General features: G+C 40.3%; 4 protein-coding genes and 3 long non-coding RNA genes across 8 annotated transcripts; 2 read left to right on the forward strand and 5 right to left on the reverse strand.

Annotated features, from left to right (window-relative positions):
- Nucleotides 1–15,644: 15,644 nt before the first annotated feature.
- Nucleotides 15,645–31,724, reverse strand: LOC117450069 (plakophilin-1). The gene is made up of 14 exons (XM_034088077.2): nt 31,313–31,724; nt 28,509–28,627; nt 26,394–26,573; nt 25,987–26,249; nt 25,472–25,604; nt 25,137–25,344; nt 22,220–22,388; nt 21,752–21,869; nt 20,373–20,522; nt 20,092–20,268; nt 19,690–19,843; nt 19,411–19,597; nt 18,802–18,886; nt 15,645–17,886 (listed from the first exon to the last, which is right to left on the reverse strand). The coding sequence occupies exons 1-14, from the start codon at nt 31,494–31,496 to the stop codon at nt 17,812–17,814; spliced, it is 2,202 nt and encodes a 733-aa protein (XP_033943968.1). The 5' UTR covers nt 31,497–31,724; the 3' UTR covers nt 15,645–17,811.
- Nucleotides 31,725–35,102: 3,378 nt separating this feature from the next.
- On the reverse strand, nt 35,103–49,155 carry tead3a (TEA domain family member 3 a). Its single transcript, XM_071203767.1, has 12 exons — nt 49,072–49,155; nt 42,000–42,064; nt 41,648–41,710; nt 40,439–40,450; nt 39,931–40,041; nt 39,631–39,674; nt 39,490–39,551; nt 39,270–39,403; nt 39,005–39,175; nt 38,206–38,346; nt 37,777–37,929; nt 35,103–36,960 (listed from the first exon to the last, which is right to left on the reverse strand). The coding sequence occupies exons 1-12, from the start codon at nt 49,076–49,078 to the stop codon at nt 36,847–36,849; spliced, it is 1,077 nt and encodes a 358-aa protein (XP_071059868.1). The 5' UTR covers nt 49,079–49,155; the 3' UTR covers nt 35,103–36,846.
- Nucleotides 49,156–64,462: 15,307 nt separating this feature from the next.
- Nucleotides 64,463–66,622, forward strand: LOC117450109 (uncharacterized). The gene is made up of 3 exons (XR_004552543.2): nt 64,463–64,913; nt 65,883–65,992; nt 66,533–66,622. It is a non-coding gene; the product is annotated as an uncharacterized lncRNA (long non-coding RNA).
- Nucleotides 66,345–68,473, reverse strand: LOC139434097 (uncharacterized). Its single transcript, XR_011643519.1, has 3 exons — nt 68,368–68,473; nt 67,276–67,367; nt 66,345–66,887 (listed from the first exon to the last, which is right to left on the reverse strand). It is a non-coding gene; the product is annotated as an uncharacterized lncRNA (long non-coding RNA).
- A 4,930-nt stretch (nt 68,474–73,403) lies between these two features.
- LOC117450108 (uncharacterized) lies at nt 73,404–80,309 on the forward strand. Its single transcript, XR_004552542.2, has 3 exons — nt 73,404–73,530; nt 73,622–73,818; nt 79,475–80,309. It is a non-coding gene; the product is annotated as an uncharacterized lncRNA (long non-coding RNA).
- A 48-nt stretch (nt 80,310–80,357) lies between these two features.
- On the reverse strand, nt 80,358–81,829 carry LOC117450085 (adenosine receptor A1). 2 transcript variants are annotated; one of them, XM_034088113.2, is made up of 3 exons: nt 81,301–81,829; nt 80,750–81,213; nt 80,358–80,635 (listed from the first exon to the last, which is right to left on the reverse strand). In XM_034088113.2, the coding sequence occupies exons 1-3, from the start codon at nt 81,636–81,638 to the stop codon at nt 80,424–80,426; spliced, it is 1,014 nt and encodes a 337-aa protein (XP_033944004.1). In that variant the 5' UTR covers nt 81,639–81,829; the 3' UTR covers nt 80,358–80,423. The 2 variants fall into 2 exon arrangements, with proteins under 2 accessions (XP_033944004.1, XP_033944002.1); XM_034088111.2 differs by having other exon boundaries at nt 80,746–81,213.
- A 934-nt stretch (nt 81,830–82,763) lies between these two features.
- Nucleotides 82,764–86,336, reverse strand: LOC117450093 (transcription factor Spi-B-like). The gene is made up of 6 exons (XM_034088126.2): nt 85,489–86,336; nt 85,283–85,317; nt 84,340–84,547; nt 84,143–84,255; nt 83,657–83,813; nt 82,764–83,376 (listed from the first exon to the last, which is right to left on the reverse strand). The coding sequence occupies exons 2-6, from the start codon at nt 85,301–85,303 to the stop codon at nt 83,069–83,071; spliced, it is 807 nt and encodes a 268-aa protein (XP_033944017.1). The 5' UTR covers nt 85,304–85,317; nt 85,489–86,336; the 3' UTR covers nt 82,764–83,068.
- Between the last annotated feature and the right edge of the window lie 16,250 nt (nt 86,337–102,586).

Raw genomic sequence — 102,586 nt, forward strand, 5'->3', positions numbered from 1 at the left:
GGGACATTGGCACATAGTTGCAAAACAAAATACCAATTTAGTCATTGGGGTAGATCTGATGTAGCACCAAATATGCGGGAAAAGTTACATCATGTATACAAAGCGTAAGTAATTATATTTATGAATTTGTTGGTTGAGTTTCAATGTCAATTAATTAAACCTAGTTGCTGTGGTCTACAGGTGGAGTTGCTGTGTCTTTCGGATGATCTCTATTGTTTGAGATCTACAGTCAGGAGTGTCAATGTATGAACTATATTCTAATATAAGGAAGGCGTGTGGCGCAGTGGATAGAGCCATGTCGTTGTGACACTTCAACCCAAATTGCTCCTGTGGGGATTGTCCACAGTATTGAGTATGTAAGTCGCTTTGGATAAAAGCGTCTAATAAGTAACATCAGGGATGCAAACTAATCAGGTATGAAAAAGGTGACAAGGATCCGAGCCCCCCGACCCCACGGAATATCGGCTTTAAAATGAGGAATTAATAACAGAGGATTTTTAGCAGTTAGAACAACTAAAGCAGCAGTGTCAATAATAACAGAAACGCCAAAGAGTCACATCTAATAGAAATATATAAAAGCATTTATTTTAATTGCGTTGCAGTCAGTTTATAATTTTGGCAAGACTGTTGAGCATTTTGAAAATGTATTTTCATGCCTCTGTTCAAGGCTTAGTCTTTCTATCTTTATAGCCAGTGGTGTAAAGTAACTAAGTTCATAAACTCAAGTACTATTATTGGGTACAATTTTGAGATACTTGTACTTTATTTAAGTATTTCAATGTTTTGCTACTTTGTTCTTCTTCTCCTCTACAGTTCAGATGTAAAAGGTGTACTTTTACTCCACTACATGCATTTAATCCCTTTAGTTACTTTACAGATGTGGATAAATGATGTGAAATATAATCAAGTGTTAAATCAGACTTTAGTTCCACCTGGAGTAAATCCACAAGCTACCCTGCAGTATACAAAGTCATTCAAACTAGCTGCACCTTTACAAGCTTTGAGAACACTTTAATGATCAATCATTATAAAACATATCATATATATTATTCTGAAATGGACCAATCTGCACAAGGACTACTTTTACTGTCGCTACTTCAACTATATATTTCGATGATAATACTTTTATACTTTTACTTGAGGAACATTTTGAATGCAGGACTTTTACTGTAACAGAGTATTCCTACACTCTACTTTTACTGTCGCTACTTTAACTATATGTTGATGATAATACTTTTGTACTTTTATTTGGAGGAACATTTTTGATTGCAGGATTCTACATTCTGGTACTTCTACTTTTACTCAAGTACAAGATTTGAGTACTTCTACTTTTACTCAAGTACAAGATCTGAGTAGGCCTACTTCTACTTTTACTCAAGTACAAGACCTGAGTAGCTACTTCTACTTTTACTCAAGTACAAGATCTGAGTACTTCTACTTTTACTCTAGTACAAGATCTGAGTACTTCTACTTTTACTCAAGTACAAGATCTGAGTACTTCTACTTTTACTCTAGTACAAGATCTGAGTACTTCTACTTTTACTCTAGTACAAGATCTATACTTATACCACCTCCGTTTATAGCCTATGAAAAAAACTATTAGAAAACGAAGGCTAAAGCTAACGTTAGCAGATAGTGACAATGTATGCTAGCTAGCTAGCTCAACGATAATATTGCGACAGAAAAACTTTTCAGTGCACATCACGCTCTGCCGCTCCGACAGGGAGCTCTGGTCTGAACACCTGAACGGCCCGTTCTAACAGCTGTTCACCAGCGTTCTGTTACAATAGAGAGGCGAAGTCACGCCCATCTACTTCTGGCCCATGGGACCCCGGAAGCGAAACATTTACATTGAATTCAATGGAGAGAGAAAACGTATCTTTTGATCCCGTTTGAATTGTGCCACGAACTACACATATGATGTTTGTCAATCTTAAACAATAAGTTCCATGTCAAAAAAGTCACATTTTGTCGTAAAACTGTTGAAATATAAGACTATGAAAAATACGCGACTACAAAGACTACAAATCCCAAATCCCATTCTGGCTCGCGTAAGTGATGTCACAGGCGATAATGCTCCAAGTGGTTGCGACTCGTAATTAAAGCGAAGAAGAAGAAGAAGATCTCATAACTGATTTATTCCCTCCAATAAATAAGAGATCGCTAAAAATAAATTCACTTTTACAAGATGCCTGTGTGCTTTGTACCAGGTTGTAATCACATACGTGATCATACCACTTTGCTCGTTCTATCGCTTCCCGTCTGATGAAAGGACCAGGAGTCGTTGGATCAGACATATCAGGTAATACACGTTTTGCATGGAACATAGTCAAGTTAGCTACATAGCTAGTAGCGAGCACGTTAGTTAGCATCACATTACTTAGCCTTGTCATTTGTATTAGCCTTAACATGAAGTAAACCCAAATGTTAAACCGTAAGAGTAGTCAAGATGGTAAGTATTTTGTGAAACATTTGAAGAGGAGCCTATCGCCCCCTCCACCAGGTGCTAAGGGGGCGGGAGGTAGGCTAACGGTACATTAGCATCTGCGATCTTTTCTACTTAATGCTATCTGCTCAAATGGTTAACATTGAACATTAAAAGATCAGGCAGTTCAGGGAGTCGAAGGAAGGAAGGCAGGCAGGCAGCTTTGCATGACATTTATTTATTTATAGAAGGACCATGCATACAAAAACATTAATCTCAGCAAAGAGAAGAGATGCAATATGCCAGATTATAGCTAATAGCTAATTTCCATCTGTGGTCCATTCTTCTGGACGTGTTTCATTGTGATGATAGTGAGTCAATCTGTTTGTTGGAAAGACAGTAGTTGAGTGATTACTGATAGAACATTATTAAAAGAGATAATTATTCAAAGTGTTGTTACTGACCTTTTTCTCTTTTATTTTCTTTACCTCACCTGTAACTGCTGAGACCCTGAGGAACATGCACACTGGACTGACCTGCTCTGGCAACCTGATTTCCACTGTACGTAATAGTATTTGGTTATGGTATATTATTTATATACATCAAAGGCACAATGCACCCCCCAGAGACACACATGTATTGAGTGTGATATTTTGCATAGGTCATGTGAAATCATCTTTACGTACTAGAAAACTGTAGGAGCGGCAACTTGTTTTGAAATTGAATTTTTAATATCCGATAATAAAGTTGATCTGTTTTCTTTATTCTTCTCTCTTCCCAGCTCCATCCATCACCATGCTCTGCTCCTGCAGGTCCTGCTTGCTAATCAATGCTCATATTTTTTTACACAATTACAAATAAAGTCAATGTATTGTATGACATGAAGTTGTGCTTCATTCGGAGTCAATAATACATTCATTCTGCCTTCATCCATTCTGCCTTCAACTGCACAATGATTGTGGACTGCAACGACATCCATGTAGCTGCCCCCCCAGTAAGATGAACCAAGCAAAGAGGCTCACCATCATGCCTAAGGACATCCAGCTGGCCCGCTGCATCCGCGAGAGAGGGCTTAGACTGACCCGAGACCAGCACACCAAAACACAAGGGCTCTTTTAAGAGCCACCTACAGTTTCAAAGAGTTGCAATCCTACGTTATTATAATGATTAAACTGGTGCATGTATCACTTAGTTTACTGAACCGTGATGAATGAAAGAAATGAGTGAGGTAGTGGTTTACTGAAGTTACAAAGACATTAATATATGAGTAACAGGTCAGTGTAAACACAAGCTTCTGTCAATTATGGATCATTCAAACTATTTATATAAAAATATGTAATAAAGTTCTAAAACAAGTATTCGGTATATTCCTTGATAGCTTATGGAGAAGGTTGTTTTTAAGTTTACTAAAATATATCGTTTCAACTGTTTCACTTTATAAAAAGGGAACAGGTGAGTAGAGCATCATTGAGTTTCTTATTCTGTCAGTAAATTATCCAAATGAAATGTTTATCATTATTTTATTCAACCCTAAACAAATTGATTGTATCTTTTTAATAATGACCTTACATGGTCGGCAAAGTTAAATTAACTTCAGAAAATCAAATCTGTTGAGAACAAACTAATAAATGTTTAAAGATAGGAACTTGCCATCCCACTGAAGAACAGTCCGTAGAGATTTAAAGGCGTAGTTGTAGTTCAGTCCAACGTTTAATTTGGATTCATTTCGCCAACAGGCAACTATTTTCATAAAGAATATATATATTTTTCAAAGTCAACGTTATTGTCAATCTTACTCAGTTTGTGTTTATAGACAGAGAGATCAAAAAGACGTTTAAATAAAATTATACAATTTACAGATATGTATACAAATATATATATCCTATATACACCATCATGTATAATGATGGTGTATGATGTAGAAGGGAGTGTGGTAGATAACAAGTAAATATAGAGTTACATACAGATCCATGTTACAGCAAAAGATGGAATAACTAAGAAGCACGCAGTATAATAATAATTACATGCAACAATGAAATAACTGCTCAGCGTCTCCACCACAATCCCAATCTGCTGTGTCCTGTTTTCCTCCCCTCTGCATAACACCCCATCACACATACGAAACACAACGCAGAGTCTGAGGGTGTTAAGAGTATGTTTATTTAAATGTCCTCCTCTCTACTGGCCAACACAGGGAGCATATGCTGGGTGTAGAATTTTTCCAGGAGGAGGAGATTTCCATGCCATGCAGGGTCTTTGGGGATGAGGATGATGATCGCCTCCTTCGTGGTCCACACAACAAAGTAGCAGAGACTCCGGTCTGTGATGTGCAGCTGCCCTTGGACTGGTGCCAGTATGGGTGATTCTCCTTGAGAATGTATGACCCACCCTCCTCACGGAGACAGAAGGATGGTAACTGGACTGGTCATGTTCATGTCACCAAAATTCTTGAATCTACACACAGCAAATAAACTCAAATGACACAACGAGATGTAAAAGGAGATCACACATACAGTATAGACTATACTGTATAGTCGATATAAAACTGGCCGCTTCAATCTGAAGAGCAACTAAAACAAAACACGGGAGTGTACCTTGTTCTTGTGAACACTAATGTTATCCACAGCATACACAGAGACCACGAAGTTCTTAAGGAGAAAACTAGTTACTAAAAACAAAACACGTTAGTGTACCTTGTTAGCTAATGTTAGCTAGCTGATATTAACGTTACACATTGCACTCATATTACTCACCGAAACCTTGTAAAGCCGTCCCGCATGCTGGCTCTTACAGCACCGACTAACTCCCCTTTCGTGTATGTACAGCTCTCAACATGTCCAGACTTGTAGTGATGTTCACCTCGTTTTATACTTTTATTCTCATTCTGAAAGAAACAGGTGAAATTTGCTAACGTGACGGCCGTCTTTGTGATGGTGACGCGTATTGTGCGAGACCAGAGACCTGTAGTTCACTCAGCGGTTTCACACAAAAAAATGTGTAACTTCACAGTTTTACGACACATTTTTATTTTTTTGACTTGCAAAATATTCTTTAAAATTGACAAACATCATACGTGTCATTCGTGGCACAATTCAAACGGGATCAAAAGATAACCTTTCTCTCTCCATTGACTTCAATGTATAATTTTACGCTTCCGGGGTCCCATGGAGGCTCCCGAAAAGGGAGGGACTTCGCCTCTCTATAGTTGTTATATGTTTCCACACGGACCCTGTTGAGGGAACACACACCGGAGCAGGCATGCGGATGAAGCCAGGGTGTAAATGTTATGCTACGTTCTATGTAAAAGTTTAATAAAGTGTAAGCAGCTAAAAGTGCTTCAACCGTCCATTCTTGTAATATGAGAGGCAAGATTGAAACATTGTGGCAGCGGAAATTGGAAACTTGGAAGTAAGAGAGCAGTACAAAAGAAGAAAAAGAAAACAAACTTTTGCTGTGCAGCTAACCAGCTAGCCTGTAGCTAATAACAAGCAGTGGGCTGGGGAAGACATTCGTCGGTGGGCCATGGAAGGTTTGAAACCCCCATCAACATTGTGTTTGGACTGGCAATCTTGCAAAGTCATGGAAATCATGGAAAGAGGAGTTTACACTTTACTTGGAGCTTTCTTTGCCAGAGGCAGAAGAAACAATGAAGGTGAAATTGTTCTACTACCTGATTGGAGAGACTGGTAGAGAACTTTGTGAAACTCTGATGAGTGATGTGACTACAGCTAGGAGGACAGTGAAGAACATCATTGAAAAATTCGATGGACATTGCAACCCCAAGGTAAATGAAACAGTGGAGAGATATCGGTTTTTCGTGAGAAATCAAGGACAGGATGAAAACATTGATACATATGTCACTGATCTAAGAATGTTAGCCAGCACCTGCAACGTGGACAAATAAGGGACTCACTCATTCGTAGGGTTGGGTATCGTTTGAATTTCCACGATTCCGATTCCGATTCTACTTTTCGATTCCGGTTCTTAACGGTTCTCGATTCCGATTCTTTGAGGGGCAGGGTAAACAAATTATAGATGCTTCTTCCACCAAAAGAATTACATTTATTCGAGAAACTTTTACACAGGTTAGTTTACAGTAATATTCACATTAATCAGTCTGTTTATATTCACTGCTATGTAACTGTAACCCGAGAACCACTGAAGCTACAACAGTGCAACTTTTAAAAACAGTTCTTGTTGAGAAAAACAAGCATATCTGCCTTCTCAGGCATACCGGGAAGAAATGTTTGAACATTTTGAAGTAAAATGCTTCAATCTGGTGCACACGAAGAATTACTAGAGACTAGATCTAGGGGGTACAACTCTAAACAACCATATGAAAAAGATCGGTTTACATTTTAATAATTAAATAACAAATAGCCTACATGTAACGCATTTTATTTTTGTTGTTCATTCACATCTTATTTTACTATTTTATTTATGCATATTTTTTTATAGATGCTAATGACAACAGCGCCGGTTCCAGTGCACCCTCCCTTTCTCCCTCGCTCACGCGCACTTTGGCTGTGAGCTGCGGTTGCCAGATAAGCCAACATCCCCCATTTTCATCACTTGCAGCGCCCATCGTACAGGGCAAATGAAAAGTGTAACCGGGATGAAAAGGGTGTTACATTTACTTAATTATGAATGTTGTTACATCAAGGCCGACAATTAGGATCAGCACCAACGGTCAAAACATTTATATTTTCTCCCAGAGCTGTCAGCGCAGCGCCTCCACAGATCTGGCGCCCTAGGCGAACATTTATAATGCCAGTGCGACGGGCCGGCCCTGGTCTCAGGTTACACTGTAGGAAATGTAGGTACAACGCTACATTTCCCGCCCCGCTGCGGTCATGCAGTAGGCTACGGAGAGCGGCGAGAAACATTTCCTCAGGAATCGAAAAGCGGAACCGAAATTCACATTTCTAAATGATGCCGTTGGAATCGAAATGTGTCTCGGTACCCAACCCTATTCGTGATAGAATAATATGTGGCATTATGGATTCAGGACTGAGAGAGAGATTGCTCAGGGAGGACAACCTGACATTGGACAACTGCCTTTGTGCAGGGCTACAGAATTGTCACGTGAAAATAGTAGAACCCTTGCAAGACATACAGTGGAGGAGGTGCACATGATGAAACAGACCGCATGGCAGGATAAGAACACAAACACAGTTTCATGCAAATTCTGTGGAAAGCACTGCAAAAAATGTGGTAAACTGTGCTGGGGGGAAACGATTATTTCGAAAACGATTATTTCGAAAACGATTAATCGGGCGATTATTTGATCGATTAGTCGACTAATCTAACGATTATTTTTCTGTTGTTCAATTCATAAAAAACGTAATGTAAAAAAAACGTAATGTAAAAAAAAAAATGTTCACGATACTGTGTCTCAGGGGATCTTAATATTTAACAAACTATTAATGTGTTATACCAGATTAACGGAAATAATCTCAGTTAACTGACGATACAAACCATGTTTACCAAAACAAAACACAAGTCTCATAAGAAGCATCTAAATGACCCATGAGCGAAAAATGCTAACGGACATTGGCACAGAACTCAAGATACCCTTATTACTCATCGTAGCTGCACATACAAGATATCCGATTAAAGCTGAGACTCCACAGATTATGTAGGTATATAGTATCATCACTGAGTGATCCGGACTTGCGACAGGGAGAAGCAAATACAGTCATCACAACACGTACCTTTACAGAGCTTCTAGGGAGATTGTCTCACCACCGTAGCTGTCAATCTGATCAAAAGACATGTTCAATGGCATTACAATGAGAAAAAACGCGGCTGAATCGGTTAATCCATAGGTTTTTAACGTCTATGTATAAAAAAATGAATGAATCTATAATCCATAATTCCATTTTAATGTAAAAATCGGAGAGCAAATGCTAGCTGCTAATGGTAGCCACCACAGCTAGAACTGCTTGTTGCTGTGGGTGACCCACGTGTGTGTAGCGACGCGTCGACGCGGAAATATGTCGTCGACGATATTTTGAAGTCGATGCGTCGACTACAGCACTAGTATCGATATAAGTACTAGTACAGTTAAAACCTTAACGATCCGAATAATCGATTAATCGTTTCATTAATCGATAGATTAATCGATTATCAAATTAGTCGTTTGTTGCAGCCCTATCAAACACTGGAGGTTTATTTGGAGTTACGGCCGGAGGATTCACATCACAAGTAACAGCAGTCACGGTCTGACTGCACGGGTGGATTGCCACGTCAATTCTTTTCAAAAATATTTTTATTAATTTCTTGTTCAAGACAGAAATGCCACAAATTAGCCAAAACAGTGTCACAATACAGTGAGTTGTGCAAACATGTAGCATTACATAGAAAACGTGAAGACATTTTATAGTAAAACAAAAATACACCATCAGCAAAGAATTGTGAACAAATAATTATGCCGGAGATGGCCCATCCCTCCCCGTTCCAGTGGATGATCAAACTAATTATATAGCACATTGTCCAGAGTAGAGAATATAATTACTATATGTTGTTATATATTAAAATGGAGTCACACTGTTTTCATGTCAAGGGCCAAGTAACCACATCAAGCTACTTTGGTCTTATTAAAGTAAGCCAAGAAGGGACCCCAGGTCTTATAGAATTTCTCATCAGAGCCTCTGATTGAGAAGCACAGCTTCTCTAAGTTAAGGCAGGACATTATGTCCCGAAGCCATTGATTGCATGTGGGCGGAGCAGCGTCCTTCCATTTAAGTAGAATTGCACGTCTGGCCAGAAGCAAGGAAAAGGCAATCATGCGGCGTTCCGAGGGTGTCAAGTGCAGCACACCTACAGTGGTTGTACCAAACATAGCCATCAGGGGGTCCGGGTCTAGTTTTTGATTTAGGATGTTGGACAAGGTAAGGAAAACGTCTACCCAGAATTCCTGTAGGCGGGGGCATAGCCAGTACATATGAAAGAGAGTAGCAACATTGTTTTTACATTTATCGCAAGTAGGGTTCACATCTGGGAAGAAGCTGGACAATTTAGCCTTTGAAAAATGCGCCCTGTGTACTATCTTAAACTGTATAAGGCAGTGTCTTGCACAGAGTGAAGATTTATGGATTGATGTGAGGATTGTGTCCCATAGGTCATCCTCCAGGGACTGCCCCAGGTCATGTTCCCAAGCCAGCTTAATACTGACCAAGGGTGCCTGAATCAACATGGAGATGTTTCTGTATAAGTTTGACATAGCCTTTTGAGACATTGGGTTAAAGGAGAGGAACATATCAACAGGGTTACTATCCGGTTCCTTAGGAAAACACGGCAAGACAGAACGCACATAGTGCCTAGCCTGTAGATATCGAAAGAAATGTGTCTTAGGTAGATTGTATTTCTCTGAAAGTTGGTCGAAAGACATGAAATTACCATTTGTAAACATATCCTTACATTTCCTGATACCCTTCCTGTGCCAGTCCTGAAAGGTGGAGTCATGTCTCGATGGAACGAAAAGATGGTTGGAAGCCACAGGGCTCAGAAGTGAGAAATCTTTGTGACCAAAAGACCTCCTAAACTGGACCCACACTTTCAGGGTATGCCGAACAACTGGATTAGCTATCAACTTAGATGAACATTTACTGAGTGGTGACCCAAGGAGTGCTGGAATTGAGACATCACCACAAGGATGTCCACGCTGGCCTGTTGGGTTGAAGGTAGAAGTGGCGCCAGAAGGTGAGACAGCGAATATTAGCAGCCCAGTAATAATGGCGAGTGTTGGGAAGGCCCATGCCCCCATCGCTCTTGAGTCGTTGCAGTAGTAGTTTATTAACTCGCGGTTTCTTGTTTTGCCATATATATGAAGAGAAAACGGAATCTAAGGAAACAAAGAAGGATTTGGGGATGAACACTGGCACCATTTGGAATAGATAAGTGAATTTCGGGAGTATAGTCATTTTTGATCCGGCAAGGGACATTGTGAGAGGAGACCACTGCTGTAGCAACGTTTTCACCTGGCCGAATAAGGTCATGAAGTTTTCTTTAAACACATCTTTAAATTTCCGTGTAACTGTCACTCCAAGGTAAATAAACTGCTCACGTTCAAGTTTAAATGGCGAGTCTTTGTAGTCCAAATGGAGGGCTTCACTATTGATTGGAAAACAGTACTTTTGTTTAAATTTAGCTTGTAACCAGATATGGAACCGAACTGCTCTAGCAGAGATAATGCTGCTGGCAGAGAGGTTGTTGGGTTTGAAATATATAGCAAAAGGTCATCTGCATACAAAGACACCTCATGCACCGAGCCCCCCCTTGAGATACCGGCAACGTCTGCACTGTTGCAGAGAGCAATCGCTAGCGGTTCAATAGCCAAATTAAAAAGGATTGGACTTAATGGGCAACCTTGGCGTGTTCCGCGGCCCAGGGCAAAAGGTTGCGAGAGTGTACCATTTGTTTGGACTGCGGCAGTGGGAGAAGCATATAATAGATTAACCAAAGATATAAACGATGACCCAAAGCCAAACTTCTCTAAAACTGTGAATAAATACCTCCATTCGACTCTATCAAACGCCTTTTCCGCATCCAAAGCCACAACACATTCTGGGACGTTTCCAGTTGGTGAATATATTATATCAAAGAGACGCCTGACATTAAAGAAGGAGTAGCGGTTTTTAATAAACCCAGTCTGATCGGATGATATTATTAGTGGGATGACACCTTCCAATCTGCGAGCCAGAACCTTGGCTAAGATTTTAGCATCTGTGTTCAGCAATGAGATAGGCCTGTAAGAGGCACATTCGGTAGGGTCTTTCCCTTTTTTAGATATAAGAGTAATTATTGCCTCGTTGAGAGACGGGGTGAGCGAGCCCAGCTGAAAGGATTCGACCAGAACGGTTGTCAAGTATGGCGAGAGAAGCGTGGAAAACTTCTTAAAAAATTCGGAGGGAAACCCATCTGGTCCGGGGGACTTTCCAGATTACATTGAGGATATAGCTATGGTTATTTCTGCTTGTGTTATAGGTGCCTCTAGGGCCTTTGACAAATCCGGGGGAATAGTTGGAATGGGCAGAGAGTCAAGAAAACTCTTGATTTTTGGATCGTCCCCATCAAATTGGGAGGAGTACAGATGAGAATAGAAGTCCTTGAATGCAGTATTTATCTCTGTAGGGTCTAGTGTGACATTGCCACTTTGTGTATTAATACTTGTGATTAGTTGTTTCGACCTCCGTCCTTTTAGCTGGTTAGCTAACAGTTTTCCTGCCTTCTCGCCATTCTCATAAAATGTACTTTTGTTTTTTAGCAGAATGTTTTGAGTCTGGTGAGTAGTAAGTAGGTCAAATTTAGTTTTGAGTTCCAGTCTAGTGTTATATAGCTCAGGGGTCGGGTCAGAGCGTATTGTGCATCAGTTCCAGACATTTTGGATAACAGGTCTGAATGTTCTTTTTGGGACTTTCGCCTTTTGTTAACAGTGAATGAAATTATTTGTCCTCTTAGGTAAGCTTTAAGTGCATCCCAGACCATGAGAGCAGAGGTATCGGATGTGGTATTTGTTTCTAGAAAGAAGGTGATGTGATCCCCCAAGTATTTTACAAACTCATCATCAGACAGTAAAGATGAGTTAAAACGCCAGTGCCTTGTGGGCATCGGGACACCTGGGAGTGCCAGTGACATCACAACAGGCGCATGGTCAGATATAACAACACTCTGGTAAGAACAAGAACGGACTTGGGAAAGTAGTCTATCATCAATGAGAAAATAATCTATTCGAGAATATGTATGATGAACATGGGAGAGAAATGAATACCGTTTCTCTTTTGGGTGGAGGAACCTCCATACATCTGAGATACCACACTCTGAGAGAAAGGATTGAATTTGCAGTGCTGATTTACTCACTGCACCTGGCTTGGTGGAGGAGCGATCCAGCGCCTGGTCCAGCCAGCAGTTCAAGTCCCCTCCAAGTATCAAGTGGTGCTGGCCCAGGTCGGGAAGATTAGAGAAAAGGCGGACAAAGAAGGCAGTATCATCTATATTTGGGGCATATACATTAGCCAGGACAACGTTCATGTTAAATAGTTTCCCAGTGACGATTACAAATCTACCGTTCTTGTCAGCCGTAATATCAAGTGGTTCAAAGACTACGCCCCTTGCCACAAGGATAGAAACCCCTCTTGCTTTTGCCTGGAAGGTAGAATGAAAGTGCTGCCCCGCCCAAGATGCCAGAAATCTGTCATTGTCTGCGGAACGCAAATGTGTTTCTTGAAGGAAGATGATGTCAGCGTTTAACTGCTTCAGATGATTGAGTACTTTCCTTCTTTTAATTGGGTGGTTCAGACCATTGACATTCCAGCTCAGTGTTAAGAGAGCGACTCATATGTTGGGAGAAAAAAGTACTGTTTGAATAGGGTTGTTTTGGTGTGGATTCCTGTCAATATTAGGAAAAAAGAAATAGACCATTGTATGTTTACTATCCACACCAGACCATTGTAAAGAGAAAAAAACAATGTGCAATTATTATAACATCCCCACCCTGTCCCAAAACCCAAGAAAGCTTCCAAAGAACTCAGAAGCAAAATAAAATTAACCATACCCCAGAAAGCAACTGTTTTAATCAGTTGCATGCTCTCCCCAAAACTTACCATCTGCAAATCAACTTCCCTGCACTTGCTCTATCTCAGCCCCACTATCCACATTGATACAAGTACCTCAGAATCAAAGCGTGTTCAACTTTAAATGTATGTTAACAACCTTACACACGAAGAGGTTAAACAAAAAGCAGTGCTCGGGGATGTAAATAAGAACACACACACACACACACACACACACACACACAAATAAAAAGGTAACTAGATAATAACAATAATGAAATAAGTGATACAAATAAACAATGGTAAACGGCAATATTAACTAAAATAAGAAATAGTAATAATGAGTAAATAAGCATTTGGAGGATCAAAACGTGACATTCTTTTCAGGACACACACACAGCCGAGGGATTCACAACTATATGGAGCATAGGTGGCATATCTCAATGCAAATCATCTCACGAATAGAGTAACAGTGACTAGGGGTTTATTCATAACAGAAATGAATAAATAAAGTCACAGTAATGTGATGGGAAAGCATAATAAGACTGTACTTCGACATGTATATATGAAAAAAAAAAACGGCAAAGAGTGTCAAAAAGTCCTTCTCCACAGCTTTACAATATATATTAGCTTGTTATGGAGTGATGTATGAAGCGCAACGGCGCTGATAAAACATAGATCAAACCTGCTATTAAAGTTGGCCATCACTGCTCCTCTCTAGTCGAAGACTCCGACACGTTACCCTGCAGTGTTTCTAGGAAAGATGCAGCGTCCTCCACCGATGCGAAATGCTTTTCCCCCCCGCGATTTTTTCGGTTTTAACGATTAATTTGCATTTTTACTTTCCTACGGTTTGTGAAATGGCTTAACCGAAAAATCGCGATTTAAAAACATTTCTAGACTCCGCAGATTTGTTTTGCTCCGTAGTAGCTTACTCTCTCACTTTCCAGAACGCGCACAAAACTCAGCCACATTGCCTGTGACTACCCGAAGAGATCCTGCATTTTAGCCATGCCTCATTTCACTCCATTTGCTTTTTCCAGCGCTGTTTTTGCAGGGGGCTGATTCTGTGAGCTGCAGGCAGCTGACCACGCCCCCCTGCAGGAGAGGGGAGCGTGCTCTGAGATCAGCTGCTGGGCTGTCAGAAGAGGGGGAGAAAAAGAGATCTCCGTCCTCCGTGTTTCATTCTTATAGAAGTAAGAAGAGAAGTAATGGGGCAGAAACCCTCCTTTTTACGCAGCGGTCCAGACATAGACATCAAACGGCGACACATATTCAGTTGGCAGTTACTTTGGCATTAGGGCAGGGATATTTAGATACTTTCCAAGGAACTTTGACATAATGAATTGTGCTACTTTTAAAGCAAGCAATGATGTTTTCAAATCTGTAATCAAAAAGCTCCTCAAAAACACTATCGAAGCAGTTCCTGCCGTTGCTACATTAGTTCAAACAGTAACAACGGACTACTTTTCTTAGCGGATGCATGTCAATTTAAATCAATACATAAAACTATTTTTTAAATCAATAAAATCATTTTCTAAATCAATAAAAGCATTTCAATTAATATTGGGAGTCATGTCGTTACTTTGTTGAGAATGTGGCCATGTGTAATAAGCGGGATAATGTGCACATTGCACAATGAGCCTTCATGCCGATCTAGATCCCTCCGCAAAAAAACGGCTCGTTCGCGGGCGAGAGCCGGCTCCCGTCGTTCACTTAAAAGAGCCGGCTCTTTGAGCCAGCTCGTTCGCAACCGACACATCACTACTGACAGTGTCTTCTACCTCCCAGTCAAAGCAGGGCAAAATTGAAGCTGAGCTGTCATCCTATTTGTTGTCGTCTGAGACAGACCCTGATACAGACCCACTGCAGTGGTGGAAGCTACATGAAGCTAACTTCCCAAGACTGAGTAATCTGGCCAAGAAATATCTCTCCATTCCTGCCACAAGTGCCCCTTCGCTCAGAGAGGGTTTTCAGTACGGGGGTAATATTGTAACATGCCAAAGAGCATGCCTCAAGCCAGAGGCAGTAGACAGGCTTGTCTTCCTCGCGAAAAACCTGTAGACAACTTCCTAGAAAGTTAAAGGGATGTTATTTTGTTTGAGGGTATTTTTTTATTATTCATTTCATTATCATTATTTATTATTTGTTGTATTTGATTTTACAAGTTTTTTCAGGGATGGCCTAAAAGAGATTGAACAGATAAATAGAAAAATATCATCAGTCATCTTTTCATTTGGTTGCCTTAAGGATACTTTACTTATCCTGTCGTTAAAAAACAAACGGTCTGGTGTAGTATAACTGAGAAAAGACATATTGTGGAAAAAGGCTACAGCCAAAAAATGCGGCCGAAATGCTTCTACTTTTGTTGTCATAGTTCTCCTCTTAGTCAGAGAACGGCATGCACACACAGACCACACAAACCCTGCTGCAACAAGAACTGGAAGCTTAATCAGTTCAAGAGATCTTCAAGACATCCTACTTTGTAACCGCTGCAAATAAATGTCCCTCGGGATGAACAACTTTAGATACCCTCTTATATACCTTTAAGAAAAAATAGAGAATGAGGTTTATTCCAAAAGTGCTCACATCGGCTGCACAGAATACAAACCTTTTGTTAGCATATTCAATTACTTGAATTTGGTTGTTGAAGAAAAAAACACAACTTACAATGTTGTTTTTCACATTTATTCTCTGTACAGACTGAGCGACAGGAGAAGCTCCAAATTATAAGCGCCACACACACATTTCTTACTTATTGCAAAACACATTCTAAGCAATACTGACATCAATCTTCCCAGAGGCAAAGGAACCTCAGCAGGGCTTTACAACTAAAGCTCAAAAACAGTTCACTGCAGTGTGTTGTTGGAGTCATTGGGAATCCCCAAAGAGTTATCTATTATCTTTGCTTCAGACATTTGTTGAGCTGAGTCTGTTAATAGGATTTAAAACTGGTTTCCAGGAAATAAATATTTTGTCTTTTGTATTTGGGTTATGAGAAGAGGAATAATCCTTTAAGAGTGTTTAGCCAAAGTGGCAAACCTTACATAGGACCGTTTTAGATGAAGATGAATGTTTTTTTAAATAATAATAATAAAAATATGTTTTGTGCAACTTCTCCTGCCTGAGGGGGGTGTAGACAGATCATTATTCATTAGACCTACGTTATTATCTCCCTAGAGACTTCTGTTGAATCACACTTTAAAGACTCTTAATGTGTTGAGCTATGCTATCTGTTGATAATTATTAAACTAGACTACAAAGGGTTTTCAGTAATAATGATGGGGTTACATGTTGGGTCTGTGGCACTCCATGAACATGAACAGTTTCAGATTCATGCATTATCATCATCATCATATACAAAATATGTTTTAACAGAAGGCTTCATACTTTAACAAATACTATTTAAATGTTTACATCTATACTAGTTCTAAATCATTCTAAACTAACAGATTTATAACGCTTAGTATTTGTTAAACATTTTAATATGTTATATCTTAAAAATAAATTCCTTGTATGTTATTCGTGAACATAACTAAGACTATAGAAGCTAGATAACTCCAATTGCTCACTTTAAACAAGAAAAACAGTTATAAAAAACAAACAACAAAACTAATGACAAAGCAAAAGAACAAGGTGTTTAGATTTAGTACTGCAATGTAAAGTAATAGATATTTTTGAGATTTATGAGTTCATAATTATATTGATATGCTTTCTCGATTAGAGTTAGATGATATGATTGGTACCCCTCTCAAATCTTTGAAATAAATATGAAGCTAGTGCCAGGAGCGGCTGTTAACTTGGCGCAAAGGTAACATATTTCCACAACTCTTTATATCTTGTTCGTAAAATCCACACGGTGTAAAATCACAGATTATAGATTTACAGGGCTCATAAACCCCGAGAGATTAAACAAACAATATGCAACATGTCAATGTGTGAGCTTTAGAGTTGCTTGTGTGAAATGTTGTTACTTTTGGACAGAGGCAGGATAGCTATTTCAAGGAATCGGATAGCTATTGTGCCAAGCTAAGCTGAATGGCTTCTGGTTCCAGCTTTATATTCAAATCACAAACATGAGAGGTATCGATCTTATTATTGACTCTTGACGAGAAAGCAAACTAGTACATTTCTAAAAAAAGGAAACTTCCTTACATTTTTCAGGCACTGAAAAAAAACTTTTAGTTGAATGTACAAGATTTGATGTGGGTGCCACAGTATCCAAATACAGAAAGTATTTTTCAATACAGCTTTTCGTATATTCTTCTTATTACTTTCTATTTTTCGGCTGCTCAGTCCTTGAGGCAGCAAAAGATAAGGATAAGAACATTTTAACTGCAGACGGACAACAATGGTGTTAATGAATCCAGATAATCTCTGCATGGCTTTAGAAACTCTACAGCTCTCAGCCAGAGGAACTGGGTTTCTGCAGCCATGCACTCTTCACCTACCAATCACACACACTCACCCTTTATTTACACAGACAGAAGCAAATGAAATACGCAACACACCAATTATCCAGGAAATTAAAAGCTGTCTTTTTTGTACAATGTATGATTGACTCTTAAAGGCTCTTTCAAAAAGGTTGTTACGTGATTAATGTAATTGAATCTCCTTGTTACAAGGGTATGGCCACACAGTGTCTAAACATGCTGCTTTTCATCTGCGAGCACACACACAGTAAATGCAGGAAAAGAGGAGCAGAGAATTTTAAACCTCATGACACAAATTCAGCTCATTTCGGCCAACAAACCCGTTAAAATCTGAATACATGCAGATGAAAGTACTTCGAAGCAATCAAACCTCTCGAGCTCTGAGGTGCTGTTCTGCCACTCACTCAGAGAGCTGCAGGGACTTGTGCACTGAAGTGGTGTAGTCATTGACAAAAAGTGATTTCTCCAGCCCCAGCTGTGGATCAAAACATACAGAAGAAAGAAATCAGTCACACACACACACACACACACACACACACACACACACACACACACACACACACACACACACACACACACACACACACACACACACACACACACACACACACACACACACACACACACACACACACACACACACACACACACACACACACACACACACACACACACACACACACACACACACACACACACACACACACACACACACACACACACACACACACACACACACACACACACACACACACACACACACACACACACACACACACACACACACACACACACACACACACACACACACACACACACACACACACACACACACACACACACACACACACACACACACACACACACACACACACACACACACACACACACACACACTGTTCAATGTCAGTAACTTAGGGGAGCTAATGATGGCAGTGTTTAACCTCTCTTGTCACTATTTATGTTTCGGCACGTATAAGTTACCGTTTACATTATACATTTAAGCACTTTTGCTCAAGTCACAGACAGACTTGCTAAATATCTTTAATGCGTTCTGTCTGTCCTTCACTCTGTACATTCTTGATGTCACTCACAACCTCTTTTTTATCTTTCTTCCATTATCCAAAACTAGTCGGCCAGGATTCCAGAGTGAACTGTTTCTGTGTTCACTGAGCTTTAGGGTGTGGCAGGTGGGAAGGGAAAGTGAGTGTGTGTGAGCCAGAGGAGTAATAACAAACACCCACCAGTTTCAACTGGCCCCTCCCTTTTGCCTGTGTTAGGCAGTGTGTGCATGTGCTAAGCTTGACCCTGATGCATTGATACAAAAGGTTTGTGTTGTGTTTGCCATAGAATGTCAGTAACACATGCATTTCAGTTCTTATTGAATTACCTTTTTCACGACTCCTTGCAAATTCTTATCGCTCCATAAGGTGTGGAGCAACATCGAAGCGGCTCTGCTGCCTTTTGGGAAAGACCTAGGGCAGAAAGGCAGAGATCAGTAGGGAAAGCAGCAAAGGAAGGAATTTTAAGGAAAATAAGGCATTTCAGGCATACATCTTTTTGAAATAATTTGACAGTGGACAGCTTTTTTGTGTTAAATTAACCCTTTGTTGATCAGCAGCAATAGCAACAATAGTAGATGGTACTACAACAAATATATCTTGATATCTAACTCCCCAACAAACATGGAAATCATAGTTTACTGTGCACTGTCCCTCCTCGGCACAGCGCTAAGTGCCTCGGACAGTTCTTTAAGGGCTAAACCCAGTAACCCGTAAGTATCCATGTCCATTCAAATGCTCAACGTTTTACTGTGATATGTTGTTTCAACAGTTACTTTATCACTTTATTTTTGTGAAAATGTTAAAATATGGTTGAAACAACCGTTTAAGGCAAACAAGTTATTTGTGTAAAACCTATGAAACACAACAGCTCCATTGAAGTTTGTCACAGCAATGAAAGCTGAGTTTAGCTGAGTTATGAACAAATTAAAACTCACGCGTTCTTGCTGAGGTCGGCCATGGATAACACCAGACTATTATCGACGACTTTCTTGCTGACCTCACTGTCCGCAAACATCAGTTGGCGTGCTGTGTTGCAAGCTGATGTTATGGTGTCGTCGGAGTTTCCCATCTCTTTGGGGCTAGAGGAGAGGAGGCTGGTGATGTCAGGCAGGATCTGCTTTGCTGTAGACAAGACAAAGGAAACAGTAAAATCAATAAACATTCATGTATCTGTTGCCTGCGAAAAAACATCAACATGTCACGCTTTTCCTCACCCATGGAGGTCTGCAAACTGCTGGTCCGAGACATGTTACCCAGCAGAGACATGGCAGTCTTCTGCAGGCCCGGGTTGGAAGATTTTAAAAGGGGTCGAAGGTGCATGAGAGCCCCCAGCTTTTGAACCATTAACTGACTCATGGAACTGGACCCCTGGAAGGGAAGCAAACAACGCAGAAAGATCAGTAATTTGTGATACAAAATGCAGCTGTCTTTGTAATTATTTGACATTTGCATGCATTTCACTTTCAGTCCTTATTGTGAGTTATACTCATTATTCCTTCCACATCTCCGTCCCTGTTGCTCTTTGCCTTGTTCAAATGAATCTGAGATAATCCTGAATGTCTGATAAAACCCAAGACACAAATGGTAGTCCTAATCATTGATGTTTTTGTCCTCACCGCTCCCTTTAAGGCAGTGAGGTTCTGCAGGGCCCCGCAGCAGGCTTCCAGGGTTGCATCTTTCTGGGACGAGCCCAGCAGAGACATATAGGTCTGCATGGCTTTGGGGTGGCACAACCACTTCACACCTGTCGGGTTGCTCTCCACCGGCATCCCCCGTACCGCGTCAAGTGAAATCTGAGGAGAAAGGACGAGAAGGAGATGAGAAGGCTGCCTGGAATAAAGGCTGGTCATGATTTGACCAACACTCCTGAGGTGTAGGTTTGGCGGTTGTTGCCCACCTCCTCTTGGGCCTTGCTGCTCTTGGGGCTGAAGCATCCAACCGTGGAGCTTTTCCTCCCCGCAGGTTGGAACTTGCTGTAGCACCCAGGGGACTCTTCCTCCAGCTGGTAGGTCAAGTTATGGAGGATGCATGCACAGTTCTCCACAGACTAGAGGAGAGGAGATTATTAAGTCCATTGCATAACAGATGTACTTTTTCAATGTAACTGCAGTATCTATTTACGTCATTTACCACAGTGTTTAAAGAGAACATGGAGCAAATACAATATGAGGAACTCACATTCGTTTCTAAGACTCCATTTGTGGTTTATTATTTAACATCTGGATCTCAAGGGAACTAGTCTCAGTCAAACTTAAAGAAAAGCATTTGAAATTACTTTTATATGGAAGATAAAACAGAGCATTGCCTTTTCTAGATCTCCATAATGAAGGAAGTGACTGAAATGACATGACTGATGACAAGAATAAAAGATTCCCAGTCAGAATACACTTTGAATTTCCTTTTACGAGCATTTGTTGAGCCTAAATGGTGGATATATGGAAACGGGTTTCAGGTCTTTTTATTTGTGATAAGGCACACCTGTGCAATAATCATGCTGTCTAATCAGCATCTTGATATGCCACACCTGTGAGGTGGGATGGATTATCTCGGCAAAGGAGAAGTGCTCACTATCACAGATTTGTTCAGATTTGTGAACAATATTTGAGATAAATGGTTATTTTGTGTATATAGAAAATGTTTTAGATCTTTGAGTTCATCTCATGAAAAATGGGAGCAAAAACAAAAGTGTTGCGTTTATATTTTTGTTCATTTTTGTTCATATATATATATATATATATATATATAACCATCAATGCATCAAGGCAAGTCTATTTATAAAGTATACAACATTTCAACTACAAGGGGAATTTAAAGTGAGTCACACGCATAAAGCGCAGCAACTGTCCTCATCCGAAACAAGTTACAGGTAACGAAAATAAATAACTTGAGGCTGACACAAGATAAATTCCCCCTCTGCTTCATTACAAGAAGTAAACAGAGAGCTACACACATAATTAGAACACATCCACACCCAAAATAAATTCAAATCAGAGCATCAGCTAAATGTATACACACGCCTGCAGTGTTTATGTGTACTTTTATTGTATTGTACAGATTAAGTATATGCCATGTAATGAGACTGAAATCACTTTGTAAGACACTTGTAGTTCTACAGGAGGGAACTAGAATACGGCACCAGACATGAATCCAAACAAAACTGGTCTTGCGTGCTCACATATCCATATGTCAGTGTTAGAGAGACAATGTGAAAAAGATGAAGGTGCTGGGTACAAATGAGACTGCTGACCGACAGATGAGAATGATGAGAAAGTTTACCTTGTCATCAGGGTTGTCCTCCGCCACACAGGACTGGGTGTAACTCATGAGGGAGTTGATTAGGCCGCTGCAATCTCTCATTGCCTCTCTGTCCTTCTTTTTGCCAGAGCTCAGGTTCCTAAACACATTTCAATCATTCATTTAAATCCAAAAGGAAACACCTACTCGTCTCAAATTAAATAACACAGAATTGTGAGTGCCTCAACTAAAGATGCAAAATATTCCATCAGCACACAATATCCAACATTCCTACAAAAAAACTGAAAAAGTTTGGCACTTCCATTTAAAAATGACTTAAACCATTTCATAACTAATTGATCAGCCATTGGCTTTGTGAAGCCTTGACAACGATGTTTGTGACATCAAAATGTTGCTCTATGTAATTAAACTTGTTGTGAACTACCTGATCTCTGCCCTGAAGGCATAACAATTTAACATCAGAGGCTCTGATTAATGAAGTGTTCTCACCGCAGGCATCCTGTGGCGCTGTAGAAGACATCAGGGTGGATGTTGTTGTTGGTGCTTTTGTCTGACCAGCAGGTGAAAGGTTCCACCACGTTCTGCGTCAGGGCGGGCAGCGCTGTAGCAATCAGCTCTTGCTTCAGCTCGTCGGCAGAGGACAGGTTCCAGAGCAGTCCTAAAAACGGCAAGACAGGTAGAGTTACAACTAAGCTGCATCATGTTGCTGCCCTTATTATTTTTAAATCAATGTTTTTCTCTGAAGTGGATGGTCAAAGAACCATTGTTAAAAGAAAGTTATGAAAGAGATCTGACTTTGGTGTGGTACTGGACAAGTATTGCTCCTGAAAATGTATGTGGTACAAAAAGGAGGAAGCTCAATTGGTTTGGAGGTTGGGTAACTGTTGTTACTTGGTGATCATACAGATCTATTTGTTCCTTCACTTATTAAATGAATATTGTTATAGCTTTCATTTCATTTTCATTTAATAAAACATAGTTTACTGTATGACAGGGGTCATTTAAGGTGCTGTATACAAGACACAAATGTTACCAGCTCTGCAAGGGGTTTAAAAAAACATGATTTAGGGATTTGATTAGCTTGAGGTGACACATTCCTCATCCACACAACCAGAGTAACACAAATGAAACACAAAGTACCAGAACATAATCTTCATCAGCAACAACACCTCACCACACTCCCTAGACATGCCTCAACTCACTGTCAGTAGGTCAGGCCAGGCAAACACAGAGCATGCATTTGATCTGACACACACACAACATTACTCCACTGTAGAATTTGGACTCTAGTATTGCACATCAGTAAAACTCAAAACAAATATTTGTCCATATCCAAAATTAGAAAATCACACGTGCCTGGCACATAAGACAGTGTACTCATTAAACTTTATTAATCGAGCTGCAAACCTGTGTGGTTTCACCATGAGCTCAACCAACATAACTACTGTATATTAAGGTTTCTTTAAAACAATGTCATAAATCAACGGTCACAGATAAGGGCCTCCCATTCGGCAGGATTTGGTTTATATGATCAAATAAATACTTTAAAAAAAAAATTTTTACATTGCATTTCGCTGACGCTTTTATCCAAAGCGACTTGCAATAAGTGCATTCGACCAAGAAGATACAAACTTGAAGAAAACAGAATCATATAAGTACATCAGGTTTCATAGAGCCAAGCATTTCAAGTGCTACTCAACTGGCTATAGATAAGCCAGTCCTTTATTAGTATATAAGTGCTTTGTTAATAGTTCTATCGCTCGAAGTGGAGTCGAAAGAGATGAGTTTTCAGTCTGCGCCGGAAGGTGTGTAAGCTTTCTGCTGTCCTGATGTCAATGGGGAGCTCATTCCACCATTTTGGAGCCAGGATAGCAAACCCACGTGTTTTTGCTGATGGGAACTTGGGTCCCCCTCGCAGTGCGGGTGCATCGAGTCGTTTGGCTGATGCAGAGCGTAGTGCACGCGCTGGGGTGTACGGTTTAACCATGTCCTGGATGTAGGAAGGGCCAGATCCATTCACAGCATGGTACGCAAGTACCAGTGTCTTGAAGTGGATTCTAGCAGTTACCGGAAGCCAGTGGAGGGAGCGGAGGAGCGGAGTGCTGTGGGAAAATTTAGGAAGGTTGAAGACCAGACGAGCCGCTGCATTCTGGATGAGCTGCAGAGGTCGGATGGCACATGCAGGTAGACCAGCCAGGAGGGAGTTGCAGTAGTCTAGGCGTGAGATGACGAGAGCCTGGACCAGAACCTGCGTCACTTTCTGGGTCAGGAGGGGACCTTTCCTCCTGATGTTGTAAAGCGTGTATCTGCAGCAGCGGGTTGTGGCAGCGATATTTGCAGTGAAGGACAGGTTGTTATCTAGGGTTTTAACCGTTGGGTCAGGATATAGAGGTGTTTTGGTATCCGAGTGTTCACAGCACATGCACTGTTGCTGCATGTTTTCACCGAAAAACCAGAACAGATTTTTCTATGGATTCAACAAACCGGTTATAACATGTTGATTTGAGAGCTTTAGAGGTGCGGGCAGGCTGCTTTTGTTGACAGAGTAACGCTAGCTGCTTCTCTGTTTTCGTTGACAGCAAACGGGTAATTATTCCTTTAAATTCTTATTTTTTTCTGTGCAATAGATAGTTTGTTCCATATTATTGTTTTAAAAAAAAGGTATGCTATCATAAAGCAGTGATTTAGTTATTCGTTTAATTTAAGAAGCCTATTCTGAATTTCCACAAACGGCACCATTTGTATTATGAAAAAAAAGTGAATGCATATAAAACATCATCATTATCTAATAACTGTGATGGATTCCTGCAAAAATGTGTCATTTCATCCTAAAAGATTATTTAAGAAGAGGTAACTCAGATAAAAACAGGAATGCACTATTAAAAGGTCCCCTATTATACTGTTTTTCATCAATATATTATAGTTCTCAGATAAAAAACATCTCTGAAGTGTTTGGCTCCAAATACCAAACAGATCGTGCATTGTAGCATCCCATAATCCCCTCTGTTTCAGCCCTGTTTCAAAAGTGCTGATTCTGTGTCTGTTACTTTAGATGAAAATAAGGAGCCCCTCCCCACGCCCCTCGGAGAGATATTTGGTTAAAAAGAACACAATGGTGCTCTAGGAGGAGATTCAGAAAAGGAGGAAGATCAATTGGTTTTTCATAGCCTTTATGTATGTGGTTTAACAAGCGTTATATGATATAAGCTATGTTTTTATTACTTGAATGATGTCCTCCTTATCTACTGAATAAGTGCAGAAATCATATCCATAATTGAAAAGCAAGAACTGGCTATTTATTTAAAATATATATTTGACATGTTTATATGTATTTATTTTTTAATTAAAAAGGCACCAGGGTCATTCTTATATCTTGAGTTCCTGTCCCAATAAAAAAAAGTCCTACCAGTTATTTGTTTCTGGGTCTCAGTAGAGTCTGACTCCTTCAGCAGCTGCAGGGCCTTAGCGATCCCGCCACAGCGCTGAACCTCCAACTTGCTAGCCTGGTCTTTGAACACCAGGTTCCTCAGAGCGCCAGCAGCAGCCTGGCTCACCCCAGGGTTGGCGCTCCGCAGCAGGGTCACAAGAGCCGGGATACCTCCCATTTTGAAAACCTGGGACACAAAGGTATAAACAAAGAGCATGCACCAGTTGTATTACCATCATGAACCGTCATCCCACAGATGTCATGTGAGAATATACAACTTCCATGTGTGCAAACATGCAGGGTGTGTCACTGACCTCCTGTTTGGTGCTTTCCTCTTTGTAGGTGGTGTGTTGAATGAAGGTGGCTCCACATTGCTGGTAATTCTCATCTGAGTGAGACAGGAACTCCATTGCCTGCTTCAGGGTCATATCTGACATGTTCACCGAGCTGTTCACCCAGAACAGAAATAGGCATAGAGTTGGAGATTCGATACACAAATAAGCTGATTGTTGCTCTTTTGTCATTTGAAACCTGGGCACATTTTATAACCCAGTGTATGTTTTTATTTTTAAATGGACTGCACTTATATTGGATCCAAGCATAAAACACGGCACATGGCAAAGTCTGCAGCCAAATCCAGCAACAAATGATGAATGGCCTGCTTTAATAACATAAATCAACTTTATTGAGAAACTGACCTGCAACAAACTATATGTATATGCTGATAAAATGTAAACGAGTCCATATACCACCCTGTACAAGAAACGTGTTGCCCATGTCAAGCCCCCTCTTATTGTCTGAAATTGTCAAGCAAGCCAGGTGAACTCACGCTGATATCTGCTCTATGTTGGACCTTTTGATGGTTCCCATCCTGCCGTCAGTCATAGAGTGCATGGAGGGCTGCTGGACAATGTGTGTCTGGCTGTTGGTCATCTGGGGGTTACTGGTCGTCTGGGGGTTACTGGTCGCCTGGTAGATACTGTTCATCTGGTGGCTACTGGTCGTCTGTTGGTTACTGCTCATAGAGTAGACGCTTTGTCTATTGACTCGATTCTGCATGATGTTGTTCTGGACCGCCTGCCCGTTGGCTCTCTGAGAAAAGAGTGATATACAATGCTCATAAAGAATGGTATTGTGGAGTATTTCTGATATTTGTTTGAATAATCTATTCCCTAAAAAAAACATGGCAATGGCAATTCAGTACCACTACATTTTCAAATAATAATGACTGATCACCATAACAGTTCCGCCTGTATGAGCAGCACCAAATGGCCGAGCCAAGGCCGGGTCACTGCGAGCGGATCTCAGCCCATTGGGGGTCAGGGTGGCAAAGTTATTCTGTTCCCATCCACCTGAGCTGTAATGTTGTCCTTTGGAGGTTTTAGCAGATAGAGTGCGACTCTTCGTAGTATGTCCCTAAAAAAGAAAGTAATGTAAGTCAGTGGCTTTCACATAAAGCATTTCCTATTAAAATACTGTACTACACTATACTTAGATGGCAGTAACAATTCTCTGATTACTGTATCCCCTTAATGTTTTACTGTAGTAACAATCCATGTTGCAAAAAAAGGAAGAGATTAGACCAAACTCTACTCAAACAGTTTCCACAGTAGTCCCCTGTAAACCAAGACAGAGGAATTTGACCTCAAACAAAGCCTGCACACATTTCCTCCTCCTCGGTTCATGCTGAAGGCAACAGAGTGCACCACCAAACGGACAAGAGTAACATAATATCTGTCATTGGACACCAACTCAGGCAGTTGTGTTAAAAGACTGCTGGCACATTTGAGCAGTTTCTCACAGAGAATCTTTGTGTGTTCAGGTCATACACAGCACGTCATTAAACCCTTTAAATCTGACAATTATGCCTGGTTTATGTATCATTTTATTTTGACTTTTTTGCACTAGTGTGTGTGTCCTTTTGTATGTGAAGGTGTGTGTACAAAGCAGGTTTTCAAGTTTTGACTCAAATTAGAGAGAAACTTGGCTCAGGAAGGGCAAAATGACAGAACAGGTCCAGCTAATTCTTTAAAGATGAGACTTTCTCTCCACTAAGCCTTGATCTCCTATTGGCTTATCTGAAAAGGTACAATTCAAATCACAAATCTGCCAGGGAGGAAAATTCCCATCCGCCTTTGAACACACCAAACGTTAGTAAGGAAAGGAGTGTGCACCCATGAGCACCAAAAACTCATACAAATCTTAGCTTACAAACTCTCAACTTTTGCAGCCGACATGTAGGCGTCTTAAATTGAACTGTGGCATTTATTAGGATGGTATATTTGCTAATGGGGAAGCAGGTAACATACACTTAGGTATATATAAATATATACAAACACACACACACACTGAAGACTGTATGTACCGGCTATGTTTCCCCTTTTTAAAAGTGGACTAGTTGCTTAGTTACTAGCCAGCCTCGCTACTAAGCAAGCTAAAAGCATGATGGGGGAGAGATGTGTCAACAACATGTTTGATAAGAACTGACCGTGTGTTTACTCTCAGAGTGCTGCATGTCCCTTCATTTGGCTACAGCCTTCCTCATATCAGAGGCCAGACTGGAGAGACTGATGCAAATTCAGCAGAGCAAATAGAATCAGCAGAGAAACAACAGCAGGAGCCATTTTATTTGTTATAATTCATATCTGGTTTTCACTTTTGCCAGTCATTGTAAGAGGCATAAATCTGCTGGCCTATCAGAGATTTCAGATTCTGATGCCTTGCTAAATGTTATGAATGAAACGTGAATTGTCGCCCAGCAGAAGCTTTCACCGTTGGCAAAAGGTAACTTCTGATGAAGTTAAGCTTTTTTGCAATGCATAACATAACCGCCATGTGTCAACCATCAAAGGTATTCTTGAATCAAGCTAGATCATTTTCAAATATGTTATCGTGAGACATTTCCATCTAGTTATCCGACATCATTTCTGAGTAAGATTATCACAGAGTTAAGGTGATAAGTTATTCTATATATAAGAGTGGTAGGAGGTTGGGTAACTGTTGTTGTTTGGTGATCATACAGATCTATTTGTTCCTTCACTTATTAAATGAATATTTATATTGTTAAAGCTTTCATTTAATACAGCAGTGTTAAGACATAGTTTACTGTATGACAGGCGTCATTTAAGGTGATGTATACAAGACAACAATGTTACCAGCTCTGCAAGGGGTTTTAAAACGTGATTTAGGGATTTTATTTGCTTGAGGCAACACATTCCTCATCCACACAACCAGAGTAACACAAATGACGGAACATAATCTTAGGAACTAATAATGAGCCTTCATCAGCAACAACACCTCACCACACTCCCTAGACATGCCAGACGAACACTAAAACAACAGCGCACTTACCACTTTGGTGTAGCCTGTTGACTGACTGGTGTTGGCGCGACTGAAGAACCCATTTTCTTTGGACGGAGAAAACTTGAAGGTTCCAAACTCACATGTTGACATATTCTGCGGTAATGGGCCTGTTAACAGAAGAGACATATGGAAACTGAAATGAACAACAACTCACAATACCATGCAGTCAAGCTCAAAACAAAGTCCTTTACTTAATTGATCCCATGGAGGGAACTCTGCACAGTCAGAATGACATAAACCCACACTCAAATGTATTTAAAGGTTTACATTAGAACACAAAAAGATGCCCCAAATGAGCCAATCAGAATCAGGTTAGCACGCTGCCCCCCTTTGGACGATGAAATCTGGCGCTGCCCAGTGCCATATTAACATAATGGAAAGACAGTCTCCTTCATAAACTACAGGATCCTAAACTGATAAAGTAGGAAAACACTAAACATCCCATAATAGATAGACCTCTTCAACATTGAAAACCGTACTGCCTCCATTACCCGTCAGTTTCAAGAAGCTCAAAAGCAAATCCTCAATGCATTACTTTTGGCATAAAATACACAACACTTAAATTATTTTCTTTATTTCTCCTAATGCAGTTCTTTTGTTTAACTCCGTGAATTATGTTTTTATTATTGAACTATTAAATATTTTTTAAGATTGTTATAAGGTTTCTGTATAACCTCTGATTAAATACTTATGTCTGAAATGAATAACAATTTGAACTTTATTGTTCATGATATAATTCGCTTGTCAAGTGTTTTACCAATCTGTCGTTTTTCAGATCATCATCCAAAACAATTTCCAATCTTTTATATGCATGACTGGCAATCGACAATCAGACACATAGACCTGTCATCATAATGTCATTCACAGTCTGCAGTTTGTGAGTAATATTAATCCAGCCACAGAGCCAACGTGCGCTGGCACCTCAGCCCGTCTGTCTCGTTGGGTGATTCATAAAAACGCAAGGTTTGCACATTGTCCCAAAATGTTTACAGGATTATGATTGTCAAAACAATCATGAGGTCTATGCAGCGAACACAACCTGACTAAAGACCCGTCATACATTTTAGAATCTCTTTAAAGGGTCAGTTACTGAAAAAAAAATATATATATTTGATTCCTTAGCCGACACTATTACTATCTAGCCTTGCATTTTTTTTTTACATTTTCTGAGTTTCACAAGAGGATGCAGAGGCACCAATACCGATACTCAAAGAGGAGACAATGAGTTCCAATCTCTTACAGTGCAATAGTATGTCAATTATACAGTAAAGAATCATTTTAATTCATGTTAATTCAAGTTATTGACTAATGTGTTGCCACGTTAACAAGTGTTACACTCCAATGATATCACCTGTTAATTTAGTACATTTTTTCAGTATTATGCAGGGGCTGCAGCAGAAATATCTAATAATGTCTTGGCTGCAAACGGGAATGTCCCCGGTCCAGAGGGTCCAACTGTCTCATTACCCTCTATATGTGAACCATTAACACTGCTTAGCTTATTCTATGAACGCGTTGGTGGAATAGGAATATTAAGAGCAGCCTCAGGCGTATGTGCAAGACTAACCTTGTGGTTGCTTTCATTAATATTTTGAGTTTGACTATCCTTCTGTTGTGTGTAATGTCGAAATTCGCTCACAGCAAAGTATTTTCTTGTCAGATCTTGAGGTTACTTTACACCTCGCTCTCTTTTTAGACAACTTCATAACTCCTAAATTATGCTATAACACAAAAGACAGAATCACAAACTTGAAGGGACAAATAAATATGTTGTTAATTTTGCTATTCTGTATGTGGACACATTTGGATAAAGCCTATTATTAAAAATGGTACTTTTTATGAACCAATATTGCCTGGTTTGGATGTATGCGTTCATAATGGCTACATTTTTCATTTAATCTTAAACCAGTGATTGTAATTACAATCTTTAAGTTGAATAAAAGGCCCATTTTAAAACAGGTCAGAAATATTCTTATCACGCGAGCCACACACTTGAATGCATTGAATGTGTCAATAAAATAATAAAATAGCACAGTGAAGTTTTTGTTGTTTATCTCTCTCTCTCTCTCAAGTTTGGTGGTACTTTATAATGCCTGTTGAAGTAAAAGCCAAATACCAGAGTGGTTTTGAAAGACTAAAATATAATTTCATACACATGTGTTTGGGCTGTGTGTGGCTAAACCCCATGGGCTGTATACAGAAACCTCTGTATACAGAAACCTCTGTATACAGCGGCTCATGTACAGTAGGGATAGGATCATGAGACTATGACTCTTCCCAGAGCTTACACTAACAAAACACTTTAGTTTAATAGCAGCTAACCATGGGTCATATTTCACACGCTGATGCTATGTTCATGGCGTTACCAACACACCTCAGATATAGATACGGTCACTAAACACCCCCTCAACATGTTCAACACAACTATTTCTCTCGCAGTTAACTACAATTAGCTTACTAGTTAACTTTAAGCAGCAGCAATGTTTTCCACACTTAAAATCTACAAAGAGAACCACGAGCGGTCTGTTTTCCTCACATAGTTGACCAAAAACACAGCACAGGAAAATTGCACGTTCAATCTGTCTGCAGGAGGTCACTGAGGGGAAAGTTGTGTGACGCATAATTGCCAGGAACCACAAAAAAACGATTTAATTTGAGCAAACAAGCGCAAAAGTGATATGCCTATAAGGATGCCTAAATAAAACCTCACTGTCCAAATTAAGAGGTTAGAACATGCACTATGAGGAGATATTCTTAATGTGATGTTAATGTGTACAGTTTTTTTTCCATACTTAGAGCTGGGGGGGACAATGTGCCGTTCTTCCCAGGTTTTGACTTGCTTCTCTTGATGGTGTGCACTTGATCCAGCACGCGCTGCTGTCCTGAGTGCAGCTTGGTGTCGGAAGGCACCGCGAGAGAAGTGTCCTCCACGCCTCGGATATTCATAGCTGAGCGCAGCGGTTCCGGAGCCATCATTTTCCCAGCTCGGTGCCTTTCTCAATAACAGTTCGGTTGAAAATAAGTTTCCAAATAAAGTGCAGACCCGAAGGAAAAAACGCAGCTCGCCTCAGCGTGAGCAGAGCAGTGGACAGGGCCAAGTCTGGAGGTTGGCAAAGTGTTCAGAGATCAGCCAGCGGCGGTGGACTCCACCATCGGGACCGCGCCCTGTCGAGGTGGGACCAGAGGGAGTTCACTCCAGGAGACAATGGTGGGCGGGGCCGTGTGCAATATCTGCACACCTGAGCTGATTAGCATAAACAGCCTGCTCTTTAATAAGTAGCCTAGGCCTACGTGTTTTTTCTCTCTGTTAACGCTTCAAGAAATGTTCAAAGTTCATAAGTGTTGGAATGAAGCCTGATACATTAAGGCATCTCAAGCCAAACCATAACTTATAATATATAGATTTTAGGGTCACATACTTGAATATAAAGTATCATGAGCTTATAAAATATAAAAAAGGGCTAATCCTTACTCAAATGAGTATTATCTGACTCCTCAGATCTACACTTGCACTCAAGAATAATTAATATGATTCATAATTAGGAATAAGGCATTGCTGCAAAAATATATTGTACATGTCATACATATGTGTCCACTTTAGGAAAGGGTTTACAAGTTTTTAGGGTTTGTTAATATTCATAACAAAATGTATTACGGCGTTATAGATAAATTGTGCCAAATTGTACAATATCAATTTGACTGGAATATTCTCTTATAGGCAGAATATATCATAAGTACTTTATGCATACACTTTTTTGCCAATAATACACAGTGTTAACTTTTGAATGCAAGATTTTTCTTGTAATATTTTTGATGACTTTTAAATAAATGAAGTAATAACACAAATTACCATACAAAAATACTAGCATAATCATAGGTTCTTGTTCCATTTTACAACGGTATATCCACCTAACACCTTCGCTGACTTATTCTGTAAAATCTGAGTAAAATCATTTTGATGTTGCTTTGGATAAAAGCGTCAGCTAAATGCAATGTAATGTAATGATGTTGTTACAAGCAGGGCATGGCAAACTACTTTTTTTTCTCCATTAATTTCTGAACTTCATTTCCATTTAAAACGCCTCCATGGAATCCATCCCTTGCTCCTTATGTCGGTTGCACATGCTTTCTGCTTAACCGGAATGTTTTGGCTACGTTTCAGTAGGTTAGGTTATAATTTCCCACCACACCCTTCTCCTTAAACCTGCTAAGGTAACACTATCATGTGTGCGTAATATATCTCTGAAGCAGGGGCGGACTGGGGGGAAAAAGTGGCCCGGGGATTAATTGACAGACAGGCCCACTTAATGCGCGGCATGTATCGGCCGGCCGGCGACGAAAGTATGTTAATTAACAGAAAATCCTATGGTTTTAATGTTATTTTTGACAATTATTCATATAGTAATCACATTGAGCCCTTGAGTTGCCTTGAGCAAAAATAGTTACGGCATATATTTAGTGATTTTAATGTTAACAGATCATTGATGCAATAACATTTTGCCTGACTTGACACATGGAATAAAACATGGGCGACGTACGAAGCATCCTCAATGTGGGTGAGACAATTTAACAGGGGGTGTGGGCAGGTGATGGACCTGGGGCAAGTTCCCCCGGGAAGATTCTTTTTTAAATGTTGAAGTTAAATGCATCAATCTGGTCCATTTTGAGAGCAAAATTAGGCACTAAATCTATTGCAGTCAGTAGGGGCTTGGACTGTGAGCCGTAGGGTCGCCGGTTCAAGTCCCCGACCAGACCTATTTGGAGTGTGGACTTCTACTTGGAGAGGTCCCAGTTCACCTCCTGCCCTGCCGTGGTGCCCTTGAGTAAGAAACCAGACGAGGCTGTACCTTTGTTTTGTTGGCCCTCCGGCCCACACACAGCACCGGCCCACCGGGGAAACTCCCGGTATTCCCAATGGCCAGTCCGCCCCTGCTCTGAAGTGTGTGTATTAATGAAAAATACACACACAGAAAAACAACTCGGTGCATATGAAGTCTATATTCCTACCATAGTTTTTATCTGATAGAGAGAGGAACATGAGTCAAACATTAGTTGTATGGTCAGATAGTGTGAAATTCCTTAGATCAGGTGGATTCTCGGATCATGACATGGCAGTATAGTTAAACTGACCAAACCCATGTCGTTTTAAAGCCAGATTTATTCGATTTTAAAGTAACTTAGTAACTAAACCACTATCAGTGCTCCATCATGGCTCAATAATTTAAGTTGAAATACAACACGAGCAACCTGTGAACTATCTCAGCTATATTCTTGTACTGCTGCAATGTTGGCATGTGGCCAGCAAGAACCACACCCTGCCTACGGGCTGTGTGAGAGAGAGAGAGAGAGAGAGAGAGAGAGAGAGAGACAGACAGACAGACAGACAGACAGACAGACAGACAGACAGACAGACAGACAGACAGACAGACAGACAGACAGACAGACAGACAGACAGACAAAAAATAAAATAAGATAGAACTTTATTGATTCCAATTTGGGACATTTTTGTGTTGCAGCAGCATAAAAATACAATACAAATTAAAATTAAAGGACAAGAAATAACAAGAACTATCCAATCACTTTTATCTTTAGGGCAATTAAACATTTTATTTTGATAGTTCGTTTTTTTTGCTAAATTCTAATAGCATTTGTTAGTACTACGTTTTTGTTTGTGTTTCTTGGAAAGTATTTACTGATCAAAATAAAGGTTATAGACTGTGAAAGACTCTTATCACCTACTTGTCTATGTATGCCTTGGATAGTTGCCATCTCATATTCAACAGAACCGGCTGCTTTTAATGTGTGTGATTGTTAGTATTCCTGAGTTGATGGCATCTTGTATGGCAGTCTCTGCGTCTTCTTTATGAATGATAGTAAATGGGTGGATGCTGACGGAAAAGTGCTATATAAATGCAGTCCATTTACAGATAGCAAAAGCTGTGTAGATAAATATCAACCTTTGCCCTAAATAAGCTGTATTATGACACGGATGTATCTTTCATGTCAGTGGTGCACATACAAGCAGCATACTTTCCCATTGGCCAAACAAAAACTGCCAATATGAATACTTTTATAGCATTTTTTTTTAACATTAAGGAATCATTATTAATTAATGGCACTGTTTGTTTCTATCACACCAATATCTCAACACATGTGATACAAATAAGATTATGTTTCCATGAAGAGGAGACACTTTTTGTCACACACAAATGCCAAGTCTGTATAACTGAGGTGACAGCCCCATCTAGCAGACTGAATGAGAAATGCAACCTATGTCATGACATTTTCAGTGTGTAACACAAGGGAGGGTGATTAATCAGGTGACATACGTTGTTAAAACTGTTCAAGTGGCTATAACATAAAAAAGATAATTGAAATTGCTGTAGATATAGGAATACAATACACAGTAGACATTATGACTTGTCATAGTACAAAAACTACAGATGAGGACACTGAAACTAAAGTGCGGTATGTGCAGTATATGGGATTTCACTTAATTAGGGATTGACGTTTAAACATTTATTAATTAATTCCTTTCAAAAGCAGCCAAGAGTTAGTATAAAAACTCTAAATGATACACGATTTTGCAAACACCATGTGATTTTATTGGTACAGCATGAAGGCACAGATTTCATTCACTGAGCAGAATTGACCAAAGGAGTGATGAGGCACAGCCAACCAGAGTACAGTGATAGGAAAAATAAAAATAATAAACATTTTTAGCTGACCAGAAAGTGAATTTGGTTATTTAAAACTGAACCAGTCGGCTTTTACTTTCATGGTCGAGACAAATCGTTGTCACTTTTCACATGGTTAAAGATAATCCTGCCTGGGAAGGGCATAATAGAGTCAAAAAACACTTACTATATAAAAAAGGCTGGTAGCAACTTTTACCAGAAACCAAAAAATATTACATTGAACAAAAGAGAAAAAAAAGCAATGAAAGCTGGATAATTTGTTAGTGTTATCAGACAAAAATCTACCCCAGTGCACTGTGGGTGACCGTAGTGTGGTCTGTACCATACATCATTTTGCATACATCCAAAACAACCCATCATTTCTGATGCTTCGAGTAACACTTCTAGCCGTGCTGGTAAAATACAAAAAAAGATAGTTCATCTTTACAAAAACGAGTCTATTTACCTTGTTTTGGTTTATAAACAGTACCATTACAAGTGTAGTGTACACGTCCTATACATCAGTGCTCCTCAGGTTAAGGCGTTATGAACCAAAGCACATTCTTATCCCAACTCACGTGGAGGTAGAAATACTGCAGCGAGTCCACACAGTCAGAGTTAAAACTGGATTTTGTTAATGAACAGTAAAAGATCATTTCTTTCTTTCAAAATGCTGCTGACACTAAAGTGTGAACTGAATATTAAACTAGCTGTGAACTATTTTGATTCCAAAGACAGGTGAGCCTAACTTAAACACTTAAAAGGATGGCTCTCTTTACACATTAAAACGTGTTTCAAATATAAATAGGACATTTACGTCTAGACATGTAGTGAATTGCATTCTGGGAAGAGGCAGACTTATATTTCCTGCTACATTTCCCTTAGAGTTTTGATTAAACCAAGTGGAGTATAATAATGATTCTCCACACGAAGCAATGATAGAGGATACCCCAATTAAGGCTCTTTTCATTCCATACAGAGATACTAAACTGCAGAAGGAAAAGTCATTGTGGAATAGTAACATTAACACTGATTAAATGATTTGATTGCCAATCTATATTCAAACTGGTCTCACATCAGTCACACCTATGCCGTAAATACATATGCCAGGAAAAGAGAATATACATTTTAAATGCACCACAGCTACATTGCCCTTATAATGGATATGAAAATAGAATACCCTATATTAAACTTGTTTTATAGCATTTAGCTCTTATGTGTCTTTTCCTTTCCTTTCCTTGTCAGTGGATACAATAAAAAAAGACGAACACCTTTAATGCACCTTGATACATTGAGATGTGCTCAATCAGTTTCTCCAGGTGAGAGGTTAATGTGACTAAATCATTTCATGGATTACATCACAACACTTAGTGATAATTACTCTGGATCTTTGTAGAAATCTATAATAAAATAACTTCACTTTAGTGTTTAAGTCATGGGCTGTTTAAAAAAAGGGTGCATAGTTTGCAGTGATGGAAAAGCATACACATACAAACAAGAGGTGTGACTAGAGTGTGACTGTTGGTCTGTTAAAACAAGTGTGTTGAGAGTACAGGAGTGGGGGTTCTGTGTGTTTGAGCTGGAAATAGTGTTTATGCTGTATGTATCAAAAAGTCTGTGGAGAGTCTCTGCATGCACACCATGTGCTGCTAGTCGTTAACTAGTCGATAAACGTGGTACTGTGCTCCATGTTCACTAGTGGACACCTCGAACACAAAGGCGATGCACAGCAGAGTCTCCTGAGTCTCTCTGTTGGAGACCACCTAGCGAGAGAAAGAGAGAAACATGGTGGAGGTCAGCATCAAATCACGGACAAATAGACATAAGACCAACTTTTACCCCAGTGCCATACGTGAGCTGAACACAGCCAGACAATCACAGCACTAATGGAACTGAGCTTATGCTCAACTAAGTACATGTTTATATCCAACTGCACTTTATATTCTACATCATACCGTTTTTATAGATCACATATTTATTTCTAGTTTTGTAATCTTTCGACTCCACTTCGAGCAATACAATGACTAACAAAGCACTTGTATACTAATAAAGGGCTGGCTTATCTATAGCCAGTTGAGTAGCACTTGAAATGTTTTGGCTCTATGAAGCCTGATGTACTTATATGATTCTGTTTTCTTCAAGTTTGTATCTTCCTGGTCGAATGCATTTATTGTAAGTCGCTTTGGATAAAAGCATCAGCTAAATGCAATGGAATGGAATGTAATCATCAACTGATAAATACATGTACAATAACTTACCTATTGACTTGTTTTTACTGCCTTGACCGCATTGTTCTTGTATTTGTATGGTAATGTTATTGTTTTGTAAGCGTACTGTTCAATGTATCATAGGTCCAATTTATAGTCACTTTATTTATTATATATGAAAAGTTTTAGCTTGTATTTTCAAAATGATACTTATACTGTATGTTATGTGTGATTGCACCATCGGGAATGCTTGGAATTTCGCTGTACTCTGTGTAGTGACAATAAAGGAATCTAATCTAACTTATATTAAAACAAACTGAGACGTGTCAAGATATACTAATATAGGAAATAACACGAGGGGCCAACACACACCTGCAGGATGGTGAAGTTCTCGAGTACGCTGTTCATCATGTATTTCTCCGGCAGGTGTTTGAGTTTGTGGATGAAGTTGATCATATATTCACACATGGGCGAGCGATGGATGCGGAACACATACTTTCCTCCTTCCATGTGAGCATATTCTGTCTGAGAGAGAGAAATCCCCACACACACACACACACACACACACACACACACACACACACACACACACACACACACACACACACACACACACACACACACACACACACACACACACACACACACACACACACACACACACACACACACACACACACACACACACACACACACACACACACACACACACACACACACACACACACACACACAATTAAACCATATCTTAAAACGGTTGCATATGAAATACATTATGAGTATTCAATTAAAGCTTCTTACCTCCACCTTCTCGACCACCTGCTTGCCAAAGGAGCAGACCTTCGTTGAGACACTGATGGTGATGTTTTCTGTTCCACTGTACTGGCTGCTCACGCCGTAGAACACGCCGGAGCCTTCCTCGATGTCGCTGCTCAGGTCCGCCTGAAGCCAGCACAGAAAGATGGAGAAGAGAGGAACAAAAAAAAAAATCAGTGGAAGCTAATAAAAAAGATAGATAAAACCCTTGCTGATGAGTTTATTCATGCAAATACCTGGGTCTGGATGGAAATACATTGTTCAGATGTATTAAGTAACTAACTATGGCTGTACCAATGCATTGATTTGTATTTAAAGCTGCTTTTGTGGTCTTTGAATACATCTTTAAATCTATTTTGTCATATTGTATAGTTTAAAAGGAATGAGTAAACATGTATATAGAAAAAAAATGTACATAATTAAAATGTTGATGTAGAATTGGAAAGAACAGGTTGATTGAAGCTTTCAACTATTTGTTGCAGCCTGATTTATTTACCATCGCTATCAACTACTAATTTCCTGTGTGAACCTCTGCCCTATCATCACACTGGCTTTGCTTTCCCAGTGTAGTGTAGCTGGTTGTAAACTGAGTTGTATAAACTAACAATCGATCTGAATGAGTAATACAAATAAATACAACGTAAAAACTGGAATGCATTTAGTGTTCAATGTCGTACAATACCCTAACAATCACCTGACTTCCTGGGGTCAATTTTTAATTACCCTGACCTACTTTTCTGCAGCATGCCTGTAAAAAGGGAGAATACTGGCATTGTGTACTGACCCAGAACTTGACCAGGAAGAATGCGTTGTGCGGCCCTTTTTCATACAGCTCCTTCAGGCCTCCCTTCTTCTCGGAGAACTTGTCGTAAATCTGCCTCACATCTATGGACTCCAAAACGGGGTCATTGTAACCCGGGTTTGACGGGCCAATGAGCACGAAAAGGTGTTTATACTGTAGGGAAGGAAGGAGAAGTGATAAGAAAACAATCGGAAAGGACATAAAAAAAGTATTATGTAGTATTTTATAAAGGTCTGGGTGTCTGTACCATCTCCCTTTCTTTCTGGATCTCCATAAATGCAGAGTACTCTAGTAGCCGTAGTTTTGCTGAGGCGATGGTTCTGTCTTGCCATACAGGAGCTGCTATGGCGGCGGGACGCGGGGGAGGCAGGGGCTCATAGCCTGTAAAACATTTAAATCAGGAAAACAATTAACATACCGAACATTATTGCTTAAAACTCAGTAGAAATCCGTGGCTTCACACTCACTGATAGGTGCAGCGACAGGGGGTGGAAGTGTAGTGTATGGTGGCTGTGCAAAGGGCTTGATGCTGCAAAAAGGAACACAAAATGATTAGACATTCTCCGGTTTAAACAAACAACACCAAATAATCTGCCAGTGATACTTACTCCTGAGAATGTCCAGCCTGTCCTGGCATAGGGCCGGGCCAAAACTAAACAAAAGGAAAGAAGGGAAATGGAGCAGATAGTATTACTCAGAGCTTTACCCAGAAGGTAGAAAAGAACAGATGCTTGTCTGTTTGTGTGTGTGTGTGTTCGTGTGTGTGTGTGTGTGTGTGTTCGTGTGTGTGTGTGTGTGTGTGTGTGTGTGTGTGTGTGTGTGTGTGTGTGTGTGTGTGTGTGTGTGTGTGTGTGTGTGTGTGTGTGTGTGTGTGTGTGTGTGTGTGTGTGTGTGTGTGTGAGGCTCACTCTGACTGGTGGAGGGAACTGAGTCTGGGGTTTCATTACACTAGCAGACACAATCTGAGCTGACGAGAGGTTGGCCACCGTCTGCAGTGCCTTGTCTTTGGATACCTGGTCCTGAATAACAGAGAAAAGGGCGATACACAATGACAATGCTCCATCTGGTCAAATCCAGTCAAATTTAGAAGCAGCCAGCCTTCAAGGCCAGTTCAGACAGCAAGCCAGCCAACATGTTATACAGTAATTCAGCATGAAGCAGTAACTATGAGGGAAGACAGGACAGAGTGCAAAGCAGATACAGTGGGATGCCAAAGCAGAAAGAGCACCAAGCTAGCAGACTAGCTAACTGGAGCCATCACCAGTATTTAACTAAAGCCACTAAAAAACAAAGGAGTAATGAGCAGGATTTTTGAGTCTGGCGGTAAAACTGCAATGTGGGCTAGCAGTTATGTGATGCCAACCACAAAGCACAAAGCCTGAAGCAAAAGATTGTAGTTATATATCCAAAACTTACCAAGTTCATGGCCTACGGCAAAGGAGACACGTTAATAATTAACTTCAGTACATACAAAACAACAGCAGGTCACAGATTTTCTACTAGGCAATGAGGAAAAACACCTTCCTCTACACATACAACTCTTTGGAATGACTACACCCCTAACCTACACACTAAACACACAGTATAGCCACAATTATAATCTAACAGACATGACGAGCTACATCCTGTTGATGAATGCTGTGTTAAAGATGAGCGCTAACATTTATACCAGGAAATATACCTGCGGGGAAATCTAAACATGTTCTCCAAATGGGCGGCAAGACAAATGCCTTTGGTGCAAAAAGACGTCACACAGAACCTTTATAAGAGTGAAGAAAGAGGTATACAAGTACTGAGGGAAGTTTCTTAGATTCAGACAGAGATCAGAAATGATTTTAAAGAGAAAACTGAAATTGGTCATGTGCACATGGACGAGGGGCCCATTAACTACTCCCTGTGTGTCTGAGTGTATGCAAGCCATTTATTTACGTTACTAAAGCCATGCACATGCTTAGTTCAAACGAGCCGACTACTGTATCTAATGTAATACACTTTCCAAATCACTTACTAAACAACATTACTGCCATGCATTTATAAAACTATTTCCAACATACTATGATAAAATACAACAAATCGGACTCTTATACTGAGCAACGCTAGACGACTTCAAATACAGACGGAAAGCAATGTTTGAAAATAATACGAGTTTGCAAAGTCTGAGCATGCCACGTCCTGTTCCCACTGCTAATAACAAAAATGATGGTATTACAAATCATGCAACTAACTATTTGTAAACTGGATGTACTCATCTCCATCCTCATGATTTAGTGCAACAGCCTTAGATGCCTGTATAGAAATCCAAGCATCACGTTAACACTAAATGGATATGTCATGCTTTATTCTTTTAAATATGCCTTCTTGTAATACGTCCTAAGCTCCGACAAAGACGTATTTTTTTATTTTATTTAATGTTAGATTTAGGCCACATGCAGAGCGAAGCAGCTAACGTGTGTACCTTGAGGTTGGACTGAATCTCAAGAGACTTTCTCTTGGCCAAGACTTGCAGGTGACTAGAGACCTGATGAAAGACAGGACGAAGGACAGAGGATGGGAGGAGAAAGGAAAGGAAAAGAAGAGGGGATGTGACTACAGAGGGAAGGGAGAGTTGATTCAGTGGGCACCCACCTTGATGCTGGTCTGGTATTCTCGTACCCTTTTACGCGCCAGAACCTGAATGTGACTAGACACCTATGAAGCCAGGGGGACCCCCATGAAAAAGCACAAATGTAAGGCTTGATTTAGAATGAGAATCAGAAACAGGTTTATTACCAGGTAGGTTTACACGTACGAGGAATTTGACTTGGTGTCGTGGTGCATAAAAACAAGAATTAAAAACACAGGTAGCGAAATAGAAAGATATTTAAAAATAATTAAGAATATAACAGTATTTAGCCATTTAAAAAAGCCACGGGTCCTTTAATACAACAGTTTATCATAAAACACATGTACTATCTTCTTCACTACTGTCTGTACATACCTGTTTGCGTGTGCGCGTCTTCCCTGTTCGTAGCTTGATATAGCGAGCAATCAGCTCATTTCGACCTAAAATTGAAAAAGGAATAGTTGAAATCAAAAAGGAGAAATTAAATATTTCTATCATTAAACCTTAGTCACGCACGAAACCAGTGTGAGAAAAAAGTTTTTAGAGAGTACTTGTCCATGGACAAGTGAGTTTGGCAATGTACTACATGTACGAATACATGTTTCACTTGTCCAGAATGGACAAAAATTGGGGCCACTGGAATCTTCTTCTTCGTCATCGTATTTTACATTTTCCCACGGTTTTTACGAAGATTTTACTGCATCACACATAGGGTTGGGTATCGTTTGGATTTTAACGATTCCGGTTCTGCTTTTCGATTCCGGTTATTTTCAGTTCTCGATTCCGGTTCTTTTGAGAGGGTAAAAATAAGTCCCATGACAAACTGGGAGAAAAATATATTTATGAAAACATTAAGTCAAATCTGTATTCCTATTTACAAATCACTTCATACTGTTGAATTTCTTACGGTTATTGAATACAATTATATAAAAATAATCTCTGCATTGTTTAGTTAGTTCTAAGTGGTGCAGTTTGAGAATGTACAATTGGCCCAGTCTCCTCTGATGTTACACTGCAACCTGCCTGTGAGACAGAGTCCAACCACACATGTCAAACACATAGGCCTAATAATAATAATACATTATATGTAGCTATATAGTCTATAGGCCTAGCGCTTTTCTACAACTCAAAGGCGCTTGCACGCTTACACATATGCAATACACATGCTGCCCAGCTGCTCACTGTTTGTAAAAGTAAATAAATAGTATTTTCATTTCATAATGTACTTTCTATACCCTGCTTCATAAACAATACTGACATCCCTGTGCTCCTCCGAATCTGGGGGTCCGGGGATGTGAGGACAGCATGAGGACACAGACAGGGAGGCTGCTTTACTTCATAAAAGGAAATGGTGGTCAATATTAACAACATAGGAGCTAAAACGCTGACTTTGCTCACGACTGACTGACTGAGATGCAGCTATCAGCTGATACGGAGCATAGAGAGAGCTGCGGTCCGCGGGGCTCGGCCTCCGCCCCCTGTCCTCACAACTCTTATTAATCCCCGTCTAACTGTACAGAAAGCGGCGAGATGCATTTCCTTAGGAATCGACAAGCAGAACCGAAACTAACATTTCTAAACGAACAATGGCGGACACGTACAATTTGCGAATGAGTTCTGCCTTTTGTAAACAAAATGTATCAATAATTTGTCAATAAATCAGGGCGAAAAACGTCACTTGTCCGCCGGACAAGTCAATTGAAATATCTACTTATCCGATATTGTAAATAACACGTCCCGGACGGTGGGACGTGTACTTTTTCGCACACTGGATACAATATGTTCTGATCAAAATACGCCGTCATTACCTATTTTAACACATTTGCTTTACTTCAGTCAATATAGTTATCAATATATTTTTGATCAGGGGTTCATAATAGTGATCCTTTCCTAAAAATGTATATAAAGTAAAGACAGCCTCTCAATGTTCAGTGTTGGAGCCATTTAGAGCTTTTGATAAGTATGGAATAACCTGTCAATGTAATGGCCTATAATTATTAGTGATAATCTTGGCGTCATTAGTTTCATAAATCTAAAAGGTGTTCTGGTGAAATTACTGTACTTTTCGGACTATAAGCCGGGACTTTTTCCCCCCATTTTTTTTGTACAGCTAACGGCCACTAGGGAACCTCCTAAATCTATGGATTTTACAGGTAAAATTAACCACCTTTAACACTATGGGCTCTATGACCGGTCCGCGCCCGCCACCTTTAAGCGGCGGGCTCCAGCGGGAAAAGCTGGAGGCCGGAAAAGAGTGAGACAGGTAGCGCGCCAAAGTAAAAGTGGAACCGAGAGACAGAACGAGAGCAAGACAGACGGACAATTTAGCTGCTGCGGCTTATATGCAGGTGCGCTTTATAGTCCGAAAAGTACGGTACATTAAATGTCATTTAACTGTAACCATTTGGCCAAGAAAAAAACATCTTAAAATTTGCCACAACTTTCAACCAAAATAAATGATTGCTTGGTGTTTGTCGCAGCTCTTGTTATCAAGTTTAAGGCCCTTATTAGGGTTGTATTTTAACACATGCATCTTCTTAAGTACATTCAAGCTATGAGAGAGTCATGTTCAGCCTAGGAGTCACACATTGTCAAACTGGTGGAACTGGTTTAGGCTGTGCTTAAAATTCCAGAGCAATCTTTGGTATGAAGCAAAAGAAGATCGAGAGACTTGGAATCTTTTCCATCCCATTTGAAATGAAGCCAGCAGAATATGAAAGTTTAATGTGACTGCACTTAAAGTTTGAGAAGATGGTAAGGCTATATCAATTTCCCTACCCAAACACACACACCGTGGGTATATGATATACAACGGGTGATCATTTAGAGGGAAATTGGGCTAGCTGGATGGCAGGCAATGTTGGAAAAAGGAAAGAAAAAGAGACGAGAGTTCACCGTGTAGTTGTAAGACTTCTCACATGGGGTCACTAAAGACTGCATGGTCGGCCCTTTATTTCTCTGCCTCCCACAGCTACCATCCCCCACCTGGTGAGTCTTATCGGACCATAAGAAACTCACTTTCTACCCAGCTGCAAATGCAGATTGAGAGAGAAGCCAAAGATAATGGTGAGAAAATTAGCCCTTACATACTGATTCTACAGCTTTAATCATTTATTCTCACATCACAATCCTTCTTTCTGGGAAGTAATGCGATGCTATAACATCAGGCTGAGTCAGCTCTGTGGAGTTACCAGAACACAGAATTCCCCAAAATCAGCAGAGGGGTCTGACTCAGACTGAGGAGTCTGCTCCAATTCCCAAAACAGGACACATGCAGCTTCCTGCAGCCTACTGCTACTCCTCATAAGGACTGACCCTTTCCACCAGTAGTAAACGCATGAGCCACTTATTATAATGTGTGTTATTTTTGTTACAATCTTGCACTAATGTACATTCCCAAAGATTTTGATATTGAAGTGACTGTTATTTTGTATATATTGATTGTTGTGTTTTTTATCTTAATGTGTGCATATGTGTCTGTTGATTGTGTATATAGAATATACATCTTTTATACATATCTGTATATTGTATAATATTTTTGTGTTCGGGATTTTTGGAAACGTCATTTTGATCTCTGTCTGTACACACAAACTGAAAGATTGACATTAAAGTTGACTTTGATTTACACCTTGGATCTTCATCTGCAACAATGACCAAGCTTTCTTCAACTCAGGTTTATAGCTATGCTTTACATTTATTTGGTCATTAGTTCAATGCGGTTACACAATTAAAGTGGACCTATCATGCTATATTTGAAAAATATATTGTAGAGCCATACCTATACAAAACATGTCTGTGAAGTATTTTTTTCAAAATACCAAACAGATCACCCATTGTAGCCATGCCTCATACTGTTCAAACCCCTCTTTTGCAGCCCGGTTAGAGAAAAGCGGGTATTGGGTCCTTAGCTTGAAAAAAAGAAAAGAAGAGGAGGCAGAGCGAATGCCTGATCAGAATTATACCCGAGATAAAGTTAAATTCGGTTGGGATAAAACGCCATCCTGTTTAAACCACGTCAAGGATTGTTTCTGAAACAGTATGGAGCTCAAATGCTTTTTCTCTTGTGGGTTTATCACACGGTGAGTTCTTTTTTTATTTCCTGCTTTTTAAAAACACATGTGCTCTACAGTACAGGTTAGCTCTGATTGTTAGCGAGGCTTGCTACTGTAAACAAAGACGAGATTACGTCTAAAACACGTCAGGCATTATTTCTGATAGCAATTTTCTGTGGGTCCGCTGCCGATTTGACATCAGTTCGGATGGAATCTGTATCCGCTCGTTGTACACCCGTTTTTAAAAGATATGGGTACGGAGGAAAAGAGAGAGGGTTTTATTTTCTGATGCTGCGTGAGTTCCCCGACGCACCGGGGACACATATTTATGTATAAAAGACATCACAAAGTGCATTTTGCATGATAGCTCCCCTTTAAATTAAAAGTAAATGACTGGCCAAATGACAAGATCTTGACAAGGTGTCTTGCAAATATCTAGCTGCATATTTCACTCTGGACCATGCAGTATGACCATCTCTCAGCAGAGTGTGAAGAGGCCCTGCCAAATATGTATTTGACAATCTGCAGGAGACCGTCTCTGACCTGATCTGAGTTATTCCCATCTCTAAATGGAAACCCGCCTCAACAAAATTGACCCACACCAATCATAAACTTAAGGAGGAAAGCCATTTAGGAATTTCTTTTGAGAGACATGTTTTAAAAAAACTACACAAAGTCATGACGAGAAGGATTTTAGCTAAAGCAATAAATAAAAAAATCTGAATGGCTTTTATTTGTTTTCAGTACACCCATAATTATGGTGTTACATGCTTGACTGCATAGTTATTGGTGACCTCATAGTAGTTACACATGACTGAGGGCACAAAGACTGGAGCTCATTATGACGGGCATAGTTTAGCCGTAGGGGGAACTTATTAGCATGCATTGGGGTAAAACAAATAGTTTGGTTAAGAGGTAAAGTCTGGGATTTTACATATTGGTAATTGGTATATTAGCTTAAAAGCCATATTTCCCGAGTCAAATTGTACAATGTCAAGTAAAAGTACATCTATAGTATTCAAGGTTTCAAACATTTATTTGGTTTGTACTCCTGTGGTGTATTGAAGGATATGTGAAATGTATGACATGGATGGAAAGCACAGACTGAAATTCTGATATAATCACTAATCAAGTAATTATTATTGTAAAGCAAGGTTGTCTTCTTTCTTTACCTTGTTTTTCAAAAATCTTTATTTGGTAAACTGTAAAATAATCATAATAATTACAAAACGTTTTTTTTATTAAAAAAGGTATACAATTTGACAAATAAAATGCAACATTTGAAAACTAAAATGTGTATTCAAAGGTTTTAAAGGATTGTATTAATAGGCAGTGACTCTAAAGTTGGAAAAAGAGCGTGGGGATTATTTTCAGTGTCAGTGGCGCTTTCCAACGTGTGAATTTGTGTAACCAGTGGGACTATCCTTGTTTATACAGAAGGAAGTGGGGGTGGTCAACACAGCGAGCCCACACTTCCACAAAAGGAGAAAAGGCTGCAACGTTGAAACAAACTCTCTCTTTCTGTTGCATGGGAGCACATATTTAGTTTCCCCCACAACACACACTCCCACATACACAAACGCATGACACAGGCTGCTGCAGGCCGGAATGCCATCCCTCAGCCAAAAAAAAAGAGAGAGGAATGTTAGGAATGTTGGGTGGCAGCCAAGGACTTCAATAAGGTAGGAAGAAACGGTCAAAATACATCAAAGCTCTACTCACTGGCAGTGTACTGAGCAGATCCTAAAAAAATAGTCTTTAAGAAATGAATGTCCAGGAATGTGTGTTTTACTGGTTCATATGCTAACCCTAACCTGACCTGAAATGTCAACCTGCTCTAGTCTTGGACCCTGTCAGCGTGGGCTGTTTTTTGACCTCAAAGTTAAATAGCCCCTTTCCCAAGATACCTCCAGGCAGATCACCTGGGCAAAAACTACAGAACCATCTCTGGAGTGGATCACTACCTTTGCTAGGAACCTTTTCAAGAACAAAGTTTCAGTTTTATAATATTCAGTAAAAGAAAAGACCAATAAAGTGTACGCAGTTGGAAAACAATAGCCATTATACTTGAACCTTATCTTTGTATCGCTGTACAGCTTGTAGACACTCACTTCAGTAAGACATAAACATTATAAATTCTGAATCAAAAGATTGTTTTCTGGGCTATTTTCCCTTTAATTAATTTGCTGTACAAATTGTGTGCTACTTAAGGATTTTCTTTTTAAAATGTATCATATTGGGATGTATAGATTAAACTAATTTCTCTTGACTGTTAGACTTTGTGGTTTTTCTATTACTATATGTGTATACGTTCATTGAAATGGATACCCAGCAGGACCGAAGATCTATCGATCCATCAATCACCACAGTTTCATGGTGGGCTCACAAGATTACTGTCAACATTTCAGTGTCCGAACACAATCAGCCTTATGTTCCCGAGTCATGCCATTAAATAATTGCCAGAAAAGTGTTTTTGCAGAACGTTATAAAGTCACAGTGAAGTTGATTTCTGACATTTTGGATATTATTCTCCAGAAATGGTGTCACGAATAATTGAGTTATAGCTAAAATGCGTTTTGTGAAGTCATAGTGAACTCTGACCACCAGATTCTAGTCAGGTCATCATTGAGTCCAAGTGGACGATTGTGCCAGATATAAAAACTATTCCCTAAAGGCGTTCCTGAGATATTGCGTTCATGAAAATGTGATGGACAGACGAAAACATAATGCCTCCACCGCAGACACTAGGGCTGAACGATTACTCGATTTTAAATCGAAACCGCGATTTTAAATGATGCCATTATCAAATCACACAGCCTGCGATTTTTTTTTTTGTTCTTCTTGTGTGTCAGTCATCCACACCAATCAGATGTGCTGTGCTCCACATGTACCAGTCATTGTTAACCAATCAGAAGTGGCCCATGATAGTAGGTGATAGACAGATTGATCCAATCACCTGCCAAGTATTTTAGAAATACTTTTCCAAATGGCTTCCAATGGAGCTTTCCTAGATGTTTTGGTGAAACGGGAGTGCGAGAGACGGGAGCACGTTGATACGACATTCCTAGCCGGAGATATGGCCGTATTTTACAATAAACTTCCGTTGGGTCGCTTAAAAACAAATATCGCAAATCGAATTGCAATATCTGTCAGAAAAATCGCATTCGATTATTTCCCCAAATCGTGCAGCCCTAGTAGACACATTTATTTTAATCATTTATCGTTTTTCAGCCCTACTCCCAAAGTTGCTGGATATAAATGTAAACAAAACTGTCATTCGTAAGAGGCTATAGTATATGATACGACTACAATATATTTGGTCATTTTAAACTGAGTTGACACCATTAAAAGAATCACAAACAGTCATGTTAAGACAGACGTTTTCGGGACCTTACCATACATCTTCCCCTCGTCTGAAAGTATGATCTTCCTCCTGCCGCAGGGAGGGTAGATGGCCAGGGCTTCATGGAAGCTCTGCTCGATGTCTGGACTCCAGACTCCCTCGGGGTCACCGTCCAATCCCCGGTCCGGCCCGTCTGCCACCTCTCCATCTGCACCATCCTCCTGAGCCCCGTCAGGGCTGCCACGGCAACTCCACTCCGACGCAATGATGACGGCTCGTGGCCACAACACACCTAGGACAACAGGACATGACATTTCTGATAAGTTCTACTACTACGCCTACAGTTAACAAGAATATAGGCAAACTGTATCACTCATTATCCCAAATAGTACTTTTTTAAAAACAATTTCTCTTTGTACATAAAGGTAGACAATGGAAAACTTCTCATTTAGCAAGCAAATATTGATTTGAAGCTTGAAATGACAATGGTGGCTGGCAGCTCCACATTTTATTTGCACTATTTTAAAACCAAGCACAGTGTAAAAAAGGTCTTAAACATGTACGTGACAGAGAGCATACATGATGTATTGCTAAAAGTCTGAGGCTAAAGCTGTCAGCTAGTCCTAGTATTATAAATATGAAGAATTTGAGTTACACTGTTATTTTGTTCTTACATTACCGTCAGGCTGCATAGTTTGTTAAATGTAGCCTCACACTATCATGGTTAAATATTGCTGCTCTTGTACTGAATCCAGTTTTCAATACGTGTTTTCTTCCACATTAAAAAAGCATTACACCATAATACCACAATGTGAGAGCAGAGAGCCATATTTGTTTTGATAGCTGATGTATTTAGACAAAAAGGCATGGCAATCAGCAAGGTTTAAAGAAATGAATGCAGCCGTATGCTGGGTGTTTTGAAAACACAGTGCCGCTTTAAATCATCGATTACTGTAATGTAGACAAACCCTAAAGTGCATAGTCTACAAGTGTACAAGTGTAAAAATGAACTAAATAATCTTTCTGTATCTTCAACCCACCAAATAACCTAACAAAGTAAAGCACACACCGCTGCCCACAACAATAGCTTGAAATCTATGTTGTGTCTTAACAATCACATTATTTAAAATAGTAAGGGCTTTTTAGGCAAAGAAACACAAATATCCAGTTGCTCCGAAATTGAAACTACTCCTTGGGAAAATATGTTGTTTTGGAGTGAGAAGTGGACAGAGCACTGGCCTTTTCATGTGGTAAAATTATTAAAATATTGTTAGATGTAAAACTACAAGTAGGGATGCTCCTATCGATTAGGGATGCCAGCGATTATTCGAATATTCGTTACAGTCTCCATAATCGAATATTATTTTTAAAAATCGATTTTATTTATATATATTTTTTTATTATTTATATATATTTTTTGATTATTTATGTATTTTTTTTTTTTTCTGGCTTAGTTTCAACCAAAATATATATAAATGCTAATAATAGTAATAGTATTAATAATTGTAAATGGCCATTGGTCACACATTGGTCAGTGTGTAGCACGCTACACACCGCCCCCCCCCCCCCCCCCCCTCTCCCTCACACGTGCAACTAAAGATGAACAAAGCGGCAGGTAAAAAGGAGTTCCTCGTGGAACTACTTCGAACTTACAAGTCCAAACGAAGTTAAATGCAAGCTCTGCGAAAAGACGTTGGTCTATCACAACTCAAGCTCAACAATGCGTTCGCATTTGAGTGCGAAGCACGCCAAAGAGGTTACAGAGAAAGACACAGCAGCCGGCCATTACCAACTTCACTTCAAGGCCACGTAGTTGTGATGACATGCTTGTGTGTTGTTTGTACTGTTTAACATGTTCCAGTAAAGAAAACAACGGAATTTTTTTTGTCTGAGGTTTTTTTTTTTTTCGTTTTTTTTTTCTCCCGCGGGGAGAAATAATCGATTTTGATCATGGTCAGTTTCTGGCAACCCTACTATCGATCGGCCGCCGATCGATATCGTCCGATGCTCACTCTCTGCCGATCGATCGGTGCTCTCTAAAAATGTTGATCGTGAGAGCCGATCGCATGACGTAAAATACGTAACACTTTTCTCTGTGCGCGGCAAACAAGCTCGCCAAAATGGCTTCAACAGTCTGACAGTATTTTAAGGTGTCCGGAAATGACAATACAATAGCAGTATGCAACGTGTGTGAAGCAGAAATCCTGCAGCTCCACCCGCTGTGATGGACCGGTGAGCGGAGCGAAACACACACTAAGAGTTAGACCTAACACACTTAGCCATTTTATCTACCTCTGGAACAAGCTAAACTAGTTAAACATATATTTATTATTCACTGTCGGGTCGCTCATTACTGGATCAGTGAGCTGCATGAGATACTGACAGGCTGTCAGGAGAGGAAAAGAGAGCGCTTCCGCTCATTTCACCCGTGTTATTATCCAAAGTTAATGTAAACTTGAATAATGTACTTCATTTGAATGTAATAATTATGTTGGTTGTGGTTTGTGGAAGCGCCAGTGAATGAGCCCCATTAACCGAGTGTAAACATTAGTGCTGGGGGGAAACGATTATTTTGAAAACGATTAATCGGGCAATTATTTGATCGATTAGTCGACTAATCTAACGATTATTTTTCTGTTGTTCAATTCATAAATAACGTAAAAAAAAAATTCACGATACTGTGTCTCAGGGGATCTTAATATTTAAGAACCTATTAATGTGTTATACCAGATTAACGGCAATAATCTCAGATAACTGACGATACAAACCATGTTTACCAAAACAAAACACAAGTCTCATAAGAAGCATCTAAATGACCCATGAGCGAAAAATGCTAACGGACATTGGCACAGAACTCAAGATAAAAGTACCCTTATTACTTATCGTAGCTGCACATACAATATATCCGATTAAAACTGAGACTCCACAGATTATGTGGGTATATAGTATCATCACTGAGTGATCCGGACTCGCGAGAGGGGAAGCAAATACAGTCATTACAACACGTACCTTTACAGAGCTTCTAGGGAGATCGTCTCACCACCGTAGCTGTCAATCTGATCAAAAGACGTGTTCAATGGCATTAAAATGAGAAAAAACGCGGCTGAATCGGTTAATCCAGTCGCTACAGCACTAGTAAACATCACTTTAAATGGAAGATCCCCATAGGCCCCGCCCACTCGATCGGATCGGCAATCGGTATCGGCAGATACTGATTCCGGCGATCGGCCCCAAAATTGGAGATCTGAGCATCCCTAACTACAAGCACAATATATATGCTAGGTATCAGAGCCTGGACAATCAGAGCCAATTTCTTAGATTACTGAATGTGCCACCTGACAACACAAGAGAATAATTAGAGCTCAAACGATTTGTCAATTAGTCAATGTATCCATTAGCCAAAGGACCTTAACCAAAAGTTCTGTTTTTAGTTTCTCAAATGTGAAGATTATCTGCTTTTTTCATCTTTCGAATTGTAACGGGCAGTTTTTTTTTTATTATTATTTTCAGGCATTTTATAGACAAAACAACTAAATAAGATGATTGAAATTATGATTATCCCTACTTACAACCCTAGTATGCACAATGTACAATCTAAATTAAATGTATAGTTAATCAAACTTAACTTGTATTTGTATATTTCATGGGCATTATTTTGAGCTTTCTTCTAAAGCTGTCCTGCAATTGCCACATAACCCCAAACACAATGTGATGGATTGACAGAGCCAGGATTAACTTTATGGCTGCCGAGAATGGCGACAGATATCTTGGACTACAAATGTCTCCACACATCACCAGGAGTGAGATCAGATTCATCTGAGGTTGTTTACAGCCTCCATGGGCACAAGGTGTATTAATAGCCCTGGCATTCGAGGTTAAAGACCAGACAAGCAAAATGGCAAAACATTAAGAGCCTGTAAATGTACAAAGACACTGGCCAAGGTCAATGAAGGCACTACCAGTTGGCCAAGCTATTAGGGTTTACACAAGTTGTGATGGACAGACCCAGATAGTCATTGTCCTTTAGCTACCGTCCTAAAGAAACTACTTTGAAAGGCAGAACATAAGCCATTTGAACTTCCCAGAAGCCTGCAACTTTAGGCCACATGAGGAAATTACACATTCTTTTGTTATTGTTGAGGATGCTCCAAGTCTCCTCAAATACACGTACACATATACAACATGAATGCTGCCTAGTGTGTAATGTTTTCCAGAGCGTGGCTAAACATGGTCCCCTGCCCACAAAAGAGCCACAGAGTATCGATGTGGTCGCAAGAGCTTCCCCTGCTGTGGTGGGCTTATTGGACGCATTAGGGTACAAGGCCTTCCCAGTTTCAATCACTGCTGACGGGACTGTGCTGTTGCCATAACGATCAGACAGGCCCTGGTGAGATGGTAAGGAAAGAGCAATGCTTGAAACAACATTGTGATTATCGAGGGTGACAAGGAAGGTTTACTGTGCCTTTTGGGCCCTTTAACAGCTAGAAAAACATCTTCTAAATTATATTAAACTGGCTTCTTAGGAGTTTTACATTACATTAGTGACAAATGTGTGGGTTATAATTGGCCCTCACTATACAAAAGAGGTTAATAAAATAAGATGTACTTTATTGATCCCAAGTTGGGGAAAAAAATGTTCCCCTTTAAAATACTTTATACTTTCACCTGTTCAGGCTTCTAAAGGTTTGTTTGTGAATGGCTCACTGGTATCATTGATTTGTTCATGCAACATTAAAATACACTTCTATTTGTTGTTATAACAATGATGTGTGTATTGGTAATTCTTGTATTTTGTCACGCAAATACAAATGATAGCTCAGTTTGAATAATTTCGGTCATAGGAAGAGTTAAAACCTTTGACCTTATCTGCATATCGGGTTTTAATTATGTCAGAGCAAAAAGGTAAACCCAAAAATTAGGTGTTAAAGCTAGTAACAACAAAAAAGTGTCAGTCGTTTTTTTAAGTAAATATAGTATTTTAGTCCAGTAAAACTTTACTAACTTCAAGATCAGCAATACAAAACTGGAAATGATCATCTCTTACATACAATGTCAGGCATATCTGTTGTATTAGATTGATCAATGATATATCTATGAAATAGTGTATTTTATTAAGTGGACAGCTGCTGCAGGGTCAAGAGTGTAAGGTCACTGGTGATCAATGTCTATAATAATTGAAAAATAACAGTAAACTGAGTCACCAACAGCCACAGACTTTTAATTTATCAGAGTGATGCAAAGTAAATACATGTAGGCACTATATTCGGCCCTGCCAATTTCTCTATAAAGTTAGCACCAATGACCAAAAGGTCAGATGTTTAGTGCAGTGAGGAGTCAGTTGAGCATTGAGCTAAATAAAGCTATGAGCTCAGCAAACACTGAGAAGACACATGCACATTGCAGGATGCCTTCTGTTCCAATGGGAGCACTGACATTATGATTAACCGAGCTAGATCTCATCACAGTGCGTTCAGATTTACGTGGCCACCTCAGCTGACTATTACTACTTTGACTGTACCCAAACTAACAAAGGTGTCTTTTCTCACTCGACTTGTGTAAACCCGTAAGACCAGTATTACATGTTGGTGACAATTTCACAATGAAGTAAATCTGCTCGCAGAGGAAAAAACGAAATCACACTCAGTGGCTGAAAGCCGTTTAGCCAACTGTGAGTTAGCACGATTTGCCTTTGATCCAAAGTGTGAAATAAATTACATGTAACTCAGCCTAGCATTTGGGTAAAACACCGTACACACGCTTTAAAGTGTATAACAGGTGTGATTTCCATAATCTCGGTGTATATCACAGACTAAACACTGATAACGCACTCGGTCTGGCATGCTAGTTAGTTAGCTTGCGGGCTAATAATACCTCAACAAACTCCAAACTAAGTCCGAGAGACGCCGAAAAAAGTCACTGTTTTATTACAACTCGAGGCTAAGTGGATAAAAAAGGAACTCCCCGCTAATTACGAAAAAGCCTCTGATTCAGCAAAGCGGCAGCGGGAAAATGCGAAATATGTAAAATATCCCAAAACTTCAGGCACACACGAAGCGAAGCAGCTGCATGAAAGTTGCAGCACACAACAAAGAAGTATCTGAGAGCGCACTCACCTCACAAAGGCTATCTTGCCCCGCTGTTACAGGCACAGACTCCTGCCCGTATACTCGAGTTTAAAAAGCACTTTTGCTTTGTGTATCGCCTTTATTTCCTTGGTAAAAATAACCGTGTTTGACAGAAAAAAAGGCGGAATGCCAAGTATGAGTTTGGTATGAAATCAACGCGCGGAGGAAAACGCACAGAGGCGTGGCGTCGAAACACGCGCACACGCAAAAGTTTTGTGGGTCCCAGCGCAAACTCCTCCCATGACACCGGACTCCTGCTGGAGGAGAAAATAGAATAGGGAAAGGTGGCTGTGCTGATTTTATTGTTCTGTTATTCTCACAACATACACGCCAAATACTGTGTCTGTAGGGTTCCCGAGGATTTCTGCTCCTGGAGTCCTGTTCTAGTTTGTAATGGTCTCCCCCCAGATAATTAGCTTTCACTGTAAAGACAGAGGTGGAAGAAGTACTCTTTTTTTTACTAGTAGAAGTATAAATACTACAGTGTCCTGCATACACAATCTTACTTGAGTAAAAGTACAAAAGTGTTGACATCAACATATACTTAAAGCATAAAAAGTCAAATGGTGTCTTATGTCCCATTTTAGATTCATGCTGCTCGATATATTAACCTATCATTGTATATCATAGTTTATTAGTTTATTTATATTTTGTATTAGCTTATAATGTGAATATGTAAAGTAGCGAGTAACTTATATATTGTTAAATACATTTAATAGAGTAAAAAGTACAATATTGGCTTCCAAAATGTAGTGGAGTAGAAGTATAAAGAATAAAGAGGCAACCTGTATACTTAGGTAAAGTACAAGTACCCCATCGTACTTAAGTACGGTACTTGAGTAAATGTATTTCAATACATTACACCAATGTATACGTGTAGAGGAAGAAGTAGACCACTAAAAAAAACTTAATTTACAAGTTAAAGTAGGCTAATGAATTCAAAAGTGATACTTCTAAAGTATTATCAGCAAATTGATCTTGAGGTATCAACAGTAAAAGTATTAATTATGCAGAGCCACACCTTCCAGAGAGTTGATTAATCATACCCCTATCAAATGTTATTTATGTTGTAAATTGTAAGCAATGTGTTGCCAATGTTTAATGATTTGTTTAGTGTTTTGCTTAGTTTGAGAGGAACTGGAACAAACACCTGTAAAATATGTTTAGTTAAAAATGCCAATTTAACTGACAATATATTTTCAAATATGCAGCACTCAAACACGATATCGACTGAAGTGATGAGGGTCTGGGTCTTGCTTATCACCTAATCTAGAGTACGGCTGTGAAGTGGTGTCAAAATGTAGCTTGCAGATCTTTGATTTTTTCAATTTGTGCTTTTGCATAGTCCTAATGAGTTATTAGATATAAAGGGTTAAATGAATTCTTATATAGTGATAGGAGACTGGCTGGACACATTTTATTGCTAGCAACTTGTGTACATGACTGACACTAATCTTGACTCTTCTGACCTATATGTTCACAACTCAAGTATTATTCAAATATATTCTATGCTAATGATATATTCTTCACATAAGAAGAAACCTTCATCGTTAATCCGCCTTAATGTCACATATCACACAATATTGTGAAACAAAACAACTCATGTTGGGACACAAGAGTAGAGGGGGGGGGGGCTGTCAAAGCTGCTAATGGATCTAAATAGACTTGGGTCAGCCTTTGTTAATGATTTACATCACCTAGAGTACATATTACTCTCCCATTACAAGGTAGAGTCATTAGAGGAAAGGCCCTGCTTATGCAGCAGACACTTAACAGGAATTCTATTGTAAAAGGAGATGTAATGGCCTCTGAATGAAATGTCATGAGACTGACAAAGTGTTGGACAAAGAGACTTAAATACTCTTATTCTCAACATGCCCCTCAACTGCTGACAATAAGCTCCTGTTTTAATGCTGCAGATTAAAGGCTGACATTTGAGGTGAATACATGTCCACTGGGAGGCAGTATGACCACACTCATTGGGCTTTTAGAGGCCTATAGGCAATAGCTGGTACTGATCATTAAAATTACATTTAGTGGCATAAAGCAAGATTTCTTTTTATATACGTTTATTCGTTTTACTGGTCGAGTGGGTTCATGAGATGAAAAAGGGCCATTTCAAATTATGGATAAATTTAAGATGATTCAGAACTTTAATATAAAGTTAAGTGATGTAGTTACACTGATAATATAGACTTTACCATTAACATGCCTCATAGGGAAATATACAGTAAATGACGGATTGCCCCACATCATTTGGATTTGGCTGTTCTCTTTTTGGCATGTACAAACATGTCTCTACCTCAACTTGTCTGAACAAGGTTTTCTCTCTCTTTCACTCTGAGGTCTGCGGCATCAGTGGAGATCAGGTAATTAGAGGTAGCCCATTTTCTTTCCCAGCTTCTAAAAGGGGATAGGAGAAGACAAAAAATGGAGTTTAACATTTGAAAACTGACAAAAATAATGGCTACATTACATCTGTGGATTGGCGTCGATTTCAAAGATGTCAACATCCCTTTTTTTTGTTATAATGCTGTTCAAAAGCAGAACATATGTGGGTTTCAATCTATGTCTTGGATCCGTCAATACTCTGGGCAGACTCTTGATTTCAGTGTCCAGACTGCTCTGGAAACAAAGTAAAAGACATTCAATCGTGATTCCAGTGCTCCATCTCTTCTTCATTCTTATTTTTCTTTTCTACTTCTGTGTTGTTGTCATCATCTCTTCCTGATTTTGTATTGATTATTTACCCATTGATCACTTAATGTTGCTTTAAGATTAAATCAGGATTGTCACAAACCCCTACACACATACACATAGACATGTTTGCAGTGCAAAGAGAATATATATCTATCCAGTCCAATACCTCCTTATATTTTACATAAATTACTGTTTTTATTCTTTCTTTTCCATTAATGTTTACTTGTCCTGTCTCCAGTGTTTTTACCTTTTGCATCAACAACTGTTTTCTTCTAACGCCTTTCTGTTAAATGTATCACGTTAAAAATACAATAAAATATATATAATAGAACTACCAGTTTTTTGTCCTCATTTATGTTGGTACAAAAAAAGAATCTGCCATTTACAAAATGCATTTACAAAAGTTTACCACTAGATGGGGCACACCTTCTTTAGAGTGAAACAGCAGATGAAACTTCAGGTGCAAATGCTCACGTTTTAATCAGAGCCAAAGACAGTTTATATATAACCAGAGCCAGTGAGCAGGTTTTATGTTGTGTTGTTAAAGTCTTTACTTTAAGCGTTTCATCTAGATAACCGACCTCTGTTACTGAACAAGGTCATAGCACTAATTACAGTTTACATATGGAGACTAGTTTAGGCAAGCTTGGTGTGATACAATTATCCATTTTCAGGTAGGCCCAGCCAGGGGCGGACTGGGACTACAAATCAGCCCGGGACTCTCGACCGGCCCACTTCGGTACCGCCGGCCCACCGCGGTGCTAGTGATTTACCGCAGAGGTAGGCATTAGGGGTAAAATGCCACTGGCATTATATTATCACTGGCCCCATCATTGTAACCGGGCCAGTGGTTACAATGATGGGGCCAGTGATAATATCGTCCAAAAAGAAATTGACTAATAATGAAGAAAATTAACACATGTTTCAATAGTAATGTGTGCACAAACTACATTACTACTTGTACTACAACATTTGAATAATCAGTTCTTCCTCATTTTCCTCAATTGTTCATATTTGGTTTATTAAAATAATGATATTGTGGTCATTGTTAAAAAACGTCTGCTATTATTATGAATATTACTATTTGTATAATGCGCTTTCTGCCTTCCTGTCATTAGGAGTTAGAAATGTAGAGTAGATTAGAACCTTCATTATCCTAAACTGCTGGGACATTTCGCCAATACCTTTATATTGTCTACTCTTCACTTACTTGTCAACATAGGTCGGCATTGATGTACAGATCCGACAGAAGACCTTGTTTATATTGGCATCATATTGAGAGGTGCAGTGACGCGTCCTAAAACCAGGAAGTAAGCTGCTGGTTCCCTCGACAAAAAGCAATAGGATTTCTCCACAGGGTTTTGGAAAATAGCTGGAAATAAGGTCTGTGGAAAACAAACCTGTTTGATAAATGCACGTTTTGTTCAGCCGGATAATCTACACATGTCTACTCTACTTTTATAATTTTCGAATCATAAATCTAATCGATAGATTATAAAAGGGTTTTAGGACGCGTCACTGCACCACTAGAAGCCCACACCATCGATCAAGCCTGCTTGCGCTGCGCTGCGCTCCGCAGCAAACAGCTGTTTGCTTTTCACCTAACAACGACAACCGACTCACGGAACGCTATGTTGTCGCGTTAATAAACAAAACAATTTAACTAAATTGCTAGTCAAAATACCAATACCACAGGACAATGATTTTAAAGCAATATTTTTAGTGGCCCGAGCGGGCAAGTGGAAAGTACGTTATGCTGGCCTAAATAGTGCTTCCGGGTCAGCGGGCCATTTATAATGCCAAGCCCTGCCGGTTACCGGCCGGCCCACATCGTCCAACCGGCCCACTTCAGTACCGGCCCATCGGGATTCGCCCCGAACGTCCCGATGGCCAGTCCACCCCTGGGCCCAGCCACATTTGATGTCATATTAAAGGTGGGGTAGGTAAGTTTCAGAAACCGGCTCGAGATACACTTTTTGTTATATTCCATGGAATGCTCTTAATATCCCGATAGCAATGAATATCTTAAGTGCTTTGACAAAAAATCCATAAAAAAAAATTCATCTGTAGAAGCCGTAATACTGTAAAAAGTACAACCAATCCGTTTAACGGATTGGATGGCCTACCTGCCTGTCAGCCTTCCATCGGGGCACAAACGTATCTCGTACCCTCATTGGTCATGTGCGCGTTCGTGTGTGTTGGAGGAGGGGCTCTATAAGGAAGTGGCAGATTTTCTCCGGTTGTGTATTTTCAAATTCTAGCGATCTCGAGCCGGTTTCTCAAACTTACCTACCCCACCTTTAAGTCATATTGGAATATTGGTTTCTGTCCATTTAAACGTAAAAGAGTCATAGGCCTATATATTACACTTTTTGCCCACATTCGGTAAAATCTAGAGAGCTAATGCTAGTAGTTTTGAGATAACCTTACTGCTACTAGTTTTTAGCTTATTTTACTGCTAGTAGTTTTAAGCTAACCATACTGCTAGTAGTTTTAGGCTAACCTTAAAGGTGGGGTAGGTACATTTGAGAAACCGGTTCGAGATCGCTAGAATTTGAAAATACACAACCGGAGAAAATCTGCCACTTCCTTATAGAGCCCCTCCTCCAACACACACGAACGCGCACATGACCAATGAGGGCACGAGATAAGTTTGTGCCCCGATGGAAGGCTGACAGGCAGGTAGGCCATCCACTTTAATACTGTAAAAAGTACAACCAATCCGTTTTAGCCGGTTTAGCTGGTTGTACTTTTTACAGTATTACGGCTTCTACAGAAGACATTTTTTAATGGATTTTTTGTCAAAGCACTTAAGATATTCATTGCTATCGGGATGTTAAGAGCATTCCATGGAATATAACAAAAACAATCTCGAGCCGGTTTCTGAAACTTACCTACCCCACCTTTAATGCTAGTAGTTTTTAGCTAACCTTACTGCAAGTAGTCTTTATGTGACGTTACTGTTAAAAGCTACTGCTAATAGCTTTTGGACAATAACTATTTAAAAACACAGCCACATCGTTTAGAGATATTTTTTGGGAAGTTGAAGATTAATATGTTTGTCCGAACCATGCACTAGCATTTTTTAAAGGCATATATATACAGGACTATGGTCAGGACTATAACATTGTGAGAGACAGCAAGCAAGCGCATTTCGTGGCATCTACAGACAGTGGCAAGTACTTCCGGCATCTGCCACAGATGCCACTAGTTTGCTGAGGCATCTGCCGCTGCTGAACGGGAATTGACACCAAATGCCGTATGGAGCTAATTTCCTGCCTAATGCCGGTGTAAGAGAAGGTTTACGGTAGCTGCCACTCGCCTTCCGTGGCAAATGCTGCTATTTAAACCCGTATTTATCGTGTAAAAAGTCGCTGTTTAGGCATGACTTTATCGAACTGATCTGTACACAGGACTGATGATCTGTACACAGGAGGACTGATGGTCCGATCTCTATTTTTCAAAAAAGAATGAAACATTATCATTTCTATTACATTTTACTTGGACAGCGTGGTTTGTTAAATAAATAAACGTGCTATTTTTATGATAATACTCAAGATATATTATAAGTAAATAAAGACAACTTATTGACATTAAGATCTATCATTGTAGGCTAACTAAGTAGGCTATATATACTCAAGTTAAGTACTGTAGCCTACTTGTGATTTAGAAATAGCCTACTTGTGCTTTAGTTGAGTATTTAAATTGTATGTTACTAACTTAGTACTTAGTTCTACCCCACTACAATTCAGTGGTGGTGTACTTTTACTCCACTACATTTATTTAATAGGCTACCTTTAGTTACTTACTACAGATTATGATTTATTATGAGAAATATAATCAAGTCTTAAATCAGACTTTAGTTACTCCTGGAGTAAATTCACAAGCTACCCTACAGTATAAATCATTAAAACTAGCTGCACCTTTACCAGCTTTGATAAGTCACTTTAATGATCACTAATTATAATGAAAACATGTAATATGTACTTTGTAGTGCCGAGAGACAGGGAGTCAGAGGCGGTGCAAGGAAGGTGCAAAAGGGTACTTTATTAGAGAGTTACTAAGGTCATGTTATCCGGTTACAGTCCGGGAAGAAGAGAGTGAAGTCAGGAGGGCACACAACATATATAGTACACATAACATGTCCGTGTGGGAACAATACCCCCAACTGTAGTTCCATGTATGAATTATGAACCAGTGTATTAATAGGTGGTCACCACACAAGCCCCCCCAGAATTCAAACATGGCAAAACAAATCCCTGCGTCCGTGGAGGAAGCACCACAGGGGCAGAGGAGGGTGGGGCCATGGAAGGGGCCACGAAAGGGGGCCGCAGGAGGTGTCGTGGCGAACCCAGTAGGAAAGAGCGCTGCCCGGCCGCAGGTGAAGACACAGGGGCGGCGGGCATGAAATCTCCGGAAGGACGGATTGGAATCCCAGGGAGGCAGGAGCTGTCACCCCGGGAGAAAGGAGTGCAACCCGGCCGCAGGCAGACGCACAACGGCGGCGGGCACGAAATCCTCGGCAGGCGTCCAGGTATCTCCGGAAGAGAGGAGCAGTCCCCCCGGGACGAAGGAGCGCAACCCGGCTGCAACCCGGCCGCAGCCAGACGCGCAGCCAGACGCGCAGCCAGACGCGCCGCCAGACGCGCAGCCAGACGCGCAGTCAGACGCGCAGTCAGACGCGCAGCCAGACGCGCAGCCAGACGCGCAGCCAGACGCGCAGCCAGACGCGCAGCCAGACGCGCAGCGGTGGCGGGCACAAAGTCCTCAGCAGGCGTTGAGGTATCCCCGGGAGGCAGGAGCAGCCACCCCGGGAGGAAGGAGAGCAACCCGGCCGCAGGCAGACGCGCAGCGGCGGCGGCCGGCACGAAGTCCTCAGCAGGTGTTGAGGTATCCCCGGGAAGCAGGAGAGCAACCGGCCACAGGCAAACGCACAGCGGCGGCGGGCACGAAATCCTCGGCAAGCCTTGAGGTATCCCCGGGAGGCAGGAGCAGTCTCCCCTGGAGGAAGGAGCCGTGGACAGATGAGAGGCCAGACAGGGTCCCGGAGCGCGCCACCCATGGGCCGATAGAGCATGGACTACGTCCGTAACTGTCGAGGCGAGACGGGGTCCAGGAGTGCGCCACCCAGGCGCAGATGAAAACGTGAGTGACGTCTGGATATCCCCGGAAGGCAGGAGAGGCCAGACAGGTTCCGGAGAGCGCGCCACCCACGGGCCGATGGCAGCATGGGCGACGTCCGAAACCGTCGAGGCGATACGGGGTCCAGGAGTGCGCCACCCAGGCGCCGATGAAAACGTGAGTGGCGTCTGGAACCGCTGTCGAGGTGGTGAAAAAGGTGAGAGTGTCCACATGAGGTCAACCGGCTGGTCGAAACCTCCTCTCCGGCACCGGAAAAAATTATTAACAGTCAGACGTTAACAGAAATATGTCGACAGCCGTTAACAGCTAGCCGTTAGCCACTAGCTGCTAGCCGTCGTTAGCCCCTCGTGGTTAGCCGCTAGTCGTCGTGCAGCCGCACGCCCCGAAGAAACAAGCCCACGAGGTAGCAATCGGTTTGCTGGTCGACCCAGCAGGTCGTGCATCGTCCCCTTGTTGGATGGAAGGCTGATGCGGGAATGGCGAGCAACGTCCCCAGCTCTTCTGCGGGGTGCGCACCGAGCCTCAGTCCGCGTGCCGGTGGCAGCCACGGACGATTCCAAAAAATCCCCGGCATTTCGAGAAAGAAACTTGAGTTCCTTTTGCCATATTCGGGTCCGTCCCGGAAACTTTTCGAGACTTGTCAGGGTCAGCAGTGTAGTGCCGAGAGATAAGGAGTCAGAGGCGGTGCAAGGAAGGTGCAAAAGGGTACTTTATTAGAGAGTAACTAAGGTCATGTTATCCGGTTGCAGTCCGGGAAGAAGAGAGTGAAGTCAGGAGGGCACACAACATATATAGTAAACACATAACATGTCCGTGTGGGAACAATACCTCCAACTGTAGTTCCATGTATGAATTATGAACCAGAGTATTAATAGGTGGTCACCACAACTTTAAGTATATTTTATGCTAATACTTTTGCGTTTTTACTTGAGTAACATTTTAATGCAGGACTTTTACTTGTAACAGAGTATTCCTACATCTAGGTAGGCTACTTCTACTTTTACTTAGAACCGCCAGCGGTCGCTGTATAGCCATACCTAAAACCGCCAACGGGTAAAATGTACCCGCTATTAGAATGCATTGATTTTCAAGGTACAATGTTATTTTATTTATCATACTAGAACACAGGGTTAACAGTGAGTGTTGCCACTACTCTCCGTTATGAAGGGCCGTGTAGGCCAAAATTCAAACGAATCTCACACACACACACTACTGAAAACATCTGGCCTTGCACACACACTACTGAAATCCTCTCACATTCACTACTGAACACCTCACACACACACTACTGAAAACATCTGGCCTTGCACACACACTACTGAAATCCTCTCACATTCACTACTGAACACCTCACACACACACTACTGAAAATTAAGCCTCACACACACACTACTGAAATCATCTCACGTTCACTACTGAACACCTCACACACACACTACTGAAAATTAAGCCTCACACACACACTACTGAAATCCTCTCACATTCACTACTGAACACCTCACACACACACTACTGAAAATTAAGCCTCACACACACACTACTGAAATCCTCTCACATTCACTACTGAAATCATCTCACGTTCACTACTGAACACCTCACACACACAATACTGAAAATTAACCTCACACACACACTCCTGAAAAACATTTTACTGAAAGGTTCTCAGTAGGGAATGTGCATGTGTTTCACCTATGTGTGTGTGAGGGGATTCTTGCTGTAACGGAAGTCATTCTAATGTAACGGATGTCATTCTAATGTAACGGAAGTTAGTGGTCTCTTTGCTAGCCCCGTTAGCTTCATTAGCTCCAGGCTGCTACTCCGAAGTGTTTGTTGTGTTGATGCCTGGTGGAGTATTCTTCATTGAAATATCGCACTTATCGTATGGCTCTGCGGTTCAAACAGACCGTCCATGAATGCAGTTTATTCGGTAAGTGAAATTCAAGCACTTTATTTCTTACTTGTCTTTTTATTCAGCTAACAAGCTAGACGAAGCTACATCTGTGCTAACGATGCTATCCGTAGCATACAAGTTAAAACATAATGGAGAAGTGTAACACATTAAGAAGGATTATACTGTAAAACATAAGGCTTCTCGGTGAGGTTGGTAAAATAAGGTCATGCTTGTACATTAGTTAGTTTGCTAGTTAGGTAACTGTATGCATTGTTATTGTTAATTTAAAATAGCTATGCTCAACGATGCAGACAGCTAGCGTCACATTAGTGTTGAAGAGCAGAGTACTGTATGAGATTAACCTCACTATAAGATCTGTGTATCTGAAAAATATGAATCTCACATTTCCAGTTGGTTCCAGAAATAACGTTAACGTAGATAGTGCAATATGGTTTGAAACTAGCTGGAAATAAGGTCTGTGGTTGAGACGCATTTAAGAGACAGGTCACGTTTTGTTCAGCCGGATAATATCCACATGTCTACCCTACTTTTATAATTTTCAAATCATAAATCTAGTTGCCAGAAGCAAAATGCTAACGGAACTGCAGCTGCTTCAACATCACGCCGATTTAAGATCCATATTCAAACATACAGATTATAAATGGTACAAGTTGAAGCGTTTGTTTGAACAGTTTGCAGGAACTTGCTTTCAAGCAGAACTTGAAAATGTACATACATAGCTGACGTTAATAATGCTAACTAGCGAGCTAGCTGTGTAGATCTGCTGCACTATTTACTACAGCCCGTCCCCAGCCGACTTTATAACAGTATTAAGTGAAAACCATTCAAAATATTTTATAGAATAAATCCGTTATCCAAATCCCATAAAAACACAAGACAACCAGCAATTAGACAATACCCTGTGTCGTATTTTTGTCGGATGAATGCAAGCTGATATTGTCACTTTTTAAAAAACCTAAATAAGGGTTGTTCCCTCTTTGTTAGGATAATACTACAGAGAATGGGCTCCGCGGAAGGTGACACCCTTGCAAACCAAAAAAGAGAAATACAAGTATTTGTATTCCCCCCGGTCTGCACGTTTTACGTTGCTTAAGGTAAGTGAACATGAAACTATTCAGCATAACTTTCAATAATAATCTACGGTATTTATTGAGTTTTGGGATATTACTTGCATACAAATCTATACATGCCTTAAGGTTTCTAAAACATACAATATGTGGTAAATTCAACAGTGGACCCAGCAAAGATTCACATTTGTGCACGATTTGCTATTGATTTGTTGCTGTTACTTAATTATACTTTTAATAAATTCAAGTCAAGCTTAGTTACATGTGATGGTAGCTATATGCTCTTACCTGTGTGCCTCCTCTGCAACCAGACTGTATTCAAACTCTTAAGTACCAGTTCTATCTACTTTAAACAATTAAAAAGACACAATCAACTACATTTATTGATATACCAATCTTTATTTTTGGGGCCTCTTCTTCTTTTAAATTAAACTTTCAGACATGAGATATTGAAATACAGTAATAGTTTTGTCTATTTAAAAAAGAATGAGCCATTCCTTACAGTTAACTTCATATTTCTTATTGTCTAAAGCATTTATGACACACATTTCCCCCTCATATTCGCAGTGTGGATCAATTGAGACAGCGTGCAGAGACTTTGGGAGAAACCTCAGCATGACGGATGTCCTGTCTGTGGGTTTGGCTGGAGAAGGTGGAGAGGTCTTTCTCTGGGATGAGGACGTGGCCTGATGGAGGAGGACCAGGTCTGATGAAGAAACCACCTAACTGCATCTGTGAGCCCATACTGGGCTCAGCTGCCACACACAAATGATGGTCCTCTTTGACTTTGTGTTCACAATAAAAGTGTAGTTTCTTAGTGAATGTCCTGTATTGGTCTTTAATCTGAAATCAGCTTTTCATTTTCTTCTTGCCCCTCTTGAGAAAACGGTGAGGCAGTTGTGTCCTTCAGGTATGTCCTTTCCTAACAGAAATGACAAACATATGACATTATTGCAGAGCAAGTGTGTTATTTATGAAACGTTTATTTAGCGGCTGTAGAAATAATGTATTTTTTAAATGTTAATTTATTTTTTTAATTCATCACTTTGTACTACAAAGATAATCAGATTATGAATGAACAGTCTGCAGTTAATCAACATTAAAATATCTTATTAAATAATATTCAACTGCTCGGTTGTCTCACTGCAAGAACCACTTTTACCACGTCTTTTACAGACAATATGTAGAGACAAATGGTAGCAATTCTCACATTGTAAAATAATAATTGCCTTAAATACATTGAAATGTGAAAGCTGATTATAGTTGTTACTTTATCTATTTAAACCAGAACGTTTCTCGATTCCTTGTACCTTTGAGTCCATGCTGAAGTTCACTGATGTTAGGAATAGGTCTGTCTCTCGTGGTCAGCATCCTCTGGTCTGTCTGCCGCATCACCTGGAAACTTTAAACAAACAGATATATGTAAAGTAACAATGTGTTGGTCACAGACTTTTTTACATGCAAATGTCATGTGATAATCTTTTTGTTATCCTTAAAGAAAGTGCTGGATATCAAAGCCCTTACTGTATCTTATCAGTTGGATTGTGTATTGTATAGTTGTGGTCCTTTTTATTTTAGAATCGTTTTTCATGAGACAGTCAATTTAAATATTTGTCCTATGCCATATTCACATTCATTTGTAACACACACGTAAGGGTAAAAGACAAACATCTTCAACAAATGTAATGCAATGAATAAGCTTCATTGTCACAGAAGCACACATAACGTGATATCTAATATTTAAACAAATCATTTCCTTGTCCCTAAAGCATTGACTGAGCTATTTTTCGTCCTCAAATGCAGGCATTAAGTTACATGTTCACGTTCTGCTGCCACAATAAGTCGGTTTCTCCAGTGTAATGATAATAAAATGCTAAGTAAGTATTGGTAATAATATTAATAAAAACAACAACGTTTGGGTTCGTTCGTTTAATATGATGAACGTTAACCAGTAAGCTTCAATAATCAACTCCAGCTAGTTTCAAACCATATTGCAATATCTACGTCAACGTTATTTCTGGAACCAACTGGAAATGTGAGATTCATATTTTTCAGATACACAGATCTTATAGTGAGGTTAATCTCATACAGTACTCTGCTCTTCAACACTAATGTGACGCTAGCTGTCTGCATCGTCGAGCATAGCTATTTTAAATTAACAATAACAATGCATACAGTTACCTAACTAGCAAACTAACTAATGTACAAGCATGACCTTATTTTACCAAACTCACTGAGAAGCCTTATGTTTTACAGTATAATCCTTCTTAATGTGTTACACTTCTCCATTATGTTTTAACTTGTATGCTACGGATAGCATCGTTAGCACAGATGTAGCTTCGTCTCGCTTGTTAGCTGAATAAAAAGACAAGTAAGAAATAAAGTGCTTGAATTTCACTTACCGAATAAACTGCATTCGTGGACGGTCTGTTTGAACCGCAGAGCCATACGATAAGTGTGATATTTCAATGAAGAATACTCCACCAGGCATCAACACAACAACCACTTCGGAGTAGCAGCCTGGAGCTAATGAAGCTAACGGGGCTAGCAAAGAGACCACTGACTTCCGTTACATTAGCATGACTTCCGTTACAGCAAGAATCCCCTCACACACACACATAGGTGAAACACATGCACATTCCCTACTGAGAACCTTTCAGTAAAATGTTTTTCAGGAGTGTGTGTGTGAGGTTAATTTTCAGTATTGTGTGTGTGAGGTGTTCAGTAGTGAACGTGAGATGATTTCAGTAGTGAATGTGAGAGGATTTCAGTAGTGTGTGTGTGAGGCTTAATTTTCAGTAGTGTGTGTGTGAGGTGTTCAGTAGTGAATGTGAGAGGATTTCAGTAGTGTGTGTGTGAGGCTTAATTTTCAGTAGTGTGTGTGTGAGGTGTTCAGTAGTGAATGTGAGAGGATTTCAGTAGTGTGTGTGTGAGGCTTAATTTTCAGTAGTGTGTGTGTGAGGTGTTCAGTAGTGAATGTGAGAGGATTTCAGTAGTGTGTGTGGAAGGCCAGATGTGTTCAGTAGTGTGTGTGTGAGGTGTTCAGTAGTGAACGTGAGAGTATTTCAGTAGTGTGTGTGCAAGGCCAGATGTTTTCAGTAGTGTGTGTGCGAGGTGAGTTTGAATTTTGGCCTACACGGCCCCTCATACTCCGTGGCATGTGCCTTGGCATTTGCAGGTAGTGGCAGGTACTTCCGGCACAGATGCCACTACTTGCTGAGGCATCTGCGGCAGATGTCACTAGTTTGCCGAGGCATCTGCCGCTGCTGAACGGGAATTGCCACTTGATGCCGGTGTAAGAGAAGATTTACGGTAGCTGCCACTCGCCTTCCGTGGCAAATGCTGCTGTTTAAACCCGTATTTGCAGATGCCACTACTCCGTGGTATCTGTGGCAGGTACTTCCGTCATCTGCCACAGATGCCACTACTTGCTTGCTAATATTTCGTAATCTTAAATGCAGTTTCTAAAGTTGAAACCCTACAAGCACTGCAAAGCTGGCAAGGGGAGATGTATGAGGATGACTCACCATACGAGCTCTTCACCATTGCATTTGACCAAAGAAAGAACTACGAAACGTTCTGCCAAGAACTGGTTACAGTCAAGCATTACAAATTGTTCGCCAGTTTCAAAACACAATAAGGGTTGGATAAAAAAACATGAATTGTGTCTTGCTTTTTTACTATACTGTCATGATTGTCTAAACAGAATAACATGGTTTGTTTAGATTCACTGATATCAATATCAAATAAGAATCACCTGAAGCATTTAAATAAAAACGTTTAATCAGAATTAAAATATTAAACAACAAAACAGATACAATGACATTAATCTGTTTATTAACAACGAAGATAATACAAATTAAGTACATATGCCTACATTTAAAATAACACATTTATACATGTACAATCAAATATAACTGTCCTTTGCCTCATATATAAAGTAGCCTATACACCTTAGCATCTCACTAGCAGTGGCAACTGCAATCAGTTACAGCTGCCCAAAGCCTGTAGCCAAGTCTAATAACACCAGTGTACACGACGTTGCTGTGTCAATACAGATATGTATTTGTTAATTATTTGTCTTTACTAATAGGCTAATAATACACCTGGTTTATTGTAGCAAGCAGTGAAGCGACACTTGCCAAGGGCTTGCGTTGCAACCCTCACTCGCCAATATTTCCTTTTTATTACAATATATTTTTAGTAGCCTACTATCATACATATAGCACATTTGTTTATTTTAGCAAACCACGTTCTCCAAGTAAAATTGAATATCAATTATAATTTATAATCTTTTTGAAAAATAGAGATCTCACATCAGTAATGTGTTCAATAAAGTCATGCCTAAACAGCGACATTTTACAAGATAAATACGGGTTTAAACAGCAGCATTTGCCACGGAAGCGAGTGGCAGCTACCGTAAACCTTCTCTTACTCTGGCATCTTGTGGCAACTCCCGTTCAGCAGTGGCAGATGCCTCGGCAAGTATAGTGGCATCTGTGGCAGATGCCGGAAGTACTTGCCACAGATGCCACGAAGTAGTGGCATCTGTGGCAGATGCCGGAAGTATTTGCCACTGCCTGCAGATGCCACGAAATGAGCCATTGTTCATGAAAACACATTTTCATGATTTTTATATTATTTAAACAGCTTAAAATACACATGTCTCAAGGGGTATTTACTTGCCAGCCTTTGGATCATTTTTTGAATTACTGATACAGTAAGTTATTGCTTACTATTGTTGCTATTCTTTAGCAACACTAGAACACAAATGATATTGGGCCTCTCATACATGACATTAAACTCCTTGATCCACTGAAACGGCATTTTATATGAGACGTCAAAGTCATCACATAGGCCTACCTGAGCAATGCCTTTACAGTATTTTAGCTCATAAACTAACAATCGGGACATATTGGCTGATGCCAGGAAATGTGAAAAAAAAGAAATGTACGTACATTTTGGAAGAGCATTGGAAACATGGTTCAAATTATTTTAAGGTTAATGGAGTGATAAATCATGAAATATTATGTAATTCATTTTTGATTAACTGGAAAGTGAATCCTTCATTTGTCATGTAGTCAGCTCAATCAATAGAGCATTAGGGTTAATTCAATCTAGTTTAGAGAAAAACATTTTAAAAGGATGAGTCTACTTTTACTGTAAACCATCTCAACATTACATTATTAAAACCCCTGTGCATCAAGTTGCTGTAAGTAAATAAATAACAGTGTTCATATGCGTGTACTTATGAAACTGAGGGCCCACTTAGCTTTATCTTTTAAAATAATGTAAATATTTGCAGTTTCAAATGTTCTCGTGTGCATGTGTAAATCTGTCTGTACACACGTAACTGAGCTGCTGTTATTGATACAAGGAGAGATAAGAGAGTGAGTGTGTCCCTGTGTGAACTGGGTGTGAGCAGAAAAACACACTCTTATCAGACTCAGCTGTCACACTCAGTTAAAGACATATTAACATTCACAGCCATTTGAAACCATGGTTGATGTCCTGGGTCATGATTAACTTGTACTTTACATGAAATATGCTGTGAAATGCTTCACTGTTGCCTATTATAAATACTGAAGGAATTTCACAATCCTCTCTCACTGAATTAAATAGAAATGGTCTGCTGCCACCACTGTACGGTACTGTCTAGCTGTGTGACTATATTTGTCCTCCCCTCCTTCTCTCTCTTGCACAGGGACAGGAGAGTCAAGAGCTGGACGTTTGCCAAAAGAGGCCGGCCCACCATGCAGCTGAAACTTCTACAAGCCAAGCAGGAAGAGACGCAGGGAGCAATCGAAGAAGAAAAGGAGGAAAAGAAAAAGTGAGAGAGACATCTGAGCTCCTTTCTTTCCTTCTCCCTGTCTCTCCCCTCTCTGTGTCTGTCTGTCTGTCTCTCTTTTTTTTAATTCCTTGTTAAAGTCATACTGTATTTGCCCGCCTTCTTTGGCAGGGGGTAAGTGCAGGATGGGACGGGAGGGGAGGAGGAGGCGGGGGGGGGAGACTTTGGGTTCAGAGAGTTCAGCTGAGGAGAGAAATAAATGCATAAACAACAAAGGAGACGTGACGTCAGGTTGAGGGGCTGTCCAACCTGCTGGCTGAATCTGAGCCTCCATAGAAGAACCGGATTGTTCGCACCACATGTGTGTGTGCGCCCGTGTACAGTATGAATGTGTGTGTGTCCATTGTCCTATCTTCGAGAAAAGACTCATGCAGAGTTAAAGCAGAGAAGCTGGACTATTGTGGTCTGTTTTGTCTCTGCGGTGAGTGTTTGAGGACTGGGAGAGCCCTCCAAAAATTTCTGTGTGTGTGTCAGTTTGAGGACTAAATAACACATTTCTAACTCAGGTATTAGAGCAGCTGCCACAAGGAAGGAACTGTTTCAAGTACGAGACAGAAAACAAGCTGTTCATCAAGTGGCTGATGTAAGTTTTGGAAGAAAGGGTTAGTTTGCAATTTAAAAAGTATTCCTCTTTTATTACACTCTACATTTTCAAAATGACATCAGCTCAGAGTTGAGCTCTGATTGGTTGGCTCGGCTCGGGATAACCGCTCTAATGCCAGTGATTGGTTCCGAGCTGGGCTACGGAGACGGTCGGCCATTTATGAACAGATGGATTTACGTTTTCTCTCCTAATGATTGGGGTCATCTAGAGGCGACAGCTCACTGATCCAAGATCTGCATTGGTGTTCCACTGTCTTACTGGTGTGAAAAAGCAAAGGGAGACCTGGAAAGATGTCTCAACGGCTGTAGAAAAAAGTGACATTCTTTGAAATATCCACCCTCCTCGCTCATTGATTAATTTAGCTGGACTCCCTCAAACCCCTCCCAACAAGGACGGCAGATATAATCCCCCGATGGAGGGAGAGGACGACTTTGCGAAAGGATGGAGGGAGATTCAGAGAAAAGAAGGCAGAATAAAGACGTCGGCAACTCCTCTTTGAGGCAAGAGAACTTGACAATAAATATCAATGAGCCTTCAGTTTGAATCTCAAGTCAGCGTGGGATTATTTGATCTATTGATTGTAACAACATGGCAGAAGTCTTTCTTGCCATCTGTCTGAGGCTGCAGCATAGAGTAGAGTAAGTACAGTACAAGGTGAGAGGACCTTTTTGGATGTTGAATGCTTAAAATACAAATCCTCAGTGCTGCCAGCTGCTGTCCCGCTGTTTTGTGTCACCGCGTCTGCTCACGACAGTTTCTTCTCTTTCTTTTTGTTGTCTGTCTGTCTCACTCTCTTTCTCAACTCTTTTTCTGACTCCACCTCTTTCTGTTCCTCCTCTCTCTCTCTCTCTCTCTCTCTCTCTCTCTCTCTCTTGCTACAGCATGTCCCTCCCTTCCTCTTTCTGTCTCTACACCCCCCCCCCCCTCCCCTCTCTTTTCTCCCCTTCCCTCTTGGCAGCAGTGCCAAAGTGGGCAGTCGGACCGAGGCAAACACAGCACAGGGCAGAGCAGAGGGCGATCCAAAGGCTGGCGAATTGATTATGTGTGTGTTTGTGTTTTGTGTTCTCCGTCTGTGGGTTTTCTCCATTTTGGGCACACGAAACTGCAAGTAACGTGAGTGTATAGTGCGTCTGGTTTCTCTTTTTGCTGTGCTCAGTGTGTTAGAAACTGTGGCTTGTGTGCGGTTTCTGTGTTTGTGTTATAGGGCTATGTTAGAGCAGGCGTCCCTCTGTCACCCTGTGTACGGACAGACGCACTCACGCCAGTAGGAGGGGATTGTGGGAAGGGGGTGTAGCTCACAGAGGGTGTGCTCTACTCCTCTCTTTTCCCTTCTTCCCGCCATCACGGCCCTCTTCTCCTCCAGTCCTCCGGCCCAGCCCGGCGCTCACGTACAGGCTCCAGGTATTTTTCTTTTTTATCCTGCGACACCTCTTCCCATCTTTTTCACAGCCCTGTAATCTTCTCTTTCAGTCCTCTCACACTCTTCTCTGTCCTTCATCATGGTCTTCGTACTGTAAATGTGTCTATCGTCGTCCGTTGCCACGCTGTACTCCAATCGCCGCCATTTTGGCTCAATGGACATAACAGTAGGAACTTTTCTGGAGCTCAGAGGGACTCCTCGACTCCCTGCTGTCCATCTTCTTTCTCCTGCTTCCATTATGTCTTATTTCTCTGTCCCTGTCGCCCACTTCCTCTCCCCGGTCTGCTCGAGGTCAGCAGGCTCTGACAGGGAGGTAAACAGTGGTACTGTGGCTTTCTGTACCAAACAGGTGACTCTGTGTAGACTGGCAGGAGGAGGGAAAGGCCCTTGGTTACTTTCTGACCTCAGAAGGTCGACCGAGAGAGTTGTTGTTGGGTTCACGTCAGCACCAGACTATCTGCGGTCAAAGGACAAGTGGGACACTTGGAAGTCTCTTATCATCGCGAGCCGTTATGATAGCTCGTACAGAGGCAGTATTGACTTAGTTTCCCTTCACACGCTGCTTGAACTTTCGGCCACTGTTAAAATTCAAATATGTGGCAGTATTTTCACAGTTTGTTTGTTTGTGCTTGACTTTTATATTTCTGAAATCTCAAGGTGTGACAGTTGGTTAAAAGGTGGTAACTGCCTTGACCCACTGCGTCGGAGGTTACTGTGTACGAAGCTTTGCACTTCAGAGGAAACTGATGCAGATATGAAACCGAGAGGTGAAACCGACAGCTAAAAGGAAATGTTTACTGTTGTTGTTCTGCAGTAGATCATATAATTTAATCAGTGAAGCTGTTGATTTATTTTTATAGAAGAAAGCATAGAGTAGCATTTGTCAGATTGATATGTCGTACTCAGAAATCTTTGAATTTTAACCTGCATTTCTGACTTCAGTCTGAAGTTAGAGGCCTGTATACCCTGAAACAGGAACATAGTATCAATGTCTGTATGAGTCAAAACAGGATATCCAAATGAACGAAAAACCAATTTGATCTTTCAGGTACTCTAACTGGACTGCCTAATGTTAATACTTTATCTGGATCTAAATACGGTTCCATGTTAAGATGGCGCCTTCGTGCCACGTGTTTGTGAAACGGTGAATATGGGCAGACCCTTTCAACATGCCTTTCAACATGCCCCTCAAATTCATGGCTATTTTACTAATAATTCTCTGGCAACTGTGACTTGAAATCAGCATTGGCATTCGACAGCTAAATAATTAACAACAAAATTACCTTTCTTCATGTATATCGATATGACAGTGACGCGAGGAAAAGGTTAAGAAAGTAGAAGCTGTAGAGAAACAGTGAGAACAAGGGTTACAGAGACAGAAAGAGAGGTAGGAGTGAGAGAGCTCTTTCCCCGCCCCTCTCTTATCCTCAGATGAACTTACCGTGTTGCCTCATAATGTTTCTGAGTTTTTCTCCTAGAGGCAGTCAGGCTTACTTCCTGCATTCAGCCTCAGCATAGCTGATAGGTTGATATCTTGGCTGACCAGCTGCGGTTTGCAGCGAGGCAACAGGAAGTTTCTCTTCTCATGCAGGAAGCTGACGCTGCTTTGTCCTGACATAACCTGATTTCACTCTTGCACGCTAATCTTTGTATACGAGCACAAATATGCATGCACACCCTGTATGTGAGCGTTTGTTTGTATGGCCTGCTCTATGTTGCACTAGTGAAGGCTGTAACATGTGGGCGTGTAGCAACATGCCAGGCCAGGCATCTGAGCTTTCAGAAACATTTGAAACCATGGTAACCACACATCTCATCAGCACATCGGCAAACGCATAGACAAGTGGAGAAGAGGAGAGGGCATAGAGAGAGTAAATGAAGAGGAGGAGGTAAACCTTTGATCTACGTTATCTTCGTTCAGTGGTTTTGGAAACACATCTGGCCATCTGGGTAATTGCAGGCTATACTTTAGCTATTACACCCATGACTCGGATATTCCTCCTAATTTCTTTTATCAAATAATACCTCTCATTCTCTCAAATAATACCCTATTTATATACGTATTAAAATGCATTTTCTATAGTTACATACCAAATCTTGTAGATTTAGCAGTGTGTGCCCTGCCACCTTTTTTCATACTCATTTCAACGCAGCTCCACTTCTATGGTTGAAATGATTGTTGATAGTCAAAACAATGGCTGCCTTGTAGTCCTGTTTTATCTTAGGCATACTATCCTTTTATCAAACACGTTGCCTGACATGTTTACCTTGCTCTGATGCCTTTGAGCCTTGTGTGGAGCCCTTCACTTTGCATCACAGAGCAGTCGATGGCAAAGGACCGGAAGCCTTTTTTATTTAATCAGGCTTTAATAAATCAGGATCAGATACAATTATCTTCTTTCATGTGCACAGGTTAAGCAACTGTGCGGTGTCTTCCAGTGTGTGTAACTCCATGCATATGGCAGTGTATATCCGTATACATGTAAATACACGAGCATGAGCCTTATGTGTTTGCGCTTAGTTAATGAGGATATACAGAACATCAGAGTGGGCACCTTGCCAAGTGGGAAGACGCTCAGAGCTCCTGTCCTTCGTCCTTTAATGTAGGAAGCTGGCATTCCTCAGGGAGTGAGGAAGATGAAAAAGCATGTACAATAAAATCACCATATCGCTCCTCTGAGGATCAGCCCTCTCTTTCGTATCTGCCATATGCCTCGATACTATTTTTTTCTCCAGAGTAAGACTGGACACGAGTAAGACAAGACATCCATTTGCATCTTTTTAACTGTGGGAATTCTTAATTCTGCCGTTTATTGTGTGGCATACTTCCTCTGCCAACTCCAGCTCCCCCACTGCTCCTCCTCCTCTTTGCCCACCATCACCACCTCCTTCCTCCCTTATTGAAATTCTGCCTGGCACACAGACACTGCCCATTCTTGGCACAAAGCTCAGAGAGAGAGCGAGAAACACAGGAACCTGTACCAATCGTCTGGTGCCCCCTCCGTTGTGTCTGCCAAGCATTCATCCCATCACGCGGACCAAGGGACCAGGCAATCCAATAGGTATTTCCCTGCCTTTGCTTCCTGCTAAAATTTGCTCCAATTCTGAGGAGTTTTGTTGGCAACTGAGTCTGTTGTGTGTGTTTGGGGATTCGCTGATTAATTTGTGTGTTTACGTCGTTTGTATTGGGTGAGGAATGAATCCGCGAAACCTGCATCCTCCAACAGTGTCGGGAGGAAGCTACGGCCTATTGCTTCCACAATGCGATTTGATTCTCGCATGGGTTTGGATGTGCTATAGATGATGAAGTTGCAGTGTTTCTTTGTGTGTTTTGATAGAACAGCATGTTGATGTAAAAAGTCAGTAGAATAATCGTTTAGCAGGCATTTTTATTTTAACTAAGTAGATATTTTGATCTTTTTTATAGGTGTTCACTTTTGAATTTTCTCAAAAGCCCTTCATTTTATAGTTGTGTCAGTGTTATAAAAATGTACTCATTTAAAATCAATGTCTTGTGTTGAATGCCGGAATTAGATTTAGATAGGGGCTTGATAGATTTGTTGCTGTAGATCTGTTTATTATAGAAATTACATTTCCAGTGCTACAACTGACATGGGGTTTTAGAAAACCCAGAAGAAACATGTGTCACTGTTAACAAGAGATAGATCCTGAAACAGGAAATTGTATCCATAAAAACATATCCTGGTTGGTCACAGCAGAGCTACTTTATCAAAGGGCAGGAGAGGACATAACTTGCTAATATGAATTTACTACCATTTAGCTGTAATTCTGCTGTGACGGATGCACAGACAGACTGTCTGATAGGCAGATGAGATTAACTCAATAGGCCTCTTTTTTTATTTCCCCTGTCTTCCTTTTAAGATCCTCTGAGCTGAAGGCTCATTTATTTTGGAGCTGTTGACAGAGAAAATGATTTGCCGCACCAAGCCTTGTGTGCCCCTTTTATGTGCCATGGACAAAGTCCACCATCACAGACAGCGCCCAATAGAGATCACATTACTGACCGAGATTGGCCTCTGTGTTTGCTAGACAGTCGGGAGTTGTGCAGGAACCCAGAAGCACAACATTCCCTACTAGTGTTTAATGTGTATGTATTTTTCATTGGAGGACATGTTAAATCTTCATTAGTTTGACCAATTTCCCCCCAGTACACTGTGTCATTTCACTAATAGTCTGTCTTCCAAATACAGCTCCAGTTAAGGGACGTTTCCCGGCGACCGAACAGAGCTCGTAGATCTGTCACTGGCACGGTGGCAGAGTTGGGCATCATGCCAACACACCCCCACCCCCTTCTGTCTGTCTGGTCTTCTTTAATCAGACTAGCAGGGTCTACTGCATGCTAACTATAGGCTGGCCTGGACCATGTCTCAGGGGTTGTGGCTGTATGCTAATTTATGCAAGCAGTGTACCTCCTATTCCCTTCTCTGTCTATCTGAGGCCAAGGTCTGGCATTTTAGTCTGGCACTCGTTAACCCTTCAGTAGCTGCCATGTTAACTGGCTGGCCCATCCCAACCTTTATCCCATAAGAGTGGAGTATTTAGCTGTCTGACGGGGAGCCTAGTCTCAAATAGCGAGATTAATACAAGTTAAGAAATCAACTTGTTTAGTGCCAACTTTTTGATCGAAACGAGGGCGGATCTGTTAATCGCACCAGTGGCATATATGTACTCCTCCTCTGTGAACTTTCCCTCTGTCTGATAAGTGTTGTTACAGTTTTTCTCTTACTTTGTATCCGTGACTGTGAGCGCATCATTCGGTCTCTTGGCTTCGTCTCTGTGCTTGGCACAAGATTGATTCTCCATCACTGTCGATAGAACAGACACTTTTTCTTCATCGTGAGATAGCGTCCTCGGAAAAAAGCGGAAAGGTGGACCTTCTAGTGTTTTTAAGCAGAACTAAAATGGCCGATGAATGAGACGCCATTTTGTGTTTCCTTGTTGTGTTTTGGGGGGCAGAATCCCAGCCTTGTATTCAATCAGAGGCAGCTGGTGGAAGCCATATTTGCAGGCATCTGTGTGTGTACCACCGTCTGAGAAGCAGCAGCCAGCCTACACAGGGATAGCCCACTGAAATGAGCTCAGTTTTTGGCCAAAAACGGAAACGAATTCCTGGCACAGTGTCGAGCATTTCTTTTTTCTCTCTTTCGATCACATCCAAGTCTCAGGAAGCCAGTGAGTTGTTTGTTGGGCTTTTACACATTAGTGCTCTCACTTTCCGATGTCTGCTAACCGTTAAATAAGTTGTCTTTAATTTATTTTAATGGGAACAAATTCCTTTAGGACATTTAACACTGTATCAAAAAAAAGAAGCTGGGTTTAATGGTGAAAATGTGCCGATAAACATAATCATCTTTTGTTTAGATTCATAGACATTTCTCTAAAATCTTTTAAAGAATTGTTGTCATGAAGCAATTTTCAGACATAAGTTGTTTTATTAAATGAGTTCCAGGAACACAGAAATTAAACTGAAATACAATTAAGCTCTTTGAGTTGGGACAGTCTAAAATGTAACGTAAATATACACTCAAAAAGGCAGTTCCAGTTTTACCTGGCATGTATCTTACAGAGAATAATTAAGATAACCCCCCCTGTCTTTTTTTCTATGTACCATTGCAGGAAAATGACCTTTGAGGATCTTTGATGCGGAAGCAACGTGAATGCTGTCCTTGGGGCTGAGGTAGTAGATTGAATAGTTGTGGGGTTGTGTAACCTCTTTTTGAGATAACTATACAATCTACTGTCTTTCCCAAGGAGACAGCTGAGTCAGCTACTCACCGACTGTCATCTCCAGATGGGCAATCCCGCTTCCAATCAAAACTTGGAGTTGTCAACATATTGTGAAGCATTGTTATCTGTGTGCAGGTTAATTAGGTTTGATGTTCCCAAATACGACATGGACGTGTTTGATTCGGGCTCTTTCAGGGTGAGGTAGTAGGTTGTATAGTTTGGTGGGTGGGACTGCACCCTGCTCAGGTGATAACTATACAGTCTATTGCCTTCCCTGAGGAGTCACTGAACATGATTCCTCAACACACTCTCATTTTTGTATCGCATTTATTTGTAGATAACAGGAAGAAAGAGCAAGTTATATGAGCAGCACAAATGTACACATGAAATGATTGAGGCTGTAAAATGACTGATATATGTACATCTGTATAAAGTCTTACTTGACTAAAATGGGTTGTTCAATAATCAGTGAATGTGAAAGTGTTTGTCAACTACTATGATGGTGTGATAGTTTGTGTACAACAGCAGCTAGTGAGTGTGTTAGTCTACAGCATCCTCTAGTGGAAACTAATGAGATAGCTTTGATACAAATAAAGTCAGCAGACAAGGAGCAGGCACTGATTGTAATGGCAAGTAAGAGAATGCATTTTTTTCAAACAAACAAACACACTCTGGCTGCCAGTAGTTTCCCAGTTGTTTATGTGTAATAAAGTCTCAAATATTTGTTGGATTGAGTGATTTTCAGATGTTTTGTGTGAGTGGGCAATAAAACCTTATGAAAAACTATAATGAACTCCAAACTGAAACATAAGGGACTTAAAAAGCATGTAGTCCTTTGTTAGGGTGTGCTTTTCCCTCCTGATCCACATGTCTCTATGTGATTGGCTCGGCTGCCTTTTATTGATTGGCAAACTTGCTTGTCCCCATGGCAACAGTTCAGCCTCACAATGAAGCGTCTCCATATTTGACTGTAGGCCTGTTGGATTTTTGGGATGCGACAAGCGTAGACCACAGGGTTGACTGCTGAGTTGGCATGAGACAGGAGAATACCTGTAAAATGGATTTGCTATTATCAGATTTCACTGCGACTGTGGTGTGATCAATTATTGTGATATTTGAAAAGAATATCTACTTCAAACTGTAAGTACTAGAAAAGATACCTGCCTGTATAGAGTGTCCCCCGTGTCACAGCTTGTGGACCCTGAAACAGCAGCAGGCAGTTCATCAGGTGCAGAGGAATCCAGCAGCCGGCAAACAAAATGAGAACCAGAGCCAGGGAGCAGGCAAGCCTCTTCTCCCTCAGCAGGGAGGCCTGGGCCTGGGGACAGCTTTCCTTTAGACGGCCCTGCAGGCTCCGGAAGATTTGAGTGTAGAGGAGGGTCATGACCAGCAGGGGGGCCATGACACATCCCAGGAAGTTGAAGTAAACCATAAAGGGGAGGGAAATAACTGAGAGGAAGGTGCAGGGTGGAGAGATGGAGGAAGAGGAGGATGTGTTGGTGAAATCTGATGTTAGAGAGGAGTAGTTACGCCAGCCAAACAGAGGGGTGAACCCAAGTATGCAGGAAAGAGTCCAGCACACAGAAACAGCCATCCATGTACGCCTTTGTGTGGCCAGGGCTTTGTATCTGAGGGATAAAACAGAAAGAAAGGTTGTTTCTACAAATCAAGCAGCAAGTATAAAGCTCCTTAGCTGTAAATCAGTTAGACCTTACCTGAGGGGAATGTGTAATCGGAGGTATCGGTCCACAGAGATAGCGAGCAGTGACAGCACAGAGGCCTGAGTAAGCACGAGCACAACACAGCTGAGAAGTAGGCAGAGGTCAGGGGTCACACTCACCCAGCCATCCAACAGGACAGCCAGGGGCACGGCCGCCACACCCACCAGGAAGTCAGCCACTGCCAGGGATATGAGGAAGCAGAAAGTGGGCTCTCGCAGGGAATCCCGGATGCCAATACACACCGCACACACCACCAACGCATTGCCAAGGAAACAGGAAATGGCAATCAGCACTTCTAGTACTGTGTAGGCCACCCAACTCCAGTCAGTCATCACGAAAGAAGAAAGTCAGAGAAGCTGAGAAGTTTGATAGAGCAGGTTTCCTTGAAGGCCGTGGAAAGTTATGTCCAACATAATCCTATGGTTGTCATTTTGAAAAACCTGTTCCTCCACGCTTTCAGCTCTCGGCTTCAAATGACCGGAAATGTAATGAACGGAGTATTTTTGTATTCAACAGGCAAGCGCTTTTCTGTGCACGCACAACAGGCGTGCACTCCGTAGAGACGCCATCTGTATTTCATCAGTTGGTAAAAAATGCTTTTCTCACACTGACAGTTGTGTCTCAATAGACTTAGAGGAGACACATTCTAAATGAGTCATGTCACATTCTTCACACAAAGGTTTGTTTCATATTTTCAGTGGTATTCAACTCTTAACTACATACAAATACTGATAATACAGGGTTTAAATACTTAAATAAGTAAAGCCAGATGTATTTAAAATATGAGATTTTGAAATATATTATACTATTTATGAGCAGCAATCAAATTCTGTAACTATTTGAACTATCCTATATGCTGTGGTTTAACTTGATCGATCATAGGGCATTACATTTTATAAGTTAGGTTTTTAGGTTTAAAATAAAAACAAAGATGTCAAACAAGTTTAGTGAAGTCAATTATGTAATGGTCCCCCGTGTCACATGTTTTTCAGCATGTATGAATGTGTCCCCGTCATTTGACTATGAAAATGTATTGTCTTTACTGTGGCAGCATAAAAGACAGTCTCCTCTCTGATGTGTTGAGTGTGTGTGTCCACTCTGTGTGTGTCCACTCTGTGTGTTACAGGACTGGTGGGTTATTGATTAACAGGCTGGCTGTTAGAGGCACTTTTTCAATGCATGCTTACTTTGCATACAATTTTGGTTAGTGTGGGTGTGTGTGTTTGCTTCAGTTAATAATCACATCTGTGTTTGCTTATCTGATATGAACTACATAGTACATCTTTGTTCACACAAATAGACAAGCAGACAGACAGACATACAGGCAGACAGACACATCAACAAAATCTAGAAACAAATTCTGTTTTCTGAAAATATTTTTCTTTTATTTGATTTAAAAAAAGGTATTTCGACACAAGTAAATCATGTTTTACAAAACCCAATTATGTAAATAATAAGAAGCGATTTTATTTGTTTAATATCTGCAATGCAGAATCACATAAAAACAGAAATGCAGACCTTTTAAAAAAAATTAAAAAAATTGTAATTCTACTTATGAAGTAGATATTATGTGATAACCTTTAAGATTTACATATGTTTTAATGCCAGTCATACATACATCTTCTGGCTTTTCAAATACTCAGTATTCATTTATTTCGACTTATAATTAGAAACAGAAAGGTTATTAGAAAGGATGATAACCGGAAGACCATCAGAACATCCTTTGCACTTATTCAATTTATATGCCTACTCATCATGCCTCCTACACTGAATGAGAGTCTCCTTGAAGGCCTCTCAGTGTCTTCTCATCGAAACGGTAGGTGAGCTTTCTCTTCACCTTTTTTATCTCGCCTGTGCGAGAGTAGTTCCTCAGGGCCCGCGCCATCTTCTGGTAGGTCATGGTCTTGCGATTGCCCTTCCTCTTGCCCCACAGCTGTGCCAGGCGCTCCTTGTTTTCAGAGGAGAACTGGAACGTGCCAGAGGAGGATTGAAGCCACCAGATGCAGCTCCGCATCGATGGAGTCTGGAGCATCTCAAATAGGAACTGGAACAACCGCTCCTTCCTCTTTCCTGCCAAGGAGGAAGGGGATGTAAATACCAATATGAGGTGACAATGACTCATATGTATATAAACCCAACACAACATAGGACCTCAAACTAAATACTTAGATGTTTTTTGAGTAGATATGTGGAAGTTTTGCTGCTCATCTGCACATGTTTTCAAAGATTAAAAGGCTTTATTGTCATATTGTCAGTCTTAAGTCCCATGGTCCTCGAACAAAGCAACTTACCCTAACATACTTAAGAAATACAAATAAATAGAAAACTTGCGATGTGTTTGTGTGTATACCTGAAAGTGGGGCAAGAGGCAGGAGGTCTCTTTCAATTCCTCCTCCCTTGTCAGACAATGGTGACGGGGAATCTTGGTACTCCTGGTACTGGGAGCCACTGGACAGCGAGTCTGAGTCAAAGTATCCAGGGGCCCCGTAGGAATACGGAATGTGGTCCTGAAGCAGACGCATATTAAACATATTAATAATTTACAAATGTAAAAATATATGTCGGCACAAACATATCATGTTGGCAAAAGCCAACTTTGTCAAACACAAGAAGTCTATGAAAATATTTGATCTCTGCGTTATACAGAATAACATACAATCAGAATTTAGGAACGATTTACGTTCTACTTAGAAAGTAGATACAACATTCTAATGCCAGAGTCTCTTAATCATGAAGCAAAGAGCCTCATGTGTCACGGTAATGTTTTGTTTTATCTAGCTATGATAAATGGTAATCAAGCTTAAATGTACTAAGAAAATAAGGTCCTTGAACTCACCCATTGGTTGTCATGGGGACTAGGCCAGGCTGGATGCAGAGCTTGCTCGTCATATTCCTCGTGAGGAGTGTGAGAGTGCCACTCATACGGATGCTTGCCTGACCAGCTGTTCACTACGGAGAAACAGTCAAAACATACAGTGAGAAGAAAATAAATATACAAGCACAAACTTAATCCAATAAACCTGCCACACTAACCTGTGATCCTGGTGCCCTGGTGGGGGTGTGCGTGTGGAGACACAGTGGCCGGAGGTGAAGCAGTAGTGTGCGCAGGATGGACCTCCATAGAGTGCTCCTGCAGGTACTCCTCGATGACCTCCAGGTCCACCTCAGGGCAGGAGGAGGGGGCCGCTGCGCTCCAAGCCCCCCGACCTGCGCTAAGCCTGATCTCAGTCACATAAGCCATCTGACAAACAAAGAGCAGGACACAGGTTTTCAGAAATATGATTTTGAGAGAGAGTTTGTTGCATGACGCTGATGGAGAGAAAACACTTTGCATGATGGGTGGCATTAATCTCGGGTCAGTCATAACCTGTGTTATTATCAGATCGAACACCTGCTGTGTCGTTATTCTTCATGAAACACCCATTGTTGTTTTGTTGTGGTGTACTTTTGCGCGTGAATAATTTTACTCTGAGATTCTGAAGATAAGGGATGCACTCATTCATCAACTTTTAATGAGCTGTGAATCTGTGAATGTTATTTTTTTTACATAATTTATAACAGAATATAACATATAAAAACATATATTTTGTCCATCTACCATAGACCTTCACTAATAATATGCAGCAGTGAACTGTCTATTTAACCTGAGCTGTGTGCGATGTTGGAATTGCGCCAGGTAACAACAGTGACAATTTGTATTTGAGTTTGACTGGTACATTTATGCAAGTGTTTGTGCTTTTATTAGCACAGGTAACATTCAGGTAACAGTGACGTGTGTTAGCTGTTTTCTTCAGAAATAACCTTTTACCCTCATCCAACACAATTAATTTACAGTAAACACAATTGTATTTTAGAGCAAACTGTTATTGAAACATCTTACTGTATACATATAAACACATTTCTGTCATTCGTGGTGTAAAAACAACCAAAAAAGGACATCATACACACTTCTTAAAATAAATGAAATATCACTCACCGTCTCCAGATCTGCCAACATACCTAAAGAATAACCTGGAAAGAAAGAACACACTTGTGAGACACCAGAATCAAAACTCAAAAAATGAAGTGAAAGCAGCTGTCACACATACTTCTCTAAATGATCTGATAGTCCGTCACATGACAGCAAAAGACAATAAGTAAGAGCCTGAATGAATAATGAAATGAACATGATAATATCTGTACCTTGTTCAGTCAAAGATGACAGCTCCTGTGTCTGGTAGAGTCAAAGTACTATCCTCAGGCAGGAGAGAGAGAGGGTGGAGACATTGGTATCTGAAAGCCTCACCTGAGTGATGCTCCACCTGAAATTGCACCTCTCTTATAGTCTTTGCACACTTTTGGCCAAGCCCCTTGGGAGTGGTTTACAAAATAAATGATTTTCTTCTCAGCAGATTGCATATAACAGCTACATATTTATTAACTGTTTTAAGCTTTCATGGAATCAAAACTTGTGGTATATTTGTGGTTTCTTATCATTTCATTCACAACATAGAAGATATTTATTGGAAAACTCAGCACACTAACTTAAATATTTGAATGACAATCCATTGTATTGAACATCTTTACCCGTATGGGTTATGGGTGATGATGAAACTGTTCTCAAAACAATGTTACTGAAATAACGCTAACTAACTCATTAGTTACTGAGCAAAAGTAGTGTAAGGTCACCTATTCTGTCGATATAATACCTTATGATACGTGATAGTTCGTAGTTAAAAAAGCTAACCACAATACTGCTACATTAAAATCAAACTGCACAATATGGCAACGTTATGCAATCCATGGTCAACAAGTGACGTGTGAGCCTTTTTGTTTCGTGTACAATTAAGACGTAGATTCCAGAACTCTACTGGCACTGGAACATGCGTCTTTCATCATAGGGTGTGTGTCTGAGGGATTTCCCCAAGCCTTTCTGAGTCTGAGACAAACACTGACTGTAAACTTGTTCAACTGATGGCCTCGAAGAGCCTGTAGCACAAGGAGAGGGATGTATAACCAGTCTATGTGTATAACAACCAACCCTTGTCCAGCGTTTTAAGTCAAATCAGAAGTTACAGAATCCAATCAGTGCCTCAATACTCAAAGCAAGAATGGTGAATTCATCATGAAATGAGGGTGTGATCTGGATTTCAATACTCGAGGCGAAGCGTTGTCAGAAGCTGCTTTTTCTTCACATGAGAGTGCCTATTATTGTCAGTTTACAGAGGTCCGTTTTTTTGTTCACTGGTTCTCTGTTTACTTTGTGTCAGTGTGAGTTTCCTCAAATAGTACAAAGACAATTCAATTCAGGTCAACTGCAACAGGAATGTCTGGGGCCATTTGTGAAAATGTGTTAACCTACTGATGGACTTCTGACCTGTTTAAGGTGTTACCTTGTGTTTCCCTGCAATGCATGCTGGGATGAAGCACGTACATGTTGACAGATATTCATTGAAATGAAAAGAAATGATACTTAACAACAATGAATGTTAAAAAAAAATGACTTTGACAGTTATGTATTGCCTGATAAGCAGTGTCATTATAAATCTAAATGAGGTGCTGCTAGCCTGTGACCTCATTGGACTGATGATATATGACACATGTAGCGGGAAAGGCATCGGGGTATTTACACCTTGTGCTTTATTCCTGAGCTATCAAATCAAAATGATAACTCAAACTGTGCTTACAGGAATAGCACTACTAACTTTACAACTTGTTTAAGTTGTGTAAAGATTCATCACAGTAAAACATTATCACAGGCCCACACACTGTACACCTAGAGTGCACAACATGTTATATGTCGAAGTGTATCAGAAATAACTTGGTACTTAACACGTTTATTGACCAAAATATACTTAAATGTTCTTCTTCTCTTTCTTTTTGGTTCTAGACTTTACCATACACATTGTGTATATGTACCTATGCATGCTTATGTGTAAAGCTCTTATTGAAACAGCAGCTGGGCCAACAGCGCCAGTGATTTCCCACCTGTGTGACAGGCTGACCACCTGCAGGCTTTGACCCTTTCTTTCTGTTTTAACTCATGCACGTACACACGCACACGCACACACACGCGCACACACACACGCACAAACTGCGATGCACTGTGAAATGTGACTGCTCTACTTGTATGCACATAGCACAGCTTTGTTTACTCTGTGCATGTTTGTGCAGGTATAAATAATCAGAACCTATGGCAGGCAAATATTTAGATTCTGGTTTGATTGAGAAATCTAATGATGAATTGATTATTTTACGCAAGTTGTTGTTTATAAGATTGTCCGGTGCGGCTGTGGTTTTTAAAGAGAAGTTAAAGGCAGGCGGGAAACCTGTTGAACAAGGTGGAGAAATAGTTTCCGTGAAATATGGAGAGCATTTCCGTACTTAAAGCTCATGATGTCATACAACCTTTTTTAACCCGCGGAATAGTGTTCAAAACTGATGAAAACATATCCATAAGTAACAAATCAAACCACAGAGTTGGGCATAATCTTGATGATGTGGTGAGACATAAGTAAGTGTATCTAATATTATCTTATATATTATACTGCAAAAGGTAAACATATAAATCAGTAGTTCTCTCTCATGTGTGCAAACATACATTATGTACTTAATTATAACCCATTACCAAAAACATTTTATTACCATTACAACGCCAGTACCAAAACCTAGTGGATAAATCAGACATGGCAGTATAGTAACATTAGTAGTTGAAAGAGCAGCAGTAGAAGGTAAAAGCTGTGAAATCATAAAGACACTTCTCAAGAACTTGATATAAAGACTTGATAAACGTGTTCGGAAAATCCCTGAGCGCTGAATGAAATAGGTGACGGTTAGGATTCCTGTAACTCAGCTGCACCTGGAGGACCCAGACAGATGATAAGGCCAGAGAGACATTTGACCCTCGCAGTGAAAAACACACAGTGAGGCAGGTGAAACCTAAGAAGTGTTTATTAGCCCATCCAGCTTTCACACCTGATATGGGTTTGCAGAATTGCTTTAAAAATGTTATCAACTGTGTTTTTTAAGAGCAGGTGGGGAAGTCGAAGCTAAAAATAAAGGTTTGCAGCGACTAATTAAATAAATAAAGCCACATAAAAACTACCACAGGTCTTTGGAGTGATAAAACAACTACTGAATTAAATATATTACTTTATTTCAGTATGTTTATTAATCTCTTGGCAGAAGTTTGCGACACCTGACTCTCTGCAGGAAATGCAGAAGTGACCACTGTAATTATTTGGCAATTACAGGCAATTTTTATTACATTTGCATATTTTCTTTGTCCTTCAGCAACTGTGGGTGAGTGAGATTTAATAGATGATCTTCATGAACTGTGCCTGAGTCACTTGAAATGTTTAACGGTCACAAAATGGCAGGTGAAAAAGAGAACGGACTTCTGAATGCTTATGCAAACACACACACAAACACATACAAACCTTGTTGACCATTAATGGCTTCAACATTTAATCTTATCAACACGGTCATCAGCGCCTGATGAGTAAGGGGCCATGTGTGTGTGTGTGTGTGTGTGTGTGTGTGTGTGTGTGTGTGTGTGTGTGTGTGTGTGTGTGTGTGTAGTGGGTTTACAGTTATAGCCAAACCCCATATATTAGTGAACATACGCAAATCACCTGTACATATGCAGGTTTCTGGGAATTCCCCCAATGCCTTGACAAAAAGGTTGGTGGCGTTGGGGCGTGTGCTTGTTTATGTGTGTGTAAAGTGATAAGTAAGAAAGCCACAAGCCCTAATGACAAACACGCATTAATAAAAAAAGCAGCAAACACATTTAATATTTTATCACATTACATTTTAGGACATTAATTCACGTGTAATTTGTACTGTTGCTAGGCCTGATGATGATTTTAATGAATGGTGAAGAACAACAGCTTTTTAAAAATCTGTTTGATGTTCACACCCTTGGGCAGGGCCCCAGTGGAGGCAGGTGAGGAGGCAGTTGGACATGGCGTGGCGTACTGTGTATTAGAGACGCTGGCAAGTATGCAAAACTTGAGGTTTTCACCTCCAGCTCGATATCGCTCTCCCACATTTGTGTCGCTTTTCTTTTCTGTATTTTCCATGTCTTTTTCTTCTTTGAATTAAATGCAATAACTAATATTTTTGGTTCCAAGTTGCATTTAAAATTGTATTACACCTAATACCTTAGTGTTTTGCAGTTTTGCAGTTAATGATGCTAATCACAATTTTTTTAATAAAACTGCAGTGTGCACATACTTGTAATTTACATATGGTTACCAGCAGTGCAGCGGTCAATTGGTCTTGGTTACGGGGGATATTATACATCCCTCTTAGGAGAATGCCGGAGATAAGGAATGGGATTGGGAACTGGTGGGACTGTGCATTCCCACGGAATGTTTGTGTCCTCCAGTAGGCAGTCCTACAATCTGTGGTCTCAATAAAAAGTCATAAACCACACATAGACGCACAGAGACCCACCATCCTTATCGCAATAACACAAACTGGAGTGCAAAGACTGTACATAAATCATCAGTTTTCACAGCGAGATAAGCAATGGACAAAGAGAGCTACAGCGAGAGGGGGACATTTTATCTGAGCTCTGAGGATGAAATATAACATCTTCATAACATTTTCTTGATCCTAAAGAACACAATAAAGGGCCTGAGTGTTTTTGATGAGCTATTTTGAAACCAGTCCCTGTTGCACAGAGGAAAGCCCACACACGCCACACTCAGGGAAGCCATGCATGTTTGTCTCTAAGCCCAGATTGAGCAGATCCCAGTGTATTCTCCTGCTGGGGGCCCACACCTCCACTCTACAGCTGTTGTCATGGAGGGAGGGGACATGAAAACAATAGCTGTCTTTTCTATCAGCCTCCCACATTTGAACTTGTTGCCTGCAAAAAAAAACCTCACTTGACATCTGTCTCAATATTTCAGAGGGTAATAGTACTTGATCATTGTGTTAGGTGTTTTTTAGCTTGTAATGTTTCTGCATAATGCATGAACTCTCTTCAATCGAGAGGTTTCAATAATAAAGGATGTACTAAAATTGTGTCTGATCCCACCCACATGCTCCACCCAGAATTCCAGCTCCTACCCTTTTGGTAGAAGATTCAGGGTTCCCAAGAGCAGGCAGAACCGCAATCATTCCTACCTATGTCCATTAAGCTTCTTAACATTCACATGTAATGAAATGTAGTCAAATGTACTTTTTTTAAATGTTGGCCATGAGGGGTAGTGCAATAGGTCGCCATTGTCAGTATGTACGTCTGTGTATTGTGTTTGTTCAAACGGTGTATGACTGATGATATGTGTATGTCTCTTAATGTCTACTATGTTTGTATATGTACATGTATGCAGAACTGCAAGACAGAGTCCAGAACAAATTTCCTTACGGAGACAATAAAGTATATCGTATCGTAAGTACTTTACATCATATATTATAATGTAAATTAAAAATACTTTATAGTGTCTCAGCCCCTTTTCTGAAGCTTTGTATAGCTGATTGGTTATCCTATTTCACACACCTCAATTATGTCTTATGATTGTACTTGTATTTTTTTAACTTGTGAATACATTAAATAATCAGTGTTGTTATTACGGAACAACCTGATTTACTTTCTGCGACCCTGTACTGCAGTGAATGATAATGTAACATAAATAAATAACAGGTTTGCTGTTGGGTTAACTACCGTTATGTATCGACATCCTTGATAAAGAAACTGGCGTAGAATAAAAAATGGATAAACAGATGTTCAATTAAATTAAATCACATTTGACAATAAACAACATTTTGTATATTCAGCAAAGTATTGACTTGACTAACCCTACTTCCTGTGGGGAAAAAAGCTTTAAGCAAAGAGCACCAATCTAAACTATTATTCTACAATTTATAATAATCCTTTTAACTGTGGCACCTGCAGCAAAATAACTTTGCTACCAAAAAGTTACAATTCCTTTATAAGGACATTAAGACTAAGTCTCTCAAGTCAATTCAACTCAACTCCTGTAACTCGAGTCAAGTTGAGATGCAATTAGTTCATTATTTTGTCAACTTTGTCTAACATCCACATTTCTGCTGTATGATGGTGATAAGAGGAAAATAAACATAAAAGTAAATCTCATCAGAAAGGGACAAATACGATGTTATTTGATAACATCGATCCATGGGAACTACATCCAGTTGGGTTTTTTCTGTGTGATTTTTGCACCTTTAGGAGTGTCCGACAGTGACAGGGCAGCTGTGTCTGGGTTGTATCAGCATGCACGTACTTTATGGTTAACCTGCTCTAGAAAGAGTTTGCAATATTATGGCGAGGGAAAGGCTTCCTCTTTCGTGAGAAGACCAGCGTCATTGTCTGGGCAGATATCGGATATTTATGACTTCTGCTTTGCTCAAATCTTAAAAGGTCAGAGTGTGGTCAGCAGAATGAATGACAGTGCAGTTCGTGCTAAGTTTGAGTTCTTGTGGTGTGAGTATTTATGCTGAAAGTGCAGTGACAGATGTGTAGCCTTAAGAGATTAAGGGGCAGGGGAGGAGAAACACAAGGACAACAGGTGAACACAATCGGGTAATCAGGGAGGGAAACAGACAGAAAGCAGACAGGCAGGAAACGGGGGTGAACACTTTACACAATAAAACCCAAAGACAAGAAAAACACCAACACAGACAAAACTACAAACGTGACATAACATGAGAATCGTGATAGAATCGTGACAGATTAGGATAAAACCCATCATTTCATTACACTATGTAAGCTGATAGGCTTACATGGTAAAGTAGAATTTTGAAGGGGTTCTCTGGCTGCACAATAAACCTTATAATTATGTCTATGATACTTCCATGGAAAGACCCTGCTTACACTGCACAGTAAAATGCCTCTTCAGCAAAAAGAGATCCAGCCCTTTGGCAATGTAATTCTGACGAGAGAGAAACCACAATTCAACACTGAATAAAGGAAAAAAAGAGAAAAGGCTAAATCCTTGACAATAGAGTGGTGCAGGGATGACATATTTACCCGGAAATAAGCTGCGCATGGGTTCTCTCGACAAAAAAGCAATGGACTCTCCATAGGATTTTGGAAAATAGCTCAAAATAAGATCTGTGGAAAACAAACCTGTTTGATAAATGCGCGTTTTGTTCAGCCGGATAATCTCCACATGTCTACCCTACTTTTATAATTTTCTAAATCATAAATGTAATCGGCAGAAGCTAAATGCTAACATTATGCTATAAACGAACTACAGCCGAGTACAGCATGGTCGCACAACTTCAACGTCACGCCAATTTAAGATCGATATTCAAAAATACAGATTCAAAATTGTACAAGTTGAAGCGTTTGTTTTAACAGTTTGCAAGAGGCAGGTACACTCTAAAAACAAATGCCTTGGCTCAACAAAGAAAATCAACGCAACAGTTTGCATCGATGTTTATTGAGTTAAGACAACTTCTAATGAAATTGTCTTAAACCAACAAAGTTATTTGAGTTAGGGGAGAAGGCTTTTCCTCTACAATCAGAGGTGTTTTTAATTACCACTTAATAAACGCATAAACACAAGTTTTGAAGTTGATTACTCAAAAATTAAGTTGCTCCAACTAGTTTTACCGTATGATTTAAAAGGAATTTTAAGTTGTATGTACTTAATTACCATCATTGTGAACACACGTTTTTAAGTTGACAACCATTTATAAATTAAGTTGCTCCAAATATATTGTATTCAATAGTTTTTTTTCTTAGCTTTTTCATGTTTTTGCCTTTAAAGAAAGAAATTAATTGATTCCACAACAAAAATATTAGGCAATTCACTTTTTATTTTGAGCTGCAGTTGTTTATTTCAACACATGATGTTTCAATCAGGAGATAATTCATTTAGTTTGAACATTTATTGACACATGCCATATGATAAGGTGCATGAACACCTGAAATCACAGCTGACTGCAGGAGAGAGGAGAACCATGTTATAGTTTGGCTGCAGCACGTTGATTGGCTGCTGGAGAATGAGGTGAAATGTAATAGGTTAAAGAGAACGCCTGTGATGAGCTGATTATATGCAGCTGCAGAGTGAATGTATGTACACCCAGTCTTCCTGAAAGAACTTGCGCTTCATTTAAATCTTGAAAAAAAGATAAATAACACAAATTAAAATGTCCCCACAAATAATAAATAAACACATTAGCCATATTACCATGGGACATGGGGACACAGCAAATAAATGCTGCCATCACAACGAAGTTAGAGGCCTTTGCAGATTTAAAACCAGTGCCAAATATGTAAAATCTGTAAAGTTTTTGTAAAACTACAGAAACAAACTCTCAATGGCCACCAATATGCAGATCACACACATCCATTTTACAAAAGATGTAACAAAGACGTTTACACTGCCGACATTCATTATTTCAAACAGTATGAACACATTTAACGCAGATTGCTTGCTCATTCATTTGTTTGCCTCGACCACGATGGTTGCCATCGAATGGTCAGATCCTGGGTGGACCGGTCACTGATGAAGGCGATATTCATGTCCTTTTGAAGCACATTAAATAATAGGTTAGCGCATAAGAGATAATGAATTAGGTAATTGCATACTTTTTAAACTGTCACTCTTAGCTAATTCAGAGCCATTATTACCAGCTGCTAAAGCAACGCTGGTATTGTTTTCCCCTATTGAGTCTGCATGTGTGTGTCGTCATGGCAATGTGGTCCTGAAGACACACAGAGGTGCTTTTGAGTACTTTGCCTAGTGTTTCAATGCATGTGGACAGATTTTGTCAATCACAACCGTGCAAGTTGTACCTTCTCATCTTTTTTGCAGGTTCCATACAATATGTGAACTGGTTAAGTGAAGAGCAGAAGCCACTTTTCAAATGTTACACAATCCTTTTCCCATGCCATTGCTGTCAACACCTATCCATGCTGAACGTTGCTAATATATTAGTGATTGGGGTGTGGCCAAAAGTGCAATATGCTTCAAAATGTAACTGACAGAGAGCAGTGCTTTTGTCCTGTGCCCATGGATTTTCTTTTATTTCAAGATTTTTAATTGCGTCGCCAAACTCCTTGAAAAGGTCCTCTTCCTTTTCTCCAAGGTACACGACAAGGCAGCGGATGGCTATAGTTCTCTGCGTACTTCAATTGTATTGTGCTATTTTTGAAAAAGGAAAAAAAGAGAAATTGCCTAAATTAATATATTCTGAATGGGAGACTGCCAACAACTTGCATTTCAATGACAACTCTAAATAACGATCCGACCTCAAGAAGCATGTCCTTGATCCTTGATCTGCTTCACCGAGATTCATTTTGAATAAAAAGCGATATCACAATAGTAACCAAAGTAATTTTACTCTCACAGTAGCCTCTACTTTGTATCCTCTCACAGAACTATTAACAGTTCAAAGGCTGCTAATTTTGGTCAAACAGCAATTTGCCTATACAGTGCAACTACAAGGCTATACTGTATTTGAATGACAAAAGATGACACTCACCTTAAAATGTCCTTTGTATATTTCTATTTGTCTTAACTGTCGGAACAAGTCCAGGCATGTTAAGTGGGAGTGGACTTGAAATCCTTAACTCAAGGTGTAGAACAATTAAGTTATCAAGCCAATTGCATTACTTACTACGACTTGAATTTAGTTTCGAGTCAATTAACGCAGAAATCAGGGTTCAAAATACACACAATATTAAGTTGATGTAATTACCAACATTATTACGTCAACAAAACTTATAAATTAACGTTTGCAACTTAAAATGTTTATCTAAATCAATTAACTCACATTTTTATCTTGCAACCATACATTTAATTAAGTGGAGGTGAAAGGTCGCCTGAATTCGTTTTTAGAGTGTACTTGCTTTCAAGCAGAACAGGGCAAACAAACTTAATGGGAGTGTTTACGTGTTCGGCGTAATGACGTACAACGTCCTCGACAACTTCTGTAGTCCATTTCAGCCACTTTAATTTAATTTCAAACCTTTATTTAACCAGGTAGGTCTCTTTTTCAAGGGAGACCTGCAGCAAGTAGGTTACACATGAAACATAAAACAATAAAGGACATCATACATCATATTTACAGGGCACATTTACATACCTATCGACATTTACAAGTACCAACACTTGTTAACAACCATCGTTTTTCAGACACGAAAACTCTTCAAAAATCACCAGTGGCGTCACTTCTGATGTATTTAATGTCGTAGAACAAAACGTGATCCGTCTCTTAAATTTGTGTTAACCACAGACCTTATTTCCAGCTATTTTCCCAAATCCTATGGAGAAATCCCATTGGCTCTGAGACCAGGGAACCGGTAGTGGTAAAATGCTAACTCACTTCCGGGTTTTAGGACGCGTCACTGCACATAAATAGGCCTCGTGTTTTAAGCAGTTCAGAGAAGTGGTGAATGCAAAGGAGACACCATTACAAAAGTAATGATTCGAACATCAGACAAGCATTACCTAACTATGAACACCAAAACATTTGTGTTTTAACACTTTAGACTGTCTTGGTTAAATTGTCCCAGTAATTCATTCAATAACACGACCCTAAAACTGAAGCAGCTGAAAATAAATTAAGATTTTTTTTTAGTTTTTTTTACTTGGGACTTAGACTTTTCTTACAAATTACAATAGAATATACTAAATATATCAGATTATTTCAGATTAATTAGACCTCATCTCAGGACTGTGTCACGGCGTGTACAGACTGCGCTGGACAAACATCTCCCTCAGACAAATTACAACTAATTGTGCATGCAGCGTTTGGTTTATTTACATGTTTGGCAGGTTTGGCCACCCACATTCAACCCTGAGAGCCATGTTTGGCTTTCAGAAATGTAGATCAATGATAAATAAAAAGGTACTTACAGTTAAAACTAGCAAATGTATTGTACAGTACTTAACAAAATAAGCCCTTTTTCTATAGCAAAATGTGTGATTCTTCACTGGAAAAATATAATACATATTAAAAAACTTTTATATTTGTATTATTTTAGAGTTTTGTAGTTTATACACTTGACTATATATGTTTTAAACATTCCGGTTCATGGAGCAGCTGCTATTCAAAGTGTACAATTTGATTGTGAATTCAATGGTATATTTATTTGCAAATATTCATTCAAACACTTATCAGCAGATTCTGCCATTGTATATCTAAGAGACATGAAGCATTGTTTATAAAGATTTATGCACACATGCTTGGAGCTGGTTGTTTAGCTCCGGACCTGCTGCACAGATTCTGCTCTTTCTTTCGGCTGAAGATGGCGCCATATTATCAGCTAATCGGAAGGAAACTCTGGAGCCAATCGAGAGCAGTTCACACAATCTAATGGTATGATTTAATGAGATTATTGTAATCATGCATTCAGTGGTGATACATTTAATTCTTCCTGGGTGCCTAATTTCTGTTTTCATAGCTGTAATCTTTCAACTGCTGCTATGTAAGTTTCAGATGACTTGAATTCTCTGAGACTAGTGTGAAACCTACAATAATAAGGCTCCTCTCTTCATCTCACTACATTGTGTTGAGTCTCCTGCTAGTCCTATCTAGGTTCTGCATGAATGGGACTCTATGGAGACAGTCCAATACTTCCAGTCACTGTTAACATTCCACATCAGTCTCCCTCCAGACTGATACCATCAAGCAGAACTGGGTAAGACGGCCCACACATCCATCATTCACCAAGGCATGCACAAGTGCACAAAAACACACACTGACACAGACATGAACTAACACACAATGAAGCATGATTAGGGAGTCTTCGCCACAGTGACCATTGCGTTATATCAAAGTCAATTTACTTTTTATAGGTCATATTTACAGGTAACACTCACAGACAAACACACGTACCTACAAACCATCTCACATTGCAGCGCCACTGGCCTCGCTCAGAATAGCATCAAACCGAGGGGCGCATCTCTCTCTTCAGCAATGTACAGGTGCAGACCTGTCGGCTTTAGTCAGTCCATTTCACCATATTAACCCTCGTATATCACTCTCACAGCAGAGAAGAAAAAGCAGGGTGGATATCAAAATACAATAAAGAATTGTCTTATGACAGAGATATATTATTATGAGGGAAAGTGTTTGTTTATATTGCATTTAATTGTATCAACCCTTTTAAGATATTTTTGCAGGGGTTTTTTGTATTTATTTGACAAGGGCATGTTTAAGTACACAGAATCTTGAATGAATTCATTGTTCAGCCTAATACAAGCATATATTGTTTCAATAAAAACACCTTGATATGATAGAATCTTGCTACACCATAATATCTTAATAATTCATTAAATAAGACTTTTTTTATCAATATCCAAACATAAAATACTGAGATAAAACGTTTTTTGTCCTTTGTCAGTGATCAATCAATCAATCAATCAATCAATCAATGTTTATTTATATAGCCCAATATCACAAATGTTACATTTGTCTCAGTGGACTTCACAGTTTGTACAGAATAAATGAGAAGTGATGATGAGAAGTCTTAACTTTCCCCAGCTCAATGCATCCACTGCTGGGCACAGTCAGTGTGAGAGGAACTCCCTCTTATGTTTATTGTTAGTCATTACACAAATAAAAGGAAAACGTTGTTTTTAATGAGATGATCAGTTACATTTATAGAATTGTCCAAATCTTGTACTTTTTTAAAGAACCTCTTTCGGTGTCAGCAGGTTATTCTAATAATAAAAAGGTTTTACTCGTCATAAAAGGATACATAGGATACTCCTGATCCTGTGTTATGCAATATTTTGTATACATTATCTTTTAATTTGTATTAAACTTGTATTATTATATTCCACAATGTGTCTTTGAGGCAAAAATGTGCCTTGTCTTATGACCATATACCTGCACAATTATCGGCCACTGCTGTACTATGGGTCTAGTGCTAATTAGTGAATATAAACACGCTCACACACTAAACTGAGACGGCAAACAAATTGTAAACATTGTACCGGCTAAACATCAGGATTAGCATAGTAGGCATGTTAGCATGCTGTCGTTAGCATTCAGCTCAATTTACCAATGTTCCTACATCAGACTTGCAGAGCCACTAGCATGGGTGTATATTATTCATCCTGTTGCTTTTTGTCACAAACACTTCAAATTGAGATGGTGTGTGGTCTACTGTGTGTATCATTTTGTATTATGTGTATTGTACTGTTTGTGAAGTGCTGCTGTAGAGCATCAAAAATGTCAAATGTTGTTTAAAAAACAGTTCTGGATGTATTTGAGAGGAAAGACACAAACTGACCCACCAAAAGGGGAAAAGCTATTACCAGCCTGTGATGGATTGCTTTGCTGAACTCTGTGACTGACCATGTCCCCAGGCCTACTATTGTCCCAAACTAAAAACACACAAAAATACCCCCACCCCTGTTCTGCCTAGGCAGCCCTTCATCTCTTCCACCTTGCCCCACCCTTGCATCCTCATCCCCTTACCTCATCCCCCTTCCTTCCGCCGCTCTTTCTTTCATTCACCTCTTTCCTTTGTACTGTGAGATGCAGAGAGGAAAGGGGGGGGGGGGGGGCTTTTGTTGGCTTTCAGGTGGTTCCACATGAAAAGCCAGAGTACACACCTATGTTGCCGCCACCGGTGACCCACGGCGTCTCCCTTGCTTCCGCTTAGTTTACCTGAGTTAGCCTTCAATTGCCTCTGCACAAATGCAGTCACAGGGCATCAAGCAGACGCTGCATGCAGGTGTGCACAATTACACAGACTTTATCTTTTTAGGGATTGAATGATAGGTGTTGGATGTGCAGGAATAAGGTGGGGTAGAGTTAAAAAGGGATAGGCCGGGGATGTGTGTGAGGACTGGAGGTGAGGTGGGATGGAGTGTGTGTTGAGGGGGGGGTTGATTGCTCAGCTACTTTCTCTGTTCTCTCCCTGAATGGACTCTTCTTGCTGCAAGGAGCTCAGGTAGCCGTGTGTGTGTTTTATTCCCAGGTAGACCACGGTGAGTGCTCTCAAGTTGGTGTCAGGTGTCAGGCAGCTACTTGTCTTTGTGTCTTCAAGGCTGCCGTTTGCTTGGATAGTGTTTACAGCCCAGAGGAGAGAGGGAGGATGGGGGAGGAGAGGGGAAGGTGCTCTGGCTTTGATCCTAGGCAGACTGTTTGATAGCGTTTGTGTGAGGTAGGGTGAGAAAGGAGAGAGACGGAGAATAAGAGCACACGCATACTTTTTCAGTGGCATGTACACATTTCTGCACTCATGCTAACAACTGTGTATGTATGTGTGTGTGTGTTTGAGTCATTCATTCAGCCCAGAGCTGCACTACGGATGTGTGGAACCTTGAGAAGAATGACATTTGACCAACCCTGAAAAATTACTAATTTGCAATTTATTGACACAAAGTGCTCATTAACTAAAGTGATATGGACATATAACACTAGTCAGTCATAGTAATATCGTGTCAACTGACTCCAGTCAGAAAAACTCCAGTTTATTAACATTCAAACATTTTTAAGCTCACACGGTATCAAGCAAATGTGTGGATGGCATTTTAAAGTCTGTATGTGAAGTAAGAAGGCATGCTTAAGGTGAGATTAGCCTAGTTTAGTCAATTTACTAATGCTAAGGAACATCATTTCCAAAAATGCATATAAAAAAGTATGTAACAGCCTTGTGCCTTAGAATATGCATGTCTATTTTACAACAACTACTTTTAAACTAATTTCAAAAGGCGTGTGAAAAAGGTGCTGCAGTGTGAAATAAAAATGGTAAGTTGCCTATATTTGAAAACTGTATAACTGACTCAAATGTACCCTTTCGACAGGTGCAATTTTTACTAACAAATAGCAGATTTTTTCTTAGGACTGCCTTGCATGGTTGTCTGCATATTTGAGATTAAAGGGAGGAAAGGTAACAAATCAGAAGAAGAAAGCGAGACCAATAAGAAAGAGAGAGACAGGCAGAGAAAGAGAGGCAGATTTTTACAGTGCGTGTGTTTTAGGGTTCCCCTGGGGCAAGACAATTAAAGAGCATTTAAAAAGATGACAGAGCTCTGCGGATAAAAAGGGGGGAGGTGGAGAGCCCAGGGAGTGGAAGAGTTTGCAGGTGTATAAAGAGCCTGTGCAAGTTTTTCTATATGTGCATGTTTGCCCGTGGGAATGTGCATGTGCTGAAAGTGGGTGTACTGTAGGATCACGCACAAATATTCCTGTATATCTGCATATTTGCATCTGAGGTAGTGAAAGAAATAATATAATAAAACATGAATTGAAAACAATTACGCAACATTTTCAATCCAACAATAGACAAAGAGCAACAACGCACATTCCACTACAAAGAGGGAGAAAAGACAGAGCACAGAGAGAGCATGAGAGAGAGAGGGAGACCATGTGAAGAACAGCTCTGAAAGACTTTTTGTGGGGACATAACAAAGGCCCCTCAGAAAACACAGTGGCATAGGAATGTTAATTAATTAATGAGAAACTATTCAGGCAACAGAGAATGGTGGAGAAAGAAAGACATAAGAGCGAGACTGACAGACCTGCTGGAGGGGCAGACAAACTCAAACAAGGTTGCAAAGACTTTTTATATTTCAGAAAGCACAGAGTGAACTTACTTTGGACACGTTTCAATGCAACAGGCATGATAGGGGAACTCGCTTGTCGATAACTTTGTATGATGCATCTCTGCTCGTGCATTTTGGCGCACTGCCAAAGCTTCAGTTCTTTAAGCTTCAGCTTTCCAGGAAATACAAGAACAACTTTGCTTTTCACATTTACTACCATGCATTTCTCAGTTAATCCATTGGGGTTATAAAAATATTTCGTTGTCAGAATTGATCAAGTCATGGTGGACTGTAATCCTCCTCGTAAAAGAAGAAAAATCACATAAACTTGAGTTATTAGTTATTATGAAATGCTTACCCCATTTGGGATTTCTTTTCAATTAGAGAAATGCTTCATAATCTTTAATTGATTCAGTGTTTTATTGTTTAATTGTCTTCTACTGGAAAACATTAATTATCTCCCCTCCCTATTGCAGCTTTTTACTGCTTAGTACGTGCTGCTACGAGGAGATACGCCTGACATCTTACAAAAGGACATAATTAAGTCGGCTTTGCTTTGAATGGCAAGCCAGTTTTTCTTTCTTTGATTTGTTATAATTATGGAATGCATCATTCAGCAGTTATGCAACATCCTGTGCTTACAGGTGCACAGCATGTAAAGCTCAGCTGTGGAGCAGAGCGTTTCATTTTATAGCATTTTTGTCAGGCTGTATGAAGCCCTCATCTGTGCTCAGTCAGGAACAGCACGTGTTTGATTTAAATATCACATCTACGCAGGCAAGAATTATGTGTTGTAATAAAAGAAAGGGAAATAATTTTCAAAGATCTGTTAAAAATCTGCAATGGAGCACACTGACTGTGAAATTCAGACAGGCTTTAGCCAGAGGCAGCTGACACTTCTTCACAAATCCACACTCTTCTCTCTATAGACTGGAGTGTGTGTATGTGAAATGGATATGTGAGTTCCTTTGCGTCGGTCACTCATAATCTGTTATTTTCTATGGGTGTCCCATGTGCGTGTGTGCATGCAGGCGTGTGTGTGTGTGTGTGTCTGTGCGTGTGTGCAATCGAGCATTCCAGCAGAAGAAACCTGAGAAGGTGTGACTTACGAGACACTGGATTCAGCTCTTTCTGGGGACTGAGGGGTGCTGAAGTGTCAGAATTCCAATTTCCTCCAAACAGTCACTCCCAGTCACACACTCTCACCCCCTGCATCTCTCACACGGGCAGACACACTCATCAGAGCTTGCTTTCTTACTCTCTTTCAGCTATAAACACTCATTTTCTCCTAGTTCCATTCATAAGGTCCCAAAAGGAGAAATGTGGTCTCACACCACTGTATTGCATTGCCACCCCCCCCCCCACCCTCTTTTCTCTTCCTCAAACTAAACACTCACTCTTTCTCCTAACATCAAGCGTCTAGGAAAAGTAAAACAGGGGGAGAGGAAGAGAGGGAGAACGAGAGGGAAGAGTTTGAGAATCGCGGGCCCCTCCTACTTTCCGGAGATGCTCCAGCCCATCCCTAAAATGTGGGCCAATGAGGGTGGCTCATTCACAACTCATGCGCTCCTTCTACAATAGGTAAGGAGAGAGAGACAGAGAGAGCAAGAGATATATACAAGGAGTGAGAGAGAGAGAGAGAGAGAGAGAGAGAGAGAGAGAGAGAGAGAGAGAGAGAGAGAGAGAGAGAGAGAAAGAGAGAGAGAAAGGGTGGCTGTGTTTGGGGGAGAAAGACTGTGAGAAAGGAGAGGGCATAGTGAGGGGAAAGAGGGCCAAGAAGTTACTACAAAGTTAACCCCTAGGGATGAAGT

This window comes from Pseudochaenichthys georgianus, chromosome 7, assembly GCF_902827115.2.
Source record: "Pseudochaenichthys georgianus chromosome 7, fPseGeo1.2, whole genome shotgun sequence".
In the NCBI taxonomy this organism is placed as follows: Eukaryota; Metazoa; Chordata; class Actinopteri; order Perciformes; family Channichthyidae; genus Pseudochaenichthys; species Pseudochaenichthys georgianus.

What these genes read in the sequence shown, in the direction of transcription:
- LOC117450093 (XM_034088126.2), bottom strand. Translation starts at nt 85,303, where the DNA reads ATGTTGGCAGATCTGGAGACG. An exon ending in GTCCCCATGACAACCAATGG is followed by an intron (nt 83,814 to 84,142) that starts GTGAGTTCAAGG and finishes CGTCTGCTTCAG; the next exon opens with GACCACATTCCGTATTCCTA. An exon ending in GCCTCTTGCCCCACTTTCAG is followed by an intron (nt 83,377 to 83,656) that starts GTATACACACAA and finishes CCTCCTTGGCAG; the next exon opens with GAAAGAGGAAGGAGCGGTTG.
- LOC117450069 (XM_034088077.2), bottom strand. Translation starts at nt 31,496, where the DNA reads ATGATGGCTCCGGAACCGCTGCGCTCAGCTATGAATATCCGAGGCGTG. An exon ending in AGGAAAGCACCAAACAGGAG is followed by an intron (nt 25,345 to 25,471) that starts GTCAGTGACACA and finishes TTTGTGTCCCAG; the next exon opens with GTTTTCAAAATGGGAGGTAT. An exon ending in CAGTTTGCAGACCTCCATGG is followed by an intron (nt 19,598 to 19,689) that starts GTGAGGAAAAGC and finishes TCTTGTCTACAG; the next exon opens with CAAAGCAGATCCTGCCTGAC.
- tead3a (XM_071203767.1), bottom strand. An exon ending in AGACGCGCACACGCAAACAG is followed by an intron (nt 41,711 to 41,999) that starts GTATGTACAGAC and finishes CTGGCTTCATAG; the next exon opens with GTGTCTAGTCACATTCAGGT. An exon ending in CAGGCTGGACATTCTCAGGA is followed by an intron (nt 39,552 to 39,630) that starts GTAAGTATCACT and finishes TCCTTTTTGCAG; the next exon opens with CATCAAGCCCTTTGCACAGC.
- LOC117450085 (XM_034088111.2), bottom strand. Translation starts at nt 81,638, where the DNA reads ATGACTGACTGGAGTTGGGTGGCCTACACAGTACTAGAAGTGCTGATT. An exon ending in CGATTACACATTCCCCTCAG is followed by an intron (nt 81,214 to 81,300) that starts GTAAGGTCTAAC and finishes TTTATCCCTCAG; the next exon opens with ATACAAAGCCCTGGCCACAC. An exon ending in GGGACACTCTATACAGGCAG is followed by an intron (nt 80,636 to 80,745) that starts GTATCTTTTCTA and finishes TCCATTTTACAG; the next exon opens with GTATTCTCCTGTCTCATGCC.